At 43.9% G+C, this 109,122-nt stretch overlaps 4 protein-coding genes and 2 pseudogenes across 6 annotated transcripts; 4 read left to right on the forward strand and 2 right to left on the reverse strand.

The window, feature by feature from the left end:
- The first annotated feature begins 3,071 nt into the window (after window positions 1–3,071).
- LOC146671244 (calaxin-like) lies at window positions 3,072–3,895 on the forward strand (annotated as a pseudogene).
- Window positions 3,896–3,932: 37 nt separating this feature from the next.
- On the reverse strand, window positions 3,933–5,196 carry LOC146671245 (RNA-binding protein 48-like; annotated as a pseudogene).
- Window positions 5,197–6,567: 1,371 nt separating this feature from the next.
- smurf1 (SMAD specific E3 ubiquitin protein ligase 1) lies at window positions 6,568–25,764 on the forward strand. 2 transcript variants are annotated; one of them, XM_085403437.1, is made up of 18 exons: window positions 6,568–6,851; window positions 13,342–13,380; window positions 13,896–14,004; window positions 19,017–19,150; window positions 19,263–19,328; window positions 19,463–19,538; window positions 19,776–19,987; window positions 20,080–20,164; window positions 21,343–21,489; window positions 21,682–21,916; window positions 22,040–22,143; window positions 22,473–22,587; window positions 22,669–22,847; window positions 22,971–23,108; window positions 23,223–23,343; window positions 23,519–23,720; window positions 24,004–24,088; window positions 24,174–25,764. In XM_085403437.1, the coding sequence occupies exons 1-18, from the start codon at window positions 6,797–6,799 to the stop codon at window positions 24,271–24,273; spliced, it is 2,202 nt and encodes a 733-aa protein (XP_085259563.1). In that variant the 5' UTR covers window positions 6,568–6,796; the 3' UTR covers window positions 24,274–25,764. The 2 variants fall into 2 exon arrangements, with proteins under 2 accessions (XP_085259563.1, XP_085259564.1); XM_085403438.1 differs by having other exon boundaries at window positions 24,013–24,088.
- A 1,678-nt stretch (window positions 25,765–27,442) lies between these two features.
- rnf216 (ring finger protein 216) lies at window positions 27,443–48,627 on the forward strand. 2 transcript variants are annotated; one of them, XM_085403439.1, is made up of 17 exons: window positions 27,443–27,577; window positions 28,591–28,724; window positions 29,603–29,733; window positions 29,839–31,188; window positions 31,343–31,419; window positions 32,321–32,429; window positions 34,920–35,081; window positions 35,171–35,279; window positions 35,404–35,537; window positions 36,926–36,976; window positions 38,207–38,344; window positions 38,748–38,896; window positions 40,224–40,302; window positions 46,022–46,119; window positions 46,617–46,839; window positions 47,214–47,283; window positions 47,707–48,627. In XM_085403439.1, exons 2-17 carry the CDS (start codon window positions 28,658–28,660, stop codon window positions 48,096–48,098), a joined length of 3,339 nt encoding a protein of 1,112 aa, XP_085259565.1. In that variant the 5' UTR covers window positions 27,443–27,577; window positions 28,591–28,657; the 3' UTR covers window positions 48,099–48,627. The 2 variants fall into 2 exon arrangements, with proteins under 2 accessions (XP_085259565.1, XP_085259566.1); XM_085403440.1 differs by lacking the exon at window positions 27,443–27,577 and adding an exon at window positions 27,621–27,992.
- A 7,292-nt stretch (window positions 48,628–55,919) lies between these two features.
- On the reverse strand, window positions 55,920–74,527 carry fscn1a (fascin actin-bundling protein 1a). The gene is made up of 5 exons (XM_085403441.1): window positions 73,484–74,527; window positions 61,555–61,711; window positions 60,363–60,484; window positions 58,203–58,370; window positions 55,920–57,911 (listed from the first exon to the last, which is right to left on the reverse strand). The coding sequence occupies exons 1-5, from the start codon at window positions 74,322–74,324 to the stop codon at window positions 57,703–57,705; spliced, it is 1,497 nt and encodes a 498-aa protein (XP_085259567.1). The 5' UTR covers window positions 74,325–74,527; the 3' UTR covers window positions 55,920–57,702.
- Window positions 74,528–99,156: 24,629 nt separating this feature from the next.
- On the forward strand, window positions 99,157–103,320 carry actb2 (actin, beta 2). The gene is made up of 6 exons (XM_085403442.1): window positions 99,157–99,307; window positions 100,736–100,865; window positions 101,068–101,307; window positions 101,671–102,109; window positions 102,217–102,398; window positions 102,501–103,320. Exons 2-6 carry the CDS (start codon window positions 100,743–100,745, stop codon window positions 102,642–102,644), a joined length of 1,128 nt encoding a protein of 375 aa, XP_085259568.1. The 5' UTR covers window positions 99,157–99,307; window positions 100,736–100,742; the 3' UTR covers window positions 102,645–103,320.
- The last annotated feature ends 5,802 nt before the right edge of the window (window positions 103,321–109,122 follow it).

Here is a 109,122-nt window from a genome sequence, read left to right on the forward strand (position 1 = left end):
CAGTGTATTTTGGTGTGTAAGTAATTACATTTGGATTTTTTTCAGCTAGGAACAGCTCTGGGTCAAATATAAAAGAGCTGATTTTTTTTCCCAGGATGTGTAAATTCCAGGATGTGAAGAAAAATTCCAGGGAATGCCAAAAGTTGCTGCTTTCCCAGAAGCTGAAATTTTCTGACATCACTGCTTTGTTCTCAGCCTGTAGCCTCACTCCCAACTTCCTCTGAGCTGAAGTAGCTGTTGCTCCAGTTTCCCAAAGGGGGCACTCACATTCGTACTGACTCAGCGGCACAGAGAATGAGCCTCAGGGGGATGATGGTTTGACTTGGTTCCATATTCTTCATCATTCATTTCACAGCATTTCAATCATATTATTTTTTTCCAGCTTTCTAAATTGTGCTTTTGTTATTTTTTAAAATGATTTAACAGATTCTGTGGAGCCTCTCTTTTACCATCCCCTTCTTCTCTTGGTGTAATTTCATCTTCCTCCTCGTCGTCTCATGTCTCAGCCTCTGATTTTTATTTCATGTTTTGGCCACCCAGTATTATTCCCCAACTGCTCAGTTAAACAGAATGACTTCATCTTTGTTAACTATGTGTCTGCTTGTCCCTGCGGTTTTAGTCTGTCTCCATGATAGGAATGATTTTGTTGTGAGCACACTCAGCTGGTCTCAGGGGCTCCACAGCCCCTGAGACCAGCTGAATAAAAGATACACCCACATAATCACATAATCACACTAACAGCTGTACACGATGGCTAGAAGGATAGACCGATTTGTGTGTGTGTGTCCCCAGCGTGACTACAGCCACCTGTGGAGTGTTGACATAGTTAAACAGACAAATACAAACATCATCTGGGAATTAGACAGATGTAGTTTAAAAGTGGAGGACAAAATGGGGAAAGATATTAAAGATATAAAGAGGTTTGCTCATATGAAGAGGAAGGTGGAAAGGTGTATGAATTATTGCTTCCACCTGTATCTCTCTCTGTTTTAAGGGTTTGTGGCCAATGGGCCGAATATGAAAGAGTTGAAACTGCAACATGTGTGTTTGTGTCTGGCCCCTGGGACGTGTGCGAGACATTTGTCTGCTCATATGGATTTACTGTGGTGTGTAAACAGGCCGGTGAGAGGTACCATTGTTCCCACTGCTAATACTGCAGCTAACTGTGCCGCCGCTAAAGAGCCAAATCCAAGCAGCTATAATCTCAGGTCACCCGGCTTTCCTTCAGTCTTTTTGTGTTTTAGCTGCCTGCACGCTTCATGTTCCTGCTAAACATTTCCTAAAGCCTGTTATGCTACTATGATGCAAATGGTGCATCCAATTGAACTTAATTTTATGTCACATCTGCCATGACTTTATCGTCTCACTCATATTCCCATCAAAGTTATAATTCTGCACAAGTGTAAGTCTCTCACAGTTCAGGTATTTTATATTTTTGGTACCTGTGCAGATGAATCCCATGACTCAGTTGAAACCCCAACTTTTCCTTTTGACACCATAAATTAACATTTGTGGGTCTGAGTGAAACATTATAGGAACTAAGGATTATAATGCAATTTAAATATTGCTGGGGTGAACAGCATTCAAGGCCTAACTTTAGAGGAAGACCGTCATTCATTCCTATCAGCATGTATTATCATATATTACCCATTTTTCCGCAGCATTTGTCTGAGTTTTAATTAAAATGGAAGCTCTGCCAAACATCTGCAAAGCTGTTACAAAAGTTTGTTGTTTGCTTTTTTTATATTAGTGATATTCATTGATTTTTGAATAAGAAACGTAAAGCAGAGTTGTTGAAGGGTTAATTTAGGTACTAAGTTTTAAAAGTTATTTTTAAAGTGAGCAATTATTGACAAAAACCTAAACAACTAGGTTTGGGTTGATGAGGTTAGCCATAAAAAGTGAGACCGTACCATTTTTTATTGGCAGTGATTCTATGTAGGGATATTGTTAAAGTAGAAATTAGGTAAAAGAGCGCTATATTAAAAAGTAACTGCTATGACCTTCTATAAATAGATTTTAATGTATGTCTATCTATGTATTATTATATTTGATTCATTTTTCGTGAAGTAAATGTAAAAAAAAAAAAAAAAGTAGAATTAAAGCTGCAAGCAGTGACGAGAGGGCCCTCGCACCCCAGCGCATCAAGCTAAGCCCAACACCTACGCCCAGCAGGCAGCGATGGAGATTACCATCCAATCTGATGTCCCACTGACGCATATCATGAGTAGAACCACCAGTTAAAATTTTATCTCGTTCAATGATGATTATAACCCACTTTGCATTTCCTCTTCCCACTAGGCACTGCTCTAACCATTACTGACAAATGGCACATGAATCGGTTCGGGGCTGGACTCTCATTCTGCCTGTTAAGTTTGGGAAAGTTTGGGGAAAGCCAAGTGTATCTTTTAGTTACAACAGTTAAATGCTTCTTCTGATCATGTGATTGAAGGTCGACGTGTCGCCATGACCACATGGTTTCACAAAACGTGAAAAGCTTTGCAATTTAGCATCATCAAGGTCTTTAGATTTCACCCGTTGAAGATCACGTGAATGTGATTAAATCCCTAGGAGGAGTTCGTTAAAGTACGAGGCCTGAAAACATCTTGGCATTTTACATAAGCCTGCCAAATTTCAGACACATAGATGAAACATAGAGTAGGGGGTGGTCTTTTGAAATTTTGTATGGGGTGCTGTGGAGCTATTTTGCAATATTCCATGAAAACGACCATATAACAAGAAAGCCTTCCTCACATTGGAGGTTTACACCTATAAAAAATCAATTGAGGATTAATGATTCGATATCACTTTATTCAAGCTAAAATCGATCTGAATCGGAAAATCTCCGGGCTAAACTCGGCTAACTTTGTTATAGCGGTAGTTTAGTGCTCTTCATTATGGGGGCCGTTTGTAAACTGAAACATGCTGGAATTAACAGCAACATTTTTCCACTTTTAGCTCAAAACCTTACAAAAACATGTTTTTTCGAGTCATTTTTTACAACATTCACTAAAATATTTGTAGCTTTTTATGTTTAAAACACAATTTTAAATGTTAACTTTAACCTGCTTATGGTGGAGTCTGACAACTCTCGAAGAGCAGTGCACAGTCTGGACAGTGGGAGGTTCCTAAGTATACTGCACACCATCTTTGGGCTGATTGATGACAGGATCACAGGTAGAGGTATTCAGTTTACAGTTATTTATATTTATTTATAGTAAAATGTCGATAAAATGGTGGCAAGTAAACTAAATCTCCAAATCATCACCCTGTAAATACTCTCCAATTTGGCACAACCCAGAATTCTTATTATACAATAGCCCTGTCCACTTTCCAATATGGGAGCACAAAGGAATCACTCACCTCCACCAGCTCTTTCAAAATGATTAAATCATATCCTTCAGTACATTTGTCCAGGAGAACAGAGTTGGGAATGAACAATATCTTCAATACAAACAATTAAAATCTATAATTAAATCCAAGACATGTTGTGAGTGTAACTGTCTGTCATTCAGTCTTCACTACATTTGACAAAGACAAAGACGGCGTTGTCGGCATGGAAGAGTGGATTGAGGGGACTGCCTGTTTTTCTTCGGTGCACCTTGGATGAAAAAATTAAATGTAATTCCTCAATCTTACTTTTTTTGCTTAGGCTCACTCTCACACCTTAACACATGTAGCTTATCTGCCTAAAACAAATTCCTATGTTTGGCATGGCTCAGATTGCTTCAGCATGTACGACTTGAATGGTGACAATGCCATCTCTAGAGAGGAGATGCTCGATTTTCTGAAGGAGAGGCTCATCAGACGGCCCAATGAGGACCCTGACGAAGGAATCAAAGACCTGGTGGAGATCATACTGAAAAAGATGGTGAGCTGTTTGCTGCACAGATAAAACTGTTTTCACGTGGTTTTCCAAAAAATAAAAATATTTAAAAAATTCTCAGGTCTGTAAATAATTTACCAGCTCTGCCAATGGTGCTTCCTCCCACAGGACTATGATCTTGATGCCAATGTGGTCGTTTTGGCCCAATCAAAGGCTCATTATGACCAGAAACAGTAATGGAGGGCTCCTCAGCCTCTTCCATTTTGCCTTTAGGGTTCTCCCAAGTGTGTGGTCCAAAGGAGAAATCTGACTGCAGTGGTCTGATGTGCTGCTTGTCTCTGTTTGAGAAGGTCTATTTGCACCTTGAATCCACTTCTCGCTGTGTCAGCACAGGTATTGTGTAAAGTCCCTATTTTATCCTCTGTCAGTAAAACCCTATGTTGACTTTTAGGTCCATAGTAATGATGTTCTTGGGGAGGTAATAGCAGAAGAGTAAAGTCTAAATAGCAGCTGATGTTTGAAGTTTCCCTTGTATTGTCATTTCCAGAGGTTTGTTTGCGTGTGAGGTTGTTGTCGTCTGACGTGGTAGTTTTTTCTGATGAAGAAGGCTCCTCTTGCGTGTCCTCTTTCTGTGTAAAAATCAACATCATTTAAAAAGATCCCAGTCAAATTAAAAGAAAAGTGCCAAAGGGAAATTGTGGAAATGTACAAAGAAACAATGAAAAGATGTAAAGTGACTAGTTGTGTGTGTGTGTGATTATCTTAGCTTAGGTTTGCTCGGACTAAGGTGGAACTAAGTTGTTGTTTATTGGAGTGGTGGATTTTGTGAAGCAAAATCTAACCTATAGGTATAAAATTATACGGACTTAGCACATGTGCAGCACACCACCATAGAAACTTTTCTCACCCATGTGTCGCTTTGCTGAACTGAAACCAAATTATTCCGAAGGTTCTTCAGACTTTGCCAGTTATGCATAACGAACAGTTTCTGGAACTTTACAAAGTAGACCTCTGTGAACTCCTCAGCAGGATACTCATCCAGGGGCCTATACTCATCTACAGCTCCATAGAGGGCAAACAGCTGAATCAAGTTATAACCCCAATTTCTGGGACCCCTTGAACCATCAGATAACGACTCTCTAGATTTATGGTGTACACCTGCAAATAATGCAACACTTCACTGCGGTACACTGGTGCGAAAATGTTTGTGTGAAAACTGTAAATAGTGGCTATATTTATCGTCCATATTGTACATTTTACAGTGGTGGCACATTTCTGCGGAGACATTTTGGACTGTTTAACCCTTCTGAAACTTTTGAATGTTTTCCCAAAGTTTTGGGGATCATCAAGATGAGCTGTGGTGGATGTGAGACGAGGCGTTTTGTTCTTTGCAGTCACCAGTGGTTTTCTCATTGGAACACTTCCATGGATGCCATTTATGTCCAGTCTCTTTCTTATTGTTTAATCATGAACTCTGACTGAGGCGAGTGAGGACTGCAGTTCGTTAATGTTGTTCTGGGTTCTTTGTGACCTCCTGGATGAGTCATCGATGCACTGAATGTTGGTAGGCCAGCCACTCCTGGTAAGGTTCACGACTGTTACAAGTTCTTTTCCAATTGTGGTTAATGGATCTCACTGTGGTTCACTGGAGTCCATAAAATCTGGAAGGGAGCAAATGCTTTTTTAACAACAATGTAAGTGACGTTCCCCTGTAGCAGGGGGCGTCTCACACCTTAAGATACCCTCTTTTGGTCATATATTTCTAAACAGAGGCATCTTCATATCTTAACTGATTTGACTGCTGACCTGGCACACACAGACCACATCGATCGACTATGAGTTTGTCACACACTTGATGTTAGCTTGCTTGAAGTGTTGAACACGAAAAAGAAAACTATGTGGAAAATTATGTTTAGCAATCAAATTCAATCCATAACTGTCACTTTTAAAAACGCAAAAAAATGCTTTTTACACTGCCCCTTGAAGCTAATATCCCTGAACAAGGTGAGATAGCCTAGCTAACAAAACACCTAGCAGTATCATTTCAGCAAAATGATTGAGTTTTGTTGAGTTGAACAATTTTTAGTTAAATGTTGGCCCGTTCTGTGTGTTGTTCTATTTTTGTATTTTTTTAACAAAATGAATGCTGTTGTAAATTAAATGGCCCAGGTGTGTAGTTGACACAGACCAAATATGAAGCTGATCTGATCAAATTCCTAGGAGTTCGCAAAAGTACAACGCCTAGAAATGGCAAAATCGGTGCCAAAATCTCACATTCAATTCAAAATGGTGGACTTCCTGTTGGGTTTGCGTTGATGGGCCCAATTACTTTTTTGTTCGTCTTGGTATGTTACACGTCTGTGCCAAATTTCATTCACGTAGCTCAAACTATGTGGTCATAGGACTTTATTTAACAACGCATAGGTGGCGCTCTAGAGCCATTTTGCACCACGCATATGCGAAACTATTAAAATACCAATTTCTTTTTACCAGACCTGACACGTGTGCAACATTTCTTTATTTTTTCTCTGTTTTTAAGTATGTTAAAGCCCTCAAAAAGCCACTTGTTTTGTCTGAATAATAATAAACGAGCAATTCCAGTAGGGTCTTCGTACTTTTAGTGCCCGGGCCCTAATTACTGAAATAAAAACCAAAACAGAATGTCTAAAGACTTGAAAGAATCTGATCACCACGGGCACGCCCACGCTTCCCGGAGCGAGCACGTACTGTACAGACACTGAGAACAATACGTCAGTACGTGCTTGAGCCTGCCCGAAAATGTTCTCCCGTGTTGTCGGATTTCGAAGGAGCGCAAGACTTTGCGGTGAAATAATACATTTTTATCCGTGAGGAAACCAAAAGCAAACCGCATGTGTGGAAACTGAAGTTATTCGCAGTTCCATTACTTGGTGAAACTGTGATTTTGGCTGGCTCGACAGGGAAGTTTGTGTGATCGTTTTTCCCGGAGTGATGTCGAATCCTGGGAGTCGGAGGAACGGGTCCAGCATCAAAATCCGACTGACAGGTAAAAGCGAGAGCGAAAGAAAGAGCTTACGGTGCACGTTTAAACCGGAACTCAGTGTTTGCTCGGTAACGTGTTGATTTTAGCAAACCCAACGAGACAACGCGAAGTGTCTTTGAGCCTCTCGAGTCTGCTGTTCGCCCAAACATCCGGTTTTTGTGTGGCAAACACCAGCCGAGTGCTAGCTTGTTAGCTTAGATGCTAAGTAAATTACCGAGAGGACAGCCGAGGAGCTGTTCACTGTCCTGTGCGTTTTGCAGCTGAGACAGGCGACTAGTCCGCTAGTCGTGGTGAATGCCGACGCTTGAAAGCCACGCTCAGAAACTTTATCAACCACTAACAGTGGCTTCTTAGCCTGCTAGCTAATAGTAACATTGTGGTTAATGTTGACCGCTAGCGCTTGCTAGCTACACCCTTTTTGGGGGGTGCTGACCACCAGCCGAAACCTCCGCTTCAGCCGAATGCGGCGAGCTCTCTAACGCTGGGGAGAGAGCAAATGTGGAGCGGCAGCCTGTATGAAAATTGATCTCCCGCTAGATTTGACATCCTAGTCCGGATTACCAATGAGTATCGATTGGCATTTCGCTGCTGTGTCAGCTGTAGCTGCACAAATGTCGGACTCGTTGAACTTGTCCCCACTGAAGGAAGTGCAGCATGTTTGTTCTTCAGGGGTCATTTATTCAACCGAATTGAGCTAAAAAAAAAAATATTTTTCAGTTTGTGGGTCGGAGTCTGCCCTGTAGGTCATATAGAAGTTTCCTCCTCCGCTCCACATACAGTCACAGCTGGAACAAAGGTTCCTACTGTTGATAATGTAACCCCACTGGGCATCCAAGGGCCTCTATTCAAATGGAAATGACCCATCTGAGCCGCTGAGCAGACGCCTTGTCCCCCTGAGTCAAAACTGAGCAATGACACACACTAAAATTTGCTTTCCATCAGACTAAATATTTCTTTGTGTGGTTTTTATGGAACATTGCAGCAGTGTACTGCAAAGGTATGATTGTGATGGATGTCTTTTAAAGCAAATTCCTGTCAGCACTGATGTGGTGAAGTGCTGTCTGAAAATGCACCCCACATGCTGTTTACTTACTGACTCTTCCTCTCAGAGTGGATTTCAAGAAGGAAGGGCGGGAATCAGACCAACGGATCTAGCACACTTCGTCACTTATCCCACTGTTTATACATTTCAGGTTGAGGTTATCTGCGCTTGACGTTATCACTGAGTCTCACTTAGCCACGTAGATCTGCAAAAGAACAGTTCATCGCTCCTTTTGTTTGAAATAATAACAAAGGACTGATGTCACTCTTGACATTCAAGAGTGACATCTGTGATCAAAATAGATTATGTCATTGTATCAACTGTAAGCGGGTATTTTATATACTACTAAGATTGGTAGATTAACTGATAACAAATCATTTTAATCAGAATCAGTTAAAACACTGCAGTCATCTGGGATTATAATAGATCGTGTCCTCTTATGATAAAGTTTACTGTAAGCGACTCTGGTAAAATAAGCTCTACAAGAAGTATGTTATCGTAAAGTGTTTCATCAGGTGAGTTAAAATGAAAGCAAGCAGAGAAGGTATGTGTGTGTAAACTTGTATGCAACCAGAGGTTATTGCCCCTGACTGTGCCCCGCCTCCACAGGTATGAGTGGAATTCTAATTGGGTAAGGAATGTGCAATGAGCCAATGGGAGTGCAATGCTGCCAGGCTGGCCAGCTCTGTTCAGTCTGCCAGAAAGAGTTGGTTGTTTCCCCCCCTTAACATCAGTATATCTGGAAAGCGTGCACGTGTGTGTGTGCAGTAGGGACATAAGCATGTTTGACACTGGGTCAGATCTGAGAGACTTTGTTGTGTTTACAAGTGATTGTTGTGTCTTCCTGTGTTCGTTATCTTTTTCTTAAGCTTAAGTATTGCTTTGAATAACACGGAAGACCTAAGTAAGTGAAATACTTAATGAAAACAGGGGGAAAAAATGTAAACTATTTTGAAACTTGTGTAATGCGGTATAGACATTTGTTTAGGAAGCAAAAGGATACTGGTTGAATTCCAGCCAGAGACACACGAATCCCTGGGTTTGCATTAGGTTGGGCATCTGGCATAAAACTCTACCAAATCAACCTAGTGCATCCACCGCTTGTGAGAAGGGAACAGTCAGAAGTAGCTTCTGTATTGAAACCAATGTATAACCAAATTATTTATGTCATACACAGTGTTAAATATTTTGAAAAAAAGCACCAAATGTTTGATCATACGCTAATTTTGTGAGTTTTGATACCAAAAACTTGCAACTGCAGTAATATTTTAAAAAATAAATAAATAAAATAACTAGCTGTAGTGTATCTCTGGTTTTTGAGCTTGTGAAACATAACATTTGAATGCAAAAATATGGTCAAGGCAAGATGCAGAACATAAGTAGGTCAAAAATGGTGGAGAAAAGGGTGTTTTTGTTTGTGTTTTATTGTGGAAAATGCCATGAAAGGAATTAAAGAATCAGTCATTTAGTAGGATAAAGTTAGTGGACGCAACACGTGCCGCTCAGGTTTTGGTGCCAGTCAGTCGGATTGAGTGCTTAACTTGCCTGAGCTGCAATACCGGGCAGCATCAGGACAAGAGGTTACTTGAGAGGGAAGGGGTGAAGGAGCTGAAAAGAGGAGGACAAAAGTGCGAGGGAATGAGGAACAATCAAAGAAAAGGAGAAAAAAAGCAGTGAAATAAAAATGAGTGTTTGTGTGATGGATACAACAGAGGAGAGAAGGGGGGAGTCCGATTCATGCTTACTTAGGAAGCAGCATAAGCATTTCTAATCCCTTCACTTACTAAGCTTGCAGTATGTGCAGAAACACATTTACAGAAAAGCATGCAAAACAGGATGTAGAAACATGGATGAAGAGGTTAAAGAGCCTCAGCGTCCACTTATTCTTCATTACAGAACCATTGTCTGGGTGTTTGTGCAAGCCCTTCTGTTGTCCTGCGTCTGTGTACTGCAGGCTACTTGTTATTAAGCAGGTGTGATATTTGCTCACATGTCCACCAACCACTGCTTTGTTTTTGTTGCCGAAAGAAGAAGGTCATACAGGAAATGACATCATCATAAGCTCACGAGTTGTTCTGCTTGTAAGGCTGCGGGCGCTTGCTGAGACAAGAAAGTCTAGACCGCTCGAAGTTTGTCAGCATTCATCATGTTTTTTGACTCGAGCTGTGATCAAAGTGCAAAGAGATTGCACTACCTTGGCTTCGTTACCGGAGCACTCGGCCATTAATGGTGATTTAGGAAGCTTTAATTAGGCGCTGCAGTTGTGCATTTCTGGTCATTATCCAAAGAATATCTGGTGTCAAAGAGGTGTAGAGCAAGTTTGCTAACGTCTGTAGGAGATGGTTGATGTGATTTTTAAATTCCTTATGTAGCTGACTGACTGGTGCAAAAGAGGCTCACTTTTTCTTCACCTCTCTCAAACTGTTTCTGCTTGTCCCATCAAGATTGGATGAATAGAACCCCCGCCATCACTACCCTACTGACTGTCTAGCTTTTTCATACTTTTTTTTTTAAACAGAAAGGCAGTAAATGCAAATAAAAAGAAAGGGAAATGACAGTGGGGAAAGAAACTGAGAACCAGCTGAGCTGTTAGGCTGTAAGCTCTGTGTGTTTTTTACCAGCCATGACCTTCGCAGAATGAGGAATTTCCTGAGATGCTGAGAAAGGTCCTGTCACACATTCAGGGCCACAGAAGAGCAAGTCAGAAAACACATTGTGGGAAGAATTGGTGAATAGCACAGCAGGGACAGCGACAGAGGCTTCCTTTACTTCCAGTCTGAAATAGGTGGCAGACTTTAGAAACTCGATTCCCTCCCTTTCCTCACACACTGCGTTTCTTTCATTACGTCTGTAGAAAAGATGAAGTCTCAGTGTGGAATGTGTGAGTCAGGAGGAAAGGATTGGAAGAGGTTGACAGGGAACAGGGAAGGATATCCTGAAGCCATTCTCCATTGGTTAATCACAGGAAATGGACTAGGCAACACCAGACACGTACGTGCCACTCTGGTCACCACATCCTAAACCACTGACTGCCTGACTAACTTCCTAGATAGCCGTCTGGGCCAAACCGAATCAAAAGGCAGTTTAGGTGTGTGGCAGATCTAAGGTTAAGATCTAAGGTTGTTTTCCCCTGACGGTACCAGCAGTACTTAACTCTGAAATGTTCCCAGTGTCTCACCAGCATTGTTCAGTTAGTGTAGATTGGATGGAGGACTTTTGAGATTATCTTTATTAATATGCAGAATACTTTTTTTTAAATCAGCTTCTAAAGAATTAATTACACTGATCTAGTCCAGTGCCTGGGGTAATAAATGAAAATATTGCTTTATCAGGTCAGCAGCGTGAAGCTCAAAGATTAAATCTATTAATGGACACAAAACAAGAAAAGCACCAAATCTACATGTTGAGGAACGCAAATATTTGGTCATTTGGGTAAAAAAAGAAGGGCAAATAATTAAGGGATCATCAAAGTAGACTAAGTGCAGAGTCAGCTTATTTCAACTTGCCATGAAAGGTAATTTAAAGTTGCGGTAGATGTGTAATGAAGGCCACAAAACCCCTCAGATGTGTGGGATGACTCTCCTACCCACTTCATGCACCCATTGCTCCCCTGCCAAGCTCCATGCAGGTGATTGATTGGGTTACACATTCTAACTCAGATCTGATTTTGACCCCCCCACCCCACCCCAATTCATTTTAATATGAAAATGAACAACAGAGAGATGAAGCCACATTATTTTTCTAAGGTTCTGTCAGGCTGTCTTGTTTTTGGCCACAGAGCCGTTTATCTTAATTACGTGTCATGTCAAACAGTTTGAGCTGAAACTAGCACAAGAACTCATAAATACTTTCTGGCGACCTTTATGTTGGTCCATAGTGGTGTGTATTTTTAATATTTAAAGAATAATCAAAAAATAAATAAATTGCTGACATTGCAGTCCAGCTCAAGAAATGTGCTGTTCATGTTAGATTTTGCATTTACTTCCTTAAAATATCAGTGTGACTGTGAATCACTAGACTCACACTGACATTCTGCAGTAACACAGGAGTAAATGTGCAACACGACACCAACGGAAATCATACTTTATCCACACATAACCTATATGTTGTCAATAACCCAGTACAGTGGCTTAACTGTGGTTTTTTTCTGCATTGACAGCAGAGGCTAGAGGCATTGGGACAGCTGTGTTTGCCTGCACGTAGTCACTTTCACTCAAGCTGTTAGTTGTTAGTTGTAGCTGTTAGTTAGTGCAGCTTTAGTGATTTCCACTCTTCAGTGCCTTCCAAAGCAAACGATTACTAATTATGGCAGAAAGTGCTGTTTGTGCATTTGTGCTGTTGCCCACGTAGTCATGACATGGAGTGTGTGGATTCTTCTTTTCCTAAAAGCTAAAGTTAAAAATGACTAAAACTAAGTTTAGGTCTGCCGTCGTCTGTGACGGGAAGAGAAGCCAGAAATACTACAGTGTCTTCTGGACGCTGATGGTGACTAAATGAAGCTAGCCCAATACATTCTTCTTTTTTTAACCTTTAGAAATGTTAGCGCACCGGAAGAAGATGATAATCTAATCTTAAGCATACTGACTGTTATGACACGCTGAAATAAGAGATGAAACATCAGGACAGTTAACTAAAAAAAGCGGAACTTTGAAGGTCCTTTTTAATGCACAGTGATCAGCTGATCTTTACAGATAAGTGTGTCAAACAGCAAACACAAAGCTCACATGCAGTCAGAACAAAAACCTTACTGTTTCTTTACAAAGCAGAGCTCACAGGTATACACCCTACACTTTACTTACCAGCCCAAATAAAAACACTACATATAAATTTGACAAAGGCCCAGTGGACTTGAAGTGCAAACATTATCCGTGTTGATTACAGCTTACCTTTTGAATTGCATTGCATCAGCTGTGAAAACCAACATGCAGCTTGTTTTTGTTCTGCCCTGAAACAAACACTTGAGTGTATTTCTAAAAAAAAAAAAGAAAGAAGAAGAAAGAAATGGCTGTAAAGTTGTTGCTCTCTTGTGTTTTCAGTGTTAGAGGAGAGCTAGCCTAGGGTGTCATATGCCAGCTGTCTGGGGAAACAAATAACCAGACTTTGTGTACACCCACGTACATGATAAACAACAGTTTGCACACACTTACAAATTCTCAGAGTCTTGGTCAGATTGAGCTCTGCTCTCTGACTCTACAAAGATGGTGTGGGTATAGAAAGTGGTCTCCTGCTTTATCCGTGGGTGGTCTTTCAGCGTGTGTCTGTCTTTGTGCCTTTTGCCTGACACTAGCCTGTACTTCTCTGTCCGTGTCATATCCACTTTCATGACCGTCCTCTGGCATTCATACATTTATCCTGACCCACATTCTTTCCCCTCAGATGCGTCCTCTGTGTCAGCCTACGTGCTGTGATATTACATATATTTGTGTAATTTTTTTCTCCTTTCTCTTGCAGTATTATGTGCCAAGAACCTCGCAAAGAAAGACTTCTTTCGTAAGTACTCTGATTGTGATCTTTTTCACATGCATATTTCTGGCATTATAAAGAGCCCGTGTGACATAGGAGCGACTGTGAAAACAGAGTGCCATTGATGTTGCTCATTTGCTGTTCTGAGGGATAACTGTTGACCTGTGGTAGCGCTGGAATACAACAATGACCCTGACTGTCACCCCACAATCAGGGGTTTGTTTAAGGCTGCAAAGCTTCTCCGAGTGTGCCCAGTTTTGTTCTTGGTCAGAATTTGTTAAAGGCTGCCTGGATTAGAGTCTTCATTTCCTGTCAGATTAGATGGTGAATCTCAAGTACTGTTAATAAGAATGGCAAACAAACTGAATTTCCTGTTTGTTTTTAAACTGCAGGCCAGTATGAGTCTAGATACAAATACAACAACTCCATTTATGTTAAATGTTTTAACATGGAGATCATGTTTATGAGAAGCACCTAAGCCACTTTGGATTTTGAGAGACTTTATGGGCAACAGATTTTTAATTACAAGTTTTTGTGTGCAGGTCTGCCAGATCCTTTTGCCAAAGTCGTGGTGGACGGATCAGGTCAATGCCACTCTACAGATACAGTAAAGAGCACACTGGACCCCAAATGGAATCAGCACTATGACCTGTGAGTCTCGTCCACAGCTCTAAAAACAAATCTACTATACGTTTGCAGTAAAGTAATTTCTGCTTAGGTATAGATATTTAAAATGAATTATAATTAGTTTAACATAGCCATCCATCCATTTTCTACCACTTGTCTGTGTTCAGGTCACGGAGGCAGCAGTCCTCTGTCGTGCGTTTTAAACAGAATAAAATAAAACAACAGTTTTTGACTTCTTGTCTTATATCAGCACAGATGTGCTGGTGTTGTCTGAGTGGCGACACCTATCATTCATGAAAAGACATTAGCGGCTGCCTGTGCCTTATCACAGGGCATGAGTAGAAGTGACTTTTAAAGACATTACCGGCAGCACACAAAGCAATAAACGCACCAGGTATACTGGGGACTCAAACAGAGAGACCCAGGCTCCCCTTGCCCCAGCCACCTCTTCCCAGTCACCACCAGGCGACACTGAGTTATTCCCAAGCCAGCAGGTTGGACCCAGCAGGTTCTGGGTCTAACCTGAGGCCTGGTGTCCAGGAGGCATCCTTTTCAGATGCCCGAACCATTTCTTTCGATGTGGAGTAGCAGTGGCGCTATTCTGAATCCCTCTCAAACGACTCAACTCCTCACCCTGTCTCTAAAGCCTGCATTATGCTCTGTTGGGGACACGGACTGCTGGAGACCCTACAGCCAAATATTCATTCCTGTTATACTTCTTTGAAGTACGCTGCCTTGATAGGATGCGTCATTGGTGGATTGTAATGTAAATTCTCTGCAGGTGAATCTGTGCGGTTACAAAAAACAGGCAGGTACGTGGATGCCTGAGCTGATCCTCACACTGACTGTCTGATGATGAGTTTGACGTCACTGGGACCCAAACAGATCCTAGCAAACTCACAGACACAAAGTATGAAATCTGTTTAAGTGAGAGGCTAGCCACCCTTCGAAGGAAACTAATTTCTGCTACTGGTGTCCGCCACCTCATTCCTTCGGTCACTACCAAGAGCTCATGACCATAGGTGAAGGTAGGAGCATAGGTCAACCAGTTAATCAACAGGTTCAGTTTTAAGCTCAGCTCTCTTCATCACCACAGATCAGTACAGCATCTGCCCCCAATCCCCGCGTCAGTCTCACAGCTCTGGCTCTCTTCCACAGCATATCCTTTATCCCGTCTTCCTTCTCTCACCTCAACCGGTCGCAGCAGATGGCCGTCCCTCCCTGAGCCTGGTTCTGCTGCAGGTCTCTTCCTGTTAAAAGGGAGTTTTTGCTTCCCACTGTTGCCAAAGTGCTTGCTCATAGGGGGTCATGTGATTGTTGGGTTTTTCTCTGTATGTAATATCATAGGGTCTACCTTGCAATTTAAAGCACCTTGAGGCAACTGTTCTAGTGATTTGGAGCTGTATAAATAAAATTGAATTGAACTTGTGAAGACCTGAAGACACTTAAACTCCTCCACTTTCAAATCAAATCAAATCACTTTTTATTGTCACATCACATGTGCAGGCACACTGGCACAGCACATGCGAGTGAAATTCTTGTGTGCGAGCCCCACAAGCAACAGAGATGTGCAAACACAACAACACAAACGAGCAAAATACAAGAATGGCCAACCTGAAACTAATAAATATATGTACAATATATAATAGTGTATGCATTTCTGGATGTGTATACTAAATATTTTCCTACGTGTGTGTGTGTGTGTGTGTGTGTGTGTGTGTGTGTGTGTGTGTGTGTGTGTGTGTATACACATTTTTACAAATTAAATAGTAAAAAAATAAAATAATAATAATAATAATAATAATAATAATAATAAAATATATAAAATATACAGAGTTGAATATGTGCAAAACAAGTGGCATTTATATACAGTGTGGAGTGCATAATGTTGAAGTTCCAGTAGTGAAGCTGAGGTGTCTATGACGTGTTCAGCAGTCTGATGGCCTGATGGAAGAAGCTGTCTCTCAGTCTGCTGGTACGGGACCGGATGCTGCAGAACCTCCTTCCTGATGGAAGTAGTCTGAACAGTTTATGGCTGGGGTGACTGGAGTCCTTGATGATCCTCCCCGCTTTCCTCAGGCACCGCTTCCTGTAGATGTCTTGGAGGGAGGGAAGCTCACCTCCAATTATCCGTTCAGAGCACCGCACTACTCGCTGGAGAGCTTTGCAGTTGTAGGCGGTGCTGTTGCCATACCAGGTGGTGATGCATCCAGTGAGGATGCTCTCAATGGCACAGCGATAGAAGGTCCTGAGGATGCGGGGGCTCATGCCGAATCTTTTCAGTCTCCTGAGAAAGAAGAGGCGCTGCTGCGCCTTCTTCACTGTTTTGTTTGTGTGTACTGACCACGTAAGATCCTCAGCCAGGTGTATGCCAAGGAACCGGAAGCTGCTCACTCTCTCCACAGCAGCGCCGTTGATGGTGATGGGGGTGTGTACTTCTCTGCACCTCCGGAAGTCCACTATCAACTCCTTTGTCTTTGCGACGTTGAGGGTGAGATGGTTGTCTTGACACCAGTGGGTCAGGGCGCTGACCTCCTCCCTGTAAGCCGTCTCATCACCGTTGGTGATAAGACCCACCACTGTAGTGTCGTCCGCAAACTTCACAATGATGTTGGAGTTGTTAGTGGCTGTGCAGTCGTAGGTGTAGAGTGAGTACAGGAGAGGGCTCAGTACACACCCCTGTGGAGCACCAGTGTTCAGTGTGATGGGGGATGAGGTGATGCTGCCCAGTCTGACCACCTGGCGTCTGTCAGACAGGAAGCTAAGGATCCAGCTGCAGAGGGAGCTGCTCAGTCCTAGATCCTGCAGTTTCCTGTCCAGCTTCGAGGGAACGATGGTATTGAATGCTGAGCTGTAATCTACAAACAGCATCCTCACATACGTGTCTCTCTTCTCCAGGTGTGACAGGGCAGTGTGTAGTGTCAGGGCTATGGCATCATCAGTGGACCTGTTGTGGCGGTATGCAAACTGTAGAGGGTCCAGTGAGTCGGGTAGTGCAGAGCGGATGAAGTCCCTGACCAGCTTCTCGAAGCATTTGCTTACGATGGGGGTCAGGGCTACAGGTCGCCAGTCGTTCAATGAGGAGATGGTGGAGGATTTGGGTACAGGGACGATGGTGGTCATTTTGAAGCAGGCTGGGACTACAGACAGAGAGAGGGAAAGGTTGAAGATGTGCGTGAACACTCCAGCCAGCTGAGCCGCGCATGACCTGAGGACGCGGCCGGGAATCCCGTCCGGACCAGTAGCTTTGCGTGCGTTCACCTTCCTGAAGCACCTCCGCACATCCTCCTCAGACACAGTGTGCGCACTGACGTCATCCGCGGTGCGCACACTGTCCGGTCTCATGGTGTTTGCTGTGTCGAATCTAGCGTAGAATACGTTTAGATCCTCACACAGAGAGGCCGTGGTCTGCGGTGTGCTGGTTTTCCCTCTAAAGTCTGTGATCGTGTTTAGTCCCTGCCACATACTCCGAGGGTTGTCAAACTGTTGTTCCACCCTGTCCCTGTACTCACGTTTGGCTGCTTTGGTCGTCTTCCGGAGTTGGTAATGTGCGTGTTTGTAGTCCGACGTGTTCGCGGAGGCAAAGGCGGTGTTCCGTGCCGCGCGAACATCTCCGTTAATCCAGGGTTTTTGATTTGGGAAGGATTTGACTGTTCTGGATGGGACGACATCTTCCACGCATTTCCTGATAAATCCACAGACTGAGTCTGTGTATTCATCAATGTCTCTGGCGGCCACGTGAAACATTTCCCAGTCCGCGTGATCAAAACAGTCCCGCAGCGCAGACTCCGATTGGTCCGTCCAACAGTGCACCGCCCTCCGGGTTGGAGCTTCCTGTTTCAGCTTCTGCCTGTAGGCGGGCAGGAGCAGGATGGAGCAGTGATCTGATTGGCCGAATGGGGCGCGGGGGAGGGCTTTGTACGCATCCCGGAAAGAGGTGTAACAGTGGTCGAGTTGCCGGTTTCCACGTGTGTTGAAAAGGATGTGTTGATGGAGTTTTGGTGAGACTTTCTTCAGGTTTCCCTTATTAAAGTCTCCGGCTGTGATAAACGCTGCCTCTGGGTGTGCGGTTTCCTCGCTGCTGATCGCGCTGTACAGTTCCCTGAGTGCACGGTCAGTGTCGGCTTGTGGGGGAATGTAAACAGCCGTAATAATCACTGCTGTAAATTCCCTCGGTAGCCAGAATGGCCGGCACTTAATCATCAGGTACTCCAGGTCCGGTGAGCAGAAGGATTTGACCGGGTGCACGTTCGCATAATCACACCAGCTGTTGTTGATCATGAAACACACACCACCGCCTCTGCTTTTCCCAGTAAGATCCTGTGACCTGTCCGCGCGGTGCACAGAGAACCCCGGCAGTTGTATTGCGGAGTCCGGTACTTTGTCCGATAGCCAGGTTTCTGTGAGGCAGATCACGCAGCAGTCCCGCATCTCTCGCTGGAATGAGATCCGTGCCCGAAGCTCGCACAGCTTGTTCTCCAGAGACTGCATATTAGCCAGTAATAAACTGGGTAACGGTGGTCTGTAAGTGCGCCGTCTCAGTCGAACCAGAACGCCAGATCTTCTCCCTCTGCGTCGGCGTTTGCGGCCTCCAGGGCCAGAGAACAAAGGCGTCTCAGGTCTGCAAACGGAGCGTCCGTGTTGCAAAACTTGAACTCCGGAAAGTTATAAGAAAGACCGTCTTTTATGTCCAGTAAGGTTTGTCGGTCGTACACAAGGAGACAAGTGCTGCTCGTGAAAAAATAAAGGAAAAGTAAAATTAAACACAGAAGAAAGCCGTTGCTTGGGGGAGCTCGCGACGAGGCTGCCATACTCGGCGCCATCTTGAAGCACTTTTGGCAGCAACTCATCTATTCTTTGTCATTTTAATTGATTTTCAGTTATATGTAAATGTAACAACTCATTAAAGATGCAGAAGATCTACAGATGTTGATTGTTTCATTCATTCAGATCTTTGACCTTTAAAATGACTCGCCTATATAAAAAGCTGGATTAAAGAGACCTGTTGCACTTGTCACTTGTTTTGTTTTTTTTAGCTACATTGGTAAAACAGACTCCATCACCATCAGTATATGGAACCACAAGAAGATCCATAAACGACAGGGGGCAGGTTTTCTGGGCTGCATACGACTGCTTTCTAATGCCATCAGCAGGCTAAAAGACACAGGATGTAAGGCCGTCGTCTTTATCTACTGCTCTGATTTTAAATACACACATTTTCACACCATTTATTTAGTGCTGCTCTGTCAAGAAAATAAAAATGTATTTGCTTCCTGTTTCAGACCAGCGTCTAGATCTATGTAAGCTGAACCCCTCTGACAGTGATGCAGTGCGGGGGCAGATTGTAGGTAAGGCTGGACAGCGATGGAGCGTATGTACAGATTAGTCATATTGTTGCTTTTCTTTCACTGTGTGCATTTTCTGCACTCCCCCCTCTAACACGGCGTCAACTCTCTGACCTGTCCGTCCTCCTTGTTTACAGTGAGCCTGCAAACACGAGACCGCATTGGCAGCGGAGGCCCTGTTGTGGACTGTAGAGGACTGTTAGAAAATGATGGGTGAGTGTCACCAGATGTTAACCCTGCTAATATCACACCCTAACTTTTAAATACAAGACTGTTGTTTGGATCTCATGTGATGTTACACAACAACCTGTTTTAGGTCAGAGGATTATTTTAGTTCTATTTGTTAAGTATTTGTCCCTCCTGCTGTCTTTGTTGCGCTGAGTTTGAAATAAAAAGCAGTTGACCCGTCATGTGATTCCAGTGTGTTTTTCTTTGTGCGTTTGTGTGTAGGCCTGTGTTTGAGGGGTGTTTCAGTGAAGAACCGCTGCCCTACTCCGACTCCACCGGTGCCGCGGGAGGCGGGAACTGTCGGCTCGACTCTCCCAGTCAGGAGAGCCGTCTTCAGACCCAGCGAATCAGAGGGCAGGACTCCAGAGGTCATGGCCACACCCCTCAGAACAGACCACATGGACACCAACCGCCTGACCTGCCAGAGGGATACGGTCAGTGATGAACTCCTGTTGTGGCTATAGATATTTGTTTAACCTAAACCTCACATAGTCCATTTAATGGCTTTCTTTTCTTGTTAAAACAGAGCAGCGAACAACAGTGCAGGGCCAGGTGTACTTCCTCCACACACAGACAGGCGTCAGCACCTGGCATGACCCCCGGATACCACGGTATGACTATGCTGCACTTCATTTAGTCCAAGCATAACTGGAAAAGAGGTGAAAGCCTACAAAGAGACTTAGCCACTGCATCTGCAGACTTAACACACCCTTAAAGTACTCTACTCTCAGGGTTATACTCAGGATTGTATAAAATTTTTCTAAAGGCTTTACAAGAAAAGTCTGTTTCTGTAAGTGAGTGCATTCACATGTAGGTTTACATGTAATTTAAACTTTTCTTTGCATGTTGAGAGGGAGTTCTTCCTTCCTACTTTTGCTGAGTGCATGCTCATAGAGGACCATCGGATAGTTGGGATTATAACTCTAATATTGTACCTATTCTAAACTAGAGTGATATGGTTGACTTGTCAATACACTAAAATTAATGTTTTAAGCATTTGACTTATACACTCAGGCTAACATTTTAGGCCTTATCTACATCTTATATCATACTTTATCTACAAGTTATACTTTGTGTAGATACATCTTGTTTTATGATCTCATAATTTGTGCTAATGGGTGACTGTGACAGTTTTACACCACTTACAATTCTTAATTAGTAAGATTTATGGATGGTTTTGACAGTACGAACTGCCCCCGGTCATAAAAATGTCTGCTAACTATAAATCTGTCATAACAGCCCATTACTTCTGACCCTATATGCTGACCTTAATCATAAACATGTCCAAATGACTGTGTTTTAAAGTTTATGATTCAAGGGTTACGTAAAGAGGGCCAAAAAAATGATGAAATTCAAGTGTTTTGTTTCACACTGAGGAAAATTTCAAAATCTGTTATGGTGAGGTACTGATCACAGTAAACATGTACAAGCATTTCTTCAACAAATGTTTTGGTTTTAATAAGGTTCTCAAAGTTTGTAGCCCAAAGAGGTTTAACAGTTTCTTCAAATTTGTGACCCGACACTAAATACACAGTTCGACCCTGTAATGAGCAGCGATATCTAAAAGAAGTGCATAAACACATTGCTCCATGTGTCTTTAGAGCATGCCCGCTGTCTTTTTTATGCTCTTATTCAGCAGCAGATAAATAAAATAACTCTTAGTAGCTTTTCATGGGCCTTTGGGGTCCAAGTTTAGTTCAGTATGAGGATTATACTACTTAGTATGCATGTTCAGAACAGGTGGAAATGTGGTGCTCTGTCTCACTGTGTTTATCTGTTACTGGTGCAGGGATTTGGCCAGCGTGAGCTGTGAGGAACTCGGGCCTTTACCTGTAGGCTGGGAGGTCCGAAGCACCGTGTCTGGCCGGATCTACTTTGTGGACCACAACAACCGAACCACACAGTTCACAGACCCGCGCCTACACAACATTATCAGGTAAAGCATGGACCAATCTAATCTGCCACCGACCTACTAACGCTGCTGACTGGTGTGATATACAGAAACATGAGCTTATGGTAGATTTCACTGCTTATGCTGAATGGGGCTGTGTGTAATCCTGTGCGTATCGTTCTTCCACAACCTTATATTTCCCTTCTGTTCTCCTCCTCTACTTCTTCCCACCTCCAGTCAGCAATCACAAGTGAAGGAATCTTCCCAGGCCCCCCAGATGGATGTGGGGGGTGAGGAGGGGGGCGGTGGAGGAGTAAGTGGCGGCGGCGGAGGAGGAGGGGATGGAGATGTGGCAGCGCGATACGAAAGAGATTTGGTGCACAAATTAAAGCTGCTCCGCCACGAGCTGTCGCTGCAGCAGCCTCAAGCGGGACACTGTCGTATAGAGGTGTCCCGAGAGGAGATCTTTGAGGTGAGTGCAGGTGGAAGCGGAGGAAACACAGAAGCACTGGCTGTGAATATTAAATAACCGATTAACAAAAGAAAACTGATCTAAACCTGATAGCCTGTAATTAAAGCTGTGTGCGTTATACAGGAGTCATACCGGCAGATAATGAAGATGAGGCCCAAAGACTTGAAGAAACGGCTAATGGTGAAGTTCAGGGGAGAGGAAGGACTCGATTATGGTGGAGTGGCCAGGTAATTTGCTGCACGGTGCTTTTATCATCCTATCGTCCAAGTACCAGTGCTAAGTACACGGTGACAGCTCTTTTAATGCCTGCGCTTAAATGTTAAATGTTACTGCAGTGTTTCCCACCGAGAATTTACAGGTAGTAAGGGGTAGTCTGACATACAGCTGTGAACTTAATTACTATATAATTTATAAATTTACCCCATGTTTTGAAAAAGTGCTACATCAACTGCTTGTACAAAAGACTGGATACAAAGACAGGATCTTGTATTTGATTGTTTTCACTAAAGTCTTGGTGCTACTTCATCTTTGTGATCATTGTGGTGTCTGTCTGCAGGGAGTGGTTGTACCTGCTGTGTCACGAGATGTTAAACCCCTATTACGGCCTGTTCCAGTACTCCACAGACAATATCTACACACTACAGATCAACCCAGACTCCTCCATCAATCCTGTGAGTACACACAAGTAAACCCACATAACGAACAATGCTAATAAGTCCCGACTCTGTGTCTCACACTGTCTTTCTTTTAAGGACCACCTGTCATATTTCCACTTTGTGGGTCGTGTGATGGGCCTGGCAGTTTTTCACGGTCACTACATCAACGGGAGCTTCACGTTGCCCTTTTACAAACAGCTGCTGGGCAAACCCATCCAACTCAACGACCTGGAGACCACCGACCCCGAGTTGCACAAGAGCCTCGTCTGGATATTGTGAGCAAAAGCACCAATAAATGAATCCTCTCAGCCTGGCGCAGGCAGACTGCTTAGTTTGTGTCCTGCGTGCTTGTCTACATAGTTTCCGTTTCAGCTTTTACTTTGATGTGTTGTGTGCAGGGAGAATGACATCACTTCAGTACTTGATCACACGTTCTGTGTAGAGCACAATGCCTTTGGGAAGTTCTCACAACATGAACTCAAGCCTAATGGTCGTAATGTCCCCGTCACTGAGGAGAACAAGAAAGAATATGTAAGGTAAATAACTCCACAGTAGTACTCTAAACTCTGTGTCGGATACAGAGTGTAAACATTACTTGCAAACGTCTGCCAGACGTTTACTTATTTTTTATTTTATTTTATTCATTTCAGACTTTATGTGAACTGGAGGTTTATGCGTGGAATTGAAGCCCAGTTTCTGGCTCTGCAGAAGGGGTTCAGTGAGCTCATCCCACAGCACCTCCTCAAACCCTTCGACCATAAAGAACTTGAGGTACGCGTTTGATACGTCAACAATATATTAGTACTTATTAAATATTTATATGACTTTTACCATATCTGCATGTTGGATTGGTAGTTTTGATTAAATTTCTTCTTCTAATCTGTTATCTAATTCATTATATCCATCTCAAACCCCTACCCACCACCCCGTCTCTAAATCTCTTCAGTTGATCATTGGTGGACTAGGAAAAATAGACCTTGCAGACTGGAAGACTAACACCCGTCTGAAACACTGCACAAGTGAAAGCAATGTGGTGCGGTGGTTCTGGCAAGCAGTGGAGGCTTTCAGTGAGGAGAGGAGAGGACGCCTCCTGCAGTTTGTCACAGGCTCCACCAGGGTCCCCCTACAGGGATTCAAAGCGCTGCAGGGTGGGTCATGCACTGGTACAAACACAACATACACCTTTTGGTTACACTTTGCTTCTGCTATTCCTTTGATGGTAACATTTAGTTCACTTTTTCAACACATAACTCATATACAAGGCCTTTAAATGCAAACTTTTTAACCCAAATTAGAACGATATTAGCTTCATGTGAGAATGGTTAGATGCACGTTTCAATCTGAAACCCATTAAAGAGTGTTGAGAGCTTTTTCTATTTAAAGTCTTTTCTGTGTACCAGAGCAGTGATAACTAGAATGTATGTGTGTAAGGCTCTACAGGTTCTGCAGGACCAAGACTCTTCACCATCCATTTGATAGATGCTAACACAGAAAACTTGCCCAAGGCTCACACGTGGTAAGAACCGATTTCTCTTAGTGTGTCTATATTTGTGTCAATTATTTTTTTGTTAGTGAAGTAATTCACTCTTTTCTGCCTCCAGTTTCAACAGGATAGACATCCCTCCCTATGAGTCTTACGAGAAGCTTTACGAGAAACTGCTGACTGCTGTGGAGGAGACCTGCGGCTTTGCTGTGGAGTGATGAATCTGCGCACACTTGGCCCTTGCACGTGCACACAGACTATGTGACATTTTACATATATGCACACACACACAAACCGAATATCAAGTATACACAAAGTATACAGAGCAGCCAAGCATCACAAGAACACACTCACTCTCCGGCGACACCTTCACCTCCCGAACCTGTTGGAGGTTAAAGGAGGAAGCACAGCGGGAGGAGAACATTTAAAAAAGAAAAGAAAAAAAAAAGGACTAAAAATTTTTTCAAATGTTTTGAAGAAGCATTTTTATCCTTCTGTTTTAACAAGCTATGATGTCATCCTTCAGAATGTTTAACCACCGCAGCGAAGTCTCGGGACGGATTCAGCCAATCGGATACGAAGCCGGGAACATAGAAATCAGATTTGTGAAGAAGACGACAAAACAAAAAAAAGAAAAAAAGACAGAGCCTGTTTGTCTTTCTGCCTGACGAGTCGATTGATTGACTAGTATTCATGCTTCGTGTTTAACCACTGTCGTGTCTCAGAATGAGCGCATGTATGTACACGTGTTTGTCTGGGTGTGTGTGCATGTGAGAGAGTGCAGATCTATGTGTCTGCGTGTTTTTGCGTTTGTGTCAGGCATGACACTCGGTTACGCTGTAAAAATGATCAAATGAGCCTGCTCCTCTTTTTCTCTTTTTTTTTTTTAATCTTAATTCCTTTGTTTGTATCTGCGACCACTCTGATCCACTCTATTTTATTATTTATTACTAAGTGATTACTGACCAAGCTGCTATATGCTCTGCGTGGAGCCCACACTAATGTCCTCATCACCCCCTCCCCCATAGTTGAAGGGTCAATTCACATGCAAGTAACCCACAAAGTGGGTTCTATTGAATTTTGTTACATTTTTTTAACATTCGTATTACTGCAGAGAAATACTCCTTGTCATTGTATGAAACCTGCTAGTGTTTTTGGTGTTTTAAATGCCCTGTTACATCTGTTAAAAATGAAATCAAAGTGGCTTTCCCAAGCCTTAATTTAAAAAAATTCTAACTCTACTGATGTTATGGAGAGGTCATCTGGATTTGTTTTTTGTTTTTTTTAAACCGAGGATTGAAAGAACGTGTTTCTGGAATTCTGTATAGTTACATCTCCTAAGCCTTTTATACAAGTTTTAGCCCTCATTTTACCTGCTTTTTTTTGTGGCCCTGATCCCCGCCCCTTTTTCTCTCCATAGCCTGAATGTTGGCAAGAAGTCATCGTCAAGACCATGAATGAGTTTCTTAGCAGTCATTAATGCTCCAAATTGAACGGAATCAGAAGCTTAGAAGTTGAGCAAGCAACATAGAAAGTTCTGTTTTAAATTGAAGACTGTTAATAAGCAGGACCATTTCAGTCTGTATTATCAAGGGTATGAGTTCACTGTGTAATGGATGCAGAAGTATTGTAACTTACTATGTACTAAACATTTATGAAAATTGCGTTGTAAATAAGATTATATTAAAAGAAATTACATTGAAAATACATTGCTTGTGTCTTGTGTCTCTATGTCGACTCTTATGGGTCTAATTAAACCAAACACATTTATTATATGTATTCTTAAGCAGGTTTCCATCACTTCAAACATTAACATTAATGAGAGCATGTAAGCAAAAGAGACCTGCTTTGCTCTTGGACTTTGCATGAATCACACAAATCGATTCAAAATGATTAATATTTGCAGTAAAGTTTAAGTATTTGGACATTTTTGCCTCTGTACACTACCACAGTGGGTTTTAAAGGAACTGTGATTGAAGTGCACACTTTCAGTTTGAATTCAATGGGTTTAACAACTGTTTAGGAATTCGGGCCATTTTTATGCACAGTGCCCCCATTTACAGAGGCTCTGAAGTAATTGGGCAATTGACTGACAAACAGTTTCACAGTCTGGTGAGGCCTGTTCCCATGGTATTCCATAACAGCCGAAGCACAGAAAGTATCAGGAGTTGATTCCAAGTGTTGGATTTTGTAGCTGTTTACTGGATTTTTCAAAATGAGAGCCAAACAAATGTTGATGCAAATTAAGGAGACCTTCATTAGACTGCAAAAATAAAACCGCAGAGAGAGAGCGCAAATCAACAATCTGGTTCATTTGTAAAAGACAGAATGTCCTGACCTGCTCAACAACTCAGTAGGTAACTCCCAAGGTTAAGAAAAGCAGATTACCTCTTCCAGGGTGCTCTCGACATGTAACAAACCTGAGACACCCTGGAAGAGGTAGGCATATCATTATCAAAGTCTACAATCAAGAAACACCTTCATGAATGAAATTTCAAAACAAGGTGCAAACTGTTATTCATGAATAAGGCCAGATTAGACTTTGCAAGAAAACATCTAAAAGAGCCTTTGCATCTCTGTAAAATAACAAAATAAGTTCTATGGACAGATGAAACTCAGATGAACTTTTACCAGAATGATGAGAAAAGTCTGGAGATGAAAAGAAACGGCTCATGATCTGAAACATACCACATCATCTGTCAAACATGGTGGAGGTATGGCTGCCATACAGTGTTTATTGATGATGTGACTGCTGATAGAAGCAGCAGGATGAATTGTGAAGTGTATAGGGCTGTACTGTCTGCTCAGATTCAGCTAAATCCTGCAAGACAGAGCTTCACGTTGCAAATGGATAATGACCCAAAGCAAACTGTAAAAAATAACCCAAGAGGCAAAGAAATTGGAGATTCTTCAGTGGCTGAGTCAGTCATCTGAAACAGAGTATTTAGTGCAGTCTGTGGGATAACTTGGACAGACACTGAACTGTTTATTTATGATTATTTAATTCATCATTGCAATAGAATCCTATAAATGTTAGGAAAACGTGAAAAGCATAGCTGGTTTCCTGTAAATAGGTTATAGCGTTACAGAGCATTTAAACATACAGATTTGATAGTTACATATGATTTTCATATTCAAAGTCATTTTAAGTATATTATTTTGATCTGTTGTTTGAGTATGGTTTTCTTTAATCCTAACTAAAAGGGAGAGAGAGCTAATAGTTCAAAGTTTTTCTGCTTCTTGTTTAAGGAGCCCTACATATAAATACAATACCTCACGCAGTAGATAACCTGTATTTCGCGACAGAATGGGTACGTTTGTATCTTGGACTTAACGCTTGGTGAAGAATCAGGCAAGTGTGGGTGGGACTACATTTCCCACGGGCCTTCTGAACGTGGTGACTGGGTGTTTTTAACGTCGTGACGTCTCTGCTCTTCTTGTTTTGGCAGTTTGTTTCGTTATTCACGGTTTGTCACTTGACCAAGAAGACGTATTGTACTCATGAACCAAGACGGAGCTGCGGTATAGTACTTTTCTACATAGATATTCTCGTGTTGTGACTTCAAGCCGTGTGGGGACTGTTTGAAGCGGTTCTGTGGACAGGAAGCCTCGCACAAGTCAGCTAACTAGTCTGGCTAGCTAGCCAGCCAAGCTAACGAATGCTAGCTTGGCTAAGAGCAGTTTGTTCTGTTTGTGTCAGCGGAAATGATCGATAGCCATGATGGGATGCTTGTTTTCAAACACCGCCTTAAACTTGATGCTAAAAGGGCCATGTTAAACCTAATGTCACGGCGGGGAAAGCGGTGCAAGTGCGGGGGACGTGTACAGGCAGCTTCTCGCTGGGTTAGCGTGTCCTGTTTTAACAACACAAGATTTGTGCCACCTTTGATCAGATCGAGGACGATCAGAGCTGCGCCCGCAAGTAAAGCCGATACAGGTCGTTAGCACATATTTGTTTACACGACTGTGCCGGCGAACACATCAGTGGTAGCGCTAATGTTATTCGTCGGTGGTGATTTAAATGAGCCCAACTCCGCATTCTGTTTCCCCGTGGAGCTTCCGTCTTTGTTGAGTTCTCTCTAGTAACGTGTTTGGGGGAGTCACTAACGTGCTCCTGAGTCTTTAGTAGTCTGTGCGATTAGATTAGTTGTGTTCTCAGGGTGGAGTCCAGCTCTCCTCGTTTTCTGTAAATGTGACAGATGTTAAACTGAAACCATTTGCTGGATTCCAGGGGAATACCAGCAGGGTGATAGTGTTGTTGTGCGCGTGTCATACATAGACATTCTAACGATAGAAATTAATGGTTATAAAAAGTCACATTGAAGGGACTTGCCTCCTTTTTACGAGAAAAATAAAATAAAACAAGTTCCCATAACACGAATCTATTTTCGTTTCAAGAGTTTGTTTGTGGTAAGGGTTTAAAAGGCAGTGATTATGGTTATGGTAAATCTCCAGGAAAGTAATGCGTGTGTATGTAATGTCCTCTGATGGAAACATAACTCTCTGTATGTGTGTGTCTGTGTGTGTGGGTGTAGATGTTACTGATTGAGCAGTGATTGTGTATGTGGGCTGATTCAGGGAGCTGCTAAGTGTAGTTTCACAATGGCAGATGGAGGCAGCGATGATGAGGTCATTCACCTGGCAAGCTTCAACGTTCACCGCAGCCAAGGTGAGACTTCACATCCGCACCGGCATGCATGTAGACACAATTGTCTGTCTCCAGGATATATGATTATTGTTTTTATGCATCTATCCATTTGCTTGCTTCCACTTGTCCAAGTTAGGGCCAAGGAAAGGGCTAGAGCCTTTCGCATCTGTGGCAAGGTAGACCCTGGAATGGTCACCAGTCTGTTGCAGAGCTAACACATAGAGGCAGACAACCATTCACACTAACACTCCAATTCAACTCCTTCCATAAATCTCAACCAGAAGTCTAAATCAAGCTTTATGGTCAATTTAGAATTGTAAGTCAGCCTTGCTACACCAAGCATGTTTTGCTCTGTGGGAGGAAGCTGGAGTACACAGAGAGAAGTCACAGACATGCATAGTACATGCATTTGTTGTAACAGTGTAAAAAGTGCAACAGATGCTCCATAACTACATAAAAAAATAATTTGCTGGTCTAATAAACCCGTCAGCACCTTTATAAACTTCAGGTTAGTAACAGTATGTTAATAAAAACCTAAAAACAATTATCAAAATGTGCTCGAATATCTTGCCTTGCAGAGCTTCACGTTTTAAGATGTAAATGTTCTGCTTATGCTCTGAGAGGTCCAGCCACTTTCGTGTATTTGACCTGTTGCACACACGCATATAAACCTCGTGTTTTGTACTTTTTAGGAGGAAGTGCAAAAGTGCAGATTATTTTCAGCACCTCAGCTAGTTGTCTGATGAACTAACGGTTTCTGCAAAGAAATTCAGCATTGGCTCATGTTGCAATCGCTCATCTCCTTTGTCTTAAATTTCTACACGATGCAGTGAATGTCCCTTTTTACATCCCCTGTAAATGCATCGTTTAATAACTCCACTGTGCGTGTGTCTGTGCAGGCTCGCGCTCTCATTTGAGAGAGCTCATCACTATTTCTGATGACTCGGATGAAGAGCCTGTGACTCTTGTACCGAGCAGTCCCGTTTTGGTCCCGGACGATGCAGATGACGACGATGTCAGCATACTGGAGGTAACTGATGCAGATTATTCTTGAACCTTTCTTCGTGTATGTCACTTGAGACTTATTTATATATGTTTGAATACATTTTTCTGGGATTCTTTCTGCTCTCTTCAGCCGCTAATGCCTGCGCGCAGACACGTGATCCGCCCAGCGGCGAAATGGAGCGGGGCCTCGCACAACCCAATTAAAGTTGTAAGTCAAAGTAGCGCATCTTCTGGGGTTTCCACACTGGACCCAGTCCCTGCCTGTGCCCCCTCTACCTCCAGAGATGCCAAGGGAACCACGTCTCCCCAAGCAGCCATTAAAGTACAGTTTCCGGCGCACTCGAGCACATCTGGAAACACACTGCTGGATCTCGGCCCTTCATCACTCTCCCAGCCAAAACCGACCATAAACTCACAGCAGCACAACGGTACATCAGCAGACACAAGTGGGGAGCTCCATGCAATTTCTTCTGTCCACACCCCATCTACCTCCACAAATGCCAAGGCCAACACCATCTCATCCAGAATACCTGCACAAGTACCTGAACAAGTGCTTGTCCAGCCTCAGCCTAGCACATCTGGACTCGCGCATCCACAACCTGGCTCCTCAGCACAGTTACGGTTGGAGCATCACGCGAACTCCTCTGCTAGTGCCACACACTATATTAGTGCTGCTGCAGTGACTGCTTCAAGTTCTTCTACAAAGACTCAAGTAAAGGCTAGCACGAGTAGCCTTACGCAAGACAATCCTCAGGCCAGTACTTCGTCTGCACATCCTCCATCTCGTATACGGACGCACCCTCAGCCTAGTACTTCACTGTTCCAGTCTGGTGGAACAGTGCCAGTGCAGCCCCACCTCATCCAGTTGAAGGAGGTGAAGCTAGTTGTTCTTCCCCCACAGCCAAATCAAGCTTCGGCTCTAATAACCCAGCCCCAGGGTCTGCTGCAGCCTGTGCCAGTCACTCGAATGCGGGGCAATCTCATTCAGATTGAGCCGCAGCCCTTGGCTCAGGCCCCTGCCCAGGCTGCGGCCCAGCCTCCTCAACCCCCTCAGGTTATACCAGGGATGCCCCCTGCAGTTCTAATAGCTGCAGCCCCAGAGAGACTGGGTCCTCCAGAAGCAGGTCACCGGATCATCCTGGGGAGCCAGGCACCCAAAAATGCCCTTCCAAACCCTCCAGCTCAGGCTGGTCCCTCGGGTCTGCTTCAGCCAGCCAACAGACTTAACATTAGGGTACCTGGTGTGAACTCTAACCCTCCTCCTGCTCCTCCAGCTCCTCCCGCTCCCGCAGCTTCAGTCCCACACAACAGAGAAGAAGCACGACTTATTCTGGGTCAGAACCCCGAAAGACTTAATCTGGTCGCAGTGCCTCCAGCACCAGAGGACATTCCCCAAATAGAGGATGCAAGGCCTGGACCCTCCGCACAACAGGAGAGACCAGAGCACCAGCCTCACGTTAGAGCCCTTATCAATGGTGTTGTGAGTATCTCATTACGAAAATTGTTTGCATCTCTTTTATCTGTTATAAAGTTAAATGAGTGTAATTGTGCTGTGTTGTCTCGCATTTCATCCGTTCCAACCCCATTCTTCTTTCCGGCCATGCTCTCCTCAACTTTTTGAATATCCTCTACAGTTGGATCTACTCCCCGACGTCCAAGAAACCTATGTAGCAGAACTGATCCAAAAGAATAATGTGAAAGACTTGAATGTGTAAGAATCATCTTATCTAATTTAACCTTAACGTAGAGCTTTAAAATAGATACCTATATCTTGTTGGGTAACCATGTTCGAAGCAATGTGCCACATGTGAATTTTAAAACAGAATGCAGTGATTTGCAAGTCATATAAAGTCTGTGATTAATTCAAAATAGTTCAAATGAAAAAAGAAATGATGAAACTGAGAAATTGTATTTCCTTTAAATACACAAGTTTATTTGGAATTTATGCCAAGAACACATTCAGAAAAAGATGGGACAAGGTCAAATCTGCCTCTCTTTTGTGTCATTTCTTCTTTTATCAGCAATTTGCAAGTTTTTGGATACTAAGCTGCAATTTCAAGTGGTTACATGTATAATATATCATTTTTGTGCAACATGTGGTTTCCCATTATCTAGCTAAAATAAGCAGAACCTTCTCCAGTATTAGTGATGCCTTCATATATGTACGTCTGTATCGTCACGGCTCTTGGGTCTTGATCTGTACACTGATTTAAAAAAGCTGATTTAAACTCTTTGCTTTAGTGCAGAGTACACTGTAAAGATAGTTACTGATTGGTCTGATCACAGGGCAGTTTTCCCCTTTTCCTCAGTCTGTCTTCAAAGAGCCCGGGGTCAAGAGTTTTTGGCCTCTGGACTGATAGTATAACAATTTTTCTCAGTTTTCTTGATATTTGTCAGCAATACAGTCTCTAACTCTCTGGTAGTACCTTTATCCTTTGAAAGGATTTGCAAATTATTGCATTCTGTTTTAGCTTGTATGTTACACAGCGTCATAAAGACAGGTGTAGGTGGTCACATATGAAATGATTGCCAACTGTGCGCAGTTGTAACTGTGTGAATGTTTGTGAGAGCTTGTACACATGCAGCCCCCCTTCCCTCTGCTCTGTTCCCAGTATCTGTAACCTGCTGTTGGAGACTCAAGATTATCCGAGGAAAGACACGGCAGCGGCCACATCAGCTCCCACCAGCATCCTACTAGAGTCTGGTGGCACCCAAAATGAGGCAGGTGTCTTTGTGTGTGCGTGTTAGATGCACAGAAAATGTGTGTAAATGGTGTTAATGTGCAAACAGTAGAATTTCAATCAGTAAAAAGTGCAACGTAAGCTAGGATCTCGCAGTGTGGGTCAGGGTTTAAAAGCCCTTTTAGGACAGTTATGTAAAGTGTAGATACAAATTAATAACGGCGACGTGGTTCCTCGTTACATGAATTCAAGCTGAGCAGACCATTATAGTTTCTAATGGAACTATTTCTGGTATCAGATTATGTCTATAATGTGGTTAAAGAGTGTTGATGTAGAATGATGGAATGGATGTGCTGAGGCTCCGTCTAGTAACCAAATTAAAAGAAATAAATCATGCTGTATGTAAATATAGACTGTCTATGTTCTTTGGGGGTATTTTGATGTCAGAAGTGATTATATTAAAACCAAAGGGTTGAGTGCTAAGTTATTAGCTAACTGCAACAATCAGACCCTAATATCTACCAATTCGTGGACTTCAGAAGTAATAGAAGCAAAACTGAGGGACTATCCTTATGGATGTATCTCAGAGTAGGCCTTTTTATTTTTGAGATTATTATAATAAAAATGTCCCAGACGTCTCCTCCGATGTAAATGTAGGGAATAGTTTCACATCAGTGATACAAATAGGTGGAGGTGAGGCCTAGCAGACAGCTACAGTGGGGCAAAAAAGTATTTAGTCAGCCACCGATTGTGCAAGTTCCCCCACTTAAAATGATGACAGAGGTCAGTAATTTGCACCAGAGGTACACTTCAACTGTGAGAGACAGAATGTGAAAAAAAAATCCATGAATTCACATGGTAGGATTTGTAAAGAATTTATTCGTAAATCAGGGTGGAAAATAAGTATTTGGTCACCTCAAACAAGGAAAATCTCTGCTCTCACAGACCTGTAACGTCTTCTGTAAGAAGCTTTTCTGTCCCCCACTCGTTACCTGTATGAATGGCACCTGTTTGAACTCATCATCTGTATAAAAGACACCTGTCCACAGCCTCAAACAGTCAGACTCCAAACTCCGCCATGGCCAAGACCAAAGAGCTTTCGAAGGACACCAGGAAAAGTATTGTAGACCTGCACCAGACTGGGAAGAGTGAATCTACAATAGGCAAGCAGCTTGGTGTGAAAAAATCAACTGTGGGAGCAATCATCAGAAAATGGAAGACATACAAGACCACTGATAATCTCCCTCGATCTGGGGCTCCACGCAAGATCTCATCCCGTGGGGTCAAAATGATCATGAGAACGGTGAGCAAAGATCCCAGAACCACACGGGGGGACCTGGTGAATGACCTGCAGAGAGCTGGGACCAAAGTAACAAAGGTCACCATCAGTAACACACTACAACGGCAGGGAATCAAATCCCGCAGTGCCAGACGTGTTCCGCTGCTGAAGCCAGTGCATGTCCAGGCCCGTCTGAAGTTTGCCAGAGAGCACATGGATGATACAGCAGAGGATTGGGAGAATGTCATGTGGTCAGATGAAACCAAAGTAGAACTTTTTGGTATAAACTCAACTCGTCGTGTTTGGAGGAAGAAGAATACTGAGTTGCATCCCAAGAACACCATACCTACTGTGAAGCATGGGGGTGGAAACATCATGCTATGGGGCTGTTTTTCTGCCAAGGGGACAGGACGACTGATCCGTGTTAAGGACAGAATGAATGGGGCCATGTATCGTGAGATTTTGAGCCAAAACCTCCTTCCATCAGTGAGAACTTTGAAGATGAAACGAGGCTGGGTCTTCCAACATGACAATGATCCAAAACACACCGCCCGGGCAACAAAGGAGTGGCTCCGTAAGAAGCATTTGAAAGTCCTGGAGTGGCCTAGCCAGTCTCCAGACCTCAACCCCATAGAAAATCTGTGGCGGGAGTTGAAAGTCCGTGTTGCTCGGCGACAGCCCCAAAACATCACTGCTCTCGAGAAGATCTGCATGGAGGAATGGGCCAAAATACCAGCTACTGTGTGTGCAAACCTGGTAAAGACCTATAGTAAACGTTTGACCTCTGTTATTGCCAACAAAGGTTATGTTACAAAGTATTGAGTTGTATTTTTGTTATTGACCAAATACTTATTTTCCACCCTGATTTACGAATAAATTCTTTACAAATCCTACCATGTGGATTCATGGATATTTTTTTTCCACATTCTGTCTCTCACAGTTGAAGTGTACCTCTGGTGCAAATTACTGACCTCTGTCATCATTTTAGGTGGGGGAACTTGCACAATCGGTGGCTGACTAAATACTTTTTTGCCCCACTGTATTAGCTATGACTGCCTGTGTCAGGGTGTAGCTGTTAGTTCAAGTAAACACTGCAATTTTTCATTGTTGAATTGACTTTTAAGTGCTGGAGGTTTACCGATATTTATTTATTTTACCTTTCCACTCAAGCCGATCACTGACTACAGCTTCATATAATCTGTGAATCGTATATTAATGTGTGTTTCTGTTTTCATGTTTGCGGTCTTTCAGGTGACCGAGGACTTGTTTGATTATGGCAAGCTGGGCGCAGTGGGACCTGAAGTTGTGATGCAGGCCGCTGACTTGCTCATGGCAGATTTCAGGATGCTCAGCTGTCAGGACATTAAATGGGCTCTCAACGCCCTGAAGGGACACTATGCAATCACACGCAAGGTACCTAAAGTCCCATCTGAGAGCACACCATGCCTCCTCTGTCTTCTTTGCTGTCGTACCTTTCAACTCTCCCTCGCTCTTCCTCCCAGGCCTTATGTGAAGCTCTGAAGAAGTGGCAAGAGTCAGGGGACCCGTCGGGAAAGAAACGACGGAGCAGGACCTCGGAACGCTGCTACGTCGATTTCCACTTTGAGTACGGTGAGAAAACTTTTAGCATGCACCTGTTTTTGCATCTTTTACTTATTGCTCTTTTGCACATTCAGAAATTGCTTTCACAAGCCACTGGAAACTCTCAGTAACTGGTTTCTTCCTTGTCCGCCAGGTTCGGTTAAGTTTGACAAGAGGATGTACTTCTTGGAGAATGACCGTCGGTACTGTAGGACATACAGCAGTCTGGAGGCATCTGTGCAGAAGGAGCTTTCGTTCTATCAGCAGAAGGCAAAGGAATGGGCAGAGGTACACACACAAATACACTCACTCGGGCACTCTGTTTTCCTTCAGTGTTGCATTTATCACGATTTTTATAGCCCAGAATGGCCCTATGTGGGGGGTGGCGGAGTGAACTGAGCACAACAACCATAATTGGTTCATGGAGTATAAAGGCAGCAAGTCTGTGTTACCTTACATTCCTTACGGGGGTGTTTATGGCTGTGTAAAAACCTCTTTGTTTTCTGCACCAAGAATTCCTCTGTGCAAGAAAACCCTGAACTCTATAAGCCTTAATTTTTTAACAGATAATGATATACTTCACTTATCTAAACAGTAGCTTTCTAATGCAGTAACTCATTTGTATAGCAAGCACTCTTTCTAGCTTTTCCCACTGTACCCTTCCCCACCCTGCACCATTGTCTCAAAGACTGGATAGCTTTGGCTTTTAAAGCAGTCGGGTATATGGGGCTAATTATGTTGCTTTAAATCCCTCTCATGTCCTGGAGGTCTCTCCATCCAGTATCCAAAGCTCCTTCTTGTTTTTATTAGGTCTCTTTCACCTTCTTTGCTTCTGTTTACCAGGCCTTTTATTTATTTATTTATTTTTTTTGCTGAGTAGAGTTTCCACTGTCTGCTATTTCCCCTGTCTGTGGTTGCCACCAGTAGCTATCCTCTCCCTATTTTGTTTGTGCCATTAACCATTTAGCAGGTGATAGAACTGCATAGTGAAACTGAAGCATATAGGAACTAGTCTGGAGCTTCATATTGTGCAGTCAGCTTCATGATGATAATTTCTTGCCTTGCACAGGCGGTTGTATTTATCTGCCGCTTGAAGATTTAAGTTACTAATTGGACAACTCCACTGTTAGAAGCTGCATTTGTTCGAAGACCAGGGAATAATGTGGTGCTGCTCAGTATATTAAAGGCGCCTTGCTTCAGCGAATAGAACAATTATAATGATTGGATATGTTGCATAGAGCTGCTTTGCAACTGTTGATAACCTTGTGATGTGCTGCATAACATGGAATACAGAGGTTTCTGAGGCTAATGTTCAGTCATTTAGATTTCAAGCACTTAGTAGGGTGAATATGTTAGTCAAACTTAGGCACAGTCAGTAGCTAAATTAGCATACACCCATGGCATCATACACCCAGCAGCGGAGCCGGTTCAGTCCCAGGGACTCTCTGTTTTCAGGTCACTCTCTGCAATGTTGACTTACAGCTTACCTCGTGCGCCCGATCTTCACCAATTAATCGACTGCCCCGCTCTCTCTCTCTGTCTCTCTCTCTCTCTGTCTCTCTCTCTCTGTCTCTCTCTCTCTCTCTGTCTCTCTCTCTGTCTCTCTCTCTCTCTGTCTCTCTCTCTCTCTCTCTGTCTCTGTCTCTCTCTCTCTCTCTCTCTCTCTCACTCCCCAGCATGAGGACTTCCTCCTTGCTCTTCAGGTCAATGAAGATGAGTATAAAAAGGTAGGATTCATCTATAGGACTCTATCTGTTGATTCAGTCTAAAGTGGCTTTTCAGTGATGTTTCCAGATAACACTGTGCTGTGAATAAGTCTTGAGACACCCCTCATTTCTTTTTATAGTGTTGCCAAGGAGCCAGACGTTTGTTTTTGTTTTTTTTAATTAACGTGGTTTTGCGGCTTTAAAAAGCTCTTACATTTTTTCTTTGGATATTTGGCTGCCTTTTCACTCATTTCAATCAAGCTTTTAAACAACAATAATAATAGTATTAATAATAATGATAATGATAATAAGGCAGCTTCTGTGACACCAGTGCTGTGCCTACACATAACAGATAACTTTGCTTAGAACCAGTTTTATATTGTATCTTTAGCCAATTTTTTACCAGCAGCCTGTCACAAAAAACTTATTTGTTCCCATTTCTTTCGCTGAATCTGCTAAAAATGCTAAATACCTACAACACAGTTTGACAGGCATAAAATTGAATATAACATGATTCCCAAAGTATTACCTGAAAGCTTGTCTAGCTTGGCTTGGTCAGCAGTGCGGAAACTGGAGAAGTGGAGGATGAAAGAAGAAGTGGTAGGTCTAAAGAAGTATCTACAGCAGATTTCAGTGTCTGAAAGTCGTGTCCTGAAGACATAAGCAAGGATCTGACACAGGACCTGAGAGATCCAACTAATCCACTGAAGGATCATCAGAAATGGTCTTTGTGGAAGGGTGGCTGTTGAGAAACTATTGAGGATCTTACTCAGTATCTAACCTGAAACAGTTAACCTTTCAGCATGACAGTGATCCCAAACACACCAGCAATGCAGTTAAATAAACCTAGATATAAAACCACACAATGGAAAGTATCAGTCATGGATTGAAACAAAAGGCAGTCAGCATCCAAAGAAGAGCTTTGAATGTCCTTAAAGAAACCTGGAGAACTATTCCTGAAGATGACTTAAAGAAATGACAAGAAAGCTGCCTAAGAGAGCTCAGATTGTGTTGAAGAATAAATGTGGTCTTTTGTGGTACAAAATACTGAAATTTAAGCTTTTTAGAATTCTACGATGTCTGTTTTTGCCTCATATTCTCTATTTCAGAAATAATCATAATAAATCCAGTATAAAACTTGTTAGCTTGCAGAATGTGCTGGTTTCATTCGAGGTTCATTTTAGATATTGTCAGGATTTTCTGCATAATGTGAGGTTTTTGACTTATGATGTGTTCCGATTGTTTTTCCAGGATGGTCAGCTGATAGAGTGTGGCTGCTGTTTTGGGGAGTTTGCTTTTGAGAAGATGACGCAGTGTTCGGACGGTCACCTGTTCTGTAAAGAGTGCCTGGTCAAATACGCTCAGGAGGCGGTGTTCGGCTCTGGGAAGGTACACGCAGACATTTTCTGTTTTCAATACGACTTAACTGGTAATGTTGCTTGGCAACTATAATTGACTAATCCCATAATAATACACACCTCTTTGAGTGATGAGCTGTCAAATAAATGTCAAGATTGAATATGAGCTGGGGCACAGATTTCGCATATCATCAATGTTTGTTGTCCATGTATTATTGTGAAAATAAAGACTTTCCCATTTATTAGGTGCCTTGTTGCTGGTACTGGTGTATCCTGTATTGCATAAAAGGTTGTCGTGTTTTTCATCCGCCTCATCTGAGCGCACTGTTGTACCTAATAATGTGTCATAATAATGGTCAGTTAAACTGGAGGTGGCTGTGAACGTGCAGCGTCTCTGCTCTGTAATGAAGTCGCGCTCCGTCCTCTTCTTGTAGTCGGACCTGAGCTGCATGGAGGGGGGCTGCCCGTGCTCCTACCCTGTGTGTGAGCTGGAGAAGGTCCTACCAGAGAATATACTGTGTAAATATTACGAGAGGCAGGCGGAGGAGGCGGTTGCTGCCACCTGTGCAGATGAGTTAGTGAGGTAAGTGTGTGTGGGGGTAGCTCTGTAGCTGGATTCTGCTTTTCTTTGCTCCCAGATTTATAGGTATAATAAAGTAACTGATAACTCGAGGTGCCAGTTTGTCCACAAACAGATTTTTAATTGACTTAATAAAATTGAATAAAGAGATTCCAGCAATGTTTACAGATGGATAGAATTATGGCCTTGAATAATTAGACCCTGTCTTATCTTAAAGACGTCACAGTACCATTCCACCTCAACAGAGCGCTCTCAGACCGCTGGTTTACTTGTGGTTTCTAGGATATTTGAAAATAAAATGGGAGGCAGAGCCTTCAACTTTCAGGCCCCTCTTCTGTGAAACCAGCTCCCAGTTTGGATTCAACCTCTCTACTTTTAAGATTAGGCTTAAGACTTTCCTTTTAGATAAAGCTTGTAGTTAGGGCTTCAGGTGACCCTGGTGACCATGCTGCAATAAGCCTAGGCTGCTTCCCATGATGCACTGCAAGTGTGTGTTCTTCACTCACCTTTTTTCACACTCACTCTGTTTATACACACCTCTGCATGCAGTCATCAGTTATTACTAATCTCTGGCTCTCTGTCTGTCTCCTTCTCCTTGCCCCAACTGGCAGACGGCCACCCGTCCCTGAGCCTCGTCCTGCCGGAGGTTTCTTCCTGTTAAAAGGGAGTTTTTCCTTCTCACTGTCGCCAAGTGCTTGCTTTGAGGGGGTCGTTTGATTTGTTTCGTTGGGGTTTTCTCTGTCCTATTGCAGGGTCTTACCAAGCGCCTCGAGGCAACTGTTGTGATTCAGTGCTATGAAAATATAACTGAATGAAATTCAATCATGATAAATGATAATCAGTTATTTTTTTAATAACTGGCTGCTGAGCCCCCTGTCATTTTGCAGAAGTGGCCTCCAGCCTTTATTGAAAATGTAAAATTTTCATTTAAAAAATCAAACTTTTAAAATATTGGCTAGAACTTGGGCTCATGGGCTAATCATGTGTTCAAAGCAAACACAAAGCATCAGGAGTAGATTCAAAGTCTACACGACAACATGGGTGGGTGGAAATTCAAATCAGGTGATGCAAACAGAAACGGTAGAAAATATTTCAGCTGTAATGCAAAAGCCAGTCAGCTGAGATTCATGTTCAGTATGGTTCATCTTCACTTTTACAGAACGAAAGGAAGGGGGGCTTAGAGAAATTGCCGTGAGAAAATGGTCCGCAGATTGATAATAGCTAGCTGCAGCCTAACCTATTTATGATTAGCACTTTGTCTCTCCTAATGTGGGATGTTGAAGATCTGGCTGCTTTGTCTAGCTCATTTTTCCTCTCTGATCTCTTCCAGGTGTCCGTTTTGCAACTTCCCAGCGTTGCTGGACAAAGACATGTCTCTGTTTAGCTGTCCCAACCCTCGGTGCCGCAAGGTGAGTTCTGCTCTTCTGCTCTCTCTCTGTTTATAAAGTAAATTCAACACTCTCGCAAAGAAGTGTACACCAAAGTAGGTCGACACTCATCTGCACATCTTCTGATGTGACCCTGGGTAAGAGTACTTACAGCACAGAAGATCTAATCTAAATTTTCAAACCAAGAGTGGACGACTGAATCGTGAATAATTCAGAGCGTCGTGACAGCAAAATGGTGTCTACCTATAAATCATCTCCGTGCAGCCTGGACACGAAGCCCGACATGCATAAGAGAGAGAGGCAGAGGAGAGATTGATGAGCAGCTTTTGGAAATGATGAACCGTTCCATGTGGCGAGGTCGCCACCTCTGGCTCCCTCTCTGTTTATCTCGGGGCCTCCTCCCTCTGTCTGAGGAATGCAGGGGGAGGCGATGCTCTTTGTCTGCCGGAGTTGTCGCACAAATTCCAGGCCAAAAAAAAAACCCCCATTATTTGGCAGAAACACACACAGGCTCATTCACGCTCCTTTCCCCACATAAATACAACCCTCCCGTTTTCCTCTGTTTTTCTGTGAGCTCTGCTTCTGTAAACGTCTCGCACTCACTCCTGCTCACAACTGTAAAGAGAAGCAAACACACACACACCTCTGCTATCTTTGCATTCCCTCAAAGGTAGGAGAGAAGTTGGGAGGGGGTTATGTCAGTAGCCATACAAGAAAAATGTGTGACTCCTCGCACAGTGGTATAAGGTCAAACCCTTCATTAACCGATGAGCTCGCATTCTTCCAATTTTCATGTCAAACTGAAGGCCCGTGGGCCAGATTTGGGCCGTTTGAAGATTTTAATCTGGCCAACAAAACATCGCACATGTACATGATGAAAAACACAGATCAAACCTGCAAGCTAACAAAGTAGTTGACAGAAAAAGGCTAAAAGACCAAGCAGAAGAAAGAGAAGCAGGAGTAGTGCAATCGCTTTCAAACCAATTGGTAGCCAATGGACGGAGAACATGGTTATAAAGCTGGTGAGCTCAACCAGTTTCATGGCAGAAGGCCAGTCTGTACAGTGCAGGCAAACTGCAGGATCTTGCCCGCACAGATCAGGTCTGTGAGACTTGTAGAAACACGGTCAAGAAGAAAAGACAAGTTTTCATTTCTAGGTGCAGCCGATGGTATCGAGTTCGGTGGTCTCAGGATCACCTCTCTGCTTTTTGCAGATCATGTTGTTTCTCTGGCTCCATCGGGCGAGCCCCTCCAGCTTGTGCTGGGGCAGTTTGCAGCCAAGTGTGAAGTGGAGAGGGGCGAATTAGCACCTCCAAGACTGAGGACATGGTTCTTCTGGTGTGTTCTGTTTGAAGTCAGAATTTCCAAGTTCCCAATTGAAATTTTCGACTTGAACAGCCCTTCAAGTCAGACTTCCCAGTTGAAGCAACCCCACCAGCCCCAATTTAACAATCCAAGATGGCGGCATTGCACATAAACATTAGTAAAACTGTAAAGCTCGCAATCTGTACAGGCACTGTTGTGTGACTGAGCAGATCTGTGGTCACAAGCTCTGGTGACAGTGGATGACCAAATGAATGAACGAATGAGATCGCAAATACAAGCAGCAGGAATTAGCTTCGTCTGAAGGCAGTCTGAGCTCGTCATCAGGGACAGTGGGAGCAGTGCAGGCGTTTGGGTAGAGCTGTCATTCACAGCAAAGGTAGCAGGTTGAGGTTGTTTGGAAATCTGACTAGGATGCCGGACCCCCTCACAGGTGAAGTGTTCTGGGTACCTCCTAAAGAGCGGAGTCCCTGAAGTAGGGACAGTGGACAGACTGAATCTCTCCTAGATGAGCTGGGAGAGGAGGGTGCTCTGGGTGTCTCTGCTGAGAGTGCTGCCCACAGAACCTGGACTCAGACAAGTCAAGAGAAAAAATATTTTATTAAATGCCCGAAGCTGCCAGTAGCTCTCATATTCAGGCTTGTGAAACAGGTTGTTGTGAATTGGCTTCATGGTGTAGCATGTCCCTGTGGTGTAAGCACATATTTAAAAAGTCTCTTCCAAAGTGTAAAATATTTTTCCTTTTTGTCATTTTCTGTTTTGAAAATGGGATATACTTAACTTTTTAATTTGTTTTCATACAAGAGCAGCACTTTGTCTTTGTGTTTGAGCAAACCCTGTTTTAGTTTCAGAGGGCTGTGAGACATCAGTGTAAGACTTGTTTGCCCTTTAAACGGCTCTCAAAGCAGTGCAGACACCACATTGAAACAGTAAGAAATGAGTCATGTGAGTTATCCTCCTCAACATTTCTGCTGCCTTGGTATTTTAGGGTGTTTCCAGCATCAACTTTCCCAGAGGCCTTTTTAAAAGATTTTATAGGAACTTTGGAGGAAACTAAAACTGAGGTTTTAACCAGATTCTTAATTACACCTGAGCTTTTCCATGTGCCAGCAGGGTTTTTCCTCCATAGCAAACCTCTTCTGTAATCCTACATCTGCTGACTTGGCCCAAGCTGGACTAGTTCTTCTTACTTGTGGCTCCACAGTAGCGTTTTGTCTTTACCATAGCTTCTCTATTAGCACGTGGCTCTCAGATGCCTCCTTTTGGCTCGGCATTATGCTTGCATTTGTTGCAGATTTTCGCCTCAGGCAGTGAATAGAAATCCAATGCAATTCCTGCCAGCAGCCTGTAGGTGGAGCCATAGGCTTACAGTTGCTGGCCTTGCAGCATCACTGCACAGCTGCACCTCATTACAAGCTCACACACACACCCAGAGACGTAAAAGTTAGACATGCTCCAGATAACTCTGGGTCTGATCCTTGCTCAGTGATTCGTCTGCAGTGCAAATTCAGTCAGCTTTTAAAGCCAGCACGTTTAAGCTCTGTTATGTTTGCTTATGTATGCCGCAAAAAGCTGCTTCCACTTCCACTTAGAATTGGGATGTGTGTTGTTACCTGGAAACCCCCATCACACACGCTGGTACTATCACCAGTGTTTAATAAGAGACGGGTGATATTGAGGTGTTAATTCCTCTCTTGTTTTCACGTGTGTGTGTTTTTTTATTCCCATACACACACACTGTACAGTCTACCCCACAGCCCGCTCAAGCAGGGCGGGGCCTCATTATGTAACTGACACACTTCCGTAAGCCCACCCGCCTTCTTCCACACCGCCGTCTCATTGGCTAGCCACACTGTCCACTCCCCTCATACTGGTTTCTGACTGGTCGGTCACACTTCCTCGTCCATTTCAAATGTGGTTCTCATCAAATTTGACCCAGATTCTGTCCTCTCCTTCAGTTTTTTTTTCTTTCTCCCAATCTGTCCTGGCTCTGTCTGACCTACACAAACATATTCCACATGTGGTTGTGAGGACATTTGCACAGGTTTGTCCCCGGCCTGTGCATGATTACTTGTTGAGGAATGTGATATGTGAGACACTGGAAGTGGAAGCACTGTGCAAATCTGTACACTGCAGTCTTGGTGTTGCTGTTCCTGTAGATCAGATGAATTTTCTCAAAGGAGCAAGTCCTGTGACAGGCTTGCAAGCAACAAGCTTATGGCTTGTCATGTCAGGTTTAACCTCTTCCTTCCTGCCATTCGAAATGCCACTCGAGTTTGATTGCAGCAAAAGCCACACACTGACAGACACACACATCCCCTTACAAGCCCATCAGAAGCTGTGCACATCCTTATAAGGGCTGCTGTAGCGTCCACCGCAAGAGAAGAAGAAAAAGATTTAGAGGAGACGCAAAATATGAATGAAAGTAGGAAGGAGGTGCTGTTAGGGAGTGGCATGCAGAAAAGGAGAGCAGTGAATGAAGGAGTAAGGCGAGCTGGAACATGCTGGGGAAAAAATAGCAGGAGCAGTGAGTGTGAATTAATGAATGCAGAGAGGGTGAAAAAGACAAACTTGTGGTGCTGCTGCTGCTGTGTGTTTATCTCTGTGACCTCTGTCACATTTCAGCCTGCTTCAATTTTTTTTTCGTTTCTTTTTCTTTCCTGTGTGTGTGTGTGTGTGTGTGTGTGTGTTTGTGTGTAAGTGAAGGCGTGGACGACACACCCCCTTCGAGGTTTGGCTGTGACATCAGCAGCTGTATTTTTAGCTGCACTATAAGAACTCAGGTGTGTTCCTGGTTTTCAGTGTCTTGTCAAACAGGTCTCGGACAGGCGCGCTCGCTCTGCTCTCCTCGTTCCTTGGCCTCGATGTCACCACTAGGGGGCGATCTCTCATCGTTCTGTCGTTCTCGCCCTGGTCTGGCTTTGTGTGAGCTGGCGTTTTCTTGTTTTGATTTGGGGGGTTTTGTGACACTTGAGTCCAGGAATGCTCACTCTGGCTCTTTTCTTTTGAGGTTTAAGCAGAATATTTCTTCCACCTGAGCTTTTCCTGTTTATTCCGCTTCTGTAATCTCTAACAGTTATTCTCTAACTACAGACTATAGGGGTATTTTCCTCTTTAGCTTTCACTCGTCTGCATGATTACATCAGCCGGCCTGCAGATTAACATGTTTTTGTGACGGCTGAGACATCATATTTTGTGTGTGTGGATGATTGGGCTTTTCTTGACTTGGTTGTGTCAGGTTGAGTCAGCATCTTAAACACTTTCTCGGGGTCCCGGAGATGTTCCAGTTTTGCAGTTATCTTCTTGGGAGACCACTGCTGTCGGGGAGACTTATTGGCAACTTATTAGCTTATTAGCAGAACACAAGTTACAAGATCAGTGTCACACAGTGTTTCTAATGTCTTTGCTCCTCAGTTAGATAAGTTAATATCACTTTTATTAGTTCCACAGTTGGGAAATTGACAAAATGTAGTCCAGATGGGATTTGAATCCACAATCCTGAGCCCCGCACGCTGTTGCCTTATCCATTAGGTCACTGGGTCTTTATAATAATTGACATAATGAACCCCAAACCTCCATATGGTTTGAATCCGTGCTTTTCATCTCTATATCAGTTTTATTCAGAATGTTTTTTTTCTCTTTTTGAAGAAACAACTAAACTAGATCCAGATCTTGTGCCTTTTTTTAGGGAGCGCTCATCACTCAAGCACCAACCAAAACCATAGATTCTCCCCCACCACCCTCTGGCTGACCTTACTCATGCAGAGCTGTCCCACTGAATATTGTGAAATCAGCTCTGACTTACATGCATGATAACAAAAAAAATCCCCCAGTGAAAGGAGGATGTGTGAGGAGGTCACAGGACACAGAGGGAAGGTGCAGCAGCAGCGGTGGAGATGTGGATCATGCTTTGCTGCATCAGCTGTCACACTGTTTAATATTAGATGAGGGGCTCAAATATTTATGGTGACACCACTTAGCTAAGGGTTAGGAAGAGTGGGAGTCTTGAGCCGCCTGCACCCCGCCACTCCCCAACATCCCTTTAACCTAGCGCTTTTGGCTGAGGAGACGGAGAAAGGTTGGAGCCTGGAGTCGTTGTTTCTAGGCAACCGAGCAGTCAGCGACGAGCGCTCTCGCTGCAGTCATGCAGAGAGAGAGCCACACCTAACCGTGCAAGCCCCGAGTCCCTGCAGTGGCAGCACCAGCAGCATGCTGAGCAGAGGCAGCGGTGTGTGTGTATGTGTGTGTGGGAGACACTCTGACTGCAGTGTAATACCCACTTACACCGCCTGCTCAGCATTAATGGGAAAACTATGGGTGGATGCATCTCCTGACTTTTGATGAGAAAAGCACAGAAGCAGCACCCTCTTTCTCAACATCCCCTTCCTGTCTTTTTTTTTCTTCTTCTTCTGTTTAGGAGAGCTGTCGAAAGTGCCACGTCCAGTGGAAGCAGCATGTTGGGAAGACCTGCGATGAGGTCCTGGAGAGAGACGAGATCCGCATGAGGGTGCGCTTGTAAGTGGGTCACAGGAATCCTTCATCAGTAATGTACAGGGTGCTCAGATTTAACATGTGAGGAGAGCTAGATTTAACATCTACCAGAGAGGATGCTGGGTAAACACTTCAGTTTCCCGGACAACATTTGAGGAAACTGAGAGGCCGGCTGCTTCCTGCAGTGCTTCCTGTTTTGAGCCGGTCGCAGATCGTCTTACTTCCAGGCGCTGAAGGAGACGGGAAGCGGCCTGGTAGACAGATCAGAGGATCGAGGTCTGATGATTCTAACAGGACAAAACTAAAAGGGAATCATAGTAGCAGGAGTTTGTTCTGCTGCATCCAGAGGATCTGTTCATTCACAGAAAATGTCTCTGTTATACTGTGTGTGTGTGTGTGTGTGTGTGTGTGTGTGTGTGTGTGTGTGTGTGTGTGTGTGTGTGTGTGTGTGTGTGTCTCAATGAAAATCCCAAAACCGATCCTCTTTCGTCACATTTTCCTAAACTTTCTCTGTGCTGCAGCGAGGAGCGCATGACGGCAGCTCGGGTGAGGAAGTGCGTCAAGTGTGGGACGGGCCTGGTCAAATCGGAGGGCTGCAACCGGATGTCGTGCCGCTGCGGCAGCTTCATGTGCTACCTCTGCCGAGAGCCCATCACCGGCTATAACCACTTCTGCCAGCACGCCCGGTCTCCCGGCGCTCCCTGCCGCCACTGCCGCAAGTGCTCCCTCTGGACCGACCCCACGGTGCGCTCAAAACTCAAAACTCTCACAATCACAGATCTTGATTCTTGTTGTGTTTCCCACTGCACTTTGACCTTGACCATCTGAGGCCGTGGCTGCCCACAGCGGCCTGGCTACAGAATCACTGGCAACCAACAGGCAGCCTTTAGTTTCCAGTCAGTTTCCAGTCTGATGTCCTCGGTCACTTGTAGCACAGAGCAGGAAGTAAAGCGAACTCTAGCTACTAGAAATAGTTTGGTTTAGGGAACTACATAATGCAGACCTGCAGGTTAACGACCGTTTAACACACGAACCAGCTCAGTCGTTTAAGGTCAAGTAATAATGGCAACAGCGTTTTTGGAAATGTGTCAACTTCTCTGTGTGTTGTGTTTTTACAGCAAGATGACGAGCGAATCATTCAGGAGATCCAGAAGGAAGGGGAGGCGGAGCTGAATAAGAAGTGCACAGGTCAGTCACAAAAACATGCTCTGAAAACGATGAGCTTTAACTCATACGCCGTCAGGCTGAGTGCAGCGGTTTTGCTGTGTCTCTCCGCCCCACTTTTTTCTTCACTGCACTATATAATAACAGCAAAAAGCCCCTAATAATAATAACATATTAAATAATGTTGGCACTCATCAAACTGCTATTAATCGCTCAGTTTGCAGTGAATTATGTTCTTTGGCAGGAAACTGTGGCACTGCCACGACAACACTGTTCCTCTCCGGTGTTTCCTCTTCATCCCTTTGACTATTATTTATTCAGGCGTGCTGGCAGCAGTTGCATGAGTGTTTCCTGTGTGTGGTTTATGTGAAGGATAGGCGTGAGGGAAACATTTGATCCTGCTGTGCACCTCACCGATCCTTTTATTTATTTTCATTCTCCTCTCAGATAATTCAGGGAAGAGAGTCGGCCCACCACCGGAGCCCGTCGCAGACACCAAGCGGCCCCGTGTCGGTCCACCTGCAGAAAACCCACCCATACCCAACCCCCCGCCCGCTCCTCTGCCCCAGGCAGTGCAAGCTCCCCTTTTCGTCCCTCCGCGTCCCCGCTACCCACCGGCGCCACCGCCGCACTACCCCCAGGTGATCATGCCGCGGCTTCGCCCGGCGCCCTACGTGCCCCCGCTGCAGCACCTCCCACCCTTGAACAATAACAACAACAACAACCACCACCATCACCACCACAACCCCGGTCCCTTCAACCTTCATCAGCACAACATGGATGTGATGGACATGCCGATGCACTACGGGCCACCGCACCGCTACTACAGACGCTTCTAATGCGATGGCGTGAATCCTGCTTTGACCCGGTGTGCCCCTGCACACACACTCATGTACCCTCACTACAGTATTTCAGTAAAGTTTTCCCCCGTCTGATTATTATTTTTCGTTCCTTTTATTGTGCATTATTGTTTTTCATTCTAGTGTTTTCATCCGTTTTGATAGCTCTGCGAGCTAGCCTCTCCTTATCAATTCAAATAAAGAAAAACACACTGAAAGTGCGTTTTTAGAGAATCACAAACACACTTTCAGATACTTTTGCCTTCTCGTGTTGATTTTGGGCTTCAATAATGGCGAGATCCTCTTGTTACTCTTTTCCACCTTTTTTTTGTTTTCGTTAAAATGTTCACGGACAGTTGAGAATCTTGAGGCAATTTCTTTCCCGTTTATACAGATATTTTTGAGTAATAAAAGCGGAAAATTAAAAAAATATTGTTAGCATTTGCTCTGTATCTTTTGTGTAACATGTGAGACTGCAAACTTTTTAATAAAGTCCTCTGTTCGCATTTTTTAGACCTGCTGCAAAGCCGATGTTGGGAGACATTTCTCTCTGTCTGAGCCTCTCTTTCACCCCCTCCTTCCTCCTTCAGCTCATGCAGAAAAAGGGGCTGACTCATGATAACTGAGCCCCCACCCCGCCTCAGGGCTATGCGCCAATCACATGACAGACGGACTGTTTTCCACCAATCGCCGTGTCGCGACAGCCGGGCTTTGTGATGTTGCAGAGGGGACTCCTTTGTTCAGCCAAGCGTGCTGCAAGTGTGACAAATCACTTTGCAGCACACACTTTGCTGTCTTCTTATTTCTGCGTGCACACTAGCAAACAGCAAAGCTCCATTTTAGCCTGGGGGTCCTAATGGTTTTAGTCATGGGTGGTGGGAGACAGACTTCGAGAGCTGGAATTAGACTTTAATCAGACTCTTCATCTTAAACCAGCCAAGCCGACATGAATTGAATCATGTAAATGAGGCTCACAGACGTTTGTCGTTTTTGGGTCGTTCACTCAAATTCACGTTCACGCATGATTGCATCATTTTAGGTTTTTTCTTTCTTCTTCATATAGCTAAAGTTATTTGAAACCTTTTTTTTAACTCCATCTGAGCTAAAATAACTGAGCGCTTTTATTATACTAATGAACTAAAAAAAAAAAAAGAAGCTCTGCTGACATCACTGTGACATCATCAGTTTAGTTTCCAGATGTGATTAAAAAGCCTTTCCAAAGACAGGGGGAGGGGGGTCACTGTTCATAACACCATGTGCTATTTTTACAAGCTGAGTGATGCCTTCATGATGACTGACTAATGTGTAAACTCACTGGACTGTACCTTCAAAGATTCATTGTTTCCAGCTAACCCCATGACTGCTGTGGCCACCCTCTGTTAGCCCTGACCTCAGAGCCTGTAAGAATTCATCCCGACTGTCACTGCTGCCGGCATCATGAGTTTGAATCCCTGAGAAACAATCTTTTCTTTTAATTAGAAATCCTATTCTACTCTATTCTTTTCTAGTCCCCAAAGACACCCCAGGGCTTGCCAGAAGAGCGTGTGGGTCATGGATTACAGTTGGATAGCATTAAAGGGAATTATCTCCTAATGACTCATTTAATTCAAACAACAAAGGGCGGGCTTAGCTGACATGATTAGATTGAATAAAGGAGATTTCTGGCAACGCAGTCGATGCTGTCACTTACACAATTCAAGCTCTCAATAGTTACCCTGGTATTATGATTGAAACACTGTCATGGATGGAGGCATTGCTTTTTACAGTATTAGAGGAAAGTGTAAGTACACAAGTATAGCAAACATACTGAAAAGTACATCTGAAGAGAAGGGTGTGTGTGTTAATGTGCTGCTCGTGCAGTAAACGGACTGGGACTTGTAGAGTTTACTGAGGACCTTCTGCTACGAGCGACACGCACAGTGCTTTTATTCTGTACCTCTAAGCACTTTATCTAACATCCACACACACTCAGACTCTGATGGATGCATTGAGGGTAATTCGGGATTCAGTGTCGCCATGCAGAGACAGGGATCAAAGCTTCCGATTGGTAGAGGACCTCCTGTACTTCCTGTGCCACGACTTCAGTAAGGTTGGCTTGAACCACCAAGTCAGCCTCAGCCATGCTTCCTGCTTAGATAACAGCATGCTAATGCATCCAGTCCAGAGCCGACAAGAAAAATAAACAGTTCGTCCACTGTGGGCCGCTTCATCTGGCCCAGTCAGTTTAGATCACTATACTTCTAGTGCTAATTACATAGCAGCAGCTGACAGAGGGTTTCATCCCCAGAGTAGTGCTTTGCACATTTGCTACCTGCTTCACACCAGGTAGGAGACACAAATCCCTTTGAGTGTGGGTGTTTGCATCTAGTGCAAACGCTCTGCTACATCCAACATGTGGAGCTGTGTGAATAAGGGCGCAGACAAAAGTAGCAATAATAGAGGACTTCAGTCACAGAAGCAACACAGACGTCCCTTATGTTATTGTATGTCATAGGTGGAGTACCTTGAATGCTCATTGTGTGCAGAAAAGGTCATATAAATATACATGGGCCTGTCCTTAACTGCACTGATGCATAAAAGGGCAAATCAGGAGTTCAGTCAGTACAATAACAGCATCGCCGTCATCTATTTAAACCTCACATTCATCAGCGTTTTCACCGTACTATTTGTCCTAAGGTAGCAATACCTTTATTATCTCCAGCTGTGTTACTATATTTTGCTGCATATCTTTACTAATATGTCAAAACCAGCCATTCCAATGTAGTTAATTTCAGTTAGGAGACGCAAATCCCATAAGTAGCTATGATTAGAGGATTTCTTTTATGTCACCAACACAGACTGTACTTTTAGTTTGAAGTCTTGTGTGTGATAGGTGGAGTACCTCGAATGGTCATTGTGTGCAGAAAAGGTCATGTAAATATGCACAGACTGTCCTTATCTGCAGCGATGCATAAATGTGAACAATAACAGTATCACCATGGGCTATTCAAGCCTCTAAAAGACAAACACCGAGTCTTTTCCCTGAATAGTGGTTGTGGAGCCGAAGCTCTGAGTGGGATTGAACGATGAAACGGATTTTAAATGCGTCGCATTCTGGCAGGCCTGAAAACACAAACCACAGACGTGACCTACATATCTTCTGGGACACCTGTGATGGACAAATAGTGCCTCGGCTTCCTGCTGCTTCCTGTTATTTTGCATCCACGTTCCTGTGCTCACACTGCTGTATACATATTGTTTGCATGTTACATGGTGACCAGCACAACCTCTGCGGAGCAGAGTGAGAGCAATCTGGGATGTCTTCTCGCTCCGAATCAGGATAAGGAAATGCATCATATAAACAGAGGTCCTCACAAAAATAGAACTGCAGGCGTGTGTGTGCATGTGTGTGTGTGTGCATGCATATTGGAGCTCTCCTCCTCAGGGAGCGCTGGTGTCTGGCAGCATTTGGTCCCCTGATGGTTTTTGCTGCTCCACCTCCGCTGGCTTTGTTTGTGTGTGTTATCGTCTGTGTGTCTCTTTAATGGCTCTGTATGTTTTTAATGAGCATGTGCTTATGCAGCTGTATCCCCTCAGTACAGCTACCTTTACCACCAACCCACTGCTGATGTGAAACTATGCAGAAAGCGTCATTCGTGCCTTTGATGGCTGATTTGTAAAAATGAGTCAACCTGCTATTCATCCTGCACAGACCCATGTTGCTCACTCACATCCCCTAAAGAGATTACACGCTGACCCACTGACCCACTGCCTGAGAGTGGAAAAACATGGTGATGGTGGGAGGTAGATTTGATTAGAGCGGAGAGAGCTGATAGCGAAGGTGGAGGAGAGTGTACGTTCACACAGGATGGATGCTGGAGGAGGAGTCCGCACAGTAGAGCGTGTTAAGTTTGCAGATGACACTACAGTGCTCGGACTTATATCCAACAATGATGAGACAAACTATAGGACAGAGGTGCAACAACTAGAGTCATGGTGCCACGACAATAACTTGGTCTTAAACACCAAAAAGACCAAGGAGATCATTGTAGATTTCCGGAAGAGGGGTCATAACAACCATCTGCCTCTCTTCATTGGCAGTGAGGCGGTGGAGAGGGTGAGCAGTTTTAAATTCTTGGGGGTAACTGTGACCGAGGACCTGTCCTGGGGCAACCATATCACCTCAGTTGTACGGAAGGCCCAACAGCGCCTCTACTACCTGAGGAGACTGCGGAGCGCACACATTCCCAGATCTCTGATGTTGAACTTCTACAACTGTGCCATCAGCAGCGTTCTGACGTATGGATTTCTAGTGTGGTTCCCCAGCTGCACCAAGGCCGATCAGCAAGCACTCCAGCGGGTGGTGAAGGAAGCTGGCAGAATTATTGGAACAAGTCTGCCAGAGATCAGTAATATCTTCCCCACTCGCTGTCTGAGGAGGGTGCACAGTATCCTGCGGGACCAACATCACCCTGCGCGCCACCTTTTCCATCTGCTGCCCTCAGGGAGAAGGTACAGGTCTATACAGGCCAGAACATCCAGACTGGCCAACAGCCTGTATCCACAGGCTGTGAGGCTCCTGAACTCTCTGCCCCCCTCTCACGGACAATAACCATATCCAACTTCTTAATAGCAATGAACTGGTCTGCATTGGTGCATCATATCTTTATTCTCTTCCCCCTCCTGCCCCCCCCCCCCCTTTCTTAAATAGATAACTATCATATCTGATATCATATCTCACAGTACAATAATATTGAATGGGTTGCATTGTTGTATTTTGTCATGTTTCTCAGGTCTTTGTCTGAATTTCTACGAACATTATTGCTAAGGATTGTCTTATTGCATTGGAGTCACACTGGGTTAAATATGTACACTTGGGTTTTAAGGGGTATTTATTATTTTCTTCTTTTTTTTTGGGTTGTATGGAAGCCCCAAACGCAATTTCATTGTTCTTGACAATGACAATAAATAAATAAATACTAAATACTCAATGAGCTGTTCTCTGATCAAAGGGGGACCTCCTCCTCCTGGTGCTGTTCCCTAAAGGCTCCTCACCCTTCAGTGCAGTCCCACCCCCTCAAATTAAACCTAACCAGGCCTGAGCATCAGTAATGCAATGAAGGTTTTTGACACTTCACGCCCTGACAGTGCCACACACACACACATTATCCAAGCTTCTAGCAGCTGGTGTTTCCATGGTAACACTGCTGGGGTGCACAAGATGTGGGTGGAGACAGCGGCCATTTCGCACACAACCTCTCCTCCCTCTCTCTCCCCCTCCTGGCAGAGAGAGCGAGCCAAACCAGCTCCGCCTGCAGCCTCACACTTCACCCACAAACCGCTGCACCCATTCCTGGGATCTGGGTCATATTCTGAGTGACTCATTTTTTCAGAAGAATCAGTCAGCAGCTGGAGGAGGAGGAGAGGAGGTTGGGGGGCAGATTAGATAGGGTGGTGTATGTTTGTCTTGCTATGTTGGGTGTTCCCCTGGGATCTGCAAACCTGACAGGGGTGTGTGTGTGTGTGTGTGTGTGTGTGTGTGTGTGTGTGTGTGTGTGTGTGTGTGTGTGTGGATTAGAGGGCTTCTCTGGAGGCCCCAACATTACATTACCACCCGAAATGTGCATTTGTGTGTGTGAGTGAGCAGTTGCCCTTTCTCTGTGCTAGAATAAATGTTTCAACACAATGGCTCCATTCAGGAGACAGAAAAAAAAAAGTGTGTGTGTCTGTGTGTGTGCAACAAATGGAGCTGCTGTGGTCAGAAACTGGCAAGAGTCTAAAAATGAAGCTATGATTACATGAGAAATGAGCAGGGGAAGAAAAGACTAGGGTTTCCAGAATTATCCAGGTTGAACTTGGAAAATGTCGTCTTCTTGAGGATACAATAAATAAATCAGTTTGCAAGAACAAAAGAAGAATTTAGCCTGAGAAAGTCTTGGGCTTCAAAGTAAGCTTTAAATGTCGAGTAAAATGCACAGACTTTCTCCTTATATGTGTTAACAACCCTGCCCCCCTAGTCTGGCACATTCATCGCCCTGATCCGTCCTCTGCGGTTGAAGAAAGTAGTGAAGAAAGAGAAAATTTGTGAAGCTTTTGGATAGTTTTCTCCTTCACAAGTTTACCTTCACAATAAAGCATGTGAAATGAGACCATCAAAGTGCAAGATGGACACGAACATAGTCTTATTTCCTGACATTTCACATGTTGAAATACTTAAAAAAAAAGTAAAAGGCAAACTAAGATTGCAAGAACAGCCTCCCCTCAGAGTTCTGCTGGAGATTTCACCCTGTTTTTCCTTCCCACAGTCACAAAGTGCTTGTTCATAGCTGATCATCTGACTGTTGGTGTGATTTGATGCTATATAAATAACTGAATTGAGATGAAAAGAATCAAATATTTGTAAATATTTTTAAAGTCTGGAACCTGTAAAGATCCCCCTTTGACATGTCTCTACTGGAACCATTTTGTGCTGCTGTTTGTAGGTCTTTGCAGCTTCAAGGTAGCCTTCAGCAAGTGACAAATGCTATTGCATTGTGATCTTGGCGCTTTTAAATCCCCAGTTTTCCTAAAGAAGCACTTTGATAGGACACTGCTTCAGAAACATGCAGGCTGCTTCTAATACAATCCATTTGCGGCGTCTGACTGAATCCGTCATAAAGTGTAGCTCTCAGATCCGGATCCAATCAGCAGCCACAATATGAAAAAACTGACCCAGTTATTTTTGAGTGCCCACACCTCCACCACGCTTCAGATCAGGAGTACTTTTCCAGGCTTTTCTCTTCCCATCATTCTTGAAGTTTATCTTAATTCTTAATCTTAATTTGTCCATGAATGTCTTTCCTGGACTGATCAGACTGCTTAAATCTTGCCCCTACCTTTTTGTGATGCGATACCTCTGGTTTGCATCCAATAGTATTTTCCTAGTTTGAGGTTTTCACATTGTTTTTCTTAACCATGGAAATAATTCTGTCATCATGCACTCTTTTGTAGTCTTTCAGGCCTTTTGGAGTTTTTGATTTTTATAGGCTTACGTTGCTCCATAAGCAGATTTTCTTTTTGAAAATATAGGAAAATATTAAAAATGTCTGCAATTCCACAGCAGTAATGCAATATTAACATTAAACCCCTCAGACTAAAGTTTAAAGCCTCCATTTGATCATACCTGACTGCTTCTTTTTCACAGAAACTATAACTGACCGAGTATCTAGGTGAGCTGCGTGATCAATGTAATCAGAGCTTTGAGCACTACTACTGCAGCAGATGTGCACTTTTTTTTTTATTATTAAAACTACATGCAGTTCAAAAAACAAAAAAACAAAAAACAGTTCTGGAGAGGAGGTCACTGAGGACACCAGGGTTTTGTCTGAAACTTGCCAGGAAATGAGAAAAAAATACCATTGAGCCACATAGCGTTCCAAATCCCAGTTTTATTGGTCGTTGGATTTTAGGTGAACCAATGGCACGAGAGAGAGAGAGAAAGAGATTAATTCACAAATATCAAAGAAAAATTATACAAAATAATACAAAAGGAAGTTCCAGTTATACAAAGCAAAGATGTGGACTCTTTTTTTCTAATTTGTCTACTGCCCGAAAACTCAAGAGTAAGGCACAGTCATTACCACATGTTTACCCTTCCACATCCGTTTGTCTAAGCCCATGTCTTGGTTACCTTGGAGAAGCTGGTTTCTCCGAGGACAACTGCTCCTTTTATTCACTCGAGATTCTCAACCATTCATGCCAAAAAATAAAAAAAAAATAAAAACCTTCAGAAAGTTGGACGTGGGCTAAGCAGTGATTGGTTTTCCATACTGACCTTCAGATCAGAGGAATGCTGGATGATGATGGGTGGAAGAGCCCAATAATTCAGGTGGGGGCGGGGGTGCACGTGCCAAGATCATCTTTGCTGGATCGTTAAAAAAAGAAAAAGAAAAAGAAAAAAAAGCAGCAGATAGAAACTTTCTGCTTCTGTTAGTATGAATGCAGACTGCTGAAGGGTGGAGAATCGAAGAGGTGGGGGGGGACCCGTGGGTGCAGCGTGCTACATGACTGCATTACAGACCACTTGTAATCAAACTACTTCTTTCCTCCTTTTAAAACAAGTCTCTACTGAACTTTCACCAACAGTTCAGACATAAGAAAAAAAAATCCAACGCAAACAGAAATGGAGACGTCGCTGTAAATGCGGTCATGGCGCTGCTCGGACCGAAAAGAAGCAGCAGATTTAGGGAATGGGGAATGGGTGTAGAGGTGGACAGGCAGTAGGAAAACCGTCCCCGGACGGTGTGCGAGATGCTCGACGGGACGTTGTTAGTAGCACCAGGTTCCAGTTTTTGTCGGTTCCAGTATCAAAGGTTTGGTCTACATGTAAAGGCTGAGGCGTGCGCCAAGTCGAGGGAATCGAAAAAGCAGCTTTCAAAGAGTTTATAAATCATTTTACTCCAGTTTTTATTTTTTAGGACTACCTACTGTACACTTACCCATGATAATGTCTGTGCCTCGGACATGGAAAAAGAAATGAATCCAACTGTGTTTCACAGACTTTTTTCCTCCTCCATTACACATACCACACGTGGCCCATCATTTTTAATGCTTCACTTAGTTTCTTTACACTATTCTTGTGACAATTGTATTAGCGATCAACTTCCTACTTCCCATCGTTTGGTCTAGGAAATCAGACTTCCTGCCAAACCAATGAGGAAACAGCTAGAGGAACTACACGGGAAACTGTTTGGACATTTCCTACACTTGAGATGAAAAACGGGCGAGACTGAACCCTTCGATCAGAACATCTTCAACATCTTTATCATCAGCAGATCCACTCCAGTTGTATCACAGTCATCACAGGCGCACGAGGCCCGCTCATGAGAGAGAAAAGGAAATTAAGAAAAAAAGAAAACAGCCTGGTGAGAAAACCAGTTTCTACAAGAGCCAACCATCAGAGAAACAGACGACCTCCTTCCTATCTTACAGCCACCTGACAGGACACAGCAATGAGGTTTGAGTCTGTTTTCAGAGATCAGATCAAGTAGAAAAAGGACTCTACCAGATCAGCTCAGACACCATAAATACTGCCACCGTGTGCCGCTCACACAAACAATAGAGACGAGTGGAAAGACGAGGGGGTTCACTCAGAGAGGAGGGGGCTCTTTAAACGTGGCTCTGCTCTGCTCTGGGGGGGAGAAACAGCCCAATCGTAAGGCAAGGACGGAGTGAGTGGCGGAGGATGGGGGGGTGGGGATGGGTCGAGCAGCAAACCAGATTGGAGCAGAAGAAAAGTGCACAGCCCTGTGGTAACTATGGCAACAGATAAAGGTCGGCACTGCAGAGCAGAGCTGGAAAAAAGAGAGGAAGGATAAAAAGGAAAGGAAAAAGGAGCGTCTCCTTCTTTCCTTCTTCTAACCTTCCTGTTCTCTCTGTGCAGTTCATCAACATATAAAGTTATAAGTACAGGATATACTGAGGAGCAAGAGGGGAGGGAGGAGGGGAGGGGGGGTGAGGACACCATATATGTGTGGACGGGTGGTGTCGTCGAGCCGCCGCCGTGCTCTCGTTTCCCTCCTCCGGCATCACGGCGGCAGGCGACCACATCCCCGTTCGCCGCGGGTTTTCCCCCTCCGCTTCCCCCTCAGTACTCCCACAGTGTGGCGGTCTCAAGGTCGTCGGCGTTGGCCTTCAGCACGCCGGCATGGTCGCCGCGCAGGTATTTCCCGTCAGCGGCGTGGCAGATGGCCAGCTTGTTGTAGTCGCAAAACTCAAAGAGGAAGTCGACGGGCGTGTCGCTGCTGCTCACCACCGACTGCTCGTTCCCCACCATCCAGTATTTACCTGTAGAGTCTGCAGGAAGAGTGGAGAGGAGGCACAGGGGAGGAGGAAAAGTGAGGATTAAAAATGATAATCATGGGGAAGAAACAAAAGATTGAAATCCTTTTTTGGCACAGACACCTTGTGAGTCCATTGTGAAAATCTAAATCTCTTGGAGAATAAATGATTAAACCCCCCGTGTCCGTGTCTCTCCACATACTGACGTTATAGCATCAGCTTGCTGACTGTTTAAGGTTACTACAAATGAAAGTTTGCATTAATATGACTTCTCCTCTGCAGGACCCAGTTGTGTCAAAAACAGACCTTGCAGGCTGTACGCTCCATCTCTGAACTCCAGAGTAAAGTAGTCATAGGAGGAGCGGTTGGAGTCCAGCGTCCCGGTCACCTTCCTGCAACCGATGAAGCCGTGCTCCCCGCGCAGCACGATGATCGGGCGGTTGATCAGCTTCATGATGAACTCCTCAGACTCACCTGAAAGAGACAACAGATGTGTCAGAGCAATGTGCAGTCTTCACATCAGCACATTGTGCTTCTTTGTTTTGCTGGAATGCTGCTTATGATTAAAAATGCTGACTCTTTGTTCTCATTAAAAAATAACGTATGTGATGCAACTCATGTCAGAAATCTGTGTCAGCGAGTGCTCAAGCTGCCAAAGCCTCCTGAAAGAGAAACTGCAGCACAAAGCAAAAACCCGTCAGCTTTGATCCGCCAATGCTGGAGACCAACGCCTGATCTATAAGCGGAGCATCTTGTGATCCGCTTGCTGACTTGTAGTTTCTGTCAGCCTAAATTCTGTGCAAAAGCTTGGCATTTCCTTTTTTAGAACCTCTGTGCCACCGACTAATGTGAGGAAAAAGGTGTTTGCAGAGTGTTGATCTGCCTATTAAATGCTAATGTTACATGCAGCCAGTTAGCACAAAGACTTTCATCATGTGCTTGTAGCCAAAGTTAATAAACACTTATTAATAAAAACTTATCTGGCCAAGCGTTACATGTATAAAAATTCAGTGTAATGTCAATGTAAGGACATCAATGTAACACAAATCAACCAAACTACTTGACAATATGTGGCATCAGTGTATGAGGAAAATCTGCAGCTGTTAGCTAGCCGGTTAGCTAGCTGGTTAGCACTGACATCAAATCTGTCTACAACTACAAAAGACTGTTAGGAGAAGCTGTTATTTCAACATTGTCTTCTTATATCTGACCATTTTCACAGGGAAGATCTTTTGTTTAGAACTATGAATCATTCAAGAATGAAGAAAAGGCACCCAACACAAGCAATTTTAAATTGCACCTTTAGGCACGTTGTTGCTAGCAGCCTATTGCAAAAAACCCCCAAAAAGAACACATTTGTTTCACTTTTTTTTCTCCTTCCCCCGCATAGAGCTCTTAGGTGAAAGGCCTGACACACGACCTGAGAGATGCATCCAGAACTTCACCTGACCCATCTACTGTTCACTGATGCCTCACGAGAAATGGTCTCAGTAGAAAGGTGACTGTCAAGAAGTCATTCTTACTGACAAACGGGGAGAAAAGGCTGTAATAGGTATACCAAACTATACAAGAACTGGACTGAAAATCTGTGTCAATGCGCTTTGCAGTGATCCCCAACACGCTGTCAATGGGATAAAAGCATATCTGCATATCTCGATAGAAAAAACACAATGTTACACTGTCAGTCATGGATTGGCCTCCCCAGAACCCAAACCTCAACACCACTGAAGCAGTGTGGGATCATCTTAACAAAGAACAGAGCAAAAGCCAGTCAACATCCAAAGAGGAGCTTTGAATGTCCTTCAAGAAGCCTGGAGAACTGTTCTATACCTGCGCAAGAGAGTTCAGACTGTGTTGGAGACTAAAGGGGATCTTACCAAATATTGACTTTCAGTCTTGTATAAACTCAGTTTTTGAAGTACTAGAAGAGCTTAAAATATTCAGTGTTTGAAGGTAACATTAAAAAAAAACCTTCATAATGTCAGCATAACCTGTATTTTCTAAAATGCCAATATAATGTGTTGGGCAATGGTTTCACTTTCCATGTTGTGGCTGATAAACAGCACATTCATGGCTGTGAGAGATATAAAGAGGTTTTTTGTTTTTAGTCAGCAGGAAGCTTTTCACTCATTGCACAACACTGGTAACAAAAGCCAGCCCTTATTTATTTTTAGTGTCACACACACACTCTTGCTTGCTCAGGAATTTTCCCATGATGTTTCCAATCAGCACCATTAATTCAATACATCGAGTAAAAACTTGGCAAAAAACGCAAACGAAAAGACTGCAACAGAGTTAAAAAGCATTAAACAGCTTACAAAACAGAACCCCTCCACTCAAGTGCACAACTGGAGCCACAATTGAATTACTTCCACTGCACTGAAATTCTCCCCGTCACTGCAGAGGTGTAAATTGGTTATCCCCCGTGCGTCTGTTTGCACGGCTGTATCAACACGTCGCACTAACCTGCACTGTCGATGGTGGCCGCCAACTGGCCGTTTTTCTTGGCGGCGACGTATTTCCCATTAGCAGCCCGGAACGTCAGCCTCTTCCCACGCCACTCAATGTCAAAGTAGCAATTAGCTGATCTGCAGAGACGGAGAGAAAATTAAAGAGTTAAAGGAGTACCCAAAAAACCTTACACAGCAGTCAGATATGCAGTAATGCACTCGCAGGATTGTCAGCTAAAAAAAACAAAACAAAAAACAAACATCTTCACAGACTGAGACGCCCAGCAGCTTTATCGCAGTGCAAGTGACTCTTGGGTAATTAGATATGTAGGACCCGGGTAGAGGGATAAGCTTGAAGTCTTTGGTTAAGTGGAATCAAGTAGCTTACTAAATCCTTTCACTTGGGAGAGAATTTTTTTTAAGTTGATTTTGATTCTCTGAAGCTCAGAAACATCCTCAAAATGTTTTCAGCAGACCACAGCTGGTTTAAAAAAAAAAAGAAAAAAAAGAAAAAGAAAAAAAGCACTTTGGTGGTCTAATCTGCAAGAAGTAAACAGAGGGAAATCTCAAGAATGTGATTGAGTAATCTGGTGAAGTTCCTGCAGGCCCCCCTCAGTGTTGAGGATCTGCTCGGTCTTATCTTAAACAGAATGGTCTGCTTCTGAGCTCCCTCATAGCGCATGCTTGTGACCGAGCTGATCAGTTTACTGCTGTCCTCTGCATCATTCCTGCACACGTGCAAACACGCTAATGCTAAACATCTGCAGCTCCTCCTGATCACCGCACATAGTTTCCTCAAGAAAGAGGCTTTAAAAGTAAAAAACTCTCTTAACTCTCATGACATGTAAAATGACCAGACTCCCACTCCTGGATCTGTCTGGGGACTCACAGAGAAGTGACTCAAGAGCATAGGGTCAAAGGTCAGGGGTTAATAGCTAGCTCTCTGGTTGAACTGAACTACTGTACATTAAAGCAAATGACTCCACAGGTTAGGGCTGCACACAAATGCACTTCAACTCCCACAGCATGCCACAGCTATGAACATGCCATCAATCCCTCCCACACACAGGTCAAATTACGAGTGAGGACTAAACACCAGAAGCTATGACGGACCAGTTTGAGTTTTCCACAGTCAGCAGACACACACACGGACAATGAACGGACCTCACTGAAGCAGGTGTAGCTGTGATGATGTGTGCGATTCTTACTTAGTGGAGGCCGTGCACTGCAGGCCGCCGTTAGCCGTCAGGGTCCAGTATTTCCCAGCGGCAGTCCGGAATGCGCACTTCCTGTTTTCACGGCAGATCTCCATCTGGAATACCTCTTGGTCACTTTCTTCATCCTGATTGGCTGACAGGTCCATACCTGTGTGGGGTTAAAATGTTGGGGAGACCTTGTCAGGCTGATGAATATGAGAGGGATATGAATAACCACAGAAGATTCATCATTAACATTCAACGCACACGTGAGGCAGGTAACCGTATAGTAAGGACTTCTTCTGAAACTTCTATACAAACATTCTCCAAAAGCTTTTTCTTTGCAAGGATTATGAGGACATCAGCCCTGTCCACATAATTCAATATGTCCGGACAGCGCTGCATGCACCCTTATACCCACCGAGGTATACACAGCCCACACGTTCACATCCGCTGGTCAGGATCAGACGTACCAAATGAACAACATCAGTCTGCTTAGATTAGTGAAGGATTTAACACAGCTGCACACAAACCCACACCCACCCACTCACATCTGTCCTGGTCTAGACAGACCCCACTACACTTCAAAGGATCAGGTGTCACAGTGGACGGTCACAGCACACAGAGTTTGCTAGCCAGCAGTGACAACAGTCTCTGCGGGAATCTGAGAAGGCACAGCAGCTCTGATGCTAAATACTTACATCTACATCCCCAAATAATGATAAAATATTAACATGCTTCCATTTTTAGCATGAAAACATTACTCAACTAAAGTATAAGTTGTTGGTTTTGTAGGCATTTAGTATTTCAGAGATATTTTTTCCCCCCACTCTGCATTATGTCAGTGAGAACATATCCCTAATATGGTCATCTCAGGCACACAGAAGCTCCACCCACCTGCAGTTCAAACCTCCTGTTCATGAGGGGCAGCCAATCAGATATCAGAAGAAAACTGCAACAAGGCCCAGTGTAAGATAAAAGGATTATTTTGAACTGTGAATCATGCAAAGCTACTATAGCAGATTCCAAGAATACGAAACGAGAGTGATGGTGTCCCTTAAGGTGTACCAAAAGCAATGGGAACTATCTGAATAATTTGATTGGCTATTTAATCGATGGCAGCTAGCCTTGACAAAACTTGTAGGCCAATTTAAAAAAAGAAAAAAGCTTTAGCTCTGTGAACATTTAAAATACATCACAGTTATAATTGTCATTTCCACGTCCTTCTTCCCCTGCTGTATATCTGTAGTCCAAAAAAAAAAAAACTACAAAAATCAGTGAGTCTGTGAGTGCATGTGTGTGTTTGTACAGATCAGCAGACCTCATTAAAATCAAATCAACCTTAGTCAGGCACTCAAGAGCAACAAAGATGGTTGACTCATGTGTTTACCTAAGAGCGAAAACCCAGACGCACAAATACAATCTAAGCAGCACAAAGCCCGCCATTGTATATGATGAAATCATACTGTGCACTGACCTATAGCCAGAGGGCTCACAAAAGAGAGAGAGAGAGCCTGTCTGCTATGTAAATGTGTGCAGAGCAAGAGGTGAGAGGGCGAATCAGGAGAAGACGAAGAAAAAACAAAACAAAAAAAACAGCCGCACAAGTGGCACAACATGTTTGTGAACACATTAAGAGGGGAACCTTTACCCCAACAGTAACTATTCTGCCAGCAGCACTCAGTAACAGTATTCACACAGAGCCAGCATTACATAAAGGTGTTCAACAGTTACTGCTCACGGACTGTGTCTGGCGCTCGGGATTGAGTTTCTGCAGAAAAATGCAGAGATGCACACATGTGCACACACACAGATGATTAAGAAGGAAAATATAACCATAATGGGAACCACATGGAGAGGAGGGGGTACGGAGGAAACAAGAATGTTCATTTAGAAGGGTTTGAAGAGGACAAGGAGAAAGAAAACTGGCAAAAAAGATCCGTGTCCTCCAAGATGGGACACGTCTCTGAACTCTCCTCTAATGCTCGCTGCTTCCTGCTCAGCCAACGCAACTCTAGTAGCAAAGCAGAGCCCATGTATGTAGACTGTGGCTATGCGTGGATCAAACCATCTGCTGGTGGTTTTGACCCATGACGAGCTTTTGGCTGGTATTAGAGACGACTTTACAATGCAAATAGCAAATGTGCTAATTTTAAAAACACTACAAAAGACTCTTATGAAAGTCATTCAAAACCTCATTTTAATATGAGGTCTTTACTTTTGAAATTTTGACTTGTAAATGATAAGAGCACAAAGAAAAAGCCCGTCAAGCGTGAGTTATGTCATCTGGGTTGTGTTAATGTGAGCTGTTCATTCAAAGCAGTAGCATGGGCTCTGTTTTGATACAGTGTCGAGGCGGCTCTATGAAAAACAAGCAGTTTGATATCCAGCTCAGGAAGTTTGGGGTCAAACCAGACAACCAGGGCGAGGCGAACAAATCAGTGTGGCAATTACTGAGCTTTAAAGAGCAGGTGGTAGGTGGACTTGTTACTGTGGACAGAGCCAAGCTAGCTGCTTACATCTGTTCATTTCAAGCTAACCTGGTGCTAACCTCAGCTTCATACAAATGTGATGAATTACATACGAGACTCACAGCACTCAAAGTCACTGAACAGAAATCTATTCAAAGGCAAAGTTGGTGGTTTTCTCGCGTCGTCCTCCAAAAGAACCAATCAAGAGCCAAACCTGGAAACCTGAGCCACTCATCAATGACACATGGAGCACAGGTGTTGGTGGCGGCCATATCTATTCATTAGTATGCACGTCCTCCTATCATTTTTCTTTGCTGGCTGTTTCCATATTATGAACTGGCATGGCTTTTTAAATCAGTGCTCTGGTGAAAAGAGCTAGATATGTTCATATGGTGAAAAATAACTTGCATGAAAATCCTTTAACTGCTTTCAAAGACTGCACACTCACTGGCCACTTGTTCAACTCCTTGTTTTTGCAAATCTCTCAACAGTCAGCCACATAGCAGCAACTCAACACATCTAAGCAGGTAGATCTGTTCAAGACGACCTGCTGAAGTTCAAAGCGAGGATCAGAATGTGGAAGAAAGGTGATGCAAGTTACTTTTTATACATAGCATGATGTTGGTCCAAGTATTTCAGAAACTGCTAGCCTGTTGGGATTTTCCCACAGAACCATCGGTTTATAGAGGATGGTCTGAGAAGAAAAATGATTCTCTGGATAAAATAGCTTGTTTATACCAGACAAGAATGGACAAGCTGTTTTATGCTGAGGAGACGGTAATTCCAACAACCACTCGTTATAACCAAGCCATGCAGAAGAGCATCTCTGAATGTAAAACATCAAACCTTTGAGCAGTTCAGCTACAGCAGCAGAAGACCACAGTAGAAGAAAACCCATCGAACTGATGCTAAAACTCACACAAAATCATTAAAATTGGACAACAGGAGACTTGGAAAATGCTGCCTTGTCTGAGGAGTCTCAGTTTCTGCTGCAACATTCACGTTAGAGACAGAATTTGGCATAAATAACATGAAAGTGTGGATCCATGCTGCCTTGTACCAGCAGTTCAGGCTGCTGCTGGCGGGGTAATATTTTGGGAGATTTTTTCTTTCTGCTTATGAGGCGACCGGTGAAATTAGATTACAGCTTCAAAACGTATAGCTGTGTAACCACACATCTTATCTGACTGTCATCAGTCAAGAGGATAAGCATACTTCCCAAACTGGGGAATTTTTCAAACAAACAGTTTATTCAGTTGCGCTCTGCCCAAGCAAAACAACTACTTCAGTCTAAAATAAAACAACCGCTGACACCAAATCATCACAAGGCTCGAATACGTTCATTTCAGTGACCGATGACTTGGGGTAATATCAAGCATCACACACTTTTAAACTCAGTTTAAAATATTGAATAAAAGGTCAGCAGGGTTCACTTTAGCTTCTGTTTTTCATTCTCAGTTCAATGTTTTTCATTTACTTCATTTTTGTACAAATCTAAGACGTCTGATTTTTACGTGCATGTCTAATGTGCATTTTCACACAGACACTGAAAACCGGCACCGGCTAAAGTCTGGCGTGAGTTTGGAACTGTTAGTTTCAGCGGAAAAACAAACATGAATTTCACTATATGAAAATAAACCCGGAAACTAAGACGCAGTTTTGCATGCTGAGCTGATTTGAGTAAATGATTCTTTGAATATCTGATTTGAATAAACTTCAGTCAGCCTTGCAGATGGTGTCAGACACTTTCACACATTCAGCTGCCTTGTCTTGAGTTATCACAAGGACATTTAAAAAAAAAAAAAAAAAAAACTGCTATAAAAATACCAGACTGACAGACAAAACAGTCACCCTGAAGGCCGTGCAGCCTCAGCCGTGAGGCCGCTGCACAACCAGATCTGTCCACACTGATCAGTCTTGAAGCTCACAGGGTTATGAAGGAGGACAGAGAGGGTCTGCAATCATGTACACACACCAGCAAACCACACATGCTGATTCCTCCCAAACCTCATGCACACACTCTACTTAAACAACAATCCACTCCACCCATCGCACTCAGCCTAATGGCGGCAGGCACAGATTGTCCTCAGTGAGCCAGCACCAGAGGCCTGCTGTGAACGCACGCGATTCTATCAAGCCTACTTTGTGTGTTTGTGTGGCTCCTATTGTTCACCAGGCCCTGACTGAGGAGGCGACCAGCTGGGGCACAAACAGGGAGCCAGATCATCAGCTTTTGTTCTGATCCAAACACACAGAGTGTAACCAGCCGGCCCACACTGACTGAAACACTGCTGCTTCAACTCAAAAAACAAAAACAACACACATGCATGCAGAGAAAAGGAGGTCAGGCATGTGAGAGAGTATCGTGCCCGGGGATGCCCCAACTCTTTGGGCAAATTGATTCAAACTGTGTGTTCAGCTCGTCTCTACTGAAGTACAGTTGCTGTGAACTCAAGGACGGCGATGTGGAGACACACCCAGAGCACGGCAGGATGACACGCTGGAGACCAGCTGAACCCTAACCTATAATAAAGCGCAGACATCGAGGAGGAGAGGTTCCCCCCCTCGTGGGTATGCAGCTGACGCGAGGCCGATCCTCTGGCGCGCTCCCAGCACACAAACACGCAGAGGGCGTGCAAACATTAAAACGCCAGCGTGCCCACTCAGTCACAGCCAGCGAGCATTACCAAGGATGCATAAATTAAATGCTTCCCATCTTTTTTATCCTACTGGTCGACCTTGTTGCAGTGAGAGAAAGCAAATAGTCGCCCTTCACCCCGCGGGGATTATCGCACACCAGCCAAGGTCAGAGCTGCGCCTCTCACGTCTCATTTCCTGCTCGCGGGTGGGGATGAAGGAGGCAGATAGGGTGTCAGGGCTGACTCGTGGCCAGACACAACATGGAGCCAGTGTTTCTGCTTCCTGAGTTTACCACACATTGCACGGTTGGTTTCACCCTGACTAATATGCAGACTTAAAAATTATTTATGAATTAGGAGATGAGGATTCTGTCAAATTAATGCAAAGCAACCACAGATGAATCTGTAATCCGTATAGATGACTTTATAGGGAGAAGCAACCATTTAACAAGAGTGAGCTTTGTAAGGCAATAGAGATGTTTAGGCTGGCTACATTTAAAGCTCAGTTTGTTCGATCCCCAGACTGTGCAAGTGTCTTTAGTCACACCTCATTTTCTGATATTTCGCTTCCAAGGAGCCGGATTTTCTTAAAATATGTCATCTTCAGGCTGTTTTTCGTTGCATCAGTTGCAATTGATCATTTTCAGAGGAATGGGGTTGTTTTTTTGTTACTACTCACCGAATCATTCAAGAGATTTAAAAACCGACTCCCAGCTCTAGAGATAAATCAGCATAGTGTCTGCACATACTGGACAACTTAGTATAGAACCAGTTTTAAATAGTAAATTTATTACTAGCATCCCGTCAAAAAAAAAACAAAAAAAAGAGAAAAAAAAAAACATTAGCTCACATTTTGTTTACTTGAATATCTGAAAAATGCCAAAGTTACATCATTAAGAAATAAAGGTGAAAAAAGAATGCAAAGGCCTGACACGGGACCTGAGAGGCATGGATTGGCCTCCACACCCCAGACCTCAACCTTGTTGAACATTATTGGGATCATCTTGACAAAGAACAGAAGAAACAGCAGCCGAAACCCAAAGAAGAACTGTGAATGCCCTTAAAGAAGCCCTGAGAACTATTCCTGAAGATTACTTAAAGTATTATATACTAGAGATGGACAGATCCGATATTACGTATCGGTATCGGTCCGATACTGACCTAAATTACTGGATCGGATATCGGAGAAAAATAAAAAAATGTAATCCGATCCATTAAATATCACGAAAGCACCTCACAAAACTTGCAACACGCCGTAACTCACCTCAGAACGTTAGCACGTCGGAGCAGTATGCATCACGTGATAGAGCCGCTGTGGCATGCGGGACCTGTCGGTGGTCTGGATAGCATGTGGAGCTTCGCTAGCAACCTGGCATTTCATCTCCGACAAAGTTATCCCGAGAGAAGTAAAGCAAGTGTGTAAGTCCACCTCTGAATGTTTGTAAAGCATTCCTGCTTAAGCTTAACAAGCGACTGCCTCTCCGGCTGCTACTTCAATCATGAAACTGCTTAACGATCAGCTGATCGGCTTTTCTGTCGCGAGTCCGTGTCTCTAGTTTGCTTTTGGCCCACTTTGCACCAGAAAGAGGAAACCAGCGGCTGAACAACAGCAGCACGTTTAAGCTTGATCAGCTGTTGTTAGAATTTATTTAATATTACTTTCTACACCAGGATCTTTTTCTACGTAGCTGACGGCTGGTAACTGTGCAGGGGCGGATCTAGCAAAGTTTAGCCAGGGGGGCCGATAGGGCATTAACAGGGAAAAGGGGGCACAAAGACATACTTTTCTTTCTTATTCTCATTTAAAATGTCTAGCTTTTAATAAATAATTATCTGACACCCAAAGTTTTAATCTGATGTAAAAGGAATAGAAGTCCATTACTGTATATAGTAACTATTAAGTCTAATATATATACCCTTGTAAGCTATAGTACTTTTTCCTTTGGGAAGGTACCATCTGTGCAGTCTGCAATTCTGTTGAAGAAAGATGTTGAATCTATTTAATATTTCTTGAAAAATAATTGATTTCTGTGCATTTTTTTTTCACACTGCATCAAATTAAGGTTGATTACGTCGATTAAGCATCATGAGGTGGAGCGTGAGGGGTGGTTCCCTATTTTTTATTTATTTATTTTTGTTGTTGCTGGGAGTTGGAACCCTATTAGTTAGGTTGCTTAATATTTATGCTAAGTACTCTTTAAAATACCAGAATAGGGAGGATGGTGTAGGTTTAAGTTTATTAGATTGATCAGTATTGCTGAACTATGAAATATTTTTTTTTTGCATACAGGTATAACAGAATAGCTTTAGTGTAGTTGTTGTTTTAAACTTGAGTATGAACTTATACAAAATGCAGCAAGATATTTAAAAAACAGTTTTGTTGATTAAAAAACACTATATCGGATTCATATCGGTATCGGCAGATATCCAAATTTATGATATCGGTATCGGACATAAAAAAGTGGTATCGTGCCATCTCTATTATATACACAACTATACACATACAGTATATGATATTGCATGTTTCAACAAGCTGCTGCACTTCTTTCTCATTTTCCTAGTAAATTACAAAGAAATAAAGGGAGACTTAAGATGGTACACAGTACTGTAAGCTAACTGTTTCACAATGGGGGTTGGAGGTTTGGTTGAATCTAGTTGTTTTCATAGTCCTTTGGGTTTTATGGAGACAGCAGGAGCTTTGTCACCAAAAACCAAAGACCCCCCGAGTCACCTCACATTTGCCCCTCAGGGAATTGTTGCTTACAAAGAACAGTCAACACTCGGTGGTCACAAAGCAACCACCGGTCGCCAACAGGATGTGACGGATTCTTATTGTTTTAGCTGACAAACCAGCACTCAGTCTTCACTCACACTTGCCCTACAGTTTAGAGGAAGAACAGGCCACTAAAGGGCCACCGAGCTGCAGGCTAACTGACTGATAATTGCGTCCGAGTCCATATGCGGGTCGTTAAACAGCCTCTCTGAGAATTCGTGACCAGAGACGAGAAGAGTGGATGTTATGAGCCGGAAACAAGCGGCAGCACTGAGTCAGTTTAAAAAGCAATTACAAATGCTGTGAGTTCAGATTAGTGAACAGCAAAAACTGTGGCACCGTTTGGGTTTTGTTTAAAGTCACACAATGACGGACATCAGACTTTACGTGAACCAATATGAAATATTGGATTAATTAAAACACTGCTGGGCTGTAACAATAAAATAAATCACAGAAGGGAGTAAAGAGTCAGCTCCTCTCTTGTAAAAACATTTGCAACATTTGAGTTATTTGCAACATTTTAGATTAACGGAGGTCTCATGAAGAAGTGCAAACAAAAGCACTGATAACGTTTCTAATCCCATTCAGCTCAGAGTCTTTGGTAGGTGTGTTTGGATGAGCTGACTTAATACTATCAGCTGAAGCTGCATTCATAATATATTAACCATCTGCACCGTTGAGGTGTGCGGATGCAGATTCCCATGACGTAACCACAACAAATCAAATGTGCTAAACCTGAAACGAGCAGCTGAATCTTTTTCCTCCAGCGAGCTCCACTGTAACACTGTGTCTGTGCAAACTAACCTGCAGTAGCCAAAACTGAAAACACACAATGCAGACCATAATTTTATCTTAAAGTAGGGGTGCATGAGAAAGATAAAAAGAAAAAAAGAGAATTTCATGACTCAATAATCATGGCCGACTAATGAAAGGATGTCTAAACTGGATTTACTGCTTTTGAGCGTGAGAACTTGACAAACAGCAATTAAGCGCGAGTCACCAAATCAACAGTTTTGACTGGACAAAACCAGCTTTCAGAGTGACCCGACTGAGCTGGCCCGAGCCAACCCCCCCCCCCAAAAAAAAAGCCAGCCGATTTTAACCATCATCACGACTTGGGTCTGTCAGCCAAATAGCTGCTTTAGAATGGAGTGGAGGGGACTATAAGCAGCTGTTGATTTGAAAAAACATCTGGAGGCAGTTTAATTCCACTTGGCATTTAATCTGCATCACAATGATCCCGTTGTTGGCGGGCTGAATGTGGTTTTCCCCCCTCTCAAGATTCGGATCTTCTGCTCGTTATAAGTTGTAGCGGTCAGAAGGGACGACTTGGGTTGAGTCACCCATGAGCAAGGCATCATGGGTACATGTCTGATATGATTTCCAATATTTCAGCATAAAGCATCTAAAGACACGAGAAGCAGTCTGATAGCAGTGCTCCTTTCCCTGCACCGTTAAGTTAAAGCAACGCACTTAAAAGTGACTCACACCACCTGTGACATCACTCGCTGGTTTGTAGACGAGTTCTGGTCGCAGGCAAGAGACATTCTGAACCCAACACCTCTGTTTGACCTTTTTCTCACTGAGAAACATCGCGTGCAAGTACATTTTTGTTTGTCTACAAGGTAACCATCAATGCAGATCCACCACGCTGCATCCAATACTCCATGTGTCACTCAAATCGTAAAGAGATAGATATGACAAACTGCAGTTTCCTCGATTACAAGCCACTTAGTATCAAAATTTGCTTAAACACATGCATGTAAGCAGGATACTGCACCTTCCATAATAAACTGTGGTGGAGCAGCCAGCCATTCAGATCACAGTGTGATTGTTTTTGTGGTGGATTATTAAAGAGTAGTTCGTGCTCTCATTGCAGGGGCCCATCCTTTTAATACCGCAACCTCCACCTTCAAAATGGACCACCATTTTGTGGGTTGGGACTGAGCTTGAAGCTGGACAAAAATAAAAAAAAATAAAGTAGCAACTCCTACTTTGTGAGTCGAGGATGAATGTCTCTGTGACAAGTAAACAAAGCAGGGAGACAGAGCAAACATGCCCGGGTGTGACAACGATGAGAGAGGAAAATGAAAGGATAGACAGATCACACTTCATGAAAATAGAAGCTGTAGTTAAAAAACAAAGCAAAAAAGCCACTAAACCACCAGTCTTCTCAGCAGACGCCAGATATTCAGAGCGATTCAGAGAGCATCAGTTATAAGTCGTTCATTACTTTCAGAGCCTCGCGGCCTCATGCAAATACTCAGAGATTACTGCGCTGGCTCACAGTGATATTTAGAGAATGATTCACACACTCTCGCTCTGATCTCAAATTTCTGCTGAGTTCATCATACTTTTTTTTTTTGTTTCGGATTAATGATGGGAAAAGAGATATTCAGGCACACATCAAGGCTGACAACTGTTCAGCATGCGGCATGCCATCGATGACGACTGGAGACACACAGCAGCCAAGCCTGAAGGCTTGGTATGAGTGGGGGAGGGGAGGGGGTGGCAAGGCAGGAGGAGGGGAAATATAGAAGAGGTGTTAAAAACAAAGGTTAGAACAATAAAGGAGACAGAGACTGGGAAAAAAGTAAGGAGGGGTGAGGAAAAAAGGAAGGAAGGAAGGAAGAAGGTGGAGGGAGAAGCTTGTGTCCTTGCCCAGTCATGCAGCCGAAAATCAGACATGCATGAAGACCATGAGCTCTCACTCAAACAGTAATGGAGGGAAGGGGGAGTAGAGATTGAAGAAAAACAAAAACTATTCCGCCTTATCGAAGCTAATAATCACATCAGCTGTGGATGCTGCTGTGCATCTCTCTTAATGAGACACAAAGGCTCCAGTTTCAGCTTTTCCATCCACATTCACTGGACAGCTGAGACTGTGGAGCTTTTTCTGCTGCACAGATGGTGAGGACTCTAGTGTTGCATTTTTAAATGCTCCTGGTCATATCAGTCAGAACCTCACCCGACCTAAATTAAGCAAGCTGTTTTGGTATAAAGACAAAAGTAGCAGTTGCCTACCAAGTTTTCAGTCATCTTCTCCCCTTTCTCTAATTGTGGAGCCATTCTGCTTCGGTGGCACGGTCAGCCTTCCAGTTTAAGACTGTTTTACATTTGAATGAAGGCACGCGTGCACACCGTGCTCTGTGTGTAAGAGGCTGAGAACTCTGTGTACATGGTGGTGGTTTGTAAAGTTTACTGACCATAGACGATACAACAGTGCTTTTAATCCGCTCCAGCCTGAGGGGGTTGGGAATAGTGAGGGGTGGGAGGGGAGGGGTGGTGGTGGTGGTGATTTCGTGCTGCGTTTTGTAGAGGTGGGCTGATCGATCCAAATATCGATAGTATCGATACCAATGCTGGTATTGACATCAGATGGATACAAGCGTGATAGAATCAATGGAAATCATTTACCCCAAACATGCACTATGAAAAATGCAAAAAACAAAAACCTAGATTCAGAGTACATGAAAAGCTGAAAGGTGGGTTTTTGTTGCATTAGTGCCAATTATAGTGGAATGTAAAAATCAGTGATTCAGTGGTCATTGAAATGTGCTCAGAATTTGCAAATTAGAGATTCCTCTCATAAATCATGACACACTGCTCTCCCCTACATAAGCTGCCATTATAGGTTAAAAGTATTGGTACTGGTATCAACAACACTGGCCCTGTATTTGCTTGGTATGGCACACGAGGAGTACTTTTTATGAAAAGAGGGTGATTTGGCCCAAAAGACATTGTTTAAACATGTGTAAGTGCGCACAGGCCTCTGGTGTGGGACTAGAAGTCTAGGCCATGCTCTGTGTCCATCATTCAGAGTGTGTGTGTGTGTGTGTGTGTGTGTGTGTGTGTGTGTGTGTGTGTGTGTGTGTGTGTGTGTGTGTGTGTGTGTGTGTGAGAGAGAGAGAGAGCGCGCTGCAGGAGGGAGATGCAGTCTCAAAATTCCATCACGTTAACCCTTCCTCTACCAGACACTCTTCTCTCTCTCTCTCTCACACACACACACACACACACACACACACACACGATCTGGACCGGACCACCACCACACCCACCTTGCCGGGTGGAGACGTTCCTCTCGTTGGCTGCGGTGAGCACGACCTGCGGGTGGCTCTGCTCCAGCACGAACATCTCGTCCTTGCCCACGCGCGCGCTCTTGCCGGACTTCATGGTACCGGAGGGCCCGGAGGGCGCGAGGTACCTGCCGCTGCAGTCCCTGAAGGCCACCTTACCAGAGCGGAACTCCAGCGTGTAGCCGGTGCTCTTGTCCGTCGTGGCGACCAGCGCGCCGTCGTTCCTCAGGAAGCGGTTGTCGGACGTCTGGAGGTGGTACCGCTGATCTCGGAACACGAGCGTGATCATGGAGTCCACTCCCCACGGGACATCCCGGTCGATGGCGATCTCGTCCACCTTGTCGCTCAGGTGCGCGTACCGCTTGCGCGTCACGCTGAAGATGTTCACCTGCGGGTGCATGGCGATGTGCACGCTCCATTTCTCCGCCACCGAGGCGGTCTGGGCGAAGCAGATGATCCGGTCCTCGGTGCCGCCCAGGTAGCGGCCGTGCTGCTCGGACTGCAGGGACCAGCGGCCGTCGTCGTGAGCGGTGATGACAAACCGGCATTCCGGACCCGGGGTCTCGCTGTCTCCGGTGACGTTCCCGTCCTTGTCGGCGGCGATGTACCGGCCCAGGTGTGACTTGAGGAAGAACACGTTCCCGCTGGAGTCATCGCCGCTCTGCTCCAGGGTCCAGATCTGCTTCTTCTTCATGGACGTGGCGGACGCGTTGATTTTGAAGCCGAAGGTCTCCGCCGTCAGGTATTTGTTCCCGCAGTTGATGAGACCGAACTGGATCTGCAGCATGTCGCTGGTTCCGTTCGTCGCTCCGTTAGTTGTCATTGTCGCTTCTGTGCGCTCGAGCCTCGGACCGGTTCTGTCCTGAGAGGGATGAGAGAAGAACGAGGAGGAGGAGAGGGGAGGAGGAGCGGTTCTGCAAGTGAGCTCGCGGCTGAAAGGGTGGGATGCTGTGCAGCCTCGCGTGCTTCTCTTTGTTTGGGGGAGTCTGTGAGCGCGCGCCGCCGGTCCTCGGTGCTCTGCCTGTCTCAGCAGCGCGAGACCGCCGCCACAGCTGCAGCCTATATAACCATCAGTGACGTCGCACATCAAACCACGCCCTCCAGGATGACCAGCAATCTGGGAGCAGAGCTCGGTTGTCTCCTCTGCTCGAACCCTGTTGCTTTTATCCGTCTAGTTTAGGTATTTTCCCCTGTTTTCCCGCTTCCCATCAGAATTCCCTAGAAGTCTAATTGTGAACAGTGTGTGTTGGTACAAGCTCAAAACTCTTAAAATTGTCTTAAATTCTTTAAAAAGCCCTCTATTTTAATATCTAGCGACTCGATTTCCACCCAAGCATTAAAATAATATCACTTTCTCTCGCTTTCAGACACATATGAGACCGGTTCAGCATTCAAATCACGAGGACTGTGTGCGTGTGTCCGCTCACAAAACAGCTCTATTCATGGGCCGAGCATGCACATCAGAGGGCTGGAAACAAAGAGGTCAAACAGATCACACTGGCATCTTCTCAGTCCATGTGCATGAGTGAGCACCCCCCTCTCTCTCTCTCTCTCTCTCACACACACACACACACACACACACACACACACACACACACACACACACACACACACACACACACACACACACACACACACAAAAGTACACAAAGTGTACACTTTAAAACAAAACAAAACATACAAACAGATATCGGCCAACGCAGAAGTAGCTCATGGCTCAGTGAAATTTCAAGGGCAGTTGTTCCAAACATGACCCGTGCACGTCCATGGCACGGCGCCATGAGAGCGACAGCGCTGGAGTTTCCAATCTGGGTACAGAAAAAAAACACAAATATTCTTTCCACCTGCATAACTATGCAAAGTAAGATCAATCACAAGCTAGCTTTGCTACCTTTGCAGCTGGCGTCAATCGTGATCAGAGATCTGTCATCGAGCTAAAAAAACAACAACAACAACAACCCCCCCCCCCCCCAAAAAAAAAAAAACCCCAACAAAACAAAACAGGAGAACAACAAAAACTATTTCAGAAATAAAAAATTAGCACCACAGTGTAAAAAGTGTTGCACATGTTGGTAGAAAGGATGTTACATCATGTTAAAAACAACTTCTAAATATGCATTCATTATATGTTCTGTTATTCTAATGTTTGAATGTTATTACTAATAAAGTTTTGGTTCTTTTTTAACTTTGCCAACAGGAGCAGAGGTTCAGAGTGCCAAATGCCCCCCCTCCAGCCAAAGCACTGAAACCTCCCTGCACTGTGATTTTTCTTGTTTAATCATATTTTTATTTAATGAGTGCTTGAGTTATATTTATAACAGACAGTGGCTCTGTTTGTCATCTGCTGTGTCTGGAGCTGAGGAGTAAAGAGTGATGTACTCCCACTCACTTTCATGAATGAATGGGTGCTTCTGTTGTTGGATCATTCATACAGTGCAGCTGGCCTGGATGTACATCACACTCTAGTCCTATACATCTTAACCAATACAATACCAACCTTAATAGTTAGAAACACACAGGATTTTCATTTTCATTTAATAAAAAAACTAATAACTGTCACATCTGGTGAACTGATCACGAGGCTCTGAGGTCTTTGTTACTCCCCTCTCTGCTGGGTTTGCAAACGCAAAGTAATCTGACCCCTAACCAGTAATCTAATCACTAGTAATCTTTGCCTTTCTCTCCTGCAATCTGAATAAATCCAATCTTCAGACAGAACATCTTCAAACAAATCAAATCTCTGTGTAATTTCAGCTCCACTCTAATAAAATCACCACACTCGTTCTCATGTATTTTTTTCCGTTTTGGGGGCTTGTGTTGTTTTCATTTCTAACAGCCTTATTTTGCAAAACTTAATTTTAAAATGTGCGTGTAAGGGTCTGTGTGTGTGTGTGGTAAAGCAGTGACTTTAAACTGCAGATCAGCACGGAAACATCACCTTTTGAGTCATTGCAGTTCACACAGAACCCATTTGCATCTGTACTTTTGTACAGAAGCTGTGGCGATCCCAGTGGAGCTTCCATGGAAAGATTAACAGCATGCAAAAAATGTGTCAGCACACCAGCCTCAACTATTTTCAATGTACTGAAGAACTTCTGGGTCACGCATGCACAACATGCTCATTTTAAAAACAGCTCAAGGAAAGAAAAAGTGCAATAATCAAGCTTCCCATAAAAGTTCAACATCATTCAAGAGTTCAGTTTGTGAGGTTTTGAGATCTTGGTAGATTATTTCTGTTACTGTGGACACACTCAACGTAGCTGTTTCTAGTCTTTAGGTTGAGCTGAGCTAGCCAATCCTTTAAAGATCGTGTTTCAGGCACCCATCCATCTTAGAGGTAGTCTTATCTGTAGGACAACTTGTGTTGCTGAACTGGAAAGAATCTGCTGTTTTTTGGTGGGGGGTTGCCTGCCTGCAGCATCATCAGTGAGCTTTTTCTCCTAAGTGCAGAATCCTTCTCATTATGTGCTGACAAACGCAGCTCAAATTAACTGAGAGGATTCAGATGAATAATTGATTCGGGTTTGATGTGGGATTAGCAGACATGTCAACAATCACACATGTTCCCCTCCTCTCTCAGGCTGTTTGCTGCTCAGAGAATTTCATCCCCTTTACCAAAATCCCAATTACAGCTTTAGTTTGCGGCCATGCCTGTTTAGGAAAATCATCTTTAACTACTTTGTGATTTTTTTCGTCATGCTACATGTTTGTAGATGTTTTTACTGATGTTTTTACTTCTGTCTAAGTGTGTGGAAACGATGAAGTCACTGACAACAAATCGGTGTACCCAGCAAAAAAATTAATAAAAAGAAATCAGAAACATAATGATTGATGAATCACTCACACGACAACAACATTCAAGGAATAACCAAGGAATGAAAAGTGCAGTTCCTCTAATGGCCACTGGAGGCTGGCACCAAAAGTAAATCGAGCTCATAGACAGAATAAAACATGATGGATGGAGCTTCCAGGTGGGGAATATGAAGCCAATGCAGAAGATAGTTAAACCTGCAACCTACCTGAAGGCCACCAGATGGCGATAGCTGTGGCTGATAAAAGACTTCCAGTCCTATAGAAGTCTATAAGAAAATGGCTTTCTCACTTGACCTCTGTCAACACTTTCCTGATGTGTTTGTGGGCTCAGTCATTCATTTTGGATCATGCTGAAAAGAAAATGAAATCGATTTTGTACTTTTGGTCATTCTATGTTTCAGAAAGAATGTTATTATTATAGACCCTGTGCACGAGAAAATGCTAACTTCCTGGTTTGAGACCGGATGTGGGGTTGTACATTTCCAGTAGCTTTACTTTGCGGTCAATCGCTACTGTGAAGATATACTCCAAAATCATGTCCAAAACTCGAAAACGGAAAGTTGTGTCATAAAAAAATCTAATGATCAATTTTGACGTTTAAAGAGTTTAGATCGATCAGATGTTTACATCACTCAACACAAGCAGAACTGCATTACTGCAGAAGACACATCGTCCACATTCAGAAGCACATCTCTGTATAGTGACTGGTCTTATGATGTAAACAGACAAATGTTCAGCATTCAAACTACAGGTGAAGAATAGTCAAACCAGATGTTTCCCCCGTTATGTCGATATCAGCTAGTCAAGTACACACCTACACAGCATGTCAACAAACCGTGAAAAAAACCCACACACAAAATGAATGATTGCTGGTAACATGTACGAACGCTATGTTGTGACTTACCTTAAAAATTACAGCGGTCCCTCGCTATAATGCGGTTCACCTTTCACCTCGCTGTTTCGCAGATTTTTTAGTGCAAGTTTGCATGATTATTTTTTTTACGTCACATTGTGTCCTGCGTCCTGATCGCTGCAGACGATCTCCTCCGTGACGTCTCTCCTGTACAGTACAGAATCGCTGCATCGATCGCTAGCAGTGTGACTCTGAGGTGCAGTACTGTATGTCCACGATGTCCACGAAACGTTTTGCACCGTCAATAAATAAAATTGGCTACTTGATTTCACCTTGATTTCACCTTGATTTCACCTTTCGCTGGTTATTTTTAGAACACAACAAAACGAGGGACCGCTGTTTACAGATACTGAGAAATATAACATTTGAATCCTTTTTCTCTTTTGCTCTGAGGCGCAGGGAAAAAATATCGACAAGTCAATGAACATCATTTACAGATATATTGGGTAAATGCCCGAGACATCTATAGAAATGTAAATCACTGCTTGATTCATTCATTTGCTTAACTTGTTTTGGACCGTAAACAGGGCGCGAATAGGACACCGGAAACAAAGCTCCCCACAGGAGTTTCCGCACTGGAAGTAGCATATGCTAACGTGCACATAGTCAATTCCCATTGGCTAACGACTTATAGCTGACAAGTTGTTAGCCAATGAGCAACACTCACTCATCCTTATCACCTGTTTTTTTAAACTAAAATGACAAAGTTGAAAATGCACATTTTAAACAAGACTTCAGAAACCAATGGATGAACATTCATACAACATTCAGACGTCGTTACTTGTGCCGTGCTTATTTAGATGAAGCAACAATAATGACGCGAGGGCAGTAAATCTGAAGTATTTCACAGTAATTCATTTCACAGCAACATAAACGTGTAACACAATCAGACGTAGAGTGACTTTCATCCAAGCAACGAATTCATTCTGATGACTGTGGGTCAGCTTTGCATGACAGTCCTCTGGGAGCCTGAAACACACAGGTGAGACGTTTCACTTCTATAAGTCGGGGGCTAATATCAGGGTCTGTAAACTACAGTGAAAATGTGGCTTCACACAGACAGAGGAAGAAACACTTCTTTAAAAAAAACAAATACAAACAAAATAATAACAGCTCTAAATCAAGCCTTCAAAACACGACTTCATTGACCAATCAGCTACATCGCGACAGCTATGCCATCTTTTATATACAGCCTATGGGAATGGCATTTCATTACTATAGAGTGTGTGTGTGAACATTTTACACCTCTCTCACGCTATGCAGTGTTGCCTCCATTGATGCATCTTTAAATTATGTTTGAGAGAGAGGTAGTTACTCTCTCACACACACACAGTCTCATTATGCATCTCTTACAGATGCTGTGGACCTGATGAGAGTGGTAATATTTGCGGTGTTATGTTATACCACACCTCAGTCAAGCACCCATCAGCACAAGCCTCTGTGGAGACTCAGTGGGGGAGGTAGGGAGGGAAAGAGAGAGGGACGCCATCTTTGTTCTCAAAGCAGCTTTGAGGATGGTTGCTATAGTGATCAGCCTCAAATCTGTCAGTTGATGAAGGGCAGGCACTCTGCTGTAGATGGCACACACACACACACACGCGCGCGCACTACATTCAGTACCTGCAGACGGCGCAGCACTGCATCAGAGGACGCTAAGCTGACCAATAAGCTTCCGCCTTTGACACACACCTCTGGACTGGAGCCAATGGCACCTCCTTTTCCACAGCTGCATTATGACATCAACCAATCAGGAAACATCTTTGGACAAAACAGCAAATCAAAGGGAAGCCTGGGAGACATTTTTATTAAAACAGAGTTGTTGTTTTTTTTTATATAAGACGCCTGAGTCTAATTAAAGTAATGGCAACATTTTTCCCTGCCGTTGTTTTTGTCTGCAGCTGTGGAGAAGTTGTTGCAGCGTTTTTAGTCGTGACTCACTAACCTGACTGAAACTGAACAAAGAAAATAATGTGAGGAGCAGGAAAGGGACAGATATGAACAGGGTGAGAAAGAAAGGGAGAACGATGGGGAGAGCAGGGGGACTCTCCCTCTCCTCTGACCTATATTTACAAACCCCAACTTGCGGAAACCATTGTTTGATGGTGAGTGTGTGCGAGCAGGCAAGCGCAAACCAAAGTGTATGGAGTGTCCTCGCTCTACAGATCTCATATTAGGTCAGCTAGGGTTGTATCAGGTCTGAGCAGACATGCACAACTGAGCGCAGAGCAGCTTTAGCTCGCCAGGGACGGCAGAGCAATAATGAGAAACCGGCTGGAACAGAATCTGCGTCACCTCTCAAGCATTAACCTATATTTTACAGTGAGCATTGACCAACTCAGTGAAGACATGAATGAACTGTCCCACTTTTCCTGCTGCAGTAAATCATATGATGCTGTGACAGAAGGTTGTAGCAAACGTGCCAGCATTTCAAACCCGAGCGTCAAATGATTTCTTAGCCTCCCATCACTGCTCGATCCCTAGTGTGCTCCAGTCTAGTGTGGGAGACATAACGAGCTAAATTTGTTCTACAACAGGGTCCTTCCATTGATTGTATTGATCACTTTCCTGGTCATTACAGTCTTGTGTCATGAAACCAACAAATTCCTGTTTTCCCTCTCTTTGTTTTCCTGCCCTCATGAGTCTTTCTCACTAAGAAGAGCTTGAAAATTGGTGAAGTTCTCCCTGAAAAATGCTAACGACAGGTTAAAGCCCCCAATAGGGCTCCTATAGTTAGCTCTAATGTCTGAGAGTCAAATTTCTTAAGCAATAACTGAATCTAAATAACTGATAGTGGAAATACTTTAACTTAAAACCTCAAACCAAATCTGTCTCATTATCAAAGCTGAATAAAGTCAGAAATGTAAGAGGGATTTTTTTTGTTCTTATGCTTTATGTTGGCTTTGATTTCAGCCATCGACAAATTAAATACTTGATATTCTTAAATTCTTGAGAAACAGTTCTCCAGATTTCATGCTTCAGGTTTGCTAAATGTCCAGTCAGTCATAATTAAAGCCTTTTAAATGTTTCTATAAGTACTGTTATATGAAGAAAACTGCATAAAAAAACTTTTTGAAAGATGGACTGAAGCAATCCTGAAAGTGGATGTCTGAGAGGGTCCTGTGTGTGCGTGCTGGTGTCTCTTGCAATCAGTAAGGAATGTGTGTGTGTGTGTGTGTGTGTGTTTTCTTGTGAGTGTGTGCACACAGCTGCTGCCCTACCAAGGGCCTCCTCTCCACCAACAAAGAACTGGAAGCTGAAGCCACTGGGCAGCCCCCCACCCTCTACTTGCCTTCACCTCCATTCTTCACACAGAGGTCAGGTCAAAGTTCAGCATGTGTGTGTGTGTGTGTGTGTGTGTGTGTCGATGTGTGTGTGCTCTGGGGGTGTCCTCCAGCTCCCTGTGCCCTCACATTGTCATGGCTACAGAAAAGCAGCTGAACTGAGATCAGCAGAGCTACTTCACAGCCTCTCTCTTCGTTTAACACAGTGTGTGTGTGAGATTCTGTGAGTTCGACGGCGACGCCCGAAGCCGACAGAAAGACGCAGGCCGCTCAAGGAGAGACGGAGCAATGAGCCACAAGCAGGCCGGCGCAGGCGCATGCGTTTGTGTTGTTAGCGTCACATATTATCTGTTTTTCTGTGTGTTTTTATGCTGGCGTGACGGTCAACTGTGGGTGCAACTGTCACATCTTCTCATTTTCAGGCCCCTCCCCCCACACTCACACACACTGCTCTCCCCACAACTCAGGAGAAGCCAGAGAGCTCTGTCTTTTGTGTGTGCTTGAATTGATTGTGGCATGATTGGCGCCTTAAGGGAAACCTGATCGGGACCACTAAAAATACCTCTTCCTGCCTCACTGTGAGAGCCTGTGACATCACATCCTGTCCTTATGAATGAACACTGTAGCCCTGATAGATCTTTCTCCTGACTAATTTCCTTCCTTTTCTTCCAGCCTTAATTCTTTCATCTCCGATGCAGTAAACAGCTGCACACTTTAAATCTCTCTCCGTCTTAACAAACAGATACTGAGCTTTTCTTTTCCTTCAGACGGCATCATGTCATTACCCTTACAAAGCCTGCCCTGTTAAGGTTTAGTCAACTTATTTAGAGATAAACATTTACTGAAAGACCAACTGTAAACGCAGCATTAGCGTATTATCAGTTTGAGTAAGCAGGTACCTGATAACGAAGCTGGCCAGTTTCTGTCTCTGTCCTTAGCTAACTTGGAGCTGGTGACCACCAGATGATTGCTAGTTGTGTCTTTGAGCGGTTTGGTGTTGGACAGGAGAGCGGGGACAAAGCAGTAAAGCAGAGGTACGTAAAACCAAAACAATCAGCCGAAAGACATGAAAACACTGTGTACAGCATTGGTGGGAACGGCACAGGTTCATATGTGTATGAATGTAGTGGTAATATTACCCCTATTGAAACATGCATCCCATAAAGCCCCCAAGGCTTCCCAAGCTTACCTCAGAACATGACAGTAAAAATGAACTATTTCAAAGAACCAGGGCACATTGATGAGAAGTGGGCTATTGGACAAAGATAAACTCATGGGAAAAAGGCTTTTGCAGGACTAGACCTCTGTGGCATGAATATTATTTCTGGGAGAAAAAAATATTTCATCCTACTTTTCAAGAGCTTGAGCATCCCTGATGATATATCAATCAATAAATGTGCCTTGCACCAGAAATTGCTTTGTTGCCTCAGGGTAATATTGTGCTATAAGGGTACGAGAATATCACAGTTTTCTGTATATACTCATGTTGTAGTTGTAGTAGAAAACAAGCAGTTGGTTCACTATTTTAATTTCATTTTAACAAATAAAGTTAATTTTCATATAAACATTTAATCGAACAACTAAATTGTGTGTGCGTGCTCATGCATGCAAGGGTTTGTCTTGCCCTGACCTCCTAACTGTTTCTCCAACTTGATTCTGGGGTCCACTCTCAGGCCTGATTTAGACCGTACTCACTGAGGGAGTGAGCCTCACTCTCCGAACACATTAATTGACCTTTTCCTTTCCATAAAAAGTTCTTGTCAACATTTCCTGTACGTTGGTACAAATTTATGTTAGCACCTACTGACATATCCCACCACTCAGTGTTATCGTGTTAGCCAAATCCCTGCTCCCGCACACCTGATTCAAATGATCAGGTATATATTTAAGACCCCAAAATATTTCAGTAAATGAAATAAATCTAAATCTGTCTTTATACAACCAAATATACTTCTTCAGGTAATCATGTAAGTGCACATAGTTTTATACAAGGATCATATTGCTGCGTCCCACGTGGATGTGATCCCTGAAAGGATAGCTTAACCCACAGGTCAAAGGTCGATTCTTCTTCTATTCTCCATTTTACCAAACTGTGACGTGTCCTATGTCATTAAATAGATACAAATAAATAAATCCAAAATTTGAAGGGACAGTGCAATAACAAAAAGTCTGCTCTTATTTGATCCTTTTTTATTTTACCAAATCACCTTAAGGTCTGCTGCCTGCACAGCACTCAGGTCAGTCTATAGGAGCTCTGTTGCTCCACCAACTGGCGACAGCAGCATACTACACAAGTTAGATCATCCACCAATTTCATGGTTCCACGCCCACAGCTCTGCACAGACACACAGCAACACATGTGTATCCCCAGTGGACGGCTGGACACACACACACGTACACACAGACAGTCCATTTGTCTGAAGTGGCAGGTGTTGCCGGTTATTGCCACCACTTTCCTGCTGTACCCCCACCATCGGAGTCCCCTCCTTCTTCTCCATCCCTTTACCTCTCTTCTTTCTTTCTTTCTCTCTCTGTCTTCTTCTCTGTCTCTGACCTGCTCCCTTCGTCTCGCCTCAGCTTTTCATCTCTCTTTTTCTTCACGGGCAATGAGGAGTTTTAGATGCTAATGATATGCCCTCTCTCAACAAAGGGTTGGAGGCCCCCTCGGAGAGCCTCTTTGGACACACACACACACCAAACACCAGCTGTTCTCTGCTGGCCTCTTATTACACAGACCCCCTGAAAGATTTAGCTGTTCTCGCTTTTTTTTCCCGTTTCTTTTTTCTTTTTTGGGACACGCAGACAAATACACCAGCACGCATGAATAAAACACCACCCTAAATTTTCCATGCTCATAATATTTATGCAGTTCTATCAAATTTCGGGTAAAATGAAATCGAGCTGGCAGGTTCTACAGGAAACACGTTTTTTCTTCATCGCTTTCGGTCTCCTGGTGTGAATAATTGATGACTGGGAACTGATAATGGAAGAAAATGTGTGTGTGTTTGTGTGTGTGATGGACACACACCATCTGCTGACACACACATGCACTACACTTGCACACGGCCACTGTACACACAGGGGCAGGGATCGTTAACATCTGGCACAGATGGCCATCTTGAAAGCACACTGAGCTGCCACCCTCGTGAGCCAGACATCCGGGTACACTGGTTTCAGCCCAGCGTAGGGCCGCACATAGTAGGTACACATCATAATAGAGTAGAACACAATGTTTTATTCACCCATGATGCTACAAAGAAATCATTAACCTCCCTATCATAAAATGTTATCACTTTATTAATTACAGGAAGTTACATTTCCTACTAAAAGGCAACTGTAACATGGCCCCAATGAGATTCTCTGGAATACCGCTTTTAGAAACACTGTTGTTATGGAACATCTTGCAGCTTTCAGTTCCTGGTACAGCTCAAAAGGAACCAAACCTACATGCAAAGCTGAGAAAAACAAAACAACTTCAGCTTAATTTAAATATGAGTTACATAATGCACAACTCAGTGTTTCCTACTAGACCAGCCTAACTGTTTCATTGCTCAACCTAACACGTTTCCAGTTGGGATTAGTCACATATCACCTTATCCTTAAGAAAAGTACTCTCATCTGTTACACCAACAAGGTATTTATGGTGCAAAAAACGAATGAGTTGCCACGGGATTTATTTATAAATGCAGCAGCATTTATTCATGTACACACAGTCAAGCTAGTGAGCATCAGAATGAGGAAGAAAGGTGATTTCAGTGACTCTGAACAGGGCGTGGTTGTTGGTGCCACACTAGCTGTTCTGAGTATTTTCAGAAAATGATCATCTACTGAGATTCACCCACACGCCCAAGCTCACACGAAGGCAATGGTAACCCAAATAACCACTGGTTTCAACAAAAGTACGCAGAAGAGCATTTCTGAAGCATTTCTGAGTTGGGCTACAGCAGCAGAAGACCACACCAGGTGCCTCTCCTGTCAGCTAAGAAAAGGAAACTGAAGCTTGTGATTGTGTAATAATGTGGGGGATATTTTCACGGGACTCTTTGGATCACTTAGTAACAACCGAGGATTCTTTTAAATACTACTGACCCTTTATGACCACACTTTATCCATCTTTAGATGGCTGCTTCTAACACACAGGTGTCAAACTCCAGGCCTCGAGGGCCGGTGTCCTGCAGGTTTTAGACGTGTCCTTGATCCAACACAGCTGATTTAAAGGCTAAATTATGTCCTCAACATGTCATGAAGTTCTCCAGAAGCCTGTCAATGAACTTATCATTTGATTCAGGTGTGTTGACCCAGGATGTTATCTAAAACCTGCAGGACACCGGCCCTCGGGGCCTGGAGTTCGACACCCCTGTTCTAACAGGATAACATGCCACAAAGCTAAAATCATCTCAGTTGGCTGTACTCAAATGACCTCCACAGTCACCACATCTAAATCCAGTAGGGTACCTTTGGTATGTGGTGGAACAGAAGACTTACATCACAGATGTGCAGCAACTGTGTGATGCTGCTACATGCTAGGGAGGCAGACCTAACATTCATATCATACTTTAGTATATACTCTAAAGTCATTTTACAACATTTCACACATCATCGCTTGATTTTTGACAGACAGGAATCTTTTTTTGAATCTCTGATTATTAAAGCAGCAGAATAAAAAATATGCATATTATCCCACTCATACGGTGAATGATGCATTCAGGGGGATGACAGAGTGCAGGGAATTTCTATTCAAGTTTTGCTTTTAATAATTTATGCAATCAAGACCACAATTCCCCATCAAACTGCCCCTCCACGCCCATTTTCACTTCTGAAATGATACCGGACTTTCCATTAAATAACTCTGTAGGACATTCAGCGACCTCTAATGTACGTCAGCTACACCGGTTCAATATCAGGCACACGAGCAGATATTTATTAAAATCGGGTCAGAATAAGGAAGATGAATTAGAGCCAGACGTATAACATGTTCCATTTCCTCTCAGCTATAATGTGGTCGCTCTGAAAGCACACACTGGATCACACATCCAAGCAGATTGTTTCACATGAAGTTAATGGCAGTGTGACTAACACAGTTGTCTGTGCTGTAGGAAAGAAAATGGGGGAGGGGGCTGGGGGTCAAAACAGAAATGAGACTGCTGCTTACTGTGTCTCACACACACACACTATCTCAGGGTGTCTCCTATCCCTTATGTAACAGCTTGGTAGTATGTTCCAGGTTATCAGCTTACAATCAGATGAGCCAAGAAAGGCGTAACTACCTCTCTCATTCCCTCTTCTTATCCTCTGTCTTTGCCCAGTTTCTCCACTTTCCCCTTCAAGCCTTTCATAACACAGAGGGGTGCGTTCAAGCGCAGGAGTGACAGGAAAGTTGATGACAGAAGTCACAAAGAATTTAGAGAGCTCAAAGCTAAAATAGGCAAAAAAAAAAAAGGGACGCAGAGGTGAAGGAAAACGAATGGTCACATGTGTGCATGTCCGTGTGCATGTGTGACAGAGAGATAAAGATAAAGAGAGAGATTTACAGCCGGTCTGTTTCCTTAAAAGGCAATCCAGTCCAGGTGATTACCTGCATTCCTCAGCCAATGACAGTGCAGGGAGTCATCTACCTGTAAAAGCCCAATCTCCATTTTCTCCTGTCCACTGTGGCCATATCTTAACACAGGGCACACCCACACATACAAAGCTAAACACACATATTGGACATTTTCATATCAGCCTGTGTAGAACAATGACACCAGCGGACGCAGCTGCAAGTGAAGGCCTCACAAAGTGTTTTTACAGTTGCTTACACTGGATTCCTTCCCTGCACATCAGCACAGTCACAGCTAATGCTTGTGTGTGTGTGTGCGTTCAGGTTTATGCAGCAGTGCTAGGAAAACTGCTGCGCCCCTTGACCTACATTTTTGGGGTGTTTGGTAAAATGTAGTTCCCCACTGCTTAGGGAATCCCATGTGTTTGCCTGTAATGCACACACACACAGATGTTTTTACATACATGTAACAGTATACACACACACACACACACACACACACACACACACACACACACACACACACACACACACACACACACACACACACACAAGGCTCTTTTCCCTGTGTCTCCTTAGCTAGTTTCTCTGCTAACGTCTTCCCTCTTTGCCTGCGCTTCCAATAAAAGACACGCTGAAGCAGTAAAGTGTTTTCCACTGTAACCACTTGACAGGAAGTGAATATGTGCCCACATTGAAAAGGGAAACGGGAGTGCAACTGGGTCATAGGTTTGTGCAAATTTCTTGCTTAATACAACAATGCAGAGGGGGGAGAGAAGACTTGGAGGGAGGGAGAAAAGCAGAGAAGGAAAGAAGGGGTGTTTTATTTGGACAGACTGTCAAACAAAGAGAGAGATGGTGAAGTTATGTGGCATCCCAGAGAAAAGTACCTAAGTCTTGGAGATCCTGTTTGAGGTCCCGTTTCCCCTCTGGCATGTGCGTGTCTGGACGGAGGGTTGAGGTGGGATCTCAGCTGTGTGGTCAGGGCGGTAATAGCTCTGGGATGGGAAAGGAGCAGGGGGGAGAGGTTGTGATGGGAAAGAGGGATGCCCGAATTCAGATGAGGATCGATAATGTATCCAAGTTTTCTCATGGTGTAAAAGCCCGGGGTAGGCAGTGAGGTGGCGGCCTGAGCACAGAGCTGAGTCAGCACAGAGGGTCAGTGTCCGACAGAAGCCTGAATCAGAATCTGTTTATGGGTTTCCCGTAGCATAACTCCACACAGCACATTCCTCAGATGATAAGAATTACACTGAGTTCATGCATTTTATCCCTACTTCATCTCAAAGGAATTATTCTGAATGCATCACATGCAGACGATGTGCCGTAAGCTGGTCAGTCCAGGGTATTTCATAACTATCTGATTTTCTGCACACCCCGGACTTCAGACTCGCTACCTCAATTTACATTCTGGGTTGTAATGAAGTGTTTACCTTTCATGTTAGCTATAGAACCTTACTGTACTTATGTGCGGCCTCACAGATACATTCTGGTTAAACTACAGGCTGTTTAAGTTAACCACACTAGACACACTAGCTGAAAAGAAAGCCTGGTGTTTTGTTTGCTGGCAATAAAAAAAATCTCTTGCAAAAACAAGCAAATGGCGTCAAGCAGGGCCGACCAGTTATGCAGTCCTGAAATGAAAATCCTCAACTCAGGAATATTTAAATGAAGCTAAAACAGAAACCTATCTAATGCTGTTGGTCCAGTTTAGAAAAAAAAACCAAAACACGCAAACGGGTATGCTGAGGACAGCTAAGGCAGGCATCGGGTTGTTGCCTCAAATTTCCTGTCCCCACGATGACTAACACGCACGCTTGCAGATACGCAGCGATGAAAGAAAAGGTGGTTTATACAGCCTGGTTTTTTGCCCAGATATGACTAACGCATTTGCCATAAGTGCTCGTGGTTGAACTTTGAGTGCGAAGTATTGGTGTCTACCTGTCAAAACGTTGACCTTATATGGTGCCTCATAGTGAAAAAAGAGGAAGTCCTTTTGTGTGTGTAGCAATAAAAAAAAGTGACAACCGTGTGGTTTCAGTCGAGGATCAGCAGCTGTAGGAGGCACTACAGAGCAGCATCAGCATGTAGCCCACACTGTCAGCTTTAGGAAGTGGTGTGAGTGCTGATTTTCATTTCTACATGACCACAGATGTGTGTTACAGGTCCACTCTTCATGTATGAAGGGCTCATCATCAGGATCTAATGGTTTTATTGCTGTTTCCCAGCTTTCGTAGACACATCAGTGTGCCGATCTGTGTAGCATCAATGGGTTTGAACCCACCCATCTTTGTACTTAACTGACAGGCGCACAGGCCGCACATGAAGTACACAATCAATCACACACGAACACACACACACGAACACATAGAAGTGCTTGTTCTCTTGACAGAGAAGGAAATTGGAACGTCCTCCTCTGCAGTTTCCAGTTACTGAAACACAACTGAACGAGAAGTGAAATTTCTCGAGCTGTGAATTCCCCTGTAATGTAGCAAGCACGCACGCACGCAACACACACACACAGTCATGCACGGACAAACACATGAAGTCAAAGAAAGGGGAAAGTTACTAAAATACACAGAGTAGCACTGTTCATCAGTAACACACTGATACATCATGTGTCTACACAGAGCTCATAACTAATAAGATAAACACAGACACGCACACAACACAGTCCTTAGGGAGTGAAGCTGATTTCCTTGAGATGGCATCCCATGTGACTCGCATTCCTCAGATTGTTGTCATGTGACAAACTTAAAGATCTCCTTTTATGGACGTCAGTCTTAACAAGAGGGTGTGGCCTCACTAATGCACACCCAGGTCACACGGAAAACGCACTCTGGCACTGAAACTGATGAAGAATGCACTCAAAATGTACTCTAAAATACCTCACGCTCCAACCCAAACACAAACAAACCCTGCAGAGACGGAAGAAAGTGGTGCGGGAGTTGTGAAATCAGACTGGCAGCACTGTCATCCTCTCTGTCACAGTCACTTTGCAGGTATTACCAGACTCCAACCGCCCCAGAGTTTCAGGCCAACTGCTTCATTGCGTGACACCTGGATCATAATAGTGTACCCATTGTAACTGAAAAAACGTTTAACTTTATGTAACAGATGAAAACAATAATTAAGCCCATTTTATTTATTGATCATTAATCCCGCTATAAATCAGCCAATGAAATTAAATTACACGAAAGGCGCCCTGTTATGTTGCTTTTCAGCTCATTTATTTAACAAGGGAGTGATTTGGAGTTTTGTTTTTGTTATTTAAGCCTGTAAAGAAGTCAAGAACTCATTCATTTCTTTGGACTCTGTAAGGGTAGCTTTGCATGAGTCGCTATTCAAATTGATCCTCATTTAAAGCAGGCCCTCATCTGTCTGAAATAAGCCCCTCTCTTCCCAGAACCTTTAAAGCTAACTGTCTTCTGACTGGCTGCCCCTCGTAAAACAGAAGATTTGAACAGCAGGTGGGTGGGGCTGCTGTGCCCACATCTGTAATATCACACAGAGCTTTAGAAGAAATAACTGTGTAAAACTGAGCATTTCAAACACTGTGACGCCTCAGCTTTTGGGCTCATAGGGTTTGTTTTTTTTACATACACCTACCTAGTAGGTAACGTTTTCAAACACGAGTCCCCTCACAAGCTTTAAAAAATCTGAAATTTAACAAAGGCTACTCACTAGAGCTCAAGTTTCAAAACTTCCTGGAGGCTGCCAAAGCTCATAGGTTGACTTGGCTGCCATAGTCCTGGGAGTGGGGGTGGGTAAGTGCAGATTTTGAGTTTATCTTTATAAATCCAGACTGGATTACCACAGTGGTGGCAGGAGACTATTCAGACTTTATAAATAAAACTGCAGCCTCCATCTTACATCCCTCAGTCTGCACAGGAACCTACACGCTTGCCTTCCCCCCTTCCCCCTGTAATCTCTGCTGGATGTTCAGATGTGGACAGAAGAAATGGAGACCTCTCCTTTGATGCCTCCCGCCGGCGCGTTATGTCATGCTTCACTCGTGTAAATCTTTGTTGCCATGTGTTGCTGCCCAGTTCCAACTGGACTCTGCACTTGTAAAGTAAAGCTAATATGCTGCACTAAGCTGAAAAAACGCTGGCGTGAGTGATTAAGAGGCTTCCGGGTACACATTTCAAGCACAGGTACTGCGGGTGGTACCCATGGATGACCGGCTTTCCCTGACATGTGCTCGTCAGGGGAAAGGGATGCTAAGACAGAAGGCAGGAGAAGCGGAGGAAAACGGAAGATGAAAAGAGAGATGAGTGATGGGAATCGTTATGTCAGATGAAGAGGAGGAGATGATTGTGTCATAAATTAAAGGGATTAGAAAATGAAAAGAGAATCTGGAGAAAAAGGGATTAAAGAAAAGGTGTGGCAAATTTCTTATGAATCCTCCATAAGCCACACGTTCTGCTGCCGGCCTCTGAGAGCCGTCTCTCCACTTCCTCCTTACCCCACTTCCTGCCTCTGCTGCAGGCCTATGCCCTTATATGGCAACTGCGGGCAGCCAATCAGCACTGAACAGGCAGCTCATTCAAACTGCCAGTGTGAGAGAAGAGAAGGGTGGGAACTGCAAACAGAAATGAACAGAAATCGCCCTGTGCAAAAACAATATACTCCACCGGCACACACGCATAAGCCTCCCCCGCTGGCTTAAAACAAAAGCGAGGTGTCACAATACGACGACAAAGCCCAGCGACACATGTAAACTTTACTCAGCAGCAAATTCGGGGGCCACTGGGTGCATGCTGCAGCGCTGCACTGAACTTGTTTTTTGGTGGCAAATGGGAAAGGGTGGGCTTGGTTACTATGCAGAGGAGAGGAGATAGATTTCCAGAGCTGAAAAGAGGGTGTGGACCAAGATATGACTCGGCACGATGCCACAATTCCCCCGGACGCTTTATTTTGAGGGAATGGTCAGCAACTGACTTTTGATTTAGGAGGAGACACAGAGGGGGAAGTAAATGACAGAGAATGAAACAGAGGAGAACATGTAAAGGGAATTGGGAAATGCAGAAATAAGAGGACAGGCTGTCATGTTATGTAAGGAGTGTGCAAACAGCCGATCACCAAGGACTGCAGACCAAAGAGCATGCATGGGCGTGAGTAGGTGGCTGACCTCTCTCGCCATGCTTTAGTGGGGGCAGCAATGAAGTAAGGTAGATCAGGAAGTGGGAGCGTGGCCGCAGCCTGTAAGAAGCTCATAATTCCCACACAAGCCAATCAGAGGGCTGGTAAGTGGTGAAACGAGCCAATGTGAGAGGAGGCTCCCTCCTACTAGACAGAGACAGATGGTAGAGGAGACATAAGCCTCCCTGGGTCCACCACCGTGCAGGGGGTGACTAAGGATTGTGTGTGTGTGTGTGTGTGTGTGTGTGTGTGTGTGTGTGTGTGTGTGTGTGTGTGTGTGTGTGTGTGTGTGTGTGTGTGTGTGCATGAGTAGGAGATAGAATTAGATACAGAGATAGATAAAGCTGTCAGTCTTCTGAGCTTGTGCAGCAGTAATGCATATATCCTGCAAATGAGCTTTTACATCTAAAAGTGTGCAAGCCTGCATGCATTTCTACACTTTTGTGTAAAAAAAACTGCACCTCTAGCGTAACAAATGCTTGAGGTCATCTACATGTGCCGCTTTTGCGTTGACATTTCTCCATTCATGGTTGAGACTGCTTTGTCATCAGTTTACCTGAGTAACATATAGCACCCTTAAAAGGCACCTCGGCCTAAAATTTGGGCCAATGAGGGCCCAGAGCTACAGGAGGAAGTGAGGTGGGTGCACAGGAAGAGGCAGAGAGGAAAGAGAGAGAGAAAGAAAAACACTGTACCTTATTATAACTGTTTAACCGTTATAGAGAGACTCTGTTTGTTTACCAAAAAAAGTGTGAAAAGTGGTCATAATCACATGACTTTCAAAAACCAGGGTGGCACTCTTGCAGTGGCCTGCAATCTACACACATAAATCACATTCGCTGAAGAGTCCAACACACAGGAAGTGCCAAACAGGCAAATCAACAGCAATGTACATTCATTTGAACTACCAGCCTCACTGCTGGGGATGAACTCATCTGAGGATCACAAAATGCCAGGAATCACAAAAGACAATTAAGAGTTTCATCCATTATTTATATATATGTTATATGCATTAGGATAAATGACATAAGATACCATCAGGGTGGCAGCGTGGGGCGTGGTCAGTACATTATTTGTGTGTCTATAGCTAGTGCATTTAAGAAGTCGTGAGGTGGGGGGGTGGGGAGGGACGGCGTTAAGAATCCATTTAGGCCATAAATGGGAAGCTAATCCAATTGAAGCACGAACTGGCCAGCTGGCAGGCACAACACACACACACACACACACACACACACACACACACACACACACACACACACACACACACACACACACACAGCTGGTAACTGGCCCGTGCCTTGGAGTCAGACTGTCACCACGGTGACCTGCGGATCAATGACGCTGCAGACGACCAATCCATTGGCTGCATCGCAAAGAGGAGGGAGGCAGAGTGGAAGGGAGCGAGGCTAGGGAAGAACGGTGAATAGGGCTTCCCTCTCTGAAACTATGACCAGTCACAGATGGCAAACAATCGGTCAGCAAGTCACTTTTAATCAGGCTGCAAAGACAAGAGGGAAACAAACGGGTGTGTGTGTGTGTTTGACAGGGGAAAAGGAGAGAAATGTCTCCTCAGCAAAATGGGCGGATAGATGACTCTAAAAAAAAGAAAGAAACACCAGAAGTTTACTTGGATAGACGAGACCTCACTGATGTTTGTGAAATATAAGACCAGAGCCAGTGTTGTGCTAAAAAGTGATTTCCAATGTTTCTGTGTGTGTTTTGTGTGTGTACTGTCTTTGCTTATTTTGGTAAAAAGACTGAAGTCAACTGGATTTATCAGTGAGTTGTACGGACATGTATAACTCAAGAAAGAGCAGTTTTGGAAGTATCTTTATAAGTTTGCATAATCGTACCTACACAGTAACCAATTCAGTCCCTTTTGGCTACTAAAAATATCTTTATACAACTGTGATGTTATATTTGTTGTAATTTCTGCTGCGCTCTTGGCCTGACCTCTATTAAAAAAACGAACACGTTAATGTAGGTGAGATGTCTTAGCCAGATAAATAAAGGCTATGTAAAAGTCAATTTGTCAAAAAACAGACTGCAGCTTCTGCCTTGCAGGAACGTTGTTTGTGGCTCAGAATAACTTGATGGCATTCATAAGAGATACAGTAGGTTTGACATATGTTTCACAGGTTATATACCAACAAGTCATTTGCAACATTTTGAATAAGGGCAATAATATTTTGGCACAACGCAGCCGGCCAGTTAGCTTAGCTTAGCAGGAAAAGTGCAGACTGGAAAACATCCAGCTTGTCTTTGTATTTATAAAAACATCCTTTCAGCTCAGTTCTGAGCAGCTGGCAGTTGGGGAAATAGCCCGTGTGTGGACAGGATATAGTGTAGGGATTCAGGACAGATCACCATGGAAAACAGCAACTAGTTATTGTCCCCTGAAGCTAAACTCAGCTGTAGAGGTGCTGTTGTTGTTCCTTTTCTCCTGCAGAGAGCCCCAGTTGCGGTTTCCCTTATTTCTCATATTCGTGCTCACTTGTTGCTGGAGTCAGTCTCCAGAAACCGAAAGTGTACTCAAAGTATTTGTTTAAACTACTTTGCCATTAATCTAAAGGAGAAAATCCCCGGATAGCTGCATTCACCTTAAGCTTGTAACCGGGAAGCTAATCTGGCCTCCTGTTTTCCTGCTGCTCTGTCACACAAAACACTCGCAGGGAACCAAGAATGAAACTCCTGCGGGCGACAAACAGGATGCATTTCCAAGATGACATCAAGACGCCTCTCGACATCTTCTTCTGCTTCCATTTTCATCTTAGCTTCAACCAAGATCCCATTTGATGGTTTTATCGCTTTTATCGCTCGCTCTTGCCATCACTGCTTCCCATCCCTCATCTGACATCAGCATTGAGCTTTCAGCCTCTGGCAAAGCTAATTGCAACTAATGTTTTTTGTATTGAGCTGCAGTCTTGTAACAGTAAGACTCAAGGCAGCTGATGTGTAACTGTGTATGATTCTTGTCCAGCCTCTAAACCGGCTTTAGTCATCAACAAATAAAGGCCTTTTGTGGTTCCTCTAGCCTTCCTACACAGACCAATAAAAAAAGAAAGAAAAAGCCTTGATTTCAGCCTCAGTGCCACGTCCACAAACATGGCGTGGACTGTCTTATTTCTCTTGATGATGAAGGGGACAGAAAGAGGAAGAAGAGACACATGAGTGTAGACACAGAGCCAAAACAGGTTACAGCGCGAGCGAGTTAGCCAATAATGGCCTTGCCGAGTTGAGAGCAAAGGGAAACTTGTGGCGTCTTTACTCATAAGAGGAACAGGAAGCCACGGTGGGACGGGTTTAGCAATTCAGGGAGTGGCATCGCTCTGTGTTGTCGCTCCCGGCCGACTGGTTGCTTACCTTATTTGAAGAGCAAAACCTGAGGTGCTGACGTCACAGCAGGGTTTTTTTCAAATCACTGACCAGTAAGTGTACACAGACACACGTGACTGGCGTGCACTTTGCAAGGTTGTGTGTGTTTTCATGCAAAAGAGCACTGTTTGTTTCTCACTAGTCACACAGACACAGTGTCAGATCTATGTAAAGGTCGCCGGTGAGCTCTAAATTACTCAGACACATAAAAGCAGAGTCAGCAAAGATAGTACGAGGTCATGGTTAGCTCCCGTCCCTTAAAGAACACATAAACACAAATGCTGCTGCGGTCACTGGGTTACTGATTGACTCGTCACGTGGCCGGGGTAATACCTGGCTTCAGCCAAAAAAACAGCCAACGAGATCACCTGTTGGCGTGCTTACATAATACACACGGATCTGCCATAACTTAAAAATCACCTGCCTGATGTCGTGCGAGTCCTCCTTGTGTCATCAAAACAGCTCGGACTTGGCGTGTAGACGGGACCTCGCACGGGGCTGCTGGCAGCAGATTCATTGGGTCATGTGGCGGATCCACACTGTAAAGAAAAGATGGACCTTTTCAGGCGTAGTTCCATGTCTAATGGCTAACCCTCCCTGACTCTTCACTCGCTTCTCACATTAAAGTGTCACTTAGCTTGACAAGTGGTCTATTTAGAAAACCAGTGATCACAGTAATAGTTATTATACACAACACCTCAAGTGACTGTGTGTAAACTCCCGTCTGGGGGGGAAAAAAATCCCCGGAAAAATTCATTAGGTGGCTTTATAGCAGTAAGGATCTTGGCAGCAAGGGCCCAGGGTCAAAGCTTGTTTTTGGCTGGCACACTAGGTGTAAGCACAAACACGCACTTACACAACATACACACACATGCTGGTATGATACACGATAGGAGGTGGAGGAGGAGGAGGCTTTCCAGGACAGCATTCCAAGCACTTGGCGAGTACACATTTCCCACTGAAGAGTGTTGACAACATAGCACTTAACCAGAGACCTCTCACTTCCAACCAGAGAGCTGTACGCAAACATACATAAATACATGCTTGCCCAAGCTGACTGACAACCTGAGCTCCGCTTTGATTCTTTATACAGGAGTGAGCGAAGAAGCTCCGACGCCGTTGTCGCAGCTACGATAGTGGATGTCATATTAAATGGCCACAGGTTCAAATATTGAGCCAAAAGCTCAAGCCTAGCACTTTTTTATCCTTTTGGTCCTGCATGATGTCACAGAACTGATATCAAGTGTACATGGCATGACCCAATATGGCCGTCAGGTACACACAAGCCACGCCCATACCTTCTGTTTGTGATGGCAACCAATCAGAAAAAAAGTTGGCTTTAAAGACGAGAATGCATTGAGTGCCCTCACTGAGGTCCAGCCTCACATCAGTAGTGATTATTCTGAACTGTAAATGATGGAAAGCTTCTTTTTAGTAGAGTTCAAACCTAAACAAAAAAACAATAGATCCTCCTTTAAATGCTTTTGCCCTGAATCAAAGTAGGAGCTGGAGCTGTGGGTTGGAACAATGACTCACCTATGCACGAATATGCGTTGCATAGACACACATTGTGAATTCAAAATCCCACAGGAACTCCCTGAGGCCGGATTAAACATTTCCCAGCCAATCCCTGTTTACGCCATTACAGAGACACAACCCTCTGGTTTCTGTTCAAACCTCCATTAACAGGGTTCATGCTTTTGCTTTGTTTTTTATTGTTTTATTCATTAGAAATACAATTTTAATACTGATAAAACAAACATGAATAAAACTTTAAGCGTTCAAGGTGAGAGTTAAGACCTGTAAATTAGCAAGTGTAGCCAGAAGACAAACACTCTTCCCTGCATGTGCAAGCCCTCTAACTGCATCTGCATGAGTCTGTGCACAAACCAACACTTGATTTGATCGCTTTTAACAAATTTGCACATCACCAAGTATTAAAGTTCAGCCGGAAGAAGGGTTAAAATGTGCAGGTCTCACCCACGCCGTTTCACACTACAGGAAGCTGTAATTCATTTAAAAGAGGCTTATAAGGGTCCATTTAAATGGCCATTTAAAGTCAACATGACAAAGAACAGAGGGCAGGAACAACGAGATACACAAGAGTTGATGCAACTGAGAGAGGAAAGGGAAGTGGTGTGGGGGGGGGAAGAGAAGGAGCTGCTGTGAGTGTGGCTTTAAATGGTACTGAGGCCACCTCACCATTTTTATAACCTGCATGCTTGTGCAATGAATGAATGAATGAATGAATGGAGGGATGGCTGGATTGGTGTGCAGGCTGTTTTAATTTAATGAGAGATAGATGAGAAAGGAATGGGGGACCACAGAGGAAGAGTGGGGTTAAAGTAAAACCTTCAAACCTTCACACTGTGGTATGATTAAATGTTAAACCTTTATACAGCAGTGAATCGTTGATGGAAAGTTGCCTGCCTGCAGGCCTAAGGTCAACCCCGCAGCATAAGTCTGTGACAGGGGTTAGATTGGGCCCATTGCTCAGGGAGTGAGCAAGGCCGAAAATCACACGTTTTAAAGTGTACTCACACAAGAACAGGAAGTGGAAATGGGCGCAGTGTGTGTGCCTGTGTGTTTTATCTGAAACTGGTAAATAAAACCTGTTTTTTTTTAATTTATTTAAATAAAGGTCAATCAAAGGGGATCTACTGAGTGATTAAGCTAGAGGCATGGGAGTGTTGGCCATCGGTCTGATAGAGCAGGGAGTTTTAATACTTCCTGCTTCATAGTAATCAGCAGGAATCACACCCATAATAACCAAGTGGAGCATAAAAATCTGAGACAAGCATGAGATTCCCCCCTCCATTATCCCCTGAAATGACACACCTTTATTATGCTATTGTATCTCAAACAGAGAGGAAGAGGTAGCTATTTACAGGACACCTGACAACCATGAAGGACACATACCTGATATATAAATGAACTTTATAAGAAACAACTAGCATCAGTGGACAAGGGGGTGGCCTTACACACAGCAAGCTGGTCATTCCGCAGCCTGTGGAGGGGCAGCTCCACAGCTCTGTGTTCATTAAGCTTTTGACCTGGTGATGCAGTGGTTGTGACTCCCACTGGGCTCACATCTGCCTTTCAAAGTGGAGGCAACCTCAGCATCACCCCCACCCTACTTCGATGTCTGAAATATCAAATAATGCCAGGTTATTCCAGGCTGAATAACCGGGAGAGAGGGCAGCCTTTTGATAAAAAAAAAAAAAAGCCTGAGGCCTCTGCAGCCTTCACAGGGAGGAGTCCTGGGTGCTGAGCTCTGCTAACGTTCATATATGTTTATAACAAACTGCTCTGAGCAGTTGCACCAGGGACATATTTCACTTTTAATAAACAATAAACGTCATTTAACCTGAACATACAGCGGTATATCTACACATTAAGACTTACTAGGTAGGCCTCGCCACACCAATCCCTTCCCTTTTATTTTCTCCAATCCTTTGCTATTATCGCCTCCCTCTCTCTCTTTCTCTCTCTCTCGAATCGCGAGCGCTCGGTGCACCATAGCGTGCACGCGACGTGCCCAGTGAGTGACGCCGGACCAATCAGGGGGCGCAATTCCGAAAGTTTACCTTTTATGGCTAGAGCCAGGCAAACGACTGGGTATAAAAAACAAGCGCCCACAGCTAACGGATTCACTCTGAGCGCCGTCACACTCACAGCTTGTGCGGGATATCATTTGCCTGAAACCGTTTCCCTTAAAGCGAAAAGCCCCCCACCCAAAGGTAAGGAGACGGAGAAATCCTTATTTATAAATTCTTATTTTAGGATGTTTATCAAGTAAACAACGAGCTGATTTGTTTATTTTATGTAAACATGGATGAATTTATTCACCTTAATGCAAACTGTCGTCGGGGACCACGCGGTTCTTTGTCTTCCCGTACAAGAATTGTATTGATTGTTAAACAGCAGTATCTGTATCTTGTGTTTGGCTTTTCTTTTAAAAAACAAAAACAAAACGAGGAACTGTTATGATTGCAGACAAGTTCATTAGCGCTGCTGCTGCGATTCACAGGTGCTTTTGGATGGAGCCGGCTTCTAGTAAATGGCATCCTATGAGTTAATGGTTGCGCTAAAACCGGTGTTTGTTACCGTGTAGTCGTACACGTTTTTTGCAGGATTGTGGCGACGCCTGGCATTTGATCCCAGGCAGGGTACTTTGAAGAGGGTTTCCGAGTTGAGACTGTCTGGATCCCGGCTGCTCCCTTTGTGCGCCCGATGCGGCGGGGTGTGACCTACTTTAGCATATTAGCCTAGCCACATCATGCTAGCACGCCCTTCAGATTTGCAGCAGTTGCAGTTTTAAGTCTCTCGTTTATCCTGGATACTCCCACACACGCTTTTAAAAGCTGAATTTCTTTTTTATTTAACCTGATCTGGTGTCAGTTTAAGGCTTGCGGTAAAAAGATAAAAGGCCTAGCTTATCTTTCTTTTAAAGGTGATAAACTGATTAATAGCTCAAGTGAATGAATATGTCCCGATCAGTTTAGTTTTCTTAGCTGCGACAAGAAAGAAATGAGGAAATTGCCAATCAATCGCCTGATCTTCCACTCCGAGAAAAGGCGTGGCTTTCAGGAAATGGATCACCAGTCAAGCGCTTGTGACCATTCATGAGTCTGCAGAAGTTCATTATGCAACTTCTCTTCTCATAAACTAGCTTCAGTATTAAGTAATTGCAGACTTGATCTTTTTTCTTTATACCTGCAGCCTTTAAGTGTCTCGTGCTGTGCAATGAATGACTGTGCTGCTGCATGACGCAGTGATATTCACTCAAAGGACTTAGAAGGTTCATAAAAGCGAGCGTGATTAAGCAACAGTGGGAGGGCGCTGGTTGTAACGATAGTAAAATGAAGGGAGTGGTCTGTCGGCTCTTCTGTAATGTGGACTGTTCCCTCTTTTCTTTTTTTTGCCGTGCGTTGCCGCTCTGGCGTCGCGCCACGCGCCGGTAGCCGCAAAGCTGCTCAAAACCGAACCATGTCCTTATATGGTAATAACAGAACGCAGCGCCACTTCCTTTTGTCTGGTTTACTCGGAATGTGGGGCACGAGCTCCTCCTAGCGGCCGAGCTCGTGAACTTCCGCTAGTTAACAGGAAGTGGAAGCGAAATGGCCGCAGACTTGAGTGTTAATCCTTTTTTCATTTATCTTCAACAGTTCAGCCATGGAAGATGAAATCGCCGCACTGGTTGTTGACAACGGATCCGGTATGTGCAAGGCCGGATTCGCCGGAGACGACGCTCCTCGTGCTGTCTTCCCCTCCATCGTCGGTCGCCCCAGGCATCAGGTTAGCGACTGCGCATGTCTACTTTTAATGCCACCTTAAATTGTGACTTGTGTCGCAAATCAAGCCTATATCAAGAAAATTGTTCAATTAATGACAGTTAATATTATGTTTGTAGTTCGGCTATCACTTGGCAAACACTTCTCTAATTTCTCTAAATTGTGTAACTTTTGACTTTTTAACTAAAACTGATTTCCCTGTTCAGGGTGTGATGGTGGGTATGGGTCAGAAAGACAGCTACGTTGGTGATGAGGCCCAGAGCAAGAGAGGTATCCTGACCCTGAAGTACCCCATCGAGCACGGTATTGTGACCAACTGGGATGACATGGAGAAGATCTGGCATCACACCTTCTACAACGAGCTGAGAGTTGCCCCTGAGGAGCACCCCGTCCTGCTCACAGAGGCTCCCCTGAACCCCAAAGCCAACAGGGAGAAGATGACCCAGGTACACTTTTTCCAGACCTCTGTTTATCTCCCCAGTTTCCTTCTGTTCCATTCTCATTTGCTCCTTCCTTCCCCTCCCTCCTCTCCTCCAGGAACTCTCTTCTCTAAGATGATCTATCATCAACAGGTCTCTTGACTGTGTGCCTTACCTGCACTTGTGTCTATTTAGGAGCGCAGTAGCTCTGCACTTTATTAGACATTGACTTACTTGCACAAGTGTGAAGGAATGTTTACTTTCTGCACTTTTATTCGACTAACTTCAGTCAGCCTCACTCTAAAGCATGTAGTGAGTGCAGTGGTCACAAAAGCTAGACTTGTCTTTTTAAATTTGTAAAGCTAAAATGTGTTCTCCCTCTCCTTGCAGATCATGTTCGAGACCTTCAACACCCCCGCCATGTACGTTGCCATCCAGGCCGTGCTGTCCCTGTACGCCTCTGGTCGTACCACTGGTATCGTCATGGACTCCGGTGATGGTGTGACCCACACAGTGCCCATCTACGAGGGTTATGCCCTGCCCCACGCCATCCTGCGTCTGGACCTGGCTGGCCGTGACCTCACAGACTACCTCATGAAGATCCTGACAGAGCGTGGCTACTCCTTCACCACCACAGCTGAGAGGGAAATCGTGCGTGACATCAAGGAGAAGCTGTGCTACGTCGCCCTGGACTTCGAGCAGGAGATGGGCACCGCTGCCTCCTCCTCCTCCCTGGAGAAGAGTTACGAGCTGCCTGACGGACAGGTCATCACCATTGGCAATGAGAGGTTCCGTTGCCCCGAGGCCCTCTTCCAGCCTTCCTTCCTGGGTATGTTTCCAACAGAAATCCACCGCTTATTAAATCCTCACATGCAACCTGGGCCCTTATAGTGTCCTGCAGTTCCACTTGCTAACTGGTGTCTTGTATCTTCTCAGGTATGGAATCCTGCGGAATCCATGAAACCACCTACAACAGCATCATGAAGTGCGACGTCGACATCCGTAAGGACCTGTACGCCAACACCGTGCTGTCCGGAGGTACCACCATGTACCCCGGCATCGCTGACAGGATGCAGAAGGAGATCACAGCCCTGGCCCCATCCACCATGAAGATCAAGGTGAGCTGACTTGCCTTCTAGTGGCATTCATAAGGGTTCAGTTAATGCGCTTTTTAAAAATTATTAAGCATCCCAATGACACTCTGCCTCATTGTCCTGCAGATCATCGCCCCACCTGAGCGTAAATACTCCGTCTGGATCGGAGGCTCCATCCTGGCCTCCCTGTCCACCTTCCAGCAGATGTGGATCAGCAAGCAGGAGTACGATGAGTCCGGCCCCTCCATCGTCCACCGCAAATGCTTCTAAACAGACTGTTCCTTCTCCCCTTCCCCAACCAAACGCCCAACAACTTCAGCTCTGTGCAAAACAACCACACACCACACATTTCTCATACACAACTCAGGCGCAGAGAATAGATGACCAACTCATTGGCATGGCTTCAGTTATTTTTGGCGCTTGACTCAGGATTTAAAAAAAACTGGAACGATGAAGGAGACAGTAATGTTTTTGGCTAGGTTTTAAAAAAGACACCCCAGGGTTCTGCAGTCTCATCTGGGGCTTAAAAAAATGTACATTTTGTTTTTCTTTGGGTCATTCCAAATGTTTGTTAACTGCATTGTTCAGACACATGATTCCAAATGTTAACTTGCATTGTTCAGATACGTATTTGCCTCTGTGAAGGCTGCCCAGTGGTTGGCGCATACTTAACATGGTTGTAGTATCGCTTGTATGTAAGTTATGTCTGGGTTTTTTGTACTTTCAGCCTTAAAAGAAAATCTTGGTCCTGTTTAATTTTTGTTTTTGTTATGCAAACCCTCATCCTGACCTCACTTCTTCTCCCCCCCATGTTGGAGGTTTCATCCCTGGGGTGGTGGGGCAAGGGGGTGTCTCGGAATGATGGGGTAAACATGGGGTGCCAGACCGGTGGGGCCAACCTGTACACTGACTAAACAATCCCAATAAAGTGCACATGTGTTCCGAAGTGATGTCTGACTTTTGTGTTTTGTTTTGTTTTTTTTGGTTTTTTTTATGACTTTAACATTTCTACAGCTTAGTCGTCTTTTAGTAATGCTGAAATTATTAGTGAGTGTTAAAGTAGACTTAAAATGCCAGTTATACAGCAGTAAAAACCAGACCAATGCTTTATTCATGGAGCAAAGTCATGCTAGTGTGCAACTCTATTATAGCTCATTTGCTCATAGTTTTTGGTCTTTGAGCTGGTATCTGTAAAAGCTTAAAGCTAAAATGGCAACAAACTGAATGTAGATCTACATTTTGATATACTTAAAGGCAAAGCTGAAACATCCTGTCTTAAACGCAAGCAGTTTCCAGCGCTCTCTGTGCTCAGCCCTTGGGCCTTTTCGAGCTGTTACAGCAGTGATGTATTTTCTTGCCAGAGCTAAAACTAGAAATTTAATCACCAATGGGTTCAATTAACTCCCTTTTAAACAAGCTGTGCTTGCAAGTGTAGGATAACTTCATAACTGCTATAATAGCAATGCACCTCTAAGCAGCTTTTGCTGGTCTGCATTTTTATGAAGTAGTGCTGCTGTTAAAGCCAAGTTGCTAGATGGCAGATAAATCAATTACCACTTACCATTTATTGTGTTTCATTAACATGAAGCTTTAAAGTGCCATAAGTGCTATTTGTATATATTAGGTTAGAGGGTGGGTGCACCGTGGCTTCTCCCATTAAAAGCGCCTTGCCAGTAATTCCCTTCCATTTGACTGTTGCTGAGAACCGGCGAAGCCTCGATCTCATTTAATGTTAGAAGATTCTGAAAATACTGCCCGAGTTAAACTTAATGCACAGTACATGCAGACTGTAACAGGATGCTTTTGCGTCTCGGAGTATGTTTAAATGCATCAGTATCTCTGCTTTTTGGTGCTTCAGGGGTTTATGCTGACCTGTTTTTGTTTTTAGTATTACGTGAGCTCACTGTGTGTAAAGTAACGTGACTAAAGTTCAGTCAGTCTCTAAATGTCACATGAAAGGGTCTTTTCGCTGCCCTTGTGTGTTTCTTAATGACTTCACTTCTTTCCTCATGAGCTGTTTATTGGCTATAAAAAGCTTTGACAGTAATCTTTTTGTTTTTAGACTTTGGTTTTATGATGTGAGTGACAAGAGGTTAAATCTCTCCATAAAGGAAAAAAAAAGATTCTTTCAGGCAGTTGCGTTGTTTAGACAGCAGGTGGCGACAGAGGCTGATTTATCACAAACTAAGGCGTGACTCTCCTGCCTGTTCTCACGTTGTCGTTTTTCTCTGCACAAATGCACGGTTGACCAGGTGCTTTGAGTCACTGCATGTGCAAGGTATACATATATATTTTTTCATATATATATATATATATATATATATATATATATATATATATATGCAATACTGTGCAAAAGCTTTATGCAGGTGAGGAAAAAATGCTGTAAACAAAGAATGCTTTCAAAAATGGAAGTATTAGTCATTTATTTTCATCAATCAACAAAATGCAATGAATGAACAAAAGAGAAATTTAACTCAAATCAATATTTAGTGTGACCACCCTTTGCCTTCAAAACAACATCAATTCTTCTTGGTACACTTGCACACAGTTTTTGAGTGAACTCAGCTGGTAGGTTGTTCCAAACATCATCTGTGGTTATCATGTAATCCCAGACACACTTGATGATGTTGACATCAGGGCTCCGTGGGGGCCATACCATCACTTCCAGTACTTCTTGATCTTCTTTACGCTGGTTCTCAGTGACTTTGGCTGTATGTTTGGGGCTGTTGTCCTGCTGCAGAATACATTTGGGGCCAATAAACAATAATTTATATTTATGAAAGCATTCTTTGTTTACAGCATTTTTTGACACCTGCGTAAAACTTTTGCACGCTACTGTATATATATTAGAACCCAAAGGGTTTGGGGAGAAACTGTGAGACAGCAGTTAAAAGCTGCCATTGAAGCTGTGGTTTCATGCCAGCTTTCCTAGAATGGTGGGAAAATAAGATCCCGTGCTGATACAGGCCCATTTCCTGTGCACTTCTAAAAGCGGATCTTCCACATTTGTATATCAGAGAGATGAAAGAGGATAAGATGGATAGACCAGCCCCACCCTCAAGTTCAATGCATCATATCCTGTTTCTGTGTGTGCGTGCGTGTGTGAGAGAGAGAGGGACAGCACAGATCTAGTGCGGCCCAAAGTCATGATGCTCCCATTAATCAGGCTGCCCTAGATTCATGCTGTATCCTGAGCTGAATGCAGGCCTGTTAGAGAGGACATGCAGGTCCGTGCATATGCATAAAGACGTGTGCACTTGCCCTGATAGAAATTCATATATGCATGCTTCTAGAAAGGCTACGCACACACACACGCCGAGGATCGAGTGTGTTTGGTATTGAAAATGTATTCCATCTCACTGCAGCTCCCGCCCCAGCGCACCCCTGTGATTCTGCTGAGACTGCTTCCCTCTGATATCCTTTTACTGCCACGCCAGCAAAACACGCACTGCCAGAGAAACAGCGCTTAGTGTGTGTGTTTGTAGTGTACTACACTTTATTTTCCCGGTCTTTGTCAGGGTTGTGTGTGTGTGTTGTCTGTGGACTGCAGGTGTTTGTGAATGAAGCACTCCTAGATCAAAAGTGTCTGTGAGAAACGACACAGTGGGGTGGGGGGTGGGGCGTTTTCTCATTTAAAAAAAAAGAGACTTAGTGTCTCCTTCCTTTTTTCTTCTTCTTTCTTTTTCTACTACAGGCGTGAGGCTCTAGAGCAAGCAAATCCACTGGTCAGGGACCTTTTTCACCTGCAGTTTTCACCTCTCTCCAACAGGTGGGGCTGCTGCACTACATGAGTCTTCTTCGACCTGTGAACTGGGTGAAAGGCAAACACGAGAAAGAGAGGGCTACAACTGCTGACAGGAGGAGGCCAGAGGAGAATAATCAACTCAAATACATTAGATCCTCCATTTGCAGGGCTTGGAGTGATTTCAATGCTACAGTGGATGACATGCTCACAGGGTTAATACATCTCTGCATCGCCCGCCCCCCCATCCTTCAAAGGACATTACAGTATCTTGTCTGATTGACTGACAGCAGCTTTAAAGTGATGTTTTGTGTCTGTTTCACACACTCTGCAGTGCAGACCATCCCTCTGTTCTACAGTAACCGAATAAAGACGCATGATCGGTAGCAGCGTTTGCAGCAGCAGGAGCAGCAAGCCTTCGGAGGACTCAGTGACCCTGACACATCACCACTGAGCATTTACTCAGCAGGATATATGAGTCTGTTGCATCACTGTTTCCTTACATTTGTGGAAAGCCTGTGGATGTGCTGTTTGTTTGTTTTTTTAATTTCTAGAGAAAAGAAAAAATTTCTCAGAGATCTGACCACACAAGTCAGGAAGAGGAACAAGTACCAAAAATATACAACCCTGCAAGCTGCAAGCTTGCTTGAGCACTGTACAGAGCACAGCTGACAGACACAACCACTGCCTCCTCATTTGCCATCCCCCACGTTGGTTTAAAGCAGGAGGGGCAGATGGAAATTTCTGTGCTGTGACCGCTCTGTGCATGTCTTTGTCATGGTGCTATTTCCAGGAGCAAAAAGAAAGAAGTTTAAAGATTAAGACAAAAAAGCAACACCACAAGCTTTTGGCCATCTCAGTTATGGTAGACTGACTTATTTAGCACCTTCACATCTGATTACAAGCTCAGACTATAAGTCAGACAGGGTTTGGTAGAAGACTGTCGCCTGTTTTCTTTCTTTATAAAAAATCCAAATAACGCGTTTGGTGCCCTATTAGTCACCTGATGTATGCTTAAGCTGACTAATTTGCCTGCTGGCTCATGTCATGGTGTACACCCTGACATTACATTTACCTACAACTAAGGACAATCAAAAGCAAATTTGTCCCTCATTGCATACAGCAGACCGACAACCAAATGTGCTGTATCCCATAGCATATCTGGGTCACATCATCAGGAATGATCGCTGTGGTCACCCAGGCAAATAAACCAGAATGCAAACTGCACAATGTGCACAGACGATGTCAAAACAGTACCTTTCACAAGCTACTGTACTTCAATGCATGCAGCACATTTGTAAAGGAAAAACAAACACACACATAGAAAAAAAAAAAGCTTCAGGTGGCACATGATAACACATTCAGGATTTTGCTCAAGCTTCCAACTTACACAAGCTCAAGCCAAATGTTTGCAGCTAGTATTGTTCCCACCTTTCACGCTGTGAGTGTAAAAATGGAGTTATGCTGATCTCAACTAAGCGTGCTCTAAGTGACGCAAAATATTCCTCATCTTTCTGGGAGCACTGGAACAAATGCCAATGCTTGTTTTGATATTTACTGCTTCCTTTTTTTCTTTGTGTATTGAGATGTGTTGGATGTAAAAGTATCTCCTTGCACCATCTCATGTACTTCTTCCAGCTGGTGTGTTGTATGTGTGTGTTGTTTTTGCTGTGTGCATTTGGCTATTTCCTAAACCTGAACACACCGCCCCCCAAGAAAGGAAGAAAAACGCAACGAGAGACAAACCAGAAATCACTTTACACATTCTGGAAATTGGTGGACCTACTTTTTCCTCTGTCTTGTGCACACATGTCTTCTGATGTGAAGTAAGTGGCCAGCTGTGCGTTCTCAAGTGGCCCAATCAAATCAAAAACAAAACAAAAACCCTTCAAGGCTCTGTCTGATGATTGGCAGTTACCCCATGAGAGCTCTGGGTCTGTATGGGCCTACAGCTCTGAAGTGGAGGGGGGGTTGGTCTGTGTTTGTGTGTGTGGTGTCAGTCATCTAAGCCTCGGTGGCATTTTTATTGCATGCGTGTGTGCGTTGCCTGTGCGTGTACATTTGCTTCGCTCCAGCAGGAAACATGACACTGCTATTAGGTTTCTTCATTAACATATTTCTGCATGTATCTTGCTGCAGTGCAGTAGCACCAGCTTCAGTAACAATACAGAGCTTGTGTCGAGCATGAGATGCAGTTTGATGAATGATTTAGCCCTCTGGGCATGCAGGCTCACTGCTCTGTGTGTGAGGGAGGGGTGTTAGTATTTGTTTGGACTTATTGTTTTGTTTTATGGAATACAGTAGAAAATATACTTAACTGAGAATACAACCATGGCTCATGGTTTTATTAGCCCATTACTGTGTGTGTTTTATGGTTATGCAGGAGGACATCCTTCTGTATTTATGTAGGGCTATGCGTCTCCTCTCCACAGAGGTGTGAACCCCTAGCTGAATGAATCAATGCCGCCTCCTCACTCTGTCCCCCGTGGGTTAATGTAGCCACAGGCCTTGGAGAAAATCAGATAGTCTGTCCAGCAAATCAAATCATTTACCTGATCCTTCAGCTGATTGGACAGAATTAACCCAAGCCTTAGAAAAGATAGTATTTGGACAGCCACACAGCTAGAGGTTGATGTGAGATAGGGCGCTGAGGGGGGAAGATAAGGGGCGAACAACAAGAAGAAAAACACTAGCAGCCTGGATGAGAGTCAAGGATAACAAATGTTCTCCCTCTATAATATCTGCTGGGTGGAATAAAAAAAACCCCAACAACGACAACAACACAAAAAAACAGCGTTAGTAAGATAAAAAAAATGACTGTGGTATTATATTGACTCAGCAGCGTTTTTAGGTCATAAATCATGGTTTTCAGTACTTTTTCCAAAAGCCTGGAACATACAGTTGGATCATCCTCAAAGAACACAGTTGGTGTATATGCTATAAAAAAACAAAAAAACATAATCTACCAAATGGTCCCATCTGTTCCTATCCATGTGACAAGCC

Source organism: Rhamphochromis longiceps, linkage group LG4 (assembly GCF_057381845.1).
Source record: "Rhamphochromis longiceps isolate RC_006_pf linkage group LG4, R_longiceps_female_GT1.1, whole genome shotgun sequence".
NCBI lineage: Eukaryota > Metazoa > Chordata > Actinopteri > Cichliformes > Cichlidae > Rhamphochromis > Rhamphochromis longiceps.

Bases quoted from the DNA above. Each gene is read 5' to 3' on its own strand.
- smurf1 (XM_085403437.1), top strand. From the start codon at position 6,797: ATGTCGAATCCTGGGAGTCGGAGGAACGGGTCCAGCATCAAAATCCGA. The intron at 19,151-19,262 runs GTAAGGCCGTCG...TTCCTGTTTCAG, and splicing joins CAGGCTAAAAGACACAGGAT to ACCAGCGTCTAGATCTATGT. The intron at 22,588-22,668 runs GTGAGTACACAC...CTTTCTTTTAAG, and splicing joins CAGACTCCTCCATCAATCCT to GACCACCTGTCATATTTCCA.
- rnf216 (XM_085403439.1), top strand. From the start codon at position 28,658: ATGGCAGATGGAGGCAGCGATGATGAGGTCATTCACCTGGCAAGCTTC. The intron at 35,280-35,403 runs GTGAGAAAACTT...CTTGTCCGCCAG, and splicing joins CGATTTCCACTTTGAGTACG to GTTCGGTTAAGTTTGACAAG. The intron at 46,120-46,616 runs GTAAGTGGGTCA...TCTGTGCTGCAG, and splicing joins ATCCGCATGAGGGTGCGCTT to CGAGGAGCGCATGACGGCAG.
- fscn1a (XM_085403441.1), bottom strand. From the start codon at position 74,324: ATGACAACTAACGGAGCGACGAACGGAACCAGCGACATGCTGCAGATC. The intron at 58,371-60,362 runs GTTAGTGCGACG...TGTCTCTTTCAG, and splicing joins GGCCACCATCGACAGTGCAG to GTGAGTCTGAGGAGTTCATC. The intron at 57,912-58,202 runs GTCTGTTTTTGA...CTCTTCCTGCAG, and splicing joins TGGAGCGTACAGCCTGCAAG to ACTCTACAGGTAAATACTGG.
- actb2 (XM_085403442.1), top strand. From the start codon at position 100,743: ATGGAAGATGAAATCGCCGCACTGGTTGTTGACAACGGATCCGGTATG. The intron at 100,866-101,067 runs GTTAGCGACTGC...TTCCCTGTTCAG, and splicing joins TCGGTCGCCCCAGGCATCAG to GGTGTGATGGTGGGTATGGG. The intron at 102,110-102,216 runs GTATGTTTCCAA...GTATCTTCTCAG, and splicing joins CTTCCAGCCTTCCTTCCTGG to GTATGGAATCCTGCGGAATC.